At 40.2% G+C, this 144179-nt stretch overlaps 3 protein-coding genes across 3 annotated transcripts in view; 2 read left to right on the top strand and 1 right to left on the bottom strand.

Moving 5' to 3' along the window:
- The window catches only part of LOC311297676 (uncharacterized protein), a 2604-nt gene extending 2481 nt beyond the window's left edge, over positions 1-123 (bottom strand). Inside the window, exon 1 of the mRNA XM_084420062.1 lies at positions 1-123. This exon is cut by the window's left edge and continues 978 nt beyond it. The gene's annotated coding sequence lies outside the window, so the exon portion shown is untranslated.
- Positions 124-40186: 40063 nt separating this feature from the next.
- LOC311297433 (putative nuclease HARBI1) lies at positions 40187-41008 on the top strand (the record flags this gene model as incomplete). The annotated part of the gene is made up of 1 exon (XM_084419681.1): positions 40187-41008. One exon carries the CDS (start codon positions 40187-40189, stop codon positions 41006-41008), a length of 822 nt encoding a protein of 273 aa, XP_084275807.1.
- A 7947-nt stretch (positions 41009-48955) lies between these two features.
- igsf10 (immunoglobulin superfamily, member 10) lies at positions 48956-101517 on the top strand. Its single transcript, XM_084419027.1, has 7 exons — positions 48956-49115; positions 49772-50040; positions 50165-50294; positions 92252-92642; positions 93808-97566; positions 97739-98639; positions 99573-101517. Exons 2-7 carry the CDS (start codon positions 49838-49840, stop codon positions 101485-101487), a joined length of 7299 nt encoding a protein of 2432 aa, XP_084275153.1. The 5' UTR covers positions 48956-49115; positions 49772-49837; the 3' UTR covers positions 101488-101517.
- The last annotated feature ends 42662 nt before the right edge of the window (positions 101518-144179 follow it).

Genomic DNA, 144179 nt, shown 5'->3' with positions numbered 1-144179 from the left:
ACAAAATTGCAAACTGAGTGCAAAGCAGTGTTTGTGCTTTTAGTTTTGCAAACTCAGTGAGTGGTTTTGCTATACGTATTAATAGTTTTAGAAATTGTGCTACAAGAATCACGATTAGCGCTTAAGCATTCAGAAAAAACTGTAATAAATTCTGGAATAGAGCAATCTAAATCAACTTGAGGATGAGTATGAGTGGCCCTTAGTGGATTGGGTTAAAGCGATCAAAAGACAGATAACCTTTGAAGCCTTAAGACCACACTTGAGCAGATTTAACCCTCCCAAAACTACCCTTTTGGAATCATTGCTGATTAAATCAAAAATAAATCTGAATCCATTGTATATCCCATACCTGAAAAGAGATGTGTGGTACACTTGGCCTCGGGGTTTGGGAGGAGCCACAATTTTGAGGAACATGTATATGGTAGTGAGCTCATGTCTAAGACCAGTACAGTGGGAAAGTGACACAGTCGTTTAAGTCAGACATGGAGGGGAAATCAGACCAGCACTGGTAGATAATTGGACACTGGAAAGTCTGGAGGTAGTGGTAGTTTTGAGGAGCAACCCCAACCATACCAGTCATATGTGGGTAGAAATTTATGAAAACGTAGAAGAGACAGAAGAGCAGTCAGCTGCAGTCAGAATGTCGCAACAATGGACAAATAGGAGGGGCAGGAGAGGAAACAGGGGGAGAAAAATCTTAAACAAAAAAGAAAGAAAAAATTTGACTGATTTATTTGAGCCATTAGCATTAGAAACCTAGCCTGACGTCGTCATACTCAGATTCTAGTCAGAATGTGAGTCTGATACTGCTCCATAGAGATTTGATTATGGGGCGTGTCTCAACCGAACCAGAAAAAAAAAATAACTCTGCACTCAATTGGATAGACCTACAACCAATCAGAGCAACGGAGTAAATGACGCATGTTCTTCATTCATATTTTCAACCAACAAAATGTCGCGGCTCTCTGTTCCTCTTTTAAAATGAATGCGCTGTCGATATCTTCTATAACAGACGCGAAGGCGGAATCTACACATGATGTTTCATAAACAAAGTTCGGGAGGAGCACGTACAAATAATCAATCCAATATCAACTTGTCATCAAACAATACCATGTCTAACGTTACCCTATCTATCAGCATGAGGAAGCATATTCACTCTGTCAACTTACCTAACACTCCTTGACAGTTTTTCAGCATCCCTCCACCACCCCGAATCCTCACTCTTGTCTTGTTCTCTCACAACCAGGAATACGGGGGAGTATGGCTACCGAGCCCACAGCCCTCTCCTCGGACAGCACGTCATATACGCATTTATTCTATCGACTTATTTGTGTGAAATCTTATATACGCATTTATTCTATCTGACTTATTTGTAAATGTGAACTCGTGAAATCTCAATTCTCCAGCAGCAGTCGTCTTTGTTGTAAACTAATTCAAATCAAGCGCTCTTTGGTGACGTGGACGATTACGTTACCGTTGCTCATCTGTCCATCATCGTATAAAGCCCGCCCTGACAATTTGATTGGTCCGAACAATTTTTGTTCGGGCATAATAGCTCCTCAACGGAGCGAGTCCAGACCGAACTTCCCGACCAAAAAATGTTGTGGGCGGGGTTCGGGCTGGCACCCAGGCTATTAGAAACCTGCACTAGAGAGGAATTAAACATTTCAATCACCATCTCTCACTTATCTATATAGGGCAGGAAGTGTAACTGCACGAGGCCAATGGGTTGAGGAGAACATAATCTGGAGTTCTCTTACGAAAGGGTTCTCTCGTACTGCGTAAGTCTTACGCTAGGGGAAAATCTCTTTTCCGCGAGATACTGAAGCCAAAAATTATCCTTAATTTTGAAATAATGTAAAACGCGTTGCGGCAGAATGCAGACACAGGCGAGACGGCTCGCGCGCCTATTGGCTGCCCTGCGGCAACTGCAGCAGCCTATCGATAAGGCCTTTTTGTGACGTCAGCTCCAATGGGGGCGCTTCGCGCCCAATACGTCACGTCCCGCCAGAGGGAGAGTGCGGATGAGAGGGGGAATCCGGAGAGAACAAGGTGGAGGAAGAGGAAGAGGAAAAGAAAGAGGGAGAGGGAGAGGGAAGACAACCAAATCCCACAAAAACAATGTACACAGTGTACATCCCAACCAACACAAAGTTGTACATACAGTGGTCTACATACAAAACAACAGAAGAATTGACTGTATACAGTTACAGTTACAGTAAAAAAATAAATCCAATGTTGGCATCCATTGAAGAGCTCACCTGTTGAAGAGCTCACCTGTTGAAGAGCTCACCTGTGGCCCTTTAATGCTAAAGCTCTGATTGCTAATTGTAAAACTGTGTGACGGGTGTTTGCCCATGTGATGAGTCAGTGTGCATATCTGAATGGCAGTGTGTTCCTTGTGAAAACAAGAGATTTTCTGCATGAAAATTGTGCCAAAAGCAGAGAATTGTGTGTAGTGTTTTGAAAAAGGTGTGTTTTAGAACAGCAGTTTGAGTGTAAAGCAGGAATTGTGCTTGTAGTTCAGCAGGATTGGTTCAGGGGGTTGGTGCATGAGTTACATGTTGAGGTCATTGTGTCTCAAGTAACAGTATTTGTGTGTAAACAATTGAGAAAAACTGTAATGTTATGACAACAAAATAAGGTTTTATAAGACATTGCATAATTTTGACGAAAGTGTTCCATTTTGCAAATGATCTGAGGCGTTGTGCTACTGTAGTGTAGTGTTGTGCTAATTGTGTGAAGGGGTTTGAAAAACCGGGCCCTGTTTTCAAAACTGTGCTTAAGCAATTGAAAAAAAACTGTAATTAAAAATGTAAAAAGCTTAAACAGCTTAAAAAGAAACATGTAAGCTTAACAATTTCAGCTTGACAGTTCACTGTTAATTGCTTTAATTTGGAGAGTGACTGTACCGTGGCAAATACATGTCACTTCTCTCACAGCTGATTGGTCCAGTTTTGGTTTGTGATCTCTAACCCAGAATAAAAGTTGCTGCAGAGTGTAAGATACCAACTTCTTAAACGGGTTAAAACAGATTTATCTTTTAAATGATCAGCTCAGTCACTGAACGCTAGTAGTGCACACTAATTTGTCCGTTAAATGCAATATGCTAGCAATCACATTGTTTACTACACAACACAATCTGATTGGCCTCTAGGGCTGAGCAGTACAGCTAGAAAAATTATTACGATATAATGTTTTATTTCATTCGGTATCGATAATTATTAAAACATTTGTAATAACAGACAGATCATTTTTATTTATTTTTATTTAACCACTGTATTTTTATTTTACACACTTTATTGAGGTAAACAAAATTATAGTTTTAACAGTTAAAAACAAAATGGAAACAAATATCTTCTTTGTAATATCTTATATGAATATTAAATAAATAAGAATCTAAAATAAGAAATCAAATGTTACATAATGTGTGCAGTGCAACGCTTTTGGCTCGTCTCCGGAGGCCACAAGAGGGCGCAATGAGCTAAATATTACATTTAAAAGCAATGAAAAAACATGAATGTCTGAAAAAAAAAGCATAACATTTCAACTAACATTTATAAATTAAATATAATTTTGTCAATTGCATAAACAATTGTGAACAATGTAGCATTGTGTATTTATGAATAGTTTAATACAAAACAGTACTCTTTTGCATTTAAAACATGAGATGCAGTGGAACGGCATAAAAAGCCCACAAAATCTTGAGATATATTGTTTTAAAAGTTGAACCTCTTTTAACTTCACATGTGCTGTTTCTCAATTCCAATAACGCAAAGAACTGCTTAACTGACCATCTCAGCAAATAGCGATTACTATACATAACATCACAAACAAATGTCACAACCTATTAAACATTTCTTTCATATTATTATAGACATTGTTTTCAAACAAGTTTATATCTTTTTTTATTTTACCGTGTGTATTTATGAGTAGCCTTTGTGTTACCTATGCTTTGTCAATGTTAAGATTCTTTTTAATATGCCAATAAAAATACTGCCGCTTTCTTAGGGTCTTTATCGCTTTATTAAAAGCAAGCAAAAGAGAAGGACAAATGTTTACTCTCACAAGCCTTCAGGTATTTCGAGCATGCAACAGGAATCTCTTAAGTGAGAACGAGAAGTTTAAAGCTTACAGGCTTCTGTAGTCGACGGGCTACGACTCGTTGGGCTACTTACATGTGCATTTCATTTTCATACAGCCTTGCCAACAGCATGTGCAGCGAATGAGCCCATCAGGTGATACGCCTACTGTGTCTAAACCTACATCGCTCCACTTTCAGGTGTCAGTGTAACATACGACTGACTTCTTTCTGCCTTTTTGTCTATCCCTCATCTGATGGCACACTGAAGCGAAGTTTCAGAGGAGGTTCATTGAGGCATTTAGAGTAAAAATTCTAAAACATAAATAACTAACAATAAAATGAATAATGATAATAATATATATAACCTTTACATTTACACTAATTATAAGTACAGAAGCAAGTTTAAAACAGTGCAGTGCAACAGCAAGGTTTTGTCTATAAAGCACACTTAGCAAAATAAGCAACTTAACCAAAATGTGCCTTGAGTGAAACACAAACTGTCAAGACAAAATATGCTGCAGTGATGCCCTTGGAAAAAGACGTTTAGAGTGGAGACAGAAAGGTCTGTGTGGGTGGAGAGTGGCGATTACCTTCCTTTGTGCTTAACTTTGTCAGTACTGACACCTTGTGGTCACTTTTAGTGATACCTCAGCCATTTTGGATTTCATTGTGCAGATGCGTATCCACATCCATCCTTCTCGTTTTGCTTTTGAAAAAGCACAATCTGTAAATGTAAAAGTGTAATTTATGTGGCCTGATTTGGCTTTCTTTGAGAAAGACATTTCTACAGCAGCATTTTGCGCTCCACCAGATGCTGAACTAACTAAAGCCCTGTCCCAAATGGCACCCTAAGCACTCGTGGTCTTCCTACGAGTCCGCACTTTCGTGACGTAATGCCCCTTTGACGGTCTACTGCGGGCTCGGCAAAAGTGCGCATCGAGGGCGCTTATAGACTGCAGAGGGGTCAGTCGCGAGCACCCTTCTGAGGCCTTGAGGCCCTGAGATGGACTAAACCATTTGGCACATTAGCAAGGGGAGGGACCGTGAGACCTTAGATAGTCTTTACTTTTTTGTATACAAAATCACTGATTGTCAGTCAATCAACCAAGTTATTCAGGTAATACACTAACTTTACATTTATGAAAAGAAAATATCCAGGTAAAATTAAATATATTCCAGACTTTTCCAGGGCCCTCTCTCCCTTTGGGGCCCTGGTAATCAGTACTGGTTTTACCCCCAGTCCGACGCCCCTGATGCTACCTTCCAGTCTTTCCTTTGCAGCCCGTCAAGCCAAAATGACACCAACAAATGGGGCGGGTGTTACAGCCGATCGCATCACACTTAAAAATAAAGGTGCCATTGTGGTCATTATTCCATAATAAACTATAAATCAGCAGAAACCAGACTCTACAATAAACAGTCCACTCCAAATGAAAACAGTGCAAATGAAAGTATTAAAGAGATAGTTGGATGGATGGAGAGAACATGGTTAACCACATTGGTTACGTGTGGAGGACCACATTAGGAAGAGTGTATTTATAGAGTGTATTTATATTACTAAAAAATACGTTTAAACTTTTCATCTAGGATCATTAAATCTAAAAATATTCTTAATATCTGGCTCCAGCGGGACCTGTCGTTATATGGAGTCCTCCTGTCAAAGGCGGAAAGTCTTTCTCATTTTGTATATCCATCTTTATCTTTACTTGAGGAGAACAAAATTGCAAAAGAAGTCAATAAAAAATTTTTTTTCGATTTCATTTGAAAAAATAAACCTCATAAACTAAAAAAAAGAAGTGCTCTTTAACGACAGAGCAGATCGAGGCATTGAGATTTTAGAATTTTCTGACATGATAAATATCTTCAAAATAAATTGGCTTAAAAGATATCTCGCCAATCCAAAATCCATTTGGTACTTTATCCCCAACCAAGTACTTAATCAGATCAACAGTGTCTCCTTGCTTGGAAGCTGTGTTACGTTCACAGTTTTTACCTCATAAAACACTGTTATGGAATAACAGTGATATCACTGTCAGAAATAAATCTTTATTTTTCCCCAGATGGTTCCAAAATGATATTACAGTTTTTCTCGATTGCTTAAACACATTTCTTGAAACTATGCCTCGTATTCTCAAAACTGTAAACACAAATCCATAACGTCTCACCCAATTCCCCAAACATCCTATTTTCAGGTCAAAATGAAGCTCTACACTCAAAACCATTCACTCTTGCTGAAACACCAAACTTTGCCCTCAGACAGGACACACAAGCCCTCACAAACACACACACTACAACAGAGTCTTACACTTTTTTTACACTCTCTCCTCTAATTTTTTTTTTTATATTTACTTAAGATGTGTGTGACCATCATATGACAGTAAAAGAGCACACAAACCTTATTCTAATATGGAATTGTATTGGAATGGTAAAGAGTGTTGGTCGTGACAGGAGGGCCTCCACTCAAGGAGACAATATGATGAACACGTCTAAGATTGTTCCACGTATGGTTGAAATACCATCATTGGCCTAGAAAGACAACATTCTGGGAGTCAAGACTATAAAGGAGAGAGGATGCTTCACTGTCACACTCTGCAGCCACTCTGTGTGACTGTACGACAGAAGGAAAATTGCAAGAAAATACACCTCATCAAAGACTACTGGAAATGTCTGTCTCTTATTCAGTGATAGAATGTTGTTTGCCACCACTCCTCCCTGAAGGTTCTCGAGGCGACGTCAAATTTGGCCTTACTCGTAGCCCAGCCTCCCTCATAGTCAAACCATTGACTAAGACATGGGCAACTAGAGTGACTTTACAGTTTTTCTCGATTGTTTACACACATTTTCTGAAGCATGCCTCATATTCTCAGAACTCTACACACAAATCCAAAAACACACACACAATGGGCAAAACCCCTCAATTCTCCTGCAAAATGAAACTTTACATTCAAAACAATGTTATTTCTTCTCAAAATGGTATTTTGTTTTCAAATGACACACACAAACCATCATATGAATAGACATTTATAAGAACCAGTTGAACACAGATGTGCTCAATGTAAAACACTGTGATGAACTTATAAGTGTGTTGTAAAATATTTGAGAATATTGGTTTTATACTCAGAACACACAAATACACGGTAACAAATATATTTTATTTTTCCCACAAAAACAATGTACACAGTGTACATCCCAACCAACACAAAGTTGTACATAGAGTGGTCTACATACACAACAACAGAAGAATTTACTGTATACAGTTACAGTTACAGTAAAAAAAAAAATCCAATGTTGGCATCCATTGAAGAGCTCACCTGTTGAAGAGCTCACCTGTCGAAGAGCTCACCTGTGGCCCTTTTATGCTAAAGCTCTGATTGCTAATTGTAAAACTGTGTGACGGGTGTTTGCCCATGTGATGAGTCAGTGTGCATATCTGAATGGCAGTGTGTTCCTTGTGAAAACAAAGAGATTTTCTGCATGAAAATTGTGCCAAAAGCAGAGAATTGTGTGTAGTGTTTTGAAAAAGGTGTGTTTTAGAACAGCAGTTTGAGTGTAAAGCAGGAATTGTGCTTGTAGTTTAGCAGGATTGGTTCAGGGGGTTGGTGCATGAGTTACATGTTGTGGTCATTGTGTCTCAAGTAACAGTATTTGTGTGTAAACAATTGAGAAAAACTGTAATTTCATCTGAATCTGCTCGTCTTTTTGCCCTTGCCCTTCACCCTCCTCCTCCTCTGTCGTCTCCTCCTCCTCCTCCTCTGTCGTCTCCTCCTCCTCCTCCTCTGTCTCCTCCTCCTCCTCCTCCTCTGTCGTCTCCTCCTCCTCCTCCTCTGTCTCCTCCTCCTCCTCCTCCTCCTCCTCCTCCTCCTCCTCCTCTGTTGTCTCCTCCTCTGTCGTCTCCTCCTCCTCCTCCTCCTCTGTCTCCTCCTCCTCCTCCTCCTCCTCTGTCGTCTCCTCCTCCTCTGTCTCCTCCTCCTCTGTCGTTTCCTCCTCCTCTGTCGTTTCCTCCTCCTCCTCCTCTGTCTCCTCCTCCTCTGTCATCTCCTCATCCTCCTCCTCCTCCTCCTCTGTCGTCTCCTCCTCCTCCTCCTCTGTCTCCTCCTCCTCCTCCTCCTCTGTCGTTTCCTCCTCCTCCTCCTCTGTCTCCTCCTCCTCCTCTGTCTCCTCCTCCTCCTCCTCTGTCTCCTCCTACTCTGTCTCCTCCTCCTCCTCTGTCTCCTCCTACTCTGTCTCCTCCTCCTCCTCCTCCTCTGTCATCTCCTCATCCTCCTCCTCTGTCGTCTCCTCCGCCTCCTCCTCCTCCTCTGTTGTCTCCTCCACCTCCTCCTCTGTCTCCTCCTCCTCCTCCTCTGTCATCTCCTCATCCTCCTCCTCCTCCTCTGTCGTCTCCTCCTCCTCCTCCTCTGTCTCCTCCTCCTCCTCCTCCTCTGTCGTCTCCTCCTCCTCCTCCTCCTCCTCCTCTGTCATCTCCTCATCCTCCTCCTCCTCCTCTGTCATCTCCTCATCCTCCTCCTCCTCCTCCTCTGTCGTCTCCTCCTCCTCTGTCTCCTCCTCCTCCTCCTCCTCCTCCTCTGTCTCCTCCTCCTCCTCCTCTGTCTCCTCCTCCTCCTCCTCCTCTGTCATCTCCTCATCCTCCTCCTCCTCCTCTGTCGTCTCCTCCTCCTCCTCCTCTGTCTCCTCCTCCTCCTCCTCCTCTGTCGTCTCCTCCTCCTCCTCCTCCTCCTCTGTCATCTCCTCATCCTCCTCCTCCTCCTCTGTCATCTCCTCATCCTCCTCCTCCTCCTCTGTCGTCTCCTCCTCCTCTGTCTCCTCCTCCTCCTCCTCCTCCTCTGTCTCCTCCTCCTCCTCCTCTGTCTCCTCCTCCTCCTCCTCCTCTGTCATCTCCTCATCCTCCTCCTCCTCCTCTGTCGTCTCCTCCTCTGTCGTCTCCTCCTCCTCCACAAAAAAATAGTGCCTGACACTCATAATGCATATTAAAGGTATTGATTCATTTTTTCATTACATAACTCCTGACACAAATTCAGACATAACTGTCACTATAAGTTTCTCAGAATACAATAGTGGTCAAATACTTATATCTTTTTAATGATGTATAGTTTGTCAAGGTAATAAAATTAAATCTGATAGTAACTTTGAACTATTTAAACACAGAACGATTCAGTGCGTCGGTGTCCTTGTGCTGGCTAACAGGTTAAAGGGGACATATCATGGAAATCTGAGTTTTTCCGTGTCTAAGTGCTATAATCGGGTCCCCGGTGCATCTACCAACCCAGAAACCGTGAAAAGTAACTTTGTTTAGGTAAGCCTTTCTCTACAAGCATGTAAAAAAATAAGCCGATCAGATTTCGCTCTCTTTCTGACGTAGGAAGAGAATTTTATTTATTTTATTTTATTTAACCTTTATTTAACCAGGAGAGAACCTCACTGACATTAGCATCTCTTTTACAGGAGTGTCCTGGCCAAGATAGGCGGCCCAGTTATGCAAATACACATATAACAATAAAACAATACAACACACAATATCATTAAAAGTACAATCTTAGAAGCATTTGCAAATCACTAAATCTTTTTCTAGTAAATGCATAAGTGTTTTGATTTTTTGAAAGACTTTTTTTTGAAATTGCTGAAAGACACCAAATGATTTATTCTCAATTTCACTTGGAGAGAGTTTAGATTGAATATTTAGATTGATTAGCTCTATAAAATCGGCTATGTTTTAATTTTAGATGTATTGAAGGGTCATTTGTTTTGTGTGGATATATTCATGCATGCATTACATGCATTAAAATCATAGCCGAGGGTAACGGTTGCTTCACGACCAATTTCAAAGTTCCATGCGACTGACACTAGGGGGCGAAATGCGACAATCGTATGTGAATGTCGTGTGCAGTTAAAGGGGGGTTAACGCAATGGCAAAAGCTTCAGCAAAGCATGAAACTGTTCTGTCGTTGAGCACAGACGAGCACTGAACACTATTGACCAAAACATGTCACAGCTGTCTTATAAAGACCTCAGGAACTGTGTACACTTGTGTAAAAGTTAAACATGAGGGTACATGCAAATCAATGAGATGAGTCAATGTAACTACATAACATAACACATTCCTCATAACAACTACTACATAACACAGGGCTCTCAAGTTTTATGTTAGGCATCCTACACACTGGCTGCGTGGCGTCAGCTGCGTGGCATGTCCATTTTTATTTCGGCTCCCATGTTAACGGGTTACCCCTAATTTCCACCAACTGCAGAACGGCTGTGGATCCGGTCCGGAACGGCGGCAGAGTCAATAGGTTTCCATTAAAGTCAATGTGTGTATTTTCACTGACTGTGGAATGGCTGCGTTCCGACTCCGGCGATCCACTGCTCTCCGGAGCAGATACGCAGAGCTTCTATTTTTGCCGGATGCTGGAGAGCTCCGCAGCAATTCAGCACAGGGCATCCTACTATATCGCGTGACCATTCGTGAATTTGCGAGATCTCGTGGGGCCTCGTGACTTCAGCTGTCAGTCATGGCTCAGGAGCCGTTCCACAACAAATCCGGACCTGGTGAGTATTGAAGGACGGCGGAGCACGGAGCCGACACGCAGCGGAGCCGATCCACAGCCATTCCGCAGTTGGTGGAAATCCGGGGCTAGAGCTTGCACACTGCCTGCATGAGCCGCGCGGAAAACGTGTGCATGCTAGAAATAGAACCGACGCCTATTTTGCAAGCCTGTTGGAAGCATTTCCGGGCAAAATAGAATAGGAAAAGATGTTTATGTGTCATTTTGACACGAATACATATTAATAAATGACATTTTGATGTTTGAAAGTCTCTAGGTTTTGACAAATGCAGATATACATGTAAGTTAAAAAAATTATAAAAAATAATAATCGATTTTCAAATATTGCACCTGTCAATACAGAACGAAATATTCTGTAGCCTATTTTGCGTCAATACTGCCGACGTTGTCTTTGCTGCTATATATTTATGTTTAACATGAAGTGAGTCATCCAAACTGGGTACACCTCCAGAGGGTCTGGTGGTCCCAAATACGGCTACGATGACCCCTACGCCACTGTTCTGCTCTCCAGAGCAAATACGAGCGGTGACTCTCTCGATGAATGCTCGATCAACATCAGCCATCTTGCAAACAGACAACCGCCTAGCACTTGCCCCTCCCACAAGAAGCGGATTTCACCGCGAACGCGTGTCTATTTTGCTTCAAACGCTCAAAAATAATTTAGCTATATTCCTCAACATCAGCTCTCACTGTCTTTGATCACAGGCCAGAGATTTCGTCCAGGAATCGTAAAATCAAAATGCTAAAAAAAACCAAAATGAAGCAAACCGCATTCATCAGATCTTGCTCTTCCAACTTCTACTCCGTGTGTGCGCGTGTTGCCTAGTAAAGAATGTGCTTGCAGCGGGAACACGTAATTTACCCGGAAACAACTAATTCTAATTTCTGATTGGCTGGTAGGTGGCATTTAACTCTGTATAACTCCAGACAGCAGCTATGAACTCGGCAGAGAACTTCCCTCCTTTTGCCTGCGCCTCGTCCATTAATTGTATAGCGGGACAAGTTATCCCTTACTCCTCAGTGTGAGAAATACAAGGTGTGGCGTGTGAACTGGTTGAAATGCGTGTGTCTCACAGTGAATGCGTGAGACTTGAGAGCCCTGTAAATATATCCACTAACCATGCAGTCCAGGTGCAGTCTAAAGTTGCAACTTCTTCCTTGGTCTTGTTCAACTCATTGACCACAGTACATTGAAAGTAAACATAACCGGAAATAAGTGAGACACACTATTTCCAAACGGAAGTGCGTCACAAAGCTCAGTGCAAGTGGTCCATTTCAGCATAGCAATAAAGTTTAGTTCAATTCTTTTATACTAAAAGTTTTATACTGTAAGTAAAAATAAATAACTTACTCGTCAGAAATGTTATCCTCGACTGGATCAAGTCGCTCATCAAAATGACTCTCTTCTTCTTTGGGATTATTCCTCACCGAATCCTAAAACGATTCAAAGTAAATGAATCTTATATAACTGGATGCATTTTTTTTAGTTGATATGATGTGTTGATGTGTTTTATTGCGTTGACACTGTTTGCATGGATCACCTCAGATCATTACCTCTGTAGGCATGTTCACATTTGTGGTAATGAGGTCCCTAGCAAACAATAGTACATCTCTGTCTTTTCATTTAGATTACATAAACAGAGAATATTTGTTTTAGTTTTTAATTAGATTATTTAAAAATACACAGTTAAATGTTTCCAAAGATATATTTCTCATGTGTGACAAGTATTCTCTTAGGTTTTTTTGTGATTACCTCCAGAAAAAAGTACATGGAGACTGAGACAGCAGAAAGCACACTACGGCGGGAATGTAGACCACCTTGTCGGTTGATGTACGCTACTGTCGCCGCGTTGTCTGAATGGACTAGTACGTGTTGGTCCTTGAGCAATGCCCGGAAGCGGTGCAGAGCCAAGCGTATCGCCAGCAACTCGAGGCAATTGACATGCCAAAGGCGCTGGGGTCCTGTCCAGGTGCCCGTGGTGGAGGCATCTGTTGAGACAACAACATGCCTGGAAACTCGTTCTAAGGGCACTCCGGCCCGTAGAAAGGAGAGGTTCAACCACGGGGTGAAGGTCTGACGGCAGGCCCGAGTAACTGGTACTCGGAGCGTGCCTGGTTGCCATGCCCTTCTCTGGACTCGATCGCGAAGCCAATGCTGAAGCAGTCTCATATGAAGCAGTCTGAGCGTAGTGGCTGCCGCTGCGGACGCCATATGCCCCAGGAGCCTCTGAAATAACTTCAGTGGAACCGCACTCTTGCCCATGAATTGACTACGGCAATTCAGCAGTGACTGCGTGCACTTGCTCGTAAGCTGTGCGCACATAGCGACCGAGATGATTTCCATACTGAGAAAAGAGATCCTCTGCACGGGGGAGAGTTTGCTCTTTTCCCAGTTGACCCGAAGGCCCAAACGGGTAAGGTGCTCGAGCACCAGGTCCCTGTGTTTGCAAACCTACTCTCGAGAGTGAGCTAGGATCAGCCAGTTGTCGAGATAGTTCGGGATGCAAACCCTGTGTTGCCGGAGTGGCACAAGGGCTACCTCGACGACTTTCATGAAGACGCGAGGGGACAGGGCTAACCCAAATGGGAGAACCGTGTTCTGGTATGCCTGCGCCTCGAAACCGTAGAACCGTAGAAACGGTCTGTGTCGAGGAAGAATGGAGACATGAAAGTACGCGTCCCTCAGGTCGATCGCTGCAAACCAATCCAGTGGACGAACACATTCGAAAATGCATTTGGCTGTCGACATCTTGAATGGAAGCCTGTGAAGGGTTCGGTTCAAGACGCACAGGTCCAGGATTGGTCGTAACCCACCGGTTTTCTTGGGTACAATGAAGTAGGGGCTGTAGAAGCCGGACATTTCGGCTGGAGGGACGGTCTCAATCGCACCCTTTGCCACAAACTGACTTTGAATCATAATCACACCATGTTGGTTTGTTTGGCCAGAGTGAGCCTGGTTTCTCTTTGTATTGTCAAGGTTTGTTTTGTTGGTTGGCTTTAATGTCGCTCTCTCTCTCACACACACACACACACACACACACACACACACACACACACACACACACACACACACACACACACACAATGCTTCAATATTTTTCAAGACAGCATCTATAAAAACCATAACAAACCAAATGTGAAGGCAATTCCAAATAAGCATTTTATACAGCGAGAAGCTTTAATGTGTGTGGAAAGAGGTCTCTGAGAAAAAGAAAAAAAAAGTTGACTAACAAAGAAATATTAGTTGACACTACATCATGGGAAATCTGAAGTTAAGCCTTTTACATTGCTCTTACGAAAGGTTCTAGTTGACTCCAGTGACTACTTTTGCAGAATGAGAGGATAGGATAGTGGAAAGCATTACTCAGATTGTGCAGATGAGCCCCCAGACATAAGCTGTGAAATGTTTTATTTAGCACTGCTGTCTTGCTGCCTTATAGAAAGAAAGGCACAGGTGTACACCTGGAGAGGTCTTAGTGTCATAAATTAGTAAAGTATGAAACATCATCCTAGTGCGCCAATCTTTCTCTGTTTTTTTACTGGTCAATAGTCAACAGGAGATGATTTGGGAACAAACGGAGAGACCGCCAGAGAGCTTATTTCTCCCCCCAGTTCTGGGCCATTACAGTCATATTCAACAATCCAAAACACATGTTTCATTGTTTTTAAAAAATGCTTTCTTGCCCAACACCGGATAAATCTTCATACTTGAGAAGAGTCAGTTGGCCAGACATGGCATTATGACGCACTTTGATTCGAATAAAACATGTTCAAAAAGACTGCATCAACCCTTTTTCCTGATCCAGTCTGACCCAGCTAACATTACACAGAATCATCTGGTCGAGGAGAAGGCTTTGTCACCTCGTTTGTTCTCTTTGGCATAACTTGGCAGATTGTTTCAAAGCAGCTTCACAGTAATAAACAAGAAAATAACAAATGCTGAAAAATTTGCCAACTTTAATTTCAGCTGTAAAGCAGTTCTAAAGAAGACATTAGTGCCATTGACCAGCTCAATTCTGACTCAGTTCAGTTTAATGAGTGTTCATTTTGCAAAGTTTATTACATTTTTTCTCAATTGCTAAAACACTAAAACCCATTGGCTGAACAAAGTTCTCAGTTGCCTGAACTCATTTAGCTAATTGTGCAGTCTGTTGTCAATACCTTAAACCATTTCACATGGTAAAACACAATTTGCAGATCTCACTTAGACTTTTCAGCAAAACTCTAAACACATTCTCATTCTCAAAACACATTCTGCACTCTAATGCACATGCCATCCATACTGGTAAACACAAGTGGCAACAATCAAATACAAATAGAGAACACATGTCATTTGATTGAACACAACCACTCAAAACTAATTTAATCTGTTTCAAATGATGTGACAACCAATATTAGCCAGTTCAGAGAGCAAACCGGTTGTTGAAGGTGGGAAGGAGAAAGTCTGAGAATGGATAGAAGAAACAATGTGAGAGGACGAGGACGAGTGCGTATGCGAGGTGGGCGACGAGGAGGAGGAGGGCAAGAAAGAGGAGGAGGAGGAGGGCAAGAAAGAGGAGGAGGAGGAGGGCAAGAAAGAGGAGGAGGAGGAGGAGGGCAAGAAAGAGGAGGAGGAGGAGGAGGAGGAGGGCAAGAAAGAGGAAGAAGAGGAGGAGGAGGAGGAGGAGGAGGAGGAAGAGGAGGAGGAAGAGGAGGAGGAAGAGGAAGAGGAGGAGGAGGGCAAGAAAGTCAAGTCAAGTCAAGTATATTTTTTTTACAATACAGATTGTATCAAAGCAGCTTCACAGTATTAAATTAAAATAATACAACAAGGTTTGTTTCTAGTGGAATTTATTGATTGATAAAATTAAATATCCCCAAAATATCCCCAACTGAGCAACCCAAAGGCAACAGTGGCAAGGAACCGAAAAACTCCATCAGGTGACCTAATGGAGAAAAAAAAAACCTTGGGAGAACCCAGGCTCAGTCGGGGGCCAGCTCTCCTCTGGCGTTTATGAACTAGAGACCGGATTTAACTGTAAGATTAAAAATATTATATGAATGCCTGGCTGAAGAGATGCGACTTTAATCTAGTTTTAAACTGGGAGAGCGAGTCTGAGCAACGAACAGAGAAAGAGGAAGAGGAGGAGGAGGGCAAGAAAGAGGAAGAAGAAGAAAAGGAGGAAAAGAAGGAGGAGGAGGAGGAGGGCAAGAAAGAGGAGGAGGAAGAGGAAGACTAAGAGTGGAAATTTCTGAAAAAATTTGAGCAACAGTCATAGACCATGTTCTTGTCCATGGACTGACAATGAGGGAAGCAGGACTTAGGGGCCGATCACACCTAACGCGTTTTTTGCAGTGAGAGGCGCCGGTTTTCAATTGGTTTCCTATGGCAGCGAGCGTTCTGCGCGCTGTTTATGCGCCTGCTGCGCATAAACAGTTGAAATCCTCTGCGCATTTTGAAGTTGAAAAAAAAAAGCAACTCCGAGTGGAAAAAGCGCCCGACGTCGTCGCGTTTTTTTCCACTGTCCAATCGAGTGAATGGAGAGGCGGGCCTTCGTTGTGGTGTTGACGGAAGTACAGTTGCTTCAACGTCCAGAGACTGCGATGATGGAGGAGAAACTTGTGGTGGCTGTTTCGGGTTACCCGGAGCTCTACGATTTCACCAACCGCAACTACCATAACATTATTAAAAAGCAGCTGGCCTGGGGGAAAGTTAGTGTGGCAGTAGAGATGTCGGGTAAGTTATTTTTTATTAATTTAAAGTGTAGTAAATGTTAACGGCAGTAGCAACAGTTCGTGGTCTCAGCTTCATGCGGATTAACGTTACCGTTGACTATTAGTTAATTTCTTAGCTAACATTATTCTTACCTTGTTTTGGTAGAAGAGGAATGCAAACGAAAATGGAAATATCTGAGGGACAAATATTTAAAAGAGAGGAGGGCAGAGAAGGAGAAACGGAGTGGTGCTGAAGGAGGCAGTCATAAGAGATGGAAGTTTATGGCCGTTATGTCATTCCTTGAGCCTCACGTGAAGGAGAGACCAACGACTTCCAATTATAATAATTGTAGGCCTTTAGACAGTCAGGACTGTACAGTTGAATCTCTTCTACTTCCTATGGTGTCGCAATTTGAGGTAGGTGGTACGTTACGTTAGGGAGTCTAGGGTGATGTGCTCAGAGTAAATAAATGCTAGAAATTGCGACCATTTTGGTCACATATGCTCAAGAAATTGAATCTCTAAGTGAATTTCTTAAGCCCTATGAAATGTTAAAATGACTGCTGTGGTTAAGTATTTTAAGTTTAAGTATTGTTTCATTATTTAACACTTGCATATGACATTGTCTTAGGAGGATGATGACCTGCTGACTGGGACCTTTGAGCCACCTTCCTTATCTTCTACACTACTATCTATAACATCTACCGCCAGTTATGTCAACATCTACACCAGTTATGTCAACATCTACACCAACATCTACACCAGCTATGTTAATATCTACAGTTGTGGAGACTCCTGTCCAACCCGACACCAACAGAGAGAGTGGAAGAGGTCGCAAGAGGAGAGCAGAGCACGGAGGAGAGCTAACAGACTACCAGAGAGAACTCCTGAAAGCTGTCAACAAACCTCTTGATGAGGATGAACATTTTTTTACAAGTTTGATCCCTGCCATGAAACGTTTGCCACCAAGGAAGAGAGCGGACATTAGAATAAAATGTATGCAGCTCCTAAATGAAGCAGAGTTTGGTGATGATGACTAGTTTTAGGTTTTTATTTTATTTTATTTTTACACAATGATTACTTCATGATTGTAAATATTAATCCCAGAATTCTTTAAATTCTTTAGACATTTTAATGTTCTTTCTTGAACACACACACATAGTACACACAATGATTATTTCCTGACTGTAAATATTAATCTCAGAATCCTTTAGATTTAGACATTTTTATGTTCTTGATTATACTCAAATTGTTAATATCATTGTAAATACTACTTTTGCATGGCATTATATGACCTTAAAATATTAAAGAGATAGTTATATCACCTATTTCTTCATCATGCTTGATACTATTGCCTACATGTCAGCATGTTTGCTGTTGATAAAACGCATCTTATCACAAAAAAAAAAAAACATTATTTGTTAGATGATGTTTTATAGTTTATAAACCTCTGTTTATCCCAAGGTTTACCGCAGTCCGCCGGATCCATAATAATAGAGATAATATCCAGAATAATTCAGTATTATACATTTTTAAGGCCAGACAAGTCATTTATTCCTATTATCACTGTAAAACTGCTTTGAAACAATCTATATTGTTAAAAGCGCTATATAAATGAAGGTGATTATAAATGTGCTATTTGGAATTATTTTCTCTTATTGAATATAGAAGTGGCTCTTAAAAGAGCCTTTTTTTTCACATTGATGTTGGATGTATTGTGTCTTCAGATGGTAGATAGTGAATTAAGACACAGCTGCATGCTGCCAGGACACTTCGCCAGCAGAGGAGGAGAAATAGGTGGCAAACTTCTCTCTCACAGCCAGTGCTTCTCTGGAGGCATTGTTGCTTCCAACCTGGGTGATACCCTGCATCCCAGCTGATGGCTCAGTGCACAATGCTCTGCTGCTTGGGTCCTCTTCATTAGCAGAGTGCCAGCGAATGAAGTTGTGCAAAATGCATGTTGCCTTTACCACAACTTCAGCAACTTCAGGTGACACTCCAAGGACTCGTCTGTACAGTCGCCACTGTGAAGCCAGGATACCGAAGGCACACTCCACCATCCTCCGGGCTCGAGACAGGCGGTAATTAAAGACCCTCTGCTCTGGTGTCAAGTTGTGCCCAGGAAATGGCCTCATCATGTTCCTCCGCAGAGGAAATGCCTCGTCTGCCACGAAAACAAAGGGCATGGATCCTTCAGCTCCTGGAAGAGGTGCATCTTGTGGGAGGTTGACGGTGCCATGACGGAGTGCTTGGCCAAAGGCTGATGAGGAAAGCGTACCTCCATCACTGCTCTTGCCATATGCTCCCACATCAATCATCCTGAAGCAATATCTGGCATCCACCACAGCCAGCAGGACAATGGAGAAGGAGCCTTTGTAATTGTGGAACTGGGTGCCACTATTTGCTGGGGCTTGAATTGTGACATGTTTCCCATCAATTGCTCCAACACAAATTGGAAAATTCCACAATTTCTGGAAGTCCTCCGCAATATCCTTCCACATCTCTGTTCCAGGAAATGGCATGTATTCTACGACCAGACATGACCAAATTGCCTCACACACATCTTTTACAATGCCCACCACGGTAGAGAATCCAACCCTGTAGCTGAACGCAATTGTTCTGTACGAATCTCCAGTGGCTAGAAATCTGTAATATAAAAGGGAGTTATAGTTACAGTGGGTAATGCAAGAGCCTAACGTTAGACTTAAAAAAAAAAAAAAAATTCAGGTGTCTGCTCAAACATAGTACCAGTCCTGGGTAGAATATTTGCCCATTAATTTGAGTTGCAGTCTGCCTTGACCTCTAGGTGAATGTGTCTGTGCATAATTTCAGATGTAAAATATTGTGCTTTTTACTTTTCCTATGTTTGTCAATTATGCTGTACGATCACAGGTTAAACTATCCAGCAGGATATAGACTATTAACATTTTACAAAACGTTACACAGTTAGAAGCAAAAACATTACCTACCATAAACAAATGGGTAACACTTTAAAATACGGATCCTTCGTTAATGAATAACTACACAGGAACAAATGAGTAACACAATGTTAACAATCTAGTAACTACAGTTAACTAACAAGTAACTCTGATTAACGAATTAGTAAGTAATAGCACACAGATTTAAGTGGTAGTTCACTATTAACTAATCAATAACTACTATTTTTTAATACTTCACAGAGAACTACTGAATTTTTTTACAGATTTAAGTGGTAGTTCACTAATAACTAATCAATAACTACTATTTTTCAATACTTCCCAGAGAAATAATGAAAAAAATTCACAATTCATGCAAAACTAATTAATGACTAATGCAGGACAAATTACTAGCACTAGATTAACATTACTGCTAGATACTGTACACTAATTATAAATATGTAATAGCGTAGCAGACTTATGATTTGGGAAAGCTGTCAATAATTAGCTTATGCACTGCTGTCTTTTAGAGAACTATTCATAAACTAAATAATTTTTAAGAATTGTTTTTATAAATGCACTTGTCTGGAACACTTACCCTGTGGCCGACTTTCCGGCATTCCTCTGGACTGGCTTTGAATAACTAGACTCATCATGGTGAGTACTGGAACATACTGAGTCATCAGCCATCCAAATACCAGTTATTTTATTATAGCTTGAGTCATTTGAGACACTTGAGTCATTACTAGTTAGTTAACATGATCTTCACTTTAGAATACGGATCCAAATAGGGGTATGTAGTAACACTTGAGTCATTACTAGTTAGTTAACATGATCTTCACTTTAGAATACGGATCCAAATAGGGGTATGTAGTAACACTTGAGTCATTACTAGTTAGTTAACATGATCTTCACTTTAGAATACGGATCCAAATAATTAGTAGTTCCTATAGAGGTATGTAGTAACACTTGAGTCATTACTAGTTAGTTAACCCTCTGGGGTCTGAGGTGTTTTTGGGGTCCTTGAGATGTTCTGACATGCCCTGACATTTGTGCTTTTTTCAGTTGCTTATAAACATAGTAATGGCAAAAAAAAATTACACACTATTTAGCACAAACAGGGCTACCATAATATGTGAGCAACAAGAATGTACATGTCTGCATTTTTGAGAGAATAATGTTTATGCGTGGTTATTGAAAAAACTAAAAACTAAAGTTTCTGAAATAAGACCACAAAACACACACTAAATATGTGCCAATAAGACTTTTGTCTAATGGATGTCATCGCCTAGTGTTTTTTCTTCAAAATTATGTGAAAATCACCCTGCCTAATCCTTCACATAACACAATACATTGATTTGAATTTTGCAAAGCACTTTCTGTTTGGAAAGGCCATATGCGGAGTGGGCGTCACAGATCATGCATATGTAGTGGTTCACACCTGAGGACCGCATACTTAATGAGCCATTCATTCAGGTGAGTCACTGAGCCACAAGAATGCAAGAGCAACAGTTGGAAGCATCTCAATTCTTTTTTATTTTTCCACATATTGTGCTTGCAATTTGGCCTATAATATCCAAGGAAAACATGTAATTGTGCCGTTAATTCTCATACTGTATTTTCAGTTTTGGAATATTTATCCTCTCCCCAAATTTGTCACTAATAAAACACAATAAAAATTATTTAAAGAAAAGGCTTATATTTACCTTTTAATAGTTTGTTTACATCTACCTTGTAAATATTTCAATAAACAACAATTCAAGTGTAATCTTTCTTTGTACAAACTAAAGTATACATTTTATCATACATATTTCAAAGTTAAGGATTTGATTGATTATTTGATTATTTTTGACAAAAAAATTGGCAAATAAAAGCTTATTTGAGGTGGCAGATATTTTACAGTAAAAATGTATAATCTATCCAAAACTAATCAACGAAATGTTGTCTTTCATATGTCTGTAACATAGGTCTTTCATTTTTATTATAAGGAATATAAATGCTAATTTGCAGTTTAATACGTTGCTTATACAAATATATATATGTGCATACACACACACACATATACATGTGTATATATTTATACACAAAAATAAATTTTATTTATATTTTTTATATACATTTTTTTTTCCACAAATTGTGCTTGTAAATTGTATAATATCCAAGGTAAACATGTCTAGTAATTGTGCAGTAAATTCTCATACTGTATTTTCAGTTTTGGAATATTTATCCTCTCCCCAAATTTGTTACTAATAAAACACAATAAAAATTATTTAAAGAAAAAAAATATATATTTACCTTTTAATAGTTTGTTTACATCTACCTTTTGAGGGACATTTTCCCTTATTATTATTATTCCTCACAGCGCTGCGAGACGGTGTAAACAAGTAATGATCTGAATAAACTTGTGTTTTCTTGAGCTGATATGGGGCTCGAGAAAACACAGCCCCTCACAGGTTTGCGCCGTGGATTCCCGCGAGTCAGACGCGGATACTGTGTTTGTTTTAGGCTCGCGCAGTCTTCACTCGGACGCGCGCTTCAATCCGTTGTGGAGACTCTCTTTTCGTTCCAGTGAAATTACAAAACAAAATACACACACACACATGTCTCTGCCTGATATACAACCACTGATAAACATAATCTGATTTGACAAAAAAAAAAAAAAAAAAACTATGAGTGCAGATTTGAACTCAGAACCTTTGACACGCTAGGCAAATGTTCTACCACTAGACCACTTGATGATCTCCAGTTCAAGCACCTTATGTTGTGATTGCTAGCCTATTTACTTTTTATGTATTAAATCCAGGAAATTTGTTAATGAAAATAATATTAAAATTAAGATACAATTAAAACAAAACGAAATTCGTTTTAAATAATGGATTTGTGCTTTCTGTTTTGAAGTCTCTGTGAAAGTTTGAAAGTCTTTTAGTGCTGCTTCAGAGCGCTCGCGTCCATAATGGAGAACTGTCACGTAATATTGTTTTTTCCTCATAAATGCGAACATGTGTCAACTAATGCAAGTAAATTTAAAAAGACTTACCCGAAATATTATCCACGGCTGGATCAAGTCGCTCAACGTTCGTCGCTCGAAATACAAACGTTCGTCGTCAGAGTCCTGCTCTTCTTCTGAGCAAAATTTGAACTCGTGTCATCTTCCAACAGCACAGGAAAGTGAATAAATGAAACTTGCTGGTTTTAAGGCATTTAAGGGGGCGTTTACCTTATTTTGCATAGATCACCTCAGCTCATTATCTTATGAATAGCGCGCTCTGCGAGTGGGTGTGAACTCATTACCGATAATTAGGTGAGACGGGAGAAACTGTACTTCTCTTTAGTTTCTTACAGATTACATTGCAGGAGAATATTTGTTTTGAATGTGAATTGTTTTATTTAAAAGTAGAAATTTAAAGCTTTCTTTAGACGCATGTTTCATGGTTGTGTGATAAGTATTAGCTGAGTTTCAGTTCATTTTCCAGACTTGTTTCAAAAAGATTTTTGCGGAGACAGAGTGAGCTGAAAGCGCACCCTGTTTATTTTATTTATTTAAAAATAAAAACAAGGTTTTGATGTTAATGTGAGTGTACACAAAAAAAAGAAGACCCTCTATAGTTTATAATCATGTATTTATTTTATTAATATGACCGTAAATGACGGACTTTTTTAAGTTTATGTTGCTGCTATGTGAAAAAAATCCAGCAAAACGCGGGGGCGCGTTTGCCGACCTCAGAGGGTTAACATGATCTTCACTTTAGAATACGGATCCAAATAGGGGTATGTAGTAACACGAGTCATTACTAGTTAGTTACTGTAACATGATCTTCACTTTAGAATACGGATCCAAATAATTAGTAGTTCCTATAGAGGTATGTAGTAACACTTGAGTCATTACTAGTTAGTTAACATGATCTTCACTTTAGAATACGGATCCAAATAATTTGTAAGTCCTATAAAAGTATGCATTAACACTTGAGTCATTACTAGTTATCATGATTCCATGCTGTAGTTACTAATGAAGAGCCAACCCGAAAGGGTAGAATCATCTAATCATTCACAGGATATATATACACACACATATTTATATATACCCTTACAGAAAAAACACATGAACTTCACATGTGCAAAAACTCATGTGATCACATGTGACCACATGCACATGTGATTTTGCACATGTGAAATTTAACATGTAAAAACATGTGACTTTGCACATGTGAAATATGTGGATCACATGTGAAACATGTGTTTTGCACACGGGAAATGTGTGCTTTTGGAACATTTGCACATGTGATTGCATGTGAAACACATGTGAAACACATGTGATCACATGTGAAATTCATGTGTTTTTTCTGTAAGGGTATATATATATATATATATATATATACGAACAAAGAGACATACATAAAAACAATTTTGAGAGGTAGGTTAAATAATAAAATAACTGGTATTTGGATGGCTGATGCTACGCTATTACATATTTATAATTAGTGTACAGTATCTAGCAGTAATGTTAATCTAGTGCTAGTCATTTTTCCTGCATTAGTTATTAAGTTTTGCATGAATTGTGAATTTTTTTCATTATTTCTCTGGGAAGTATTAAAAAATAGTAGTTATTGATTAGTTATTAGTGAACTACCACTTAAATCTGTAAAAAATTCAGTAGTTCTCTGTGAAGTATTAAAAAATAGTAGTTATTGATTAGTTAATAGTGAACTACCACTTAAATCTGTGTGCTATTACTTACTAATTCGTTAATCAGAGTTACTTGTTAGTTAACTGTAGTTACTAGATTGTTAACATTGTGTTACTCATTTGTTCCTGTGTAGTTATTCATTAACGAAGGATCCGTATTTTAAAGTGTTACCAACAAATGCTCAGCCGCTCGGCAGGACCGATGGACTCCCGATATTTGGTTGTCATTTTTGTGATGCTCGGAGCGACGATTGACAGCAGGTTGTCAAACTGTCCCCGACTCATCCTAAAATACGCCTTGAACCGACCATCATCAAGGCGGAGCTCCTGGACCAAGTGGTGGTACTCCCCGCGGTCTTTCCTCTTTCTAAGGGTCTCATGTACCCACATGGATCTCCTTTTCCCTGACTCCTGAGTGTTTATGCAACTCTCACCCTCGATCAAAGCCAGAGCAAGCGCCCTCTGCTTGTCCATTTTTTTTACGTGTAACGATTAGACTGACAGGACAACAGACTCGGTGGTTGCTTAGCAACATAAAAAAAACGCAGCGCACTGCTAATTCTGTAATGGGGAAAAAAACACTGAATAAAGGCAGTGCTGTGCGCCTCGCGTTTTCGAACCTGAAAAACGCGTCAGGTGTGATCGGCCCCTTAGAGTGCAACCCAATTTGAGACGATTTTCTGTGTCCACCATAGTAAGGACATTCAGAAAAGAGAACGGATACAGTATACTACTCTATTTTTGTAACTGCAAATTTACTGTACTACACTATATGCAACTGTTTCAATAGACATTTGTAAAGTACATCACTGTATGTATAGTACTGCATGCATTTTTTTAACTGCACATCTACTTTTTTTTTTTAATTGCAAGGCTGCCACATGCAGGTGGAAGGACAGCTATATTCCCTCGGGAGCAAGAGGCCGTTATAGTGGGCATGATCCTTCAAGATAATTTAATACGACGAGAAATCCAGGAACGAGTGATACAAGACAACACACACTTCCAGGGAATCGACAGTGTGAGCATTTCCACAATTGACCGTGTCTTCCATCGTAACCGGATGCGAATGAAACAAGTATACAGAGTACCTTTTGAGCGCAACTCCCCAAGGGTGAAAGAACTGCGAGCTCAGTATGTGCAAGTAAGTGTACATTCAGAAACATTTACTGTAATCCAGATTGTCTACAGTACTAACACATACTATGTGAATGACATTTCTCTTCAGTACATACAATGTATGTGAATCAGAAGTGCATACAGTAGGCCTAATTGTACTCTACAGTATATCACTGTCTCTGTACGACTTACAGAATTCTAAATACAGTATATTGTATTTCTACACAGACAATATTTGACTTGGAATCCTTGGACAGACCCCATGAGTTCATCTTTGTCGATGAAGCAGGCTTCAATCTAACAAAGAGGAGAAGGAGAGGCCGAAACATGATTGGACAGCGGGACATTGTTGAAGTCCCTGGTCAACGAGGTGGCAATGGCAATCTGTGCTGCTATCAGCAACCATGGTGTTCTACATCACCATGTTACACTCGGGCCATATAACACCAGCACCTTCTAAGAATTATGGCCAATCTAAGAGATATTTTATCTGAGCAGCAGGTTCAAGAGCAGCAGAGTCAAGAGCTAAACGAGAATCCCATTCCCACCTATGTGATAGTGTGGGACAATGTCAGTTTCCACCGAGCTGCTCGAGTCAGGGAATGGTTTAACATCAATGGGCAGTTTATGAACTTGTACCTCCCTCCATACTCGCCTTTCCTGAATCCGATTGAGGAGTTTTTCTCCTCTTGGAGATGGTAAGTTTATGATAGACAACCCTACACCAGAGTAAATCTGCTGCAAGCCATGGATTTAGCCTGTGGTGATATTGGTGAGGAATCATGTCAGGGCTGGATACGGCACACAAGAGGCTTCTTCCCCCGTTGCCTCAGGAGGGACAATATTGCTTGTGATGTCGACGAAGTGCTCTGGCCTGACCCAGGCCAAAGACAAGAAGCACACTGATCACATGTTTACTCCTTTCATTTGTGTCCCTTTTAGTATTGTATACTGTAGTACAGTGCATTGCTGTAGACTGTACAATGAACAAATTGAAACAATGAAACAATGACTGTACAATGAAAAAATATGAAATTTGTTTTGAGATTAAAATTATATGTTTTGAACAATGCGTTTTCTATTTTTTGGTGTATTGTTTACTGACTGCTTGATAGTGTATATCATTTTGATCACTTTGTTTATGATTTGAGAGCAGTGTTTGATTTTGAACACAGGTAAAACTGTTTTGAGGTGAAAGTTTCATTTTGCAAGAGGAGTCAGAGGTTTTGTAAATAGTCCTTGAAGATGAGGTTTTGTTTAATGTTTTCAGAAAATGGATTTTAGCAATTGAGAAAAACTGTAATTATGAAACAAACTTTTGTGATCCCATCCAACAGTGTCACCAGCGTCAGTATAATCAGACTCCATCAGTTGACAGTAGTGGAGAATAAAACCTTGGGAAAGACCAGGCTCAGTCAGAGATCCAGTTTCTCTGGCTATAAATGAACAAACACACCGTGATTTATGATTCCAGGCTGCATCACAAATCAGTTGTTTTGTGGACTTATATTATGCAGGTTTTTGAGTAAAGCTTGCTGCTTGGAGACCAGATTTAGGTGATATATTCTCAATTGGACTTGTTATTGGAAGGCAAGATGGCAACTGTGTGTTTGGCTAGCCGTCTACTGCTCTCGTGTTTTCTTCTCTGGTTGTCTGCTGTGTCTTTAACCTGCTGTACGCATCTAGTACGGCAAGGAGTCAATCACGAAAATCTGCGCACGTTGAGAATAGCGTCTTCATCTCCTGTCACTATTCCTTTGCCTAAAATGGCATTAATAAACGACATGAAAAAGAAACTGGTGAAAAAGACCTTTTTATTAAATGACTTCTACTCATCTCATAACCTGGATTTTATGTTCATCACAGAATCCTGGATAAAGGTTGGTGATTTAACTCCCCTCTCAGAACTGGTTCCAGCTGACGGTACATTTTTTAACTCTTCTCGTCCGAATGGACGCGGGGTGGGATAATAACAATTTTAAATATCTCTATCTCTCCTTACGCTGCCGGCTTGTTCCTGTAACGGCTTTCCCCAGTTTTGAATGTTCAGCTTCTCCACCTAGACTGAAAATGGTCCTGTCTGTCTAGGGGTGATATACCGCCCTCCACATTCTACTAAGGATTTTATACAGCAATTTACTGAGCTTATCGTCAATATTGCCACAAATTATGATCGCTTTCTACTGGTGGGCGATTTTTATATTCATGTTTGCTGTTTGTCAAATTTCTTGAGTTTCTTAATCTAATAGATTAGATCCGGCGTTCCGGATGGCGGCCACGTGCAACTAGAGCTGCTAGAGTTGGACTAGAGCTGAGACACGTACGAAGTGTGTATTACCTCTGGACACTGGATGCTTGGCGTATAAATCACCAGAATGCCCCCATCGAGGAAAGGCCCGACACCGGAGGAGTTCGAGGAGATAAAGTTCTCTCTCCACTCCCTGTGCGGCGATGTGACTGCGGTTAGAGCGCAGCAGGAGCAGCTCCTGGGGCTACTGGAGGAGGTGAAACAACTACGCCTCCAGAACACGGAAAAAGACCAGCGCATTGTGGATCTCGAGCGGCGAGTGGATGAGCTGGAGCAATACTCCCGCATGAATGATGTGGTCATCACTGGCATCAAGATCAGGCCGCGCTCCTATGCGCGTGCGGTGGCCGCGGACAGCGGGGAGCTCAGCGACCAGGAGACCCAGTCGGTGGAACAACAGGTTGCTTCCTACCTCCAGAGCAGGGGGGTAGAGACGGACCTGGAGTACATCGAGGCGTGTCACCCACTGCCCACGAAGAACGAGAGACCACCAGCGGTCATTATGAGGTTTACCAATCGGAAAAAGAAAATAGCACTTCTGAAGCAAGGACGCAAACTGAAAGGCACAAATGTTTTCATAAATGAACACCTGACAAAGAAAAATGCTGACATCGCAAGGATTGCACGACAACTTAGAAAACAAGGCAAGATTCAACAAACCTGGGTAACTAACTGTAAGATTTTCATTAAATTAAATGGGACACCGGAGGAAGCAAAAGTCTTGGTGGTGAAGATCTTGATAAGTATTGACATTGATGCAGCACCTGGTATCAAAGTAGCTTGTGACTCTTTACATCATCAAAATGCTAAACACACCAAGAACACAGACTACACCAAGTATTGATATGGACATGTTACAGAACATTCTACAACATCAACAAATGGAACTGGAAACGTGTGAGTACAGAGAGACGAGGCTGAGATAGACCCTGACAATAATTTTCTCTCTTCGATTGTTAAAAACTGCAATTATTTTACCCAAGAACAATATGAAAACAGTGTAAAATCAGAAGATAACCTGTCAATAATACATTTTAATAGTCGAAGCATGTACACTAACTTTGAGGCTATCAAAGATTATTTGGAACACTTCGCTCATCCATTTAGCATTATTGCAATTACTGAAACCTGGTTTAACGATGATAAAGGTATTGATTTTTGTCTTGATGGCTATGAATTAAGATATACAAACAGAATAAACAAAATAGGAGGGGGGGTTGCTTTGTACCTTCATAAATCTGTTAAATTTAATGTTTCAACTGATATGACCATATGTGGATGGCTTATTTGAATGCATAACAGTGGAAATTCATAATGATAAAAAGACAAATATCTTCTTGAGTTGTGTATACCGGGCACCTGGTTCAAGCATAGAAACTTTCAATGAGTGGATGGGTGAACTGTTTTCTACTGTGAACCAAAAAAACATATTATCTGTGGTGATTTTAACATTGATTTGTTAAATCCAACCAAACTAAAAAACGTTGATGACTTCACTGACACAATGTATAGCTTGTCTCTGTACCCAACTATAACGAAACCGAGCAGAGTAACGTCACATAGTGCCACAATCATTGACAACATTTTTACTAACATTATGGGAAATATATGTGATATCACTGACCACTTACCTGTTTTTACTTTGTATGACTGTAATCTCAAGAAAACAAAAGACACTATGGCAAAAATCTCTAAACGAAAAATTACTGAGGACATGATCCGTGCCCTAAACAATAGTTTAGCGCTCCAGGGTTGGACTTCAGTTTACAGAGAACCAAATGTGGACAGTGCTTATTGTATTTTTTTAGATATCTTCACTTCCTTGTATAATAAACATTGTCCTGTGAAAGAATATTTTATAAAGGAAAAACATAAAAAAGCCCCTGGATTACGAAAGGAATAATTAATGCCTGTAAAAAGAAAAACAATCTCTATAAATTGTTTCTTAAAGTAAAAACAAAAGAAGTGGAACAAAGATATAAGAAGTACAAAAATAAATTAACTGATATTATAAGAACAAGCAAACGGTTATATTATCAAAAAAAAACTATATGAACATAAAAACAATATAAAAGGAACTTGGGATGTTTTGAATAGCCTAATCAAACAAGGATCCTCAAAGTTGACATATCCTGATCACTTTATTGATGAAAATGGTGAAGATTATAATATGAGTAATGTAGTTAATAAGTTAAATAATTTTTTTGTAAATGTTGACCCTAAGTTGGCCGCTGATATTCCAGACAATGGAGTTGCAAAATCAACTATTGAACGGAATTCTTTGTCATTCTTCCTCTCAGCTACAAATGAGCAGGAAGTGACAAACATTGTGTGGAAATGTAAAAGTAAGTCCTCCACTGACTGTCATGATATCAGCATGACATTGATTAAAAAAGTTATACTGAATATTGTAAAACCCTTATATAATATTGTATAACCCTTATAACCACTTATATTTGTAACTTGTCATTCCAGACTGGCTGCGTTCCAAGTAAAATGAAAATCGCTAAAGTAATTCCACTTTTCAAAAAGGACAACAAACACGCTTTTACTAATTACAGACCAATCTCTCTTTTGCCTCAGTTCTCAAAAATTTTAGAGAAACTATTCAATTCTCGACTTGAAAAGTTTCTCGAGAAACATCATGTAATTAATGATGGTCAGTATGGTTTTAGGTCCAAAAGAACTGGAGCTATTGAGGAAGTTACTAATGCACTGGAGCAAAAAAAGTATGCAGTTGGTATCTTTATTGATCTAAAAAAAGCCTTTGATACTATTAATCACTCAATCCTATTAAATAAGTTGGAAAGATATGGAATTAGGGGGCTGGCTGGAGATTGGTTAAAAAGTTATCTAACAGGGAGGTTACAGTTTGTAAAAAATCCGTCAGTATTTATCAGATACTCTTGGCATTGTTTGTGGTGTCCCCCAGGGGTCAGTATTGGGGCCAAAACTGTTCAATGTGTATATAAATGATATTTTTAATACATCCAAAGTACTGGAACTCATACTATTTGCAGACGACACGAATATATTCTATAGTAGTGGCGATTATAATGAGCTTGTAAATACGGTAAACAGGGAACTAAATATAATAAAAAAGTGGATGGACACAAATAAATTATCCTTGAATATAAATAAAACTAAGATAATGATGTTTGGAAATCGCAATAAAATGTCTGAACAGAGAATAAGTATTGATGGTACCCAAATTGAAATTGTGAGTGAGAATACATTTTTGGGAGTAATAATTGACAGTAAATTGTCATGGAAACCTCATGTCAGACACATAAAAACAAAAATCTCCAAAAGCCTCTCAATTATAAATAAAGCAAAACTATACCTTGATGAAAATGCACTCCGTAATTTATACTGTAGCCTGGTACTACCATACCTTATGTTTTGTGTTGAAGTGTGGGGAAATAATTACCAGAACACAATAGATCCTCTGATCATATTACAGAAAAGAGCTGTGAGGATCATTCACAAGGTTGGTTTTCTAGAACATACTCATAAATTGTTTACGCAGTCAAAGTTTTTAAAATTTGATGATCTTGTAAAATATAATACATCAATAGTTTTATATAAAGCATTTAACAAATTATTACCGCCTAACTTACAACATTTTTTTAAAACTTCAGTGCGAGCCCATAACTTGAGAGGTTTTGGATATTTTTCATTACCGAGAGCCCAAACCACTCGTAAACAGTATGCGGAGTGAAACTTTGGAACAAACTGGACTTGCAACAAAAGCAATGCCAAACTATTCATCAAGTTAAATTGTTATTTAAACATTGGGTCTGGTTAAAGTACAGAGATGAGGGTCTTTAATTTACATTTCTGTTGTACTCTGTCTCATAGTGTTGACATGTGCTCAATGTTTCCTTACCATCGTTGGTATATTGTCCATTACCATTGTTGGCATTGTTTATTCTTCTTACATTGTTGGTATAAACTGTTGTTATAATAAATACTTGTTACTTGTGGAAACGCCACCATGATATAACATTGTAAACAATCCGTGAGCAAAGTAACAATGAAGCTCAATGTACCAATCACTAAATGGGGAACTGGGGTGGGTTTAAATAAGTTGTCTTCTTCCCACTCCCTTTCAGGCAGAATTCGATTGTCATATTTAAATACTGTATATTCTGTGTGTTTTTTTGCACTATATGACGAAACTATATATTTTTTTCTACCTTGTATTTTTCTGTGCCATTGCCTGAAATAAACGAAAACGAAACGAACGAATAGATGCTTTTAATCTATCGCAGTGGATCAAAAACTCTACTCATATTCAGGGCCACACGTTGGATCTTGTTCTCTCCTATGGGCTCGATGTCTCTGATATTGTGTTCTCAGATTTTCTGCTCTCCGATCATAAGCCTATTTTATTCTCACCGTCTCTTCCGGAGCTCTCTCAGCTCACTATTGCACCTGTAACACTGTTTGCACCTGTGACATTGTCGCGGTTCTACTCTCCACAGTTTAGCACAAACTTCGATCTGTGCTTTGCTGAACTATGCACACACTTGCAATTGGATCAACCATTATCTGACCTGGACGCAGATCAACATCTTCTTTGGTTCTTGTTCTCTTAGATCTTTCGGCAGCTTTTGATACCATTGACCACCCTACTCTTTTATCTAGACTAGAGTCTTGGGTGGGTCTAAAAGCTTCTGTTCTGACATGGTTTCAGTCATACCTGTCTGACAAAAAGTTTTTAGCAAAGATGGGTCATTTCTCCAGCTCCATGGCACCTCTGACGTGTCGTCTTACACAGGGCTCTATTTTGGCTCCTTCTCTTTTTTCTCTCTACATGCTACCTCTGGGCGCTATTCTAAGGAAACACGGTGTATCATTTCATTTTTCCGCGGACGAAACCCAAATTTATATTCGAATCAAGAGAAACAACCCTGTAATGATTAATTATCTTCTGCTATGCTCCGAGGAGGTTAAAGCATGGCTAGCCCAAAATTTCCTCTTTCTAAATGAAGACAAGACAGAGGTCATTGTTTTCGGTCCAAATTAAAATTCTCAGTGTATAAGCCCTGATTTGCAAGTCCTTATATTGCGGTAGGTATATCAAGTTTTCAAATTGCTCGTCTTCAGTTAGTCCAAATATGACCACATCTCTCCGATTCTCAAATCTCTACACTGGCTGCCAGTTCGACAGAGAATAGATTTAAAATTCTACTTTTTGTTTTTAAATCTCTACATAACTTAGCTCCTGCCTATCTCTCTGAACTCGTTCATCCTTACACTCCGTCCAGAAGCCTAAGATCCTACGACCAGGCTCTGCTGGTAGTCCCTCGCGTTAGACTCAAGCGTAGAGGGGAGCGTGCATTTGCGGTGACAGGGTCACGACTCTGGAACACCCTGCCTCTAGAGATTAGAACTTGAACTCAATATGTGGTGCATAGAAAAAATACAGGTTTACAAAGGCAGCAAAAGAGAGTTGCCATTGATGTAATTTTTTAATTCCATCATTTATGCTGACGCTTAATATAATTTCTGTGTTTTCACTGTTATATGGTAGGGGGCGCTATTACACATCTTCTGAAAGAGTACTGAATCTCCTCATCAAAACACACGTATGTAAGCAGATGCAATAACGTGATCATAAAACAGCATATGAATCAAAACTAACGTTACTGAATGAAATGTTGACCCAGGACGAGCTACAGGACTGATAAGCTTTGGGGGTGTTGATGGACTTGATCTACTCAATCTGTTTTTTCATCATCGCTCTGAATCTGATCTGGATGTAGTCTTTGACAAAAATGTTGTTAAATGTTTTGGTTTTTTATGAAACGTACCAACATTCAAATGTTGATAAAAAAATAATTCATGAAGCTAGAATAAAATGGGATATTAGTTTTAAATCAGAGGGGTCTGTTCTTTCTTTTAAATATATTGCATGTTCAGATATTCGTACAACAAAATATTCCGGGGGCCATGAACGTTTTGTGAAAATGATCAAATGCTGCCGGTGGTTGGCTACTTTTTCAAAAACGCTGAAAATTGGTTAAAGAAAAAAAACACAAAGAAAGAAAGAAAGAAAGCTGCAAAAGTGGTGGGAAATCTAAAAAAGGAACAACAGCTGTTACTATAAGCACAACTACATGCACATTTTGCAGCTACACATATATCCAGCATAAGAAAAAAAATTATCACAACAGCAAAAATGATGCAGAATCAATGTGGTACGTTCCCCTAGTCACCTAGGGGTCGGGAGGGGAGGTAACAAAGGGGGAACAAAAGTTTAAAAAAATAAATAAATAAAAAAGGAGGCTGAGAACACACTTCAATCCTCTGTCCCAGAGTGAAGACAACACCAGATGATATAAACCAAAGAAAGAATTTTATTAATAAAATAAAAGGCCAGAACATAGGTTACTAGGGAGTAATGGTTCAGGGGAGAGCAAGGCCTAAAATAACAAACAAAACAGCCCACTAACTAATTTTGGGAGGAGCCCTAACTAACCTAGGAAAGGTTTAAAAAAAAAAAGACAAACAACAAACTTCCCTCAACTCCCTTGCTATATAAAACCAGGGACAAAAACAGTATTAAAAGAAAAAGGCACTCACCCCCTACAGCTTCCCTCACAACAGTAACTACTAAACAGGTTAACAAGACCAACATACCTTCTGCTTCATTTTTAGTTGAAGTGATATCAAGATCACTTAACACAGGTCACTGCTAAACTCAGTTAGCCACAACTACTGTCTCTGAATGTCAGAAGCAAACATATTTCACAACAGAGATCAATCTGGAGCAGGGGAGAAGTGTGTCTCACTGCTGCAAACACTGGACTGCCCCATTATACTCTCCATCTCAGGCACACTCAAAAACCAGTTACAGGTGCTGATGATTAGGCCTGAGAGCAAGTAGAGAGAGAGAAAGAGAGACAGCAAGCAAATAGGAGAGAATAAATTGTGATATCTAGGTTAAGATTGGGACATTGTTTATTAAATATTTAGGGGATTTAGTAAACCTATTTTCTGATTCACACTCTGGAGCAGAAGGTGGTGGAAATGCACCAATAAGCTGGATGCCAACCGCCATAAAATAGCAAGAAAAAGAAGAGACAGCAAGCTCACAAAAACACAGGGCACACAACCACGCCCACCCTTTCAGAAGTAAAGTAAATCAAAGAGGTTCAGAAGAAAATAATCATAATAAATAAATAAATAAATAAATACGTCCTTGGACGTAACACCCCCACCATTAGGAATACAGACCAGGAACCAAAGTAGTATCTACTTACATATTCTTTCAAAGTTTTAGACTTATAAGTCTACACACCCCCTAAATCTCCATCTCCCCAGTTCTGGAAAGGGCATCAGCCACAATGATATCAGTGCCCTTGATGTGCTGAATCTGGATATTGTAGTCCTGTAATTTGAGGGCCCAGCGCAACAAACGCTGGTTAGAAAAGGACAGAAAGGTCAAAGGGTTATGGTCTGTATATACAGTTATTGGAACTGCACTGCTCCCAAGATACACTTCGAAATGCTGCAGGGCCCACAATAAAGCCAAGGCTTCCTTTTCAATGGTGCTATAGGATTTCTGGTGTTTCAAGAACCTTCAGGAGAAGTAGGATACAGGGTGTTCAACACAGTGAGCATCCTCCTGGATCAGCACAGCTCTAGCACCAGAAGCGCTGGCATCAACTTGTAGTTTAAAAGGTAATTCAAAGTTAGATTTGATCAGATTAGGAGACTGGGCATGAAAAAGGGGGCGGTGTTGGTTTAATACAGACAAATATCCTAAAATCCTTATTCCTTGGTTGTATGGATGGGTCTGTGTGTCCCTTGTCCTCAGTGCTCCTTGGTTCCTGGTTCTCTGTTATTAAATGTCTCTCATTTTGAGCCCATCTCATTTCAGAAAGCAAGTGAGAGAGTCCGAATGTCCTCTTCAAATGCGTCCTCCTTTCACAGGGACTCGGAAGATGCAGAGGTGGAAAGAGTACTGAAAATTTGTACTCAAGTACAAGTACCGTTACATTGCTGAAATAATACTCAATTACAAGTCAAAGTACTGGTGTCAAAAAAGTAATTAAGTAAAAGTACAAATTACTCTTCTCAAAAACTACTCAGAGTACAGTTACTAATTACTTTTTAGCTGGCGATAGTTAATGCATTACCAATAAAAATATACAACCAAATCATAGATTTATGTAGAAAATAGCTACTTTTAACACTTTCGAAGGACATTAATTAGTGGATACTGGAATTTCTAACTTCAATATGACACCTTGAAATATGTCAATATTCAGTAGGCCTAGCCTATAATTTTTAATACCATCGGGAAAACTACTACATACTACATATTTTAATATCTACATTTTTGTCCATCCATTTTGTCAAGGCAATCATTATTTTCAAGCATTGAAAAGCACAACACTCATTGTAACAGTAATCTATTTGAATGGAAAAGTTTAATTCAAGTCTTCTAAAGAGACACGTCCACTTTATAAGGTGAGATTTTAATTTAGGCTTTTGTTTACATATTTAAACATTGATCAATAACCATTACAATAATCTAATATTTACTCACTCAGTGTATTTGTCTTTACAATAGGGTAACGTGAACTGTTGCAATAGCTCACACACAGCACAAGCTTGATTTCAATTCAAACTGAATTTAATTTGCAAAAAGACTAGATTTTTCATAACTTTTGACAGCGTTTAATTCAAGAGCATGGAAAGATTGGAGCTGGACGTCATTTGAGTCTGCAGTGAGAACCACTTGGAGAGATTCGCGATTACACATGATATGACACACAGTCCGAGAGCGCACACTCAATATCCGAGTCCAGTTCATTCGTAGCCTACATTTGAGAGCTCGCGTCCAGTTTTCTGCGATTACATGAATGTGCCCTCGCGTTATAATATTGTTCGTGACATTTGCCATAGAAACTTGCAGGTATTAATAAAATTATGCGTAATAGGCCTACCTGCAATCCCGCGCTGAGAGGAGGCGGGTCTGTCAAACTCGCTGTCGTTGAGATGAGAGAATGAGAACGCGCAGCTGGTATCGTATTGGTGTATAGGCCAAAATGAGTATTGACAGATATTTCAGTATTGATATGTATCAAAATATAGATATTTTGACACTACTACTATGTAGTTTGTTGTTCCAAACTTTCAGTCCAGCCATTACTCTGAGTTCCTCGCCTCCTTCATGATCAGCTCTTCAAAACCTGCTGCGACTGCGGCGGCTTTCATTCAGTCCAAATATCAGGGGTTTTATTGGTCCGTTTACGATCGAATATTTTTATTGGCTACCGAAATGCCATTCAAAGATTTGAATATCAATTCAAATTGTACTCAGTAACGAAATGTGATTTTACAAGTAGCGAAGTAGATTACTTAGCTTAATATGTACTTGAGTACAAGTAAAATTACAGATTAAAAAATATACTCAAAAAAGTACAAGTACCCAAAAAAACGACTTAATTACAGTAACGTGAGTAGTTGTAATTCGTTACTTCCACCTCTGGGAAGATGCACAGTGTATTTTCTGTTGCAACAAATCACCGCCATGAACAAACGTTATTTAAATTTATTAGAAAAAAATGGCAGCAGCTGCACATTCTTTTCACCTGAGAAGATGTGGATGTCAGTACTTGTACTACATGTTGTACAAAATGTTGTATTACCTCAGTAGACAGGTGTAGTAAACAGGATAACAAATGTTTAGTGATTTTTAAACATTTAGAACAATACTTTGCTTGTAATTCTTTATTAAATAAAAAAATATATATAAAAAAATTATACTATTAACAAATTAATTCAGTACTTAAATGAAAAGAAGAGCTATAGAGCATTTAAAATCCAATGAATGGAGGCAATTCATTGGTGGCATCTGGTGATCCGATGAAGTAAAAAATCTGGTAAAACACTACCAGAGGGTCAATGGAAGCTGATAACCACATTTAGCAATGAGTCACGTTCAGTTTAGTTTTGAATAGGGTGCAGGGAAAATAAGGAGAGGTTCATTAGACTGAGACAGGAACATTCAGATCTGATAGCAGAATTCATCTCATTTTTAAATGTTGTGGAAATATGTTATATTTAGCATTTTCTAGCCAGGGTTCTAAATTAACTTTTTTGATCACCAGCCAAATCAGAATTTCCACTAACCTGCGTTTGGCCAGCACTGGAAACTGGTCAGCCGCATAGCCTGCAGGACACCACTGTTCACATCACTAAATCAAGCAGTGATGCACTGGCACAGATAATCGATTAGCTCTTTCTTTGCCTTGTCATGCTGGGGTGCGTTTCCCGTACAACGATGCAACTCGCTGGTTTAACCATCGTAGTACGATGCATCTTTAAAGAAATCAACTAGCTAGTCACTACTGTTTCCCGAAACCATGGTACCTGTGTCGCAGATCCATAGTTTGAACCACATTGGTTGGAGCTGTCGTTATGACGTTCTTCTTCTTCTTCTTCGTTCTAATGGCGGACTGGTGCTATGGGCACATATCGCCACCTGCTGTAAATTTGGTTCTTTTCTCTTTTTGACTGCGCTTTCTTAGTGACGATGTGGAGTAATTATGTTAACAACTCAACATTCATTCTTTGCGCAATAAAATATATACATATATAAACACAATGTTGTCTTCTCTGATCCCAAATTCTATAACTATTAATTTCACAATTTCATATTTATTAATTTCTTATTGAATATTGATAGATCAGCACAATTAAAATGAAAATAAATGATGGGTTTTAAAAACACTGTGATTGTTATACTATTGTGTACACCTGTTGCATATTTTGCTTAAGATCATTAACCTTCCTATTTAAGTCCCCTTGCCATACAGTATGTGTTCATATGACCTGTCTGAAAATGACGTGAAAACCACAATTTTCAAAAAATGAAGTTACAGTTCTTTTGGAGGAGGTGGAGAGTAAAAAAATACAGCTATTTTCAAAGCTGAAAAATTGTGTTACAAATGCTGATAAAAAAAAATCCTGGCCAGAAATCACCCAAAAAATAAATGCTGCTGGCTATGGTTATGAGCGAAGCCCAGAAGAAGTTAGAAAAAAGTGGACTGATTTCGCAAGTGTGACCAAACGGAGGGCTGCAGCACGTAGAAGGGAAGCAAAAAAGACTGGTGGGAGTATCAACTCCGTTCCTCCTCTGACTGCAGAGGAAGAGATAGTTTTGGCCATCCTGGGGCCTGAGGCCTTGGAAGGGATCCCTGGAGGCATAGATGCATGTGCGTCAACCAGGCCTTTGAATTCAAAGCTGAGCCCTGGAACATCAGGCCCCCTCCACCCTGGCCCTACCTGCCCCTGGAACATCAGAACCCCTTCCACCTGCCCCTGGAACATCAGCAATGAGTCCTGGTCTTGGGCTATTGCTCCCTTCTTCTGACTCCCCTCAGTCTGAGGCCTCCTCATGTGCTGGGCAACGTCGTTCTGGCATTCCAGAAACCCAGCCATTAATCTCCCGCCAAAGGAGAAACAGGGGACGTTGTGGCTGCAGTGAGAAGCTGCTTCAGTCGGAGAAGAAGATATCTGAACTCCAGGGAATCAGGAGAGAACTGAGAGCCCTGAAGGAGCAGCAAGACCAACATCATCAGGAGGTTATGGCCTATAGGAGGGCTAAATTGGAACTCCTGCAACAACAAGCCAGCAAGCCCTCTTTAACCATGTTTCTACCAACCGACAGTAAGTGAAAATTGTGTTATTTACTCAGTATGGAAAGTCAAATCATGTGTGGATGACAGCCATGTAATCTTTTTTTCTTTTTTTTTTCAGATCCACAGATGTAACCCTCTTTTTTTTTTTTTTTTTTTTTTTTTTGCTACATTGTTGGCCATCATGCCTCCCTTCTGGCAAATGGGGCTCTGGTGAAGCTATGTGATGCATGACATTCAATTTGTTTTTCAGTGAGTTAAAAACCTTTTGAGTTAAAAACCTTCACCAGTTGAACTGAAATACAAATAAAAAAATGTATGGCCAAATATACTCTTTTGTAATATGTATTTCAAGTGCTTTTCTAATACACTGGGCATTCAGTTTAATATGAGAAAAAGAGCATACTATTGTGACTTGACTCAAAGTAGTATATTAATGCCATATAAAAATGCAGGCATTACTGAGTGAAGCTGAAGCATGTTTACCATGCCATGTCATCCTTTATTAAATACCTGAATAATGTGACCAAGCCTGATAATGAAACATATGGAATGGAACTTTTATTTTGAAGTGGTGAGCCACCATCACATAAACCATAAAGTAAATTAAAATTTTGTTAATTCACAACATTAATATCATCAATGACAATATAAGCCAAACATAACACAAAACACTCTTAAGTGCTTTCTTAAGAGAAGAATGAAAAATATGAAATAACAGAATGACAACAGCCTATTTTAGATGGTAGAAGATGGGAATAATTAATTGTAGTAATTAAATTAATTTAGAATGATTATTAGCTAAGGTGTTTCTATTAACTGAAAAGCAGGTGTACTAATGCCTCTCCTAATAAAACAGTGTGTATGTGTGTTTCAAGTGCTCAATAATGGCAGCTTTACAAAGATTCTTACAGCTGGAGCACAGAAGGCGACTGAGAAGTCAATCAGTTTATATAAATGCCCACATAAGGACAAATTTTACCCCTCTTGACTCACTATCTGATGATGCAATTTTAAGAAAATTCCGTCTTCCAAGGACCAAGATCCTTGAATTATTTCAGATAGTGAAACCACACCTTCAGAGGGCAACAAGAAGAAACTACGCCTTAAGTCCAGAGGTGCAGTTGTTAGCTACACTGCGTTATTTTGCTGTTGGAAGTTTTATGGAGGTGGTGTGTGATGGCCTGGGGCTCAGCAAGTCTTCAGTCAGCAAAACTGTGACAACAGTAACACCTTTGCTATTACAGCTGATGAAGAGCATCCTGGTTTTCCCCAAAACTCCTGAGGAAATACAGCTGGCCAATCAACAATTCTATGATATTGACAACATTCCCAGAGTGATTGGCATCATTGATGGCACCCTAATCCCAGTATTAAGCCCTAAGGTAAATGAGCCCTTGTACATTTGCAGGAAGGGCTATCCAGTCATTAATGTCCAAGTAGTGTGTGATCACCAGGGAATGTTCACTGACATTGTGGTAAAATGGCCTGGAAGCACACATGACTCTTTTGCATGGGCCAATTCTGCAATTTCCCAGATGGCTGAAGAAGGTGGCTTTGGTGATAGCTGGCTCCTGGGAGACAGTGGATATCCTCTTCGCCCCTACCTCTTGACACCTGTGCAGCATCCAGCCACCATTGCAGAGGAAATGTTTAATCAGGCCCATGGAAGGACACGCTCTATAGTGGAGAGGACTATAGGACTGTGGAAACAACGTTTTCGCTGCATCAGCAAGTCCAGTGGTGGCCTGAAGCTAAACCCCACCAAAAGCTGTTCTGTTATTGTGGTTACTGCAATTCTCCACAACATTGCAGTCAGGGAAAATGTCCAGCTTCCTGAGGAGGAAGTTGGTGCTGTTGGAGCCGATGGTGAGGAAGATGCTGTTTCTGATGATGATGATCCTTTGAACCCACATCAAGGCAGAATGCATCCTGCAGGAGCAGAAGTCAGAGAACTTTTAATTCAGAATATGTTTGGATGGTAGGCTAATATTTTACAGTTTGGATACTGTGTTTTCTATTATTTGTTTAATTTAATCTGACATAACTTGTGTTAATAAATAATGTTGTTTATTTGCCTATGTTTCCCCCCAGCAGACTTCACATAAATACTTTTGCAAACAATAAATATGTAGGCCTATTTGTTTCTTATAACGCCATGAGAATATTATATTCTACTACACAAAACTGCTTATTTATAAAATTGTACTTCATTCTTTTACTATATATAAAAAATACTGTGGTTTGAGTATGTAATATTTTAAATAGCCTATGTTATCGTATGTAAATTAGCCTACGTTTCCATATGTTGCGTATGTGTAGGCTACAGTAGGCTACAGATACAATTTAATATTTAAGGGTAAACCCCTAAAATAATTTTTGTAAAATATTGTTATATGACTATTTGTCTTTGGGAATTTAACAAAGCTACTCACTTGCACACTCACCGTTCCTTTTCGTGGTCACTCCGAGTTACGTCGGATGACGACGATTGGGGTTTCGCTTAGAAGCCTATCACCTTCGAGTATATAAAACGAGCCAATGGCAATGAAATGCCATGGGTCTGCGGAATTTGCATAGCGTAACTCCGCCCGCCGCAGGGGGTATATAAGGAAGTACGCTGCACAATGCAGACATGCTTTCGCTTCGGAGCCGAGAACTTCTCCACTCCTGCAAGCCAAAGATTCTGAGTTAGTCTTCTCTTACCTTCGAGACGAGCGAGCTCTCCGGTGTTGGGTGGTGGTGGCGCAATGGATAAGACACATGCCTTTGGTGTGAGAGACCCGGGTTCGAATCCACTGTGAGACACCAATGTGTCCCTGAGCAAGACACTTAACCCCTAGTTGCTCCAGAGGCGTGCGACCTCTGACATATATAGCAATTGTAAGTCGCTTTGGATAAAAGCGTCAGCTAAATGAATAAATGTAATGTAATGGTGTGACGGCGATTTCAGCGAGTGCACACTTCCCTGCTGATCTTGTCAGTGATCTGACAGTTAGTGTGATTTCTCCCTGTTCGCTTCAACATCCGCGGAGTTTTCCTCTCACAAAAAGAGCATTGCATGTGGCACGTCTTTTTAAAGATGTCTCGCCCGTGCACTTCTGGTTGTGGTCGCGATGTATTTTCTCCTGATGGGCACAATCTCTGCTTAGCGTGTTTGGGCGTTGATCACGCTGAAGCAGCGTTTGTGGATGATTCATGTTCTCATTGCGGGAACATGACCATCTCCATGCTGCGGTCGAGACTCAATGAGCTCATCAGAGCGAGAGTCCCCTCATCCACACCCCGATCTACGGTCTCCCCGAGAGGCTGTACTTCGGCTGGTGGCCAGGGTGACCTGAGGGTATCTGTGTGGGACAAACCGCCGATACGTCCACGGTCCACACACCCCTCTTCAGCATTGGTACCCGCGAGCGTGCAAACCGAAACCGCCGGTCCCTCTACGGAGGCCCCGCGCGTTTCATTTGGCGTTCCACAGGAGGATGCAATGTCGATCACTGCATCACAGGGTGGGCATGAGTCCTCGGGAAGTGAGGATTCGGCTGTGTTGCCGCCCTCGGGCGTGCCAGCATTGCCCGAGTCTGATCCCGAGCTGACTGCCATGCTTTCCCGGGCAGCCGCGGCCATTGGGCTCGAGTGGTCCCCGCCGCCCGATCCAGTGCGCTCGCGGCTGGATGATTGGTTTTTGGGAGCGGCCGCTGACATTCGTCGCCGCCCAACCCCAATACCATTCTTCCCGGAAGTGCATGAGGAAGTCACGCGGTCCTGGAAGGCTCCCATGTCTTCCCGCGATCGTTCGTCGGCTTTCTCCGCCTTTCCTCCCCTCGATAGAGCTGATGCTTGTGGGTACACTGGGATTCCCACGGTTGAACGTTCTGTCGCGATGCAGCTGTGTCCGGCAGGCGCTTCATCACGTGGTGATCCTAAGCACCCGTCCAAAGCCTGTGGATTCTCGTCCACTCTCGTGGTGAAGTCTTACAGTGCGGCGGGACAGGCAGCTGTCTCTTTGCATGCCATGGCCATTCTGCAGGTCTACCAGGCCCGGATGCTTCGTGACATGCACGAGGGCAGGACAGACCCAGGGCTCGTTGATGAGCTGCGCGCCGCCACCGACCTCGCTCTCCGAGCGACGAAGGTGACCGCGCGCTCCCTGGGTTTGGTGATGTCCACAGCTGTGGTCCAGGAGAGACATCTCTGACTGAACCTGGCTGATATGTGTGAGCCCGAGCGGACTCGTCTGCTTGATGCTCCCATATCCCAGGCCGGCCTTTTCGGCGGTGCGGTCGAGGATTTTGCCCAACAGTTCTCGACCGCCCAGAAGCAGACTGAGGCTATCAAGTACATTCTGCCCCGACGCTCCGCTGCTCAGCCGTCGGCACAGAATCCTCAGCCTGCTCGCCGCCGAGGGCGCCCTCCCGCACGGCCCCAGCAGCAACCTTCACCCGGGCCGCGTTGTGGAGAGAGCCGCAGGCAGGCGCCACAGCCCTCTCCAGCCCCGCCGCCCACTAAACGCCAGGCCGAGCGGCGCTCCCGAGACGGGCTGCTCAGGGTTGGCTTCAATTCTGTCCCAGGAGCTGGTAGCAGGGCCACTCCTTCCCCCGGTGGAGGGCCGGGGGAGAATCTTTTGTTCTCCACTCCCCGCTGCTCGTCCAACGACGAGCAGTACTTTGATGTGGTTGAAGACAGAATTGAATTCCCCAATCCTGAGCCGACAGAGTCCGAGGGACGCAGTGCGCGCCACCCTCGGGTCCCGCCACTGCCGCCCTCCTCTGTCCCAGAGGGGGATGACAGCACGCGCCGCCCACGGGCCACGCTCCTCTCATCCCCCTCTGTCGCCAGACCCCTGCCAGAGCACGCCCCCGTGGGACGCGCGCCCTCCCCTGGCCTCCTCTGGCAGGACGCGGTTAATGACCGCTATGCCACCCTCGCCGGTGCCGGCCATTCCGCCTCGCTGCCCCACCGACGGTACGTCTGTGGTTCGTATGACCCCGCTGGTGCACTTTCTGGAGGCCTGGCTAGAGCTTCCCAGACTGTCCCGCTGGGTCGCGAGAACCATCAGGCTCGGCTACGCGATTCAGTTCGCGAGATCTCCTCCCCGCTTCAGGGGAGTCCGCTTCACTATGATCGGTGGCAATGCCCCTGTCATGAGAGCGGAGGTCGCCACCCTACTGGCGAAGGGTGCGATCGAGATTGTCCCTCCAGCCGAAATGAAGTCCGGCTTCTACAGCCCTTACTTCATTGTACCCAAGAAGTCCGGTGGGTTACGGCCAATCCTCGACCTGCGCGTCTTGAACCGCTCCCTTCACAGGCTGCCGTTCAAGATGCTAACGGCCAAACACATCCTCCAGTGTGTGCGGCCGCAGGATTGGTTTGCAGCGATCGACCTGAAGGACGCCTACTTCCATGTCTCCATTTTACCTCGACACAGACCGTTTCTACGGTTTGCTTTCGAGGGGCAGGCATACCAGTACGCGGTTCTCCCTTTCGGGCTAGCCCTGTCTCCTCGCGTCTTTACGAAGGTCGTCGAGGCAGCCCTTGTTCCCCTCCGGGAACACGGGGTTCGCATCCTGAACTATCTCGACGACTGGCTGATCCTAGCTCACTCTCGAGACCAGGTTTGCGAACACAGGGACCTAGTGCTCCGGCACCTAGCTCGTCTGGGCCTTCGGGTCAACTGGGAGAAGAGCAAACTCTGCCCCGTGCAGAGGATCTCTTTTCTCGGTATGGAGATCGACTCGGTCGCCATGTGCGCGCAGCTTACGAGCGAGCGCGCGCAGTCACTGCTGACTTGTCTTCGTCAGTTCGAGGGCAAGAGTGCGGTTCCACTGAAACTTTTTCAGAGGCTCCTGGGGCATATGGCATCCGCAGCCGCAGTAACGCCGCTGGGATTGCTTCATATGAGACCGCTTCAGCTTTGGCTTCACGATCGAGTCCCGAGGTGGGCATGGCAACACGGCACGCTCCAAGTCCCAGTGACTCCAGCCTGCCGTCAGACCTTCACCCCGTGGGCGAACCTCAGTTTTCTACGGGCCGGAGTGCCCTTAGAACGAGTTTCCCGGCATGTTGTTGTATCAACAGATGCCTCCAACACGGGCTGGGGCGCCATGTGCAATGGTCATGCTGCCGCGGGCTCCTGGACAGGACCCCAGCGCCTTTGGCATGTCAATTGCCTCGAGTTGCTGGCTGTACGTCTCGCCCTGCACCGCTTCCATGCGCTGCTCAGGGGTCAGCACGTACTAGTCCGATCAGACAATACCGCAACACTAGCGTACATCAACCATCAAGGTGGTCTACGCTCCCGCCGTATGTCGCAACTCGCTCGCCACCTCCTCATATGGAGTCAGAAGCATCTGAGGTCGCTTCGAGCCATTTATATCCCGGGACACCTGAACCAGGCGGCCGACGAGCTGTCTCGAGTTCGGCCTCTCGCTGGAGAATGGCGACTCCATCCCCGGACGGTTCAGCTGATTTGGGATCAGTTCGGGGACGCACAGGTAGACCTGTTTGCCTCCCACGACTCGTCCCATTGCGACCTGTTTTATTCCCTGACCGAGGGCACGCTCGGCACGGATGCACTGGCGCACAGCTGGCCGTGGGGCCTACGCAAGTATGCGTTTCCCCCAGTGAGCCTTCTTGCGCAGACCTTGCGCAAGATCAGGGAGGACGAGGAGCAGGTCATTTTGGTTGCCCCGTATTGGCCCAACCGGACCTGGTTCTCCGAACTAGTACTCCTCGCGACAGCACCTCCCTGGCCAATTCCTCTGAGGAAGGACCTCCTTTCTCAGGGACGGGGCACCTTATGGCACCCTCGTCCCGATCTTTGGAACCTCCACGTGTGGCTCCTGGACGGGACGGGGCAGGTTTGAGTACCCTACCACCTGCGGTGGTGGCTACCATCACTTCCGCTAGAGCATCGTCCACGAGACATGCCTATGCGTTGAAGTGGAACCTCTTCGTCAACTGGTGTTCTTCTAAACATCAAGAACCCACGAAATGCCCGATCAGTGTCGTGCTTTCCTTCCTGCAAGAAGGGTTGGAGCGAAGGCTGTCTCCCTCCACCCTGAAAGTGTATGTTGCCGCACATCACGAAGCAGTTGATGGTAAGTCTCTGGGAAAGCACGACCTGATCGTCAGGTTCCTGAGGGGAGCGAGGAGACTAAATCCTCCTCGTCCTCCCCTCGTTCCCTCTTGGGACCTCTCAGTGGTTCTAACTGCCCTGCAGAGTGCTCCATTTGAGCCTTTGCAATCAGTGGAGCTTAAGTTCCTGTCAATGAAGACAGCGCTCCTGGTTGCATTGGCCTCCATCAAGAGGGTAGGGGACCTGCAGGCATTTTCGGTTGACGAAGCGTGCCTGGAATTCGGGCCGGCTGACTCTCACGTGATCCTGAGACCCCGGCTTGGATATATGCCCAAGGTTCCTACCACCCCCTTTCGAGACCAGGTGGTGAACCTGCAAGCGCTGCCCTTGGAGGAGGCAGACCCAGCCTTGGCACTGCTCTGTCCAGTACGCGCCCTCCGTGCTTACGTAGACAGAACGCGGTGTTTCAGGACCTCAGACCAGCTCTTTGTCTGTCATGGTGGGAAGCTGAAGGGAAAGGCTCTCTCAAAGCAAAGGTTATCTCACTGGATAGTGGATACCATTGCTTTGGCATACCAGCAGCAAGGTCGCCCGTGCCCCCTTGGTGTGAAAGCCCACTCCACACGTAGTGTGGCTTCCTCTTGGGCTCTAGCGCATGGCGCCTCGCTAACAGACATTTGTAGAGCTGCAGGCTGGGCGACACCCAACACATTCGCGAGATTCTATAATCTCCGCGTAGAGCCAGTTTCTTCTCATGTACTCGCTTCAACCAGCCGGTGCTAGATTCTGCTCAGGTGTCTTCGCTTGCTCGCCATTCCTCTCCACGGACGGGATACGTGCGATATTCTCTCAGGTGAGTCTGATAAGCTCTGAGTTCCTCCAGCACTGGTGACGTCAACGCCTGAGTTATGCCAATCTGCCATAACGCAGCTTTTGCGCTTGACTAGGTGCCTCCATGTGCATGGTTCCCCCTCTGGGCGACCCACACATGTGTATTCCACTGTAAGTCTCCTTGTGAGCGTGTGTCTTTCCCTTGGCAAGCCACCTTGCCACCCCTGGGGTTTAAAATTCCACCTGCGGCTGGACACCCCAGTGATTCTCCATATGCATCCCTCTGGGTCATATGTGTATTCTAAGTCCCCCCCATCAATGGCTGGGCATGATTGCATATTTCTCTCTGGAGATATGCTTCCCAGTGTACCTTGGTATCCCTGTGTTAAGTAGGACTCCTTCGTTCGTGCTAGTCTCACAACAGGGAGCTCAGACTTACGCAGGGCACTGGAAGACAGCCGAGGTGGCGTGATTAGACTGGAACCCCAATCGTCGTCATCCGTGCCACTTCCGCTGTACCGCTGAAAAACGCCTGGGGCCAGTCTCGGCTCCTCAGCGAAGGCATGTCTGCATTGTGCAGCGTACTTCCTTATATACCCCCTGCGGCGGGCGGAGTTACGCTATGCAAATTCCGCAGACCCATGGCATTTCATTGCCATTGGCTCGTTTTATATACTCGAAGGTGATAGGCTTCTAAGCGAAACCCCAATCGTCGTCATCCGACATAACGTCTCCGTTCCCACTCAGGGAACGAGGGTTACATCCGTAACCGAGACGTTTCTTCGCACAAACGAAACCAAGACTGCGTCCCAACCGGCATTAATAATCCTTTCGGAGGGCACTTCGAAGGGAGAATAATTGCAATTGTCACTCTATTATATCGTTTCAAATCATTTGTAATGAAGAAATCAAATTGTGTAAAACCTGAGCACCTCGACTTTAAGTCATCCAAATCACTTAAAGTGAATGGTGAACGCTTCGAAAGAAATAGGCTATAGGGTCGATAGCTCTGAATAGAACACATCCCAGCTGCTGCGAAATCAATGACGTCGACACAACAAACTAACAAGGAACTATGCTTCTACCACACAAGTTTGCGATGCTGTTTGCGAACGTTCGTTGGAACGATGGTTTCGGGAAACACCAAATCGTTGAACTATGCTGATAACGACGGAACTTGCGACCATAGTTGGCTAACGATGCTTTCGGGAAACGCACCCCTGGTCGGCATCAGTAGGCTGTAAGGTGTAACTAAAGTAACAGTTTTTCAATAACGGAAGAATATGTAAAAGTATGGTATTTGAGGTAAAAGGCACAATAACTAACATGATAATAAATACTTGACTGACTTTTCCATTTGTTGACATGACATGGTCAGATTCAGATAGTAAATATCATATATTAAGTTGGGAGTCCATCTTTGAGATAATCACCATATTTATAATGAAACCATCATATTTAATCATAATTAATCATATCATAAAATAGCATTTATTGTTACTACTGTAAATCTATATCAAATTATAATGGGATCTCATTCAATGCTTTTTATAATATTTACTTTTTAAAATAATTTTGTTTCTGTATTTAATACATTTAATTTTATTTATAAAATATATTTTAATGACAGTAACAGTATATTTATTGAACAAAAATGAATCCTTTTATCAAGATAAACAGAAATTAGTGCAATCTTTGCTAAAGTGATTGTTTTGAACAAGTATTAAGACATTATTTAAAAAAAAAAAAATCTTAAGGTGTGCCTTATTTAGCCCCGTTGTAGCTAAAACACCTGTAAAAAAAAAAAAAAAAAAAAATTGAATACGGAAAGTTCAGTCATAGGCTATTAACACGGAACACAGGGCCGTATTTTACGGACTTTTCTTCGAGTGAAGACATGAAGTGATGCATCTGTTCACAAATCATTGCTGTGATATGGCAGTTCATATCTGTCCATGAGGATGTTTTCCTTTTACTCCGTGTGAACCTCTCGCACTACCGAGAGGAGGAGGTTTCAACCTCTGTTTGTCTCAGTTTCTCTCTCAACGAAACTGACCTGATCACACTCGATGTTCTAAACCTGAGGGGACAAAGCGAAGGATACGACTGATGGATTATTAATTTCAGCATGCCATGTGGACAGTGTTTCATGCGAATATTGATCTAAATAGTCTGCGTATTAGGTAAGTGTGCTTCATATACTCTTTCTGTGGTATTAATTAATTTATTGCTAATTCGTCGGCATCTCCGCAGTTAAATCGAGATGTTGCTTATGACACGGATTTTCAGGACGCGTCAAATACAAGTTCTGTTTTACTAGAAGTTTGGATGTGGTCATGACATATAGCCCAATTCATATAATAAGGCTTATAATAATATTCGTTAGAACATCTTCTATAATATTTAGCTACAATATCAACATTCAAAACTGTCAAATTTTCCCTGTATTGTAATCATTATGATCACATATCATTGCTTTAACGTGCTCATTGTTTCGGCTGAACATAAATGTAAATTTCTGCCATAAGGACATTACTGTGACAGACGTCCACCTCTGATAACAGATTTCGTAGAAACATAAACTGCTTTGAAATGGTGTATTGTGAATAAATGTGAACTGAATTAATAAACATGAAATATATAATATTTTTATATATTATGAATATTACCTTTTTAATGTTTAATAAACAAACTTGTTTAATGTTTATTACGCACTATAGGCTACTATTATAATTTAAAAAAGGTATGTTTGAAATATCTCAAAGGTATTTTGCATGTAGAACTTTGTTAACGGCAGTGAATAGTACCATAGAAATGATTCATTGTTTTCTTCTGACAGAAAGCTAATGATTAATGGCAGCTTGAGCTGGTCATAAATAGGGAAGAAACACAGCTCTTCTCCAGAATGCGTGGCCCAACAGCACCAGAGTCATGTTTGCTGTGGAGATTCCTGGTGCTGCTGTGTGTTTTGGCCCATATAACACACAGAAGCAGCGGCTGTCCCGAATCCTGTGCCTGTTACGCTCCATCAGAAGTGCACTGCACATTCAGATACCTGAGTCGAATACCCAGGGACATTCAGCCAGCTGTGGAACGGATTAACCTGGGGTAAAACATACCACAGTCAAACTAGCATGAAACTTTCTATAAATGTCATTATTTAATGCTTTATTTAATGCTCCTGCACAGCTTATTTAAGGCCGATTCCGACATTTGTAATTTTGTGTTTCAGATACAACAGTTTATCAACTCTTAAAGTGAACGACCTCTCTGGACTAAAAAACCTGGAACTATTAATGCTGCATAGTAACATTATCAAGATTGTTGAGGACAACACGTTCCATGACCTCACATCTCTGCAGGTAAAATACTGACCTCACTACTTTGGAAGCAACATTATTAAAAGTTTCTGTATTTAAGGTATGCAATTTTTTTCTCCATATTAAAAAAAATGATTATGAGATAGCAACTTCAGTCATATCACTGGTCTAAAAAAAGCTGTTTTATTAAACACAAGGGCTATTCATCCATATCATGTATGTCATGTTGAGATCACATGACCAGGCAAATTCTAATCACTTTATCTCTGTAACACCCCAATTTTCCATTGTGGAATAAATGATCACACACTGTGAACAGGGCATGTGTACGGAGGCATCTGGAAACTGAAAACATTTGCTTTGTGTGATGCTGCATCCACAGCAACAGATGGCAGTATGTCAAGGCTACTATACCAGCAGCTTGAGTAAAATATTACTTAGTGCACTTTTATGAAAATACTTAACCCTTAAAGACCTAGAACATTTTTGGGGAACCTGACTCACCTGTTCTTTTCTTTGTTTTTCTAAACCATTATAGCAGTCAGCATCAAGTGCCATATATCATTTTAAACAAGTGTCAGCTCATTTAAATTTCCAATTTTACAGTTATTTTGTATTAGAATGGTTAATTTACCAGATTTAAGAAAGACGGCAGCAAACAAGTTTTGTTAACCAAGAAAGTTATACTTGGATATTCTAGATTTCCAGATGAAATGTTGTCTACATGTGACAATCCCTAAGCAAGTTATAGCCATTTATTACAACATTATTATAGGTTTATGATTTTCAGTGAAAAGCTGGTGTTTTTTATTTACTGATAATGAAGATGTGTCCAAAAAAATTCAGGAAGTAAAGTAAATAGAAAACATTGTTAGATAATAATAGAACACTGAAGCAAAAGTTACTTTTTTTGTCTTGTGAATTTTGCAACTACTTTCACTTTGTCTCAGTTCAAATTTCCAAAGAAAGATGCTAATTGGTGGTGCAAAAAAACAAAAGCTATGTTTACTGGTTGAGTAGATGATAGTTTCAACCGATCTGGACACACGGGTGGGACTAAGCACCAACAATAGTTCCAGTTTGGCTCAGAGGAACAAACATGGGTTTCTTTGACGAATCAATGCTGATCAAAACTAGATGACGCAATCACATTTACTACAGAGCCTCTGAATGTCCAAACATGAAAAACTCAATACCAGATTCAGCCGTGAATCTCCTCTTTACCAGACTTTTTAAAGCATATAAATTGGATTAGTTATTAAACATGTAAGAATAATAGTTATTTTTAGCCGCGGACGGCTGTATCAGTCTATAAGGGTTAACAGATCAAGTCAAGTCATCTTCATTTATATAGCGCTTTTAACAATGTAGATTGTTCCAAAGCAGCTTTACATTGATAATAGGAAATTAAAGTAACAGAGATTGTTTTGGCTTTATAGCGGCTCTAGAATAAAGTTATTGTCCAGCTAAAGTTAGTTTTGATTAAATCACTTCCGTCGCAACGATCAATAGTTATTAACTTAGGGGCCGCTAACACGACACCGTTTTAACAGAAAACGTAAGTTCTTTCTGCGCAAACTTTAAAAACGCAAACCTGTGAGAACACAGATGGCGTGAACATGTGTATTACAAGTTCAGTCTATAGGTATGCGCGTTTAAATATATAACCGGAATTATCCCGACAACGCTTTATCTGTAGATAGGTAAATGGAGGGGAGGGAGGCCTTCACAGGAGAGAGACTAGTTGACACTTCAGGACTGCGTTGTCGTCGCGTCCAGGCGCAGGTCCTTCATCAGATCTGGATACGGCCTGGATCCGGCGGACTGCAGTAAACCTCGGGATAAACAGAGAGACTAATATTAGCATTGACGCCATTCTTCTTATGATGTAACGAGTACATCAGGATTTATGGGAAGTGTTCCCGGTTCCGGCTGACCCGATCTATGCAGCCTAACGTTGAATTATAGAAGTCTATAATGTGTTATGTGTATGCTAGGTCAAAGAAATGTGTTTTTAGTCTAGCTTTGAACTGACAGAGTGTGTCTGCTTCCCGGACAATGGTAGGAAGACTGTTCCAAAGTTTTGGTGCTAAATAGGAGTAGGATAGATTGCTCCTGTCTGCCTCTTTGCTTCTGCTGCTGTTGCGTTGGTTTGCGTCTGACAGCTTTGTATATCTTTCTGTTTTGAATCATTACTTACTATCATTCCTTGTTGTTTATACTGCTAAATATAGCTTACTCAACATCACACATTAACCTGACATCGCTAGCTTCAATCTAAATCGTTTATGCTAGCACAACACGCTAGTAATTCGCTAGCCTGTTAGCATGCCATCCTTTATTTATTTTTCTCTCGCGCCTTTTACGAGTCCATCAAACAACTTAGGTGAGTAGGCTCAGTCAACAAACATGGTGAGTCATGTCATCTTCTCCTCTTACTGTCACTTGCACTTCATGTAACATGTTTAGCATATCCTTCTCTGTCAGCACAGGATTTACACGTGATAAATGCAGGGAGATAGTCAAGCTGACGGGGAAGATTTCAGATCTAGAGACACGCATCCAAGCTTTAATCAAGGTTAATTGTAAGAGTGCAAGGGCTTTAGATACTTCTTTGGATGCGACTAGCTTAGTGAACTCTGTACATTGTTCGGTTCCGGCTGTAGTAGATCCCGTGCAGCAGGGCAACTGGATGACGGTGAGGCGCTGTAGTCGCTGGACAAAACACCGCTTTTCCATTCCGATTACCATAACAAACAGATTCTCCCCACTCAGTGAAACACCCACTGAGAATCCTATTGAATGTGCCCTAGTTATTAGTGATTCTATTACACGGAGCGTGAAAATAGAGACACCAGCCACCATAGTCACATGTTTGCCGGGAGCGAGAGCGCCTGACATCAAAGCAAATTTAAAAGTGCTGGCTAATGCTAATCGTAAATTCTCTAAGATCATTATTCACGTCGGCACTAATGATGTTAGACTCCGCCAGTCGGAGATCACCAAAATTTATATTAAAGAGGTGTGTGAACTCGCAAGTACAATGTCAGACACTGTAATTTGCTCTGGCCCCGTTCCTGTTCGTTGGAGTGATGAGATACTTAGTAGATTGTCCTCACTCAATGGCTGGTTGTCTAAGTGGTGTCCACAAAATAATATAGAATTCATAGACAATTGGAAATGTTTTTGGGGCAAAACTGATCTGTTGAAAAGAGAAAATCTCCCACAAGTCTCCTCTCCATCTCCCTGTCCTCCTGCTGAAGTCGATGACTGGGGAGACTCAGGTGGTGGAATCAGTGACTACGTTTACATGCAGCCAATAACCCGTTCAAAACCGGAATATTAGCAATAACCCGGTCGCGCACGGCCATGTAAACACCGGCAAAAACCCGGATATGCTCATATCCCGGTTTTTAAAAACCCGGATATGATCCCTGGGGTACCCCTTTTCTAACCCGAATATTTGGTCATGTAAACGCGTATCGGCATATCCCCATCAAAAGGAACATTGATTTGTGTTCTGCGCATGTTCTATTCGCAAGGAATCTTGGTCTTTTGAGTAGAGACGGCGCATAAAAAAACCCGCGTGCAGTATACCGGAAGTAAACAAGGAGTAGAGGTAAACATGGCGAGACGCAGCACAGCAACACACTTTTGGAGCAAGGAGGAAAGCGCAAACAAAGGCGATCGCTATCTGCCCCGAACTATTCATTATCCGCGTGTTGCTGCTGTTGTTGTTGCCTTTGGATACAGGAAGAAGAATCGGAAATGACGCATATTGCGTCTTAAGGTTGTCCGTACGTCCAGACGCTAACCGTGCGTCGCCGTTTACATCGGGATATTGCCAATTGATTACAAATTCCATGTATACAGGAGTAACTCTCTCTGCTCACGCATGTAAACGGGTTATTCCGAATGTTTCAGAAACCCAAATAGTGACCTTAACCCGACCATAACCCTAATTTTAACAGCTTGTAAACGTAGTCACTGTTAATGTTTCACATATGACTGCACTGCATTCAGTCCTTGACTGCAGCATTAGCGTTTAGTGCACTGCCAAAAGCAACGGCCTTAAATCTGGGATCTAAAAGTGTGGCCTTGGCCAACATCCTTAAGGATTCTACATCTCCAAAGCATTGTTTTATATTTGTGATCAAGTTATTTGTAAGATCAATTGCTGTCAGTGTGCTTTCACGAGTTCACACTTGCATGTATTTAAGTAGAATAAGGGTTATGCGTATTTGGTGTGCTGAGGCTCCGAGCTTGGAATTTGGCCCGAACCCAGAGTACTTCGCCCGTTGTAAAAAGAATAGTTAGGACTACAAGTGAGGAGATGGGCAAGTCTGCTGTATATATGCCTCTTATCGTTAATGAGTTGATTACCTGAATGCGCTCCTCTCGTGTTAATCAGGTTAATTATCTGAACGTGCTTAACTTTGTTAATAAAACATAATTTATCATTGTTTGTATGAAACTGACAATAGGTATTATCTTTGAAGCTGTGAACTCTGCAGAGAGCTGAACTGTGGCATGATTGAAGGCTGGAAGAGCATGAAGACGCTGTGAGATGGCTTCAAACTGTCTACTGTTCAAGGCAGTTATGTTGGTGTTCAAAGATGTTAATTTAGCACCAACTGCTTCACTGTCTTCATATTCTCTTTAAAGCATGAAAAATGATCCACCTTGTTTCCACCTCCTGAATAAGCTTCTTTTCGGCTCGCCCATCTTCTGATGGATTGCAGACAGTTTCTCTGTGGTATTGGTGCTTGAATTATAATTTTTTTTATAAATTGGCATGATACAAAACGACGTGCGCTTAAGTCTTGCATTACACCGTGCAGCTCGCTTGCAGAGAAAAATCAATGTGGATACTATGAAGCCATTTGCGCATTTTGAGAGAGAGAGAGAGAGAGAGAGAGAGAGAGAGAGAGAGAGAGAGAGAGAGAGAGAGAGAGAGAGAGAGAGAGAGAGAGAGAAAACATGGTAACGCTGAATCACTACTGTTTGTGAAATTACGTCTTACAGAAAGTGTTAAACTTACTGATTTGCACTGATAATCTGTCTGGGTGCAACCTACATGCTATAGTGCATAAATGTTCGGTACCATCAGTACTAACGGTACTGTAGAAAAACAAATACCGTCAGGATTTTAAAATGTTGATACTGACTTGGTACCGAAGTATTGGTTCTCATGACATCCCTACCTCCACCACCTTCTCGTCACTTTGTACCTTGAAGCAACCATGTCCTTCAGTCTTTTCCTTGTAGGAAGCAAATATACTGGGTTAAGCTTCTTCACAAACGCCCTGAAGCTAATATAGCTGTGAAACCTTCATGATCATGTCCACTAGTGCCTGACTAATGTCCCTTTGCCTTGCTGAAATTAAAATAAGGGACTTATTAATGTAATGTTTGCTGAGATGAGGCAGAAAGAGAATCCACGTGCACACAAGCTTTTAATAACAAAACTCCACATGAATAGACAGGAACATCTGACCTAAAACATGATCACACCCCACCATAAAACAATGACTAGCAAAGCACAAGAGAAACACAAGGGCTATATATACACAGGGGCAATATATACACAGGGGCAAACAGGCTTAACAAGGTAATAAGGAAACGAGAAACAGCTGGGGAGACTAATCAACATGAAAGACTGCATGAAAAAAAGTGGTGGAACAGGGGAAGGGATGGGGTGCCAGGTGTAGAGGAATAGGAACGGTGGACAGAGGCAGAGCAGGTGGCCAGGGCGAAGTTGATGACCACGGTGATGCAGGCGGGACTGGTGACCACCTCAGGGGAGCCGGCAAGACTAGGGAACTCAGAACGGCCTCTCTAGTTGAGACAGGACAGGCAGGGAGTTCAGTAGAGACCTCAATGGTTGTATTGGTGCAGGCAAAGTGTTCTTGGGTGACCTTTGTGGTCATATCAGGGCAAACAATAAGTTCATAAGCGACCTTCGTGTTCGTGTCGAGGCAGACTGGCAGTTCGAGGATGACCTCAATGGCCATGTCAAGGCCGAAAGGAAGTTCAGAGTCGGCCTCCGGGGTCATAGCGGGTCAGCCAGGTTGATGCTTTTTCTTCTAAATTCTTTCTGATCTGTGTCTTTAATTGGCATTTGTTGCCATCAGGGTTGAATCTCGGAATGAACCTGCAAGTTCACACACACACTAGTGGTGGCGGAAAAAATCGATTCTGTTCAGTATCGCGATATTTTGCGCACGCAATTATATCGATACAGTAGCGCAAAGTATTGCAATATTTAATTAGGCTATAAAATGATCTGTTTTACTTTCGGGTTATAGGGCTGTGACGGTGGGAGTTTTTTACCACCGCGGTGGTAATGGACCAACTACCTGTGGTGGTTGGGGGGTTGTTTTGAGCAGAAAAGTGTTTATTTGAGCTATTCTGTCAAAGAAACAACACACTAAAGCCTGTAAAGTATTAAAATAAATATCAGTAAATATTGGAAAATTAAATATTATAATAAAGTTAAATCTATTAAAAAAAAAAAAAAAAAAAAACTTTCGTTTAATACTTACACACTAAGACGCGTGATACTCTGCGCTTTGAGAGGGATGTGGGACACGAGCAGGAAAGAGACCATCGATCTCTTTTCTGATATCTACATGTTTTCTACTTGTTGTGAAAGGTATGAAGAGCGAATTTTATCCTCAACAAGGGCAAGACATTTAGGCTATGTTTGATATTGCGCTGCCAGAGAAAGCAAAACAAAAATCACCTGCGACCCAGCTAGCAAAAATTGTGCGGGCCGAAAGCGGCCCGATTAAGGCTAAAACACTCGGACGATCCTCGGTATGAATCTAGGTCCGATTGCTCTGCGAGCGCTCGGTTTTAACGCGGCCCGATTGCGGAACACTGAGTGAGAGGACGTAAAGCTCCCCTCCAATCCCGTTCCTTGTTTAGGCTTATTAAAACTGTATTGATTTCCATTCATTGTCAGGTTAATACTAAAATTGCTGAGCAGCCGTTATTTATGCAAGATAAACTGAAAATAAAACAGCACAAGGAAGACAGGTTTCATGTTTAATGCATTTTTTTTATTGGACCACACTTCACTCCCCTCTGGTAATTTAACAAAAATAGGATAAATTAACACATGAACACACACACACACACTTTTTAATAACAGATATTGAAATAATATCACAGCATTAATGTAAAATCAATCAAGTTCAAATACTATTTTCCAATATCAACATTTTTAACTTTGAAACATTTAATTCTGGCCCACTGCGTTTTTGAGTTTTGTCTACGTTGTCTGCATGTTCACCCTCTGGCTTCGGCCAGCATCCCTATCAGAGGCTAGCCACAGCCACCTGGTGATTCTGTAGAATCTTTGGTCAGGGCATTCCGGCGGACTGCATCTGAGAAAAACACAAGATAGAAGATGGCAGCATGACCATGTGATGTTACTCAGCAACCACCAAAGCTTAATTTGGATGCAGGGCTCTACGCTTACATTTCTTTTTCATTTAAAAAGTTTAGGAGCACAGTCGAAAATTTAGGAGCACCTTCTGATCAATGACAAATTAACCTTCCCATTATAAGGCGATATTTGCCTATAAAATGACTTGCCGGGGCATTTTTTTAATCTTATTAAATGTCATCTTTTATGTCAAATTCATAAATTGAGTTAGAATAATAAGACGCAATCAGGAAGAATAAGTTACCAATCAAATGAAATCAGTAGCAACAAAATTCATCTTTGCACTGCAGAGGTGGCATATAACAAAAAGGTGGCATTTAGTTATATTTACAGACTGTTTAATGAGGCTCAGAAGATGTTAATGTTTTAAATAGAGTTTGAATATAGAAATATTAAAACTGAAATAAGTAGCAAGTCACTGTCTTTGTTCCCGAATGAATCAGCAGTTTAAACAAATCGATTGAATGATTCATTGACAAAGCAAGCGACTGTCTTTATGAATGGGTCATTGAATCATTGACTCACTAGATTTGTTTGAAAATGCATTCATTCATAAACGAAACAGGTTTGCTCAGAGATGCGCAACTGTTTAGCTGTGATTTTGGCCATTGTGACCACTTGGTCTGAAATGATCATTGAGGAAAAGGATAATATATTAGGTTCAATGTCTTGGCTGCAAGTTATTTTTATGCATCCATCCACTCAATAAACTGCTCCAGGGGTTAGTTATTACTGATGTTTCAATTATTAGAACAGCTACAGTTCCTACTAGTGCCACAAAGCACCTAGTAGATTCTAGCATCAACCAAGTAACCCTCTAAACAACTACAGATGGGTTCCTGAGCATTATGATCTTGAAATTCATGTGTAGAGGAACAATTTAGGGCTGCCATCCTCTTATTGCTGGACACTGAGTGATTTAAATATTTTTTTTGTTGGTGAAAAATTATATGAATGGACTTCAGCAAGACTCTTGTTGTGTTTTTTTGGCGTCCAATGTGAACTGGCGTCCAACGTGAACATTTAAAAGTTGAGTAACTCACCGTTACAAGTTCAAAGTACAGCTTAACAATGGTATATAATGGATCGTAAACACATGGTGTATGAATAGATGGTGAACAGAAAATCAAACAAAAGTCAAATAAAATACCACACCATCAGGATCTATCCCAATTTCATCCAAGTTCTTGCCATGGAACTCAGCTAATCTTCCTTGCTCAAGAGCCATTAGAACTTTGCTGATCTTGGCAAGTTGCAGGGTCTTCTCAGGGAGTCGATTGAACTCACGATGGATTCTTATGTCGTGTCCAAGAAAGTTTGCCAGCTGGTCCATCTCTGTGTCAGTCATATTCAGCACTGTTGAAAGGGTTGCGGCATGCTTTCGCAGTCTTGTAGATGTCATTGACTTGGGACACTTTGCGTCACGTGCCTTTGCAAAGCCACGGAGGCAGTCTGACCCTCGAAAATGTGTCATGGCTTCTGGTCTCGCAAACATATAGGAATTGTCTTTCAGAACCCCACAAGCCTCTCTCTGCTGAACAAGGAGTTCTAAGGCACATAGCAGTTTTGAAGTCAGAAGAATTGGAACTGGTCGACCACGCTTTCCCCTTGTGATAACCCTTGTGAAGTGTCTGCAGAGTTTCTTCAGAGAGTGCCCAGTCCACATCCTCATGTGGATCAGAAGTGTCTCTTGATAGAAATGCAGACAAAGACATGCTCGAAAACCTCTTCTTCCCTGCGCCGGTTAAAGAGAATCATCTGGGCTAGACACACCTTTGCCAGCTCCATCCAGGCTTTGGTAGAGGGACTTTCAGAGAGTGTTTTGAACCACTTGTCTTGCACTTTATTTAGATATGTATGCATTTTCTGGACGTCTTCAGTAAAGGGGATGATAGTGGGCACATTCCACTTTGCTTCACTTATGTTCCTCAGTGCTGTAGTCGAGATCATCTCGTTCCACTTGTTCTCATGGATTTCTAGAAACTCACTGGCGTTCTTAACAAGCTGTTTGTCATTTGAGATTAATCCCTGAGCTTTTAAGAGTTTGCTCACTTTAAACGGATGGTTCGGAGTAAAATCAACCTATGGTCCTTTGCACCATGACTTTGAGCCAAACACCCCCCAGAAGCCTTTTTTCCCTTGGTTGAAGATTATTAAAGTTAGAGCTTATTTAGAGATATCAGCCGAATGGCTTAGTGCAGGCGCTAATGGATCCTATCATGTATCTCGTAAATTACCCCACTAATAATGCCCAGAATGGTACCAAACTTCTACAGTAGTACAAATAGGTTCTGTACTAGGAGTTTATTTAAATAACACTTGCCTGACGGCTCATGCTACTGCTAACCCGGACGTCGATGTCACTTCCGTGATTTGGGAAAAGCACGTAAAAGTCCTGGCAGAAAGCGCTGCATAAGGATGTAGTCACTAGAACACTAAAAATAATTAAGTCTGAAACCCCATCGCACATTTCAAGGTTTAAATAAAGTGTCGGAACAGTTTATCTATTTAAAACAGGGTTGCATTGAGTTTAGAGTTTATTCCCTTTGTGATTTTAAATTTCTGTTGCCAAAGAAATTACAGCTAATTAAACAATTAAAACAGTACAAAATGAAAATAGTTTAAAAGGGGTCATATAATGGTACATGCACTTTTACAAGTTGATTGCACTGAAATGTCTGTTGGCAGTGCCTGTACACAACCATCCTATCATGATAAAAATCCATCCAGTGGTTTTGTTTTAATCTCCTTATATGTTTGACCATCTCTGAAATCAAGCCGTTCGATATTGTGACGTCATAAGATCGTACGCCCCTCCCGCTATTGTGATTGACAGCCGTGTTTCAACACAAGACCCGCCCTGAGCAAGCTGTGACAGCCGTCGTCATAGTAGTCCGCCATTGTTGATATGCTGGAGTAGAATGGCGTCTAAGCGATTGTGGTGTTCTGTTCTTAGATGTAATAAGGAACACAGCAGTCATTTGGATGTTCCTAAATCCGAGCCGTTGAAGAAGCAGTGGCTGAGTTTTGTTTTTGAAGCGATATGCCCAAAGGATTGACGTGGGGATTCCCTCACGGGGATTCCCCACGATGTCTGTGCTTTCATGTTTGCGCAAATCATTTCACACCAGACAGCTTCACAAACGAGAAAAAACGGATCGGTACCAACGTGTTCCTGCTGAACCTCCAGAAGATGTGAGTGTAATGTTTTATTAACCTTTATATTAGTATTTATATTAATCTTTGCGAAATTTGCAAACCTTGCTGCAGGCTTCATGATGAATGCGTCTAAGGTTTACACTCAGGGTACATTACGGCATGTTTTCTATGTACGACGTTCTCAATATAATTCATAATCCCACGTTTATAACGAATAACACGTGGTTATTGTGTTAGATACGGTCAGAGAATGTCTAATACGGTGTACCCACAGAACAGAGGGGCGGGGTGAGCAAAGCTCATTATCATTTAAAGACACATGCACTGAAACGGCGTGCTGAAAACAGAGCTGTTTTTGACCAGGTCAAATTAGTGTTTTCTTACAATACTAATGAGAATTTTTAATTAAAGTATATTACAAACTTTTAATTTAGACCCTAAAGAATCATATTAGCTTGTACAAAAATGGCATTATATGACCCCTTAAAGCAACATAAATGAACAACAGGTGTTTTTCTTTGCCGCTCTCTCGTGCTGGATCTCTTTTTAGCTCCCTCATTGCGCGCGCCGGGTCTCTCTCGAAATTAAACATTTCAGGGTAAAAACACACCATACAGCTAATAATACTGTATATGTCACTGCGTGTCATTCACACAAATCACGAAAAAAAACCTGTAACAAATTATTTACAGACAAATTTTTGGTGAAAAACCTTTAAATACAATAAATAAAACAATAAAAGATATAGGGCCTACATTTAGACACATCGAGATATTTATCCTTAAAATAATTTTTCCTTTGCCTGCTCATCAGACTCTCCATTTAAAAGAGGGATGATTAACACTTTATGTCCTGGCTGCACCCCCACGATTAAGCCACTGAACAGTCCCTCCAAACCCGGGCGAATACAGGCTATCTGAGTTTGAGAATTACTTCAAACAAAGAGAAGTCGCAATTCACACTTACATTTTCTAGACATTCTAGACATTAGCTAGGGGTGGGCGGTATGACCAAAATTCTGTTTCACGGTATGACTAATTTTATTTCATGCTAACGATATATTTCACGATATAGTTATTTATATCTGTAGTTATTCTCGAAAAATCGACAAAAAGGGCTTTGTATAATAAATAAACCCAAATACTTTAGAAATGAAAAGTACGTCACTTTGTTTGAATTTTCTTTTTCTTTTCTTTGGTAAATTATTTCTTTGGTAAACTATTCTTAATAACTAAATATAGTAAACAAAACACTCTCATCAACTTTTAGATGAACTTCCCCCAACTGATTGATATTAAATACAACTCATAGGTGCAATTAAACTTTAAATAAAGTGTTGCTGAATCATTTTTCAATCTCATGTTATTGCTTTACTTCATCAATCAGTTTATAATATCTGAATATTTTACATTGAACTATTCTATTCATAATAAATTAGTTACTTTCTTTTAAAGGTGCTGTATGTAACTTTTTTTATAAAATGAATCCTTTTTTTAATGCCCGTCTGTGAAGGGGTTGTAATCACACATTACAATGATCCACTTTTCGCGTTTTGCTATTACCTCTGAAGGCCAGTATTCCTATTTTTATGTTAAGTCTCCGGGTCGGATTTTCTGCGAAATCCACCGGATGTGACGTGCATGCGCGCTCCCGAGCCTCTCCGTTTTATATATACAGTCCAGAGCCATAGAGAGAAATGTATTCTCTATGGCTCTGATACAGTCCATTGCGACGGCACTGCAGCTAACGACATGGAGTCTGATAACACCAAAAAACGATCTGCCTCCAGCACAACACAGACTCCAAAAAAAAAAAAAAAAAATGTATCTGCTGAAGCTCATCAGGCCAAACGTCAATCTGATCGACTCAGGACGAAAACACGGATCAACATTGGCAGAGCGTTTGAATTATGGAGAGACCTCCGCTTTGTTTTAGGTATAAAAACAGACCCTGAGTTGGCTTTCACCCTTTTGGACAGGTAAGCTAACAATACTTCAAAGCATGTAAAATATATTGTGATTTTGTGCTTTAGTTGGCTCAAGTTAGACATCATTAGTTCGCCAGCTAACGCCGACCATTTGCTAACGTTATCTGATGTGAAAGACTACAGTTGTAACTTTATTGCTTTTCACGAGCACGAGCGCTGTTGTTGCAATCTGAAACATCACCGCTAGAGGCCGCTGGATCCTACATACAGCACCTTTAATTTGGTAGGATATTAGTAGATACTAGTTATGTTTACATGTTTTCCCGGTACATTTTTGCCATGTCTGCTTTTAAAGGGCTTGTTTTGTTCTTTTTGTGATATCTGGCAACCCGTCACCTAAAGCTTTAATCAAGAGAGGTTCAGAAGTGTCAAGTTCATCAAGTTCATAAGTGACTAGGAGAACAGCAGAATGAAAACCGAACAGCAGCTACTGTTAGCGTTGACTAAGTAGTGTAAATTATACACACCTCGTAACTGCGCCATTATTTTACATAGCTCAGTGAACACAGACACACCGCGCTCCCTCTCAGTGCGTGTGCACGCGCGCGTCTTTTGCATCAGTAAAATGCGATCGGTTAATTTGAGTGACAAGTTGTAATCACGCATTGAATCGAAGCAAGATTTTATCAGCTGTTTCAGGTGCCAATTGTTTGGAGTTTGAAATATATAACTCGCGCTGCATATTTAGTAATTTTGCCTCAGATACAGGATTATACATTTGCTTTAACAAGCAGGTTGTTCATTACCACGGCAACCGCTTGCGTGTCATACTGAATGCGAGTTTCGTGTTTAAAAGTAACTAATACATAAGAGACAGAAAGATGCAGATAACTATACATTATTTAAGGTTTTTTCTATTCGTTACGATATTGATATATGAACTGTTGTTGTCAAGTAAGCTTTCATGCTTTCCCCGTTGCGATCGTGCACTCCTCTAAACTGTAGCCTACGGGTGCCGCACTGCTCTAGTTGACCACTGCGCCTTTTCCCCCGAAAATATCACGTTAACAACAACCCTTTAGAAAACATAATTCCTTTGTGGATCCTCTTGATCTGCTTTCTCCATCCTTTCTACATTTACATGTCGCGGTATACACGGAATTAAAAAATCTGTTACGGTTAACATTTTCTACCGTGGTAACGATATATACCGTCATACCGCCATACCGCCCAGCCCTAACATTAGCAGTAGGCTATTAAAGTGTTGATAATGAAGGAATTAAATAATTTAGGCTTTAATTTAATTTTTTAATTTATGTAGTGATATTTCTGTCATACAAGTTTATTAACTAAATATTTAATTATGTCAATAATAGAAGAATTAAAACGCTACTTTGCCAGATGGACACGTCATTACACTGTTTAATGTACTAATTTACACCAGATACGCATCAAAATATGCTTACAAATCACTAAATCATCACAAAGAGAGACAGTAGACCTAAATCTTTAGTGATGAATGTGAACGTAAAACCTAAAAAGTTCAGTGAAACACTGACCTAAAAAGTAACTTAAATCTCTAGCTTTCTGAGATTTGGATATCATTTATTGGAATAGACATAAATTAGATTCATAGATTTCTAATTGATTCAAATTCTAATCTATTCAACCAACAACTTTCTTGACACATGTTGCAACAATATGAGCTATTCTGTACACAGTGTTCTTTGCCACATACTTGTGTTCTCCATGGGTAGTCTTCTCCTCCATAATCATCGGCAATTTCTTCTCCTTCTTTAATGTAATCCAGGGCAAACAGACAAAGGTGAGGCTTTCCGTCAATTTTCTTCATCTTACAATTTGGATGTTTGTGGTCATCATTAGCTATCCGCCCAAACGATCCATCTTCTCTTGAGGCATCAATACTTAACCCTCTGGGGACCAAGGTGTTTTTGGAGCCCTTGAGATGTTCTGACATGCCTTGAAATTTGTGCTTTTTTCAGTTATTTATAAACATGTTAATGGCAAAGGTGTAAAATCACTCTATATAGCACAAACAGGGCTACCATAATATGCGAGCAACATGTATGTAGATGTTTGTATTTTTAAGAGAATAATGTTTATGCGTGGTTATTGGAAAAAATGAAAGTGGCTGAATTAAGACCACAAAACACATATTAAATATGTGTCCACAAGACTTTTGTCTAATTGATGTTGTACCTTTGAGTACTGGCTTCAAAATTATGTGAAAATAGTCTTGCTTTATCGTTCACAAAAAAAAAATACATTGATTTAAATGGTGTAAAACAGGTTTTGCTTGGAAAGCCAATATGCGAGGGGGAGGAGTAGTTTACACCTTAGATTACAGTGTCCCACCCACTCTGCATAATGACTCTGCATAGCCTAATTAGCCATTCATTCAGGTGTGACACTGACTGAGCCACAATGCAAGGACAATGTATTTAGAAGAATACTTATATTGACCATTTAAGATTTCGCTTACATCTATCTTGTAAATATGTTTAGCTATTTTATTAAAAATGTTACAATTACAACAATAATTACAATTTCAACAATATTTCAAGTGTACTCTTTCTTTGTAAAAAAAAAAAAGAGAAAAAAAAAGATTATAGGCCAAATTTTATCATATGTATTCATTAGTTTGAATATAGCCAACATTGGAACATCTTAGTCTATGACTTTATTTTTGACAAAAATAGTGTGACTAACGCCTGACTAACGTTGTTTTATTGAAATATCAGGGCATATAAATGTTAATTTACGTTGCTTATACAAATACATTTTATTTCAACATATTCCAGTCGATTTTTACTCATCTCAGTAGGCTATGGCAAAGCAGTTTATTCTTTCACACACAGACACGCGATTCATATTTAGGCTAAACACTCTTTACAAATATGTACCCTTCATTCATCTCACAGAAACGCGAGTCATATTATAGAAATGCGATTCATCTTTTTGCGGTTTATAGGCCTACACTAACGTTATTCCATAACGTTATTCCACACTTGAGAAAATAAAACAGCCTACCTATCAGGAGATATTTCTCCTCATCAGCACTGTGGAAACTTTTCTCCATAAAGAATAATGTCTCACTCGCGACGCGCTTTGTTTACGGCTGATGTGGGCGTTTCACAGACTGAAATGGTTCTCAGAATTTGCATTTGAATAGCACGCGCTCTCCGGGGAGTGGTCAAATTACTGTGAATCATCTCGTAATGAGCTCGACTGGAGTCGCTCTCTTTGTATACAGATTACAGAAACTAAGAATATTTGTTTTTTTATATAAATGACTTCAATTAAAAGCTGCGATCTCAAGCTTTATGCCCGTGGGTCTGTTTGCCTGTTTGACTGAATTTTCGCGGAGTTATAGATCATTTTCGAACGCGTTTCAAACGGGAGTTTACTGACAGAGAGAAGGCAGAAATCTTAAATCTTAATTTTTCTTTATTTGTCAAAAAGCAAAACACTTTATTTTTATTGTGAGTATACAGAAAAAAAATAGAAACTGAACAGGATCGATTGATGTATTACACGAAAATGAAAGATCAAAATTAACAGAGCATTTAGTGTTTATTTTCATTGCTAAAAAAAAAAAAACGAGCAAAACGCGCGGGCGCGTTTTTGGTCCCCAGAGGGTTAAATATGAAAGTATGAGAAAAGGATGAATACAAGTATTACAATATCCCACCACAAATCAGTATTTTTTTTACTATAGTTTAGCATAAGGAATATAGCTTTGGTGCAACTTGACTTCTTACCACCATGTTTTCCCTCGCCACTTGAAATCAAACATAAATGCAGCACAGGATGCGTGGTAACGTTTTCTTCTCTGCAGTTCTGCATCATTTATCATATCTCCCCTGTACTCAACAACAAAATCACCTTTGCAAAAGGCCCCCTTTGCAAATAGACCACGTCCTGCAAAATTCAGAAAAAAACATTTTCACATAAAAATAAATAAAATCTTATAGATAAAGGATGCCAAATACACAAAAAAAGACATCAATAGTTGGCAGCTAATTTAAAATAAGCTGCAACCAGGGGTCTAATTAATGTACCCAGAAGTTTTGCACACTTCCCTTCTCCATAGCCATAAGCAGCTTTGAGATCTTAGCCAGCTGAATTGTTGATTGGGGCAGTCGATAGTACTCCCTATGCACCCTAATGTCATGGCCGAGAAAATCGGCCAGCTGGTCCAGTTCATTATCTTTCAAGTTCATGACTTGGCTTATTGTGGCGATCGGTTTGCGAAGGTTAGTTGATCTGAGGTTTTGAGGATCTTCGGCTCCACAAGCATCTGCAAATTGACCAAACTGCCCTCTGTAGTGACCATCACTACAAGGAATAGCGAAGAGGTAATTGTTGTTTTCAGTTACTCCACACTCTTTCCTCTTACTAATGAGGAGTGACAGGTTAGCAGTCATATCAGGAGTCAGGATCACAGTAACCTTTCGTCCCTTTTTCCCTCTCAATTCCACTCTGGCGAATTCCAAAGTCTTTTCTTAACTTCTGTAAGCCCAGTGCTTATGTCATTGTTTAGTTGTGACATGTCACGATCTTACATTTTTTACAGTCATCCGTGCCACTTCACCTTCCCTCCTATTAAACAAAATGACTTGACAGAGGGTCACCTTTGCTAGTGCTGCATAAGTGCCTGCTGTTGGGTTATCGGCTAGTTTCTCCTTAGCCAATTCCACTTGCTGACCAAGATGTAACTGTAGCTTCTGAACGTCTTTGGCCAGTGGAAGCCTGGAGCTCTTGTTGTATTTTGCCTCACTCACGTTTGATAAGGCAGAATGGGAAACCAATTCAGACCACTTTGTTTCATGAAAAGAACCTGAAACAAAGGTTCAGGTTCCTTTGAACCTCCAAAAAGGAACGTATAAAAACTGAAGTATAAAGTGAGTTTAGAATGAAAAGCAGATTAAAATGACTGTTCATATGGTGCATTCTGATGGGATTTCCAGACAAGATACAAATTTGTAATCAACAGATCTCGGTCCCCATTGACTCCCATAGTAGGAAAAATATATACTATGGTAGTCAATGGGACTGAGATCTGCAAACATTCTTCCAAATATCTTCCTTTGTGTTCAGCAGAACAAAGAAACTCATACAGGTTTGGAACAACTTGAGGGTGAGTAAATGATGACAATGATTTTTGGGTGAACTATCCCTTTAAACTACTTACGGTATACTAAGAAATGCATTAATTATGAGAAGATGAATAACACATTTACGTTTGCATCTTACACCATGCCATCTGATAGATGTCAAAGGTGAATGGCATATCCAGCATTTGTCAATTCTCACCAATTCAAAAACCAGCTTATGGATTGTACACTGTGAAAAAAAAGAAAAAGAAAAAAAAACCATGAAATAAATATAAAACCTTTACACACACAAATTATATCATGAAAAAAAAAAAAAAAAATTGGCTGTTTTACTTTCACACAACCATATCTACAAATCCATCAGGAGAGATGAAAAAGGGGAATGAGTTAGCGAAGCATATCTATTAAATTCCTGTGACTTATGTTTAGCTTGGCTAACTGTTGGGGCGTCACTCATCACACACACAAGAGAAAGATATGCTTCTACTTGGAACTCTTGTGAGAATGGCAAAGAAGACAATTCCTTTAAATAATGAAGTAAACCGTCATCTGGCATTTAAAAAACACAACACATCTAGTTTCTGAACCTGTGTCCAAAGCCAAATTTAGATTTACCCTGCTTAACTTCTATTATCTGTAAAAAAATTAAATCAGGTCCAGGGTAAATCAACCTATAGCCCCAGAAGAATGAGACATTTTTTTACAATACAGACCACTAGCGAAACAGCGGATAACTAACTTCTCTTCTTCCTAGCCACAGCACTACATAACCTCAAACTGCAAGGAAATAGGTTGATTAACCCTGGACTATCTATTTTAGTAAAGCAAGAAAAGTAAAAACAATTCTAAGAAACTAAAGTAATTTTGTGGGGAAAAAAAGGTACAAATCTGTGCACGTGTTTGTAACACAAACTCGAGACAAACTCAAGGTATGCAAGGACATTGTCCCTTGGACTTTTAATGACATCCATGCTCAAACTCCCAGTGTGTGGCACACTCAGAAAAACTCCAGTGTTGGGGGGACACCGTGATTAGAAAAGACCATCCATACTGAATAGAGGACATTTCCACTGTAGCTGCAAGATGTGTACTAAAACACTGAAAACTGTGTTCCATGGAACATCACAGTACTTCTAACCATTGGGCAATGTCGAATTCAAACTCACCTCACAAGCAGAGTTGTTTGGCGCAGCTCTGGATGATTGACACCCTGATCTCGATCCAGTCTCTGTACAAGGGAAAACAGGGAGATTCAGTGCTTGGCTTTCCTCAAGTCATAAAACCACATATAGGCATAACATACTCAACTCACATCCCTGACAGACAAAATTCTACTCAAAATATCCATCAAGACATAAAATAATCATCTAAAAATGTCCTGATATTGCCACATGTTTTTCATGCTGCAAACCCTTAGCAGGCATGACATGCATTGCCAGAAGTTAAGCTATAACTGACCACTGGCAAGGTCTGTTGAGAACACAGGGGGTGAGTCCGCCTGATGCTGGACACCAAGCTCTCCAATCCCCTCTTTCGCAGAAGAAGTGCCACATTGACCTCTGACACAGTGCACCAAAAAAAAAGAAAAAAGAACAGCAATATGCAAAGATGAACAGGCATCAACTGGTACAGATGATAATACTACATACATGCAAAGACAGAATATTTAACAAGATTTAGCAACCATTTTGTATAAGGGAGGCATGTCACAGCATAACAAGCTTCAGGGTCAAGCCGCAGGAAACAATGCACCATATAAGTACACTGATGCCACAACGAAGAATCTGTATTAAAGAGAGAAAACGCTATTCCTTAACTAGCCACTTTACAAGCACGTGCTGTAGTTTCTACATCTGTGTGTGACAGGAATATTCTTGTCCATTTCACCTAAGAGGGACACCCTCACTCAACCCTTTAAGTTTATGACACTCAAAATGATGTAGACAGGGGAACAAAATGTTAAATGATGACTATCTGTACCGACAAAGATTTTCAGACTGTATCTGCAGTATAATTGTAAATAATTGATAAATATGTCCCTTATGAAACTACATCATTTCTAAACATTCATACATCCCGAAATGAACAGCTGAATTGAAACTAACCTCATGCTCAGGGCTGTCTGGTGTGGGACTGGATGACTGACACTCTGCTCTCAATGCGGTGTCTGTTGAAGAGAACACAGGACATGAAGGCACAGTGCTTTGCAAGACCCCTGTATTTACCAGACATTGCCCATTCAAGCAGGGACTCACCTCTGAATAAGTCTGTAGAGAAAACATTGGGTTCCAAGTCATGGGCATGGTCATCAAGCTCTGCACAGAAGGAAAGCTTGCACCACTGAGCTGTGTCTAAACAAGTTAAACACAAAAAGGCACTTGTGAACTTGGACATCACCTACACAATTGTGTTATTGTACAGTTGAACTGACTAAGACAGAGTTGCATTTTAAAATGTTCTGACCCTTGAATATGATTGGCTCGATCACATTTGATCCTGTTGTAAAATTCCCATAACATCACATTTCTTGCTGCATTCTGTTCTATGTTAGTACACCTTAGAAAAGTTAAGCTGTGTGCATTTGTGAATTACTTGCCAACAATTCAGCTAGAGAAAATATCTTTTGCGGAAGAATTGTTATTTACGAATAATTCACAACATTTTGCTGTGCCCTCATTCAATAAAACTATGCCAGGTGTACGTGGTGATGCTTTGCGTTGTGACCTACTTCTTTCCTTAGCCGTTGTAAAACAATGGGACTTATTTCTTTAACAGACAGCCGTATTCAACCTAACCTGACAAGCAGAACTGCCTGATGTCATATTGCAGGACTGGACTTCTGGTCTCTCTCTGGTCTCTGTAGAATACAGGAAAGAACATGAGGAAGACCAGGGAGGGTTGGGTTGTGCATCACTCTAGAAGCAATCACACTATCACTGGTTCACATCCTTTATAGACACAATACGTTTATATGTCCACCATAACTAATGTAAAACCATCTCAGCAAACATGGCCATATGTGGCATACATGTTTCTCACTCATCTACAGCACACCATTGACAACTAGATAAAACATTAAGTCAAACAGTCCCTGACCTTCAATAAAGACTGTAGATGACATGATTTGGTCTTGGAAACGGTCTTTAATAGACTCTTGGGCAGCGGTGCTTGTAACAGTAGGGGGAATCTACAAAACATACAGATAAGCTTGCTGGCATCCCCTGGGAGAGTCATGCAAGTTCAAGATTAACCTGACAAGACTGACTGAAAACCGGATTGAATACCACAAAGAAGTGACTTCTCACCAAGCAGTGATTTGTTTTTTGGTTATAATTGTTTGCACTAACAAGCGATAGGCATTGTGTAATCTCTGTGGCATCATGAAACTGACACAGCTTAACACACAGTAGCTTTTAAGACAGAGATGATTTCATTGTTAACAAGATGTCAACATATAGGCTTTAAACCAATTCAGAGGGAAAAAAAACAATTCAGAGGGAAAAAACCCTCAGAGGGTCATTTAGACCCAAAGAGGTGGGTCTGAATGACCCACCTCTTTATTCCAGGGCATATATACCGTATTTTCCGGACTATAAGTCGCACTTTTTTTCATAGTTTGGCTGGTCCTGCGACTTATAGTCAGGTGCAACTTATATATCAAAATGAATTCAGACTGAGATGAAAACATTACCGTCTACAGCCGCGAGAGGGCGCTCTATGGCGGAGCTGTTCAGAAGCGACACCAAGGATGAAGAAAATTCAATGGATTCAGTGATGTGGAATGAGATCGCGGGGGCTTGGTGAACTTGTTTACTGGTAACTTGCTTGTTGGACTCGCTGGCTTATGTTAATTTGGACTATTCAACCTCCCAGGTATATGTTCTTTATGCTATTGTGTAGCTGAATAACTGTAAATGTGTTGCGTTAACATACCGGACACCTACTCAGCCTGTTGTTCTGTGTGCTACTGTGTAGTTGAATAGCTTGCCTTTCCATATTAAATGTCTGTTCTTGGTCTTGGATTTTGTGAAATAAATTTCGAAATAAATGCGACTTATAGTCCAGTGCGACTTATATATGTTTTTTTCCTCTTCATGACGCATTTTTTAACTGATGCGACTTATACTCCGGAGCGACTTATAGTCCGGAAAATACGGTATATATATATATGTCACATATATCACAATAAGTGATTTCAGTTCCTGCAGTAATTTCCTTCAGTGCAAAAAGTCAGATGTGGCTTCCCTTCTGCTTCGATCAACTTCATTCTGCAATTTGGTGCCAGTCGTTCAAATGACCCATCTTCAAGATCTCCATCAATACTGCAAATCTACAAACATCATGCACTAAACAGACGTTTATAGTGACACACTTTTGAATTGTACTTTAATTTGTAAGCAACTACACTAAGCCAACATCCAATACAAGTATAGTTGTTTGATGCACAGCTGACAAGTTAAAGTGCAACATGAGATCTTAACTTCAGAAATCCTGACTTCTCACTATAGAAATCTAGCCTGGGTGCCAGCCCGAACCCCGCCCACAAAATTTTTTGGTCGGGAAGTTCGGTCTGGACTCGCTCCGTTGAGGAGCTATTATGCACGAACAAAAATTGTTCGGACCAATCAAATTGTCAGGGCGGGCTTTATACGATGATGGACAGATGAGCAACGGTAACGTAATCATCCACGTCACCAAAGAGCGCTTGATTTGAATTAGTTTACAACAAAGACGACTGCCGCTGGAGAATTGAGATTTCACGAGTTCACATTTACAAATAAGTCAGATAGAATAAATGCGTATATAAGATTTCACACAAATAAGTCGATAGAATAAATGCGTATATGACGTGCTGTCCGAGGAGAGGGCTGTGGGCTCGGTATAGCCATGCTCCCCCGTATTCCTGGTTGTGAGAGAACAAGACAAGAGTGAGGATTCGGGGTGGTGGAGGGATGCTGAAAAACTGTCAAGGAGTGTTAGGTAAGCTGACAGAGTGAATATGCTTCCTCATGCTGATAGATAGGGTAACGTTAGACATGGTATTGTTTGATGACAAGTTGATATTGGATTGATTATTTGTACGTGCTCCTCCCGAACTTTGTTTATGAAACATCATGTGTAGATTCCGCCATCGCGTCTGTTATAGAAGATATCGACAGCGCATTCATTTTAAAAGAGGAACAGAGAGCCGCGACATTTTGTTGGTTGAAAATATGAATGAAGAACATGCGTCATTTACTCCGTTGCTCTGATTGGTTGTAGGTCTATCCAATTGAGTGCAGGGTTTTTTTTTTTTCCTGGTTCGGTTGTATGACGACGTCAGGCTAATAGAAATCTAAACATATTAGTCGTTCTGAACCTACCACCATGTCTTCCGCTTCCATATGAAGTCAAACATGAAGATCGAACATGTGTTGTGGTACAGTTTACCCCATATGTTCAGCTTCAGCTGCATCAATGAGCTCCCCTCTATACTCCACCACAAAGTCTCCTTGATTGAAAACAACACTGCTACCCTTGTGTCTCTAGTAAGGTTGTGTCTGAAGTTCGTGGTATCTTCACTTTAGCTGTCTATCTTCACTTTAGCTGTCCATTGGATACAACTCAGCACTGCAAATAATCACATACAATTTAATTATTCCTATAAATTGCTACAATGCAATGTTGTGCTTTTTTTTCGATTCTACATGAAGAATAATGAATACATGTCCAAGTGTAGAATACAGCAACAGACAGGCACACTATTAACTAAAATATTATTATATAGAACCAAGAACCAGTGACGTGTAACCCCTCAGTCTAGCCTACTGTGTGTCAAAGTCACTCACCTTTAACTGGATTAATATATTTGATTTCTAACATTGAGATCTTGTCTCTTCCTGCAAGGATGTGATTAGTGGCATCCTGAAGGGGAGCAGTTCTCCGTGGCATGACAGAATTTGCTGAGAAAATTAAGAACAAAAATGTAAACAACACTAAACTGCACTACTTTTCATCTCACTAATACCATGGATATTCAAACAGTTTCAGTTGAGTTCTATGCTTTCATAACATCCACGTAACATTCCCCTGCTGTCAGTATATCAATATGTTAAGTTCTGTGAGGGGACATACACAGACAGACAGATGGACACAAGGGTCTTATTTCAGTACCCTAAATCATTAGCTCCCGGTTTCACAGACAAGGCTTCAACTAGTCCCAGACTAAAATGCTTGTCTGAGCTGTTTTAACTGAGAGCAACTTGCACTGACATATCTTAAAATATGTCAGTGTCATTGTTTTGTCTCAAGATGCACACCAATAATGTATTTTTCTAAAGCACGTTTATAAAAGCCACTTAAATGTCCTAATTGAACTAAGGCCTAATCCTGGTTTAGTCTTAGTCCCTGTCTGTGAAACCGGGCTTTAGATCTCTTAGAAATGTAATGTGTTTCACTAATACAACTATAAGAGTGCAAAACAATATAATGCAATTTAAAAAGGTAAAATTTTACAATATTATGTAAATAAATATGTGCAGTGTATACTGAAGAATGTGTCCTGTCATCCATGTTACTCTTGTCAGTCCTGTTACTGTCATTAATTTCATAAAAAGTATAAAAATGATATTTGTAATGGCTTTCCGAGTTTTTCCATTACAACCCGATCTATATTGTATTTTTGACAGCCCTTCTTTTAATATCTCTCTTGTAAAAATATATTTTTTTTCTTAATTGACATGTGATCACCCTCTGAAGAACATCCAAGATGGCGCCGCGGATGGCTGCCTCGGTGTGGAGCTCTCCAGTCATTGTGTTGTTTTTGTTCGTTTGTTCTGCGTTTAGTCATTCTTTTCCTATCAGTTTCACCAAAGACGAACTTCTGGACATTAGGAAACACACACCAGACAAGTTTTTTACAGATTTTGATTACTCAGACGTTTTACTGGACATTCTCGTTGGAGGGGCAGCGGTGTTGTTAAAACGCGCGGTCAGACGCAAACGCGGGAAGCGCGCCGGCGCGCTGGTTAAACTCCGCGAGCGCGGCCTCCGCACTGCACTACCCAGTATTCATCTTGCGAATCTCCGATCTCTTCCTAACAAAATGGACGAACTTCTTCTCCTCACCCGCACTAACAAGGATTTTTTAAACTCCGCTGCTCTGTGCTTCACTGAAACCTGGCTGAGTGAAGCCATACCGGACAACGCACTACATCTGCCGGGCTTCCAGCTGTTCCGAGCGGATCGCATCGCGGAACTAACGGGGAAAACGAGAGGTGGTGGATTGTGTTTCTACATTAACGAAAGTTGGTGTTCAGATGTAACAACACTGAAGAAGATGTGCTCTCCTAATTTAGAGGTGCATTTCATAAACTGTAAACCTTTCTACTCGCCGCGGGAGTTTTCCTCATTCATTCTCGCGAATGTTTACATTCCTCCAGACGCGTGTGTGAGCGTGGCGCTACAACAGCTGGCTGAACATATAGCTGAAATGGAACAAAGGTACCCAGACTCTCTTTTAATCATTCTTGGGGATTTTAACAAAGCAAATCTCTCCCGTGAACTGCCAAAATACAGACAGCATGTTACATGTCCTACCAGAGACAGTAATATATTGGACCACTGTTACACCACGATAAAGAATGCGTATCACTCCGTCCCACGGGCAGCTTTGGGGCTCTCTGATCACTGTTTGGTTCATCTTATACCGACCTACAGGCAGAAACTGAAATCAGCTAAACCTGTATTAAGGACTGTAAAAAGATGGACCAACGAAGCAGAGCAGGATCTACAGGCCTGCTTCGATTGCACTGATTGGACTGTTTTTGAAGCTGCAGCCACCGATCTGGATGAGCTCACAGATACTGTAACATCATATATCAGTTTCTGTGAGGATACATGCATTCCTACCAGGACATTCTTATCATTCACTAATGATAAACCATGGTTTACTGGGAAACTCAAACAGCTTCGTCATGCCAAAGAGGATGCTTACAGAAGTGGGGATAAAATCTTGTATAACCAGGCCAGAAACAAACTGACAAAGGAGATCAGAGTTGCTAAAAGAAGCTACTCTGAAAAGCTGAAAAACCAGTTTTCAGCCAACGACCCGGCATCAGTCTGGAGAAGCCTGAGGAACATCACCAACTACAAGTCACCATCCCCCCCATCTGTGGAGAATCAACAACTGGCTGACACTCTCAATGCATTCTATTGCAGGTTTGAGAAGCCCAGACTCACACCTCACACCCGCTCTGATGAGCACTTCACACATCCACCATCACCTCCTGCAACCCCTCTCCTCCCCCCTTCTGCCATCCAACCTGAGCTTAAGGTCTGTGTGGAGGACGTGAGCCGAGTTTTCAAAAAACAGAAGACTAGGAAAGCTTCAGGCCCAGACGGCATCTCATCTGCTTGTTTAAAAGCCTGCGCTGACCAACTGGCCCCAGTCTTCACGCAGATCTTCAACAGATCATTGGAGCAGTGTGAAGTTCCCTGCTGCTTCAAACGCTCCACTATCATTCCGGTTCCCAAAAAAACTAAAATCACTGGACTTAATGACTACAGACCTGTCGCTCTCACGTCTGTGGTCATGAAGTCGTTTGAAAGACTGGTGTTGACCTATCTGAAGGACATCACTGGACCCCTGATGGATCCCCTTCAGTTTGCTTACAGAGCAAACAGGTCTGTGGATGATGCAGTCAACATGGGACTGCACTATATCCTGCAACATCTTGACAGACCTGGGACTTATGCACGGATCTTATTTGTGGACTTCAGTTCGGCCTTCAATACCATCATCCCTGATCTTCTCACAGCCAAACTGACTCAGCTCTCCATGCCATCCACAATCTGTCAGTGGATCTCCAGCTTCCTGACGGACCGGCAGCAGCTAGTGAGACTGGGGAAACTCACATCCAGGACCCTCACCATCAGCACTGGCGCCCCCCAAGGGTGCGTTCTCTCCCCACTGCTCTTCTCTCTGTACACTAATGACTGCACTTCTAAAGACCCCTCTGTCAAGCTCCTGAAATTTGCAGACGACACCACTGTCATCGGTCTCATCCAAAATGGTGACGAGTCTGCTTACAGACTGGGGGTTGAACAGCTGGCTGTCTGGTGCAGTTATAACAACCTTGAGCTGAACACGCTCAAAACAGTGGAGATGATCGTGGACTTCAGGAGAAACACCCCAGCACTCCCCCCTCTCACCATCATGAACAGCACTGTGGAAGCAGTGGAGTCATTCAGGTTCCTGGGCTCTACCATCTCCCAGGACCTGAAGTGGGCAAATCACATTGACTCCATTGTGAAAAAGGCCCAGCAGAGACTGTACTTCCTTCGCCAGCTGAAGAAGTTCAATCTGCCACAGGAGCTGCTGATCCAGTTCTACTCAGCCGTCATTGAGTCTGTTTTAAGCACTTCCATCACTGTCTGGTTTGGTTCAGCTACCAAATCGGACATCAGGAGACTACAACGGACAGTCCGGACTGCAGAGAGGATTATTGGTGCCCCCCTGCCAACCCTCCAGGACCTGTACTCTTCCAGAGTGAGGAAGAGAGCAGGTAAAATCATCACAGACTCCACTCACCCTGGACACCCCCTGTTTGAACTGTTACCGTCAGGACGGCGACACAGATCACTGGCCACAAGAACTTCCAGGCACAGGAACAGTTTCTTCCCACAGGCCATTTCCCTTCTGAACACTTAACATGCCCCCCCAAAGCATATGCCTGTAAGTGCAATACTCCCACTGTCTAGTGCAATAAACTCAGGTGATATTTATATCTATATTATTCATACTACTCAAAATACTGTAAATATGTTTATAATCTGTAACATGCGCTAGACTCCCACTGTCTAGTGTAATATTCTCTAATTCAGGTGATATTTATATTTATATTATTCATACTACTCAAAATACTGTAAATATGTTCATAATCTGTAAATGTTTATTCAGACTAAACCCAACTGTGACCCTACTTTTTTACTTTTATACTGTTTTTATTTATTTTTTATATATTTTTATTCTTAGAATTTGTATTACTATGTTCTTGTTGTATTTGTATTTGTATATGTGCACTGGAAGCTTCAGTACCAAGAAAAATTCCTTGTGGGTGCAAGCACACTTGGCAATAAAGCTCTTTCTGATTCTGATTCTGATTCTGATTCTCTGAAAAAAAAAATCCAAAATTTGAAACAATCCCAGTGAAAAGAGGGACTAAAAAACTGCTCATATATGTGAACACTATAACAGATAGTTCTAATTAAAATTGTATATAGTAACGCATATGTCTGTAACAGCCATTACAACAACAAAAAAATATCAAAACATGAGGTACATAAATAGTCATAAAATAAAAAAATACAAAGCCTGAGATGGCACAGTACAATTTCTTGTCCTTTTAAGCTGTCTTCATTTCATGGATATTTAAACCAAATCGATTAAACTTATTTTATGTTTTAATTTGTCAAAGTTGAAAAGGCACTGATTTCATGGAATGACCCGTTTTACTGTTAAGTTTAACTTTGTATTGTTGTTATTTGTATGTCGCTTAGGACAAAAGCGTCTGCTAAATACCATAACCATAACCATACTTGTCATTGTAACCTATTAAAACGTTTTGTTATTGATTTCTTACCTGCTCTCCACAACGTGCATTTCCAGAACTCCCGGGAAAATGAATCAGCTCTCTCCTATCTAGCCAATCAAAATAAGTAATGCAAATATGAGCATGCGCAGTGTTGAATTAGCGTCTAATTTCGCGAGTTGTGTATAATTTCCCGCGCCTGTGTGTCGCAACATGCAGGGACCACGACAACAGATAGGGGGCAGTGGCTGACACACAAATATAAAAAAATATGTCAGGTTTTTGGTACACAAAGACTTTTGAGAAAACCACTTTTTGGGAATTAAAACATGCTGAGAAAAGGTTTGAAGTTTAAAAAAAAAAAATAAAAAAAAATTTATGAATACCAGAGGGTCCTCGTTGCTCTTTGAAATGTCTTGAAATCTGTCCTTCAATGCCCCAAAACAAACACAAAACCCCATTATTTTTCAGACCAGTGTTTGCAGAATTTGCCCTGACTGTCAAACTTGGTGAAATTTTTTTTATAAAAATGTTATAAAAGCACTCAATACTACTTGTGAATGCACCTACAGGGCCAGGGAAAGCGCATAATCATATATTCATATCATTAAAAATTCATTCTTTACAATGCATTCCTGTAGCTCAAACAGTAGAGCAAGATGAAATAATGGGTTTGATTCCCAGGGAATGGATAAAAAAATAAAATAATTAACATTAATAAAATAACTTAATAAAAAATACATACAATCCAAGTTGCTTTGGATAAAAATGTCTGCCAAATGCCTGAATGTAAATGTAATGTAAAAAATTATTAGTTCACCCAAAAAATGAAAATTCTGTCAGTAATCACTCACCCTCATGCTGTTAGACCCCGTAAGACTTTCGTTCATCTTCTGAACACAAATTAAGATATTTTCGATGAAATCTGAGAGCTGGATCACTGCTTCATAGGCTGCTATGTATTTTCATTCTGCTGGCCCAGAAAAGTTAGTAAAAACATCATTAAAATAGTTCAAGTGACTACAGTGGCTCAACCTTAAGTTTATCAAGCGACGAGAACACTTTTTTGTGTGAAAACGCCCCCTAAAATAACGACTTTACTCAACTATTAATTTTCTTCTGTGTGGGCCTCTGACGTGAGTTTACGAGAGCGCCACGACGCATGCGCGAGAACAATTCACAATACATTACTGCCATTCTCAACAATGTACCTTTGTAAAAGTGAGGGTTTAACACTTACTAGAAGGAAGAACAAATGTAGACACAAACTGTGCATAGAGATTGGTTGAAATTGAACCCTGTATGAGTTCTTGTTTTTCTATGTTGAAAATATATAGAAACTGCACATTTTCTTGAATATCCACACGATTGGAAATGTAACATTGAATTTATGCTACATTTAAACAAACAAAAAGATAATATTAAGTGACATACATTTTAAAAACAGTACTGACAATATTGTTTGCTGTATTTTGCAACAAAATAATAGTTGCAACACAAGCCACAACAGAACTGTTGTGCGTCTACAACACACAGCGGTGATTCGTTAGTGAACAAATCTGCGGCTTTGAACGAATCGGGAGAGTCAATGATTCAATGATCCATTTATAAATACAGCCACTTTCTTAGTTACCGAATGAATGAATGAATGACTTGATGACTCACTCATTAAGACAGTCACTTTCCACCAGTTTAATATTTAAAAGTATCATTTTGGTTTACCATCATTTTATATTTCTCAATTGAACTTTTTTTATATGGAACATTATTTCATAACAGTATGCTACTGTAATTACATTCATGCCACCTTTGAGCAGCATTAAACTGTGTAAATACATCAGCAATACATTACAAATACATTGGTAAATACTAGGGCTGGGTAAAAAATATTGATTTCTCGATTTTAATCGATTCTTAAATCCCAAGAATCGATTAGTCATCCTGTTTTCATTTGATGAATGACTGGAACATTGTAGCGCATCCCATCCAATAAATCACAATAATATTTGTGCTTTGTTACTATTGATATGAAACAAAGTCTCAGATTTCAAATTACGTCCATTTTCTTACGAAATTCAAAAACATATACCGTGCACATGATCTTCTCTTACGCCTTGATAATGCCAGTTACAGCGCAAAATAAACATGAATGAGCATCTGAAAGTGTGTTAAAAGATAGAGTACAACTTATCGAAGTCTGTATCATGTGACATGGAGTCGCTCAATCAGTGTTTCAACCGTGGAAAGACGTCAGTAAAACAGCTTGTAAACAAAGTCATGTAACGTCACATTTACCTCAGAAAAACCATATCCAGTGACCATAAACTCGTCAGTCAGCTAGAGAAATGAACTCATTTAGCATTTTGCTAAATATACGCACCATATTAAATATTCATTATAATTTGTAATGTTCTTCAATTTTTAATGCATGTTTGAATAAATCTGGCAGGTTTTTACGACAGCCACCATTTAAATGTTTATATTTCATATAACTTTATTATTATAAAAATAAATAAAAGTGTAATTTAAGTGTTTGTATACAAATCAGTTCATTTTTACCTTCAATATTACAGTAGGCTAATGAAGCCTATAGGCTACCACTGACTCCCATAGTTTACAGCATTAGTGAAGAGATGTTTTCCTTGTTTCCTACCTGATATCCAAAATAATCAATATTGAATCGAATCAAATCGAAATTGAATCGAATTGTGAAATTTGTGTCAATACCCAGCCCTAGTAAATACAATACATTTTTGATCGTACCATGGCCTTTGTTGATACAGATTTCTATTGATTTAGTTTAATGTATTGCTTAATTTATTATATTAAGAATTAAAATAAAATTTGACAGACAACATGACATACTTTTAATAGGGTTAGGAAAACTTTGCCTTTATAATGGTAAAAAATGCACCTGAATATCAATTTAAGGGGGCAAATATTTTCCCTTAAAAAAGGTGCAATTGCAGTCTAAGTAGAAGAGCGGGAGTTTGCAGAAGGATTTTAAATGTCTCAGGGCCTACGCCAATCTAAAAGATTTGGGAACCACTGCCATAGACATTCCCTTTCATAGGGAACTCAACGCTACACCATACTGAACAAATACCTTCTTGCCAGCTGTGACTTTGAATAAGCAGTGGCAAACCAAGCATTGTTCAGCCTGAGATTGCCTTGGGTTGCCATATGTAGATGCATGACAAGTGACCAAGAGCTTAACACCTAGAGGCCCAGAACGTACTGCAGCTCTGATGCCCCTGGGGCAGAGCAGGGAGACCATAGCTACAGCTGTGTCCGCTGAACATGTCCACTCTGGAAGAGGGCGGTTTATTGTTCCACCACATTAGCCATCCCCAGGCCTCAGCAATTGCACAGCTCCTTAACCCTCTGGGGACCAAGCTGTTTTTGGGGCCCTTGAGATGTTCTGACATGCTCTGACATTTGTGCTTTTTTCAGTTATTTATAAACATGTTAATGGCAAAGGTGTAAATTCACTCTATATAGCACAAACAGGCCTACCATAATATGCGAGCAACATGTATGTAGATGTTTGTATTTTTAAGAGAATAATGTTTATGCGTGGTTATTGGAAAAAATTAAAATGAAAGTTGCTGAAATAAGACCACAAAACTCATACAAAATATGTGCCCACAAGACTTTTGACTAATGGATGTTTTCTCTTCGAGTTCTAGCTTCAAAATTATGTGAAAATAGTCTTGCTTTATCGTTCACAAAAAAAAATACATTGATTTAAATGGTGTAAAACAGGTTTTGCTTGGAAAGCCAATATGCGAGGGGGAGGAGTAGTTTACACCTTAGATTACCCAGTCCCACCCACTCTGCATAATGACTCTGCATAATTAGCCATTCATTCAGGTGTGACACTGACTGAGCCACAATGCAAGGACAAAATATATATTTTGAAGAAGACTTATATTGACCATTTAAGATTTTGCTTACATCTATCTTGTAAATATGTTTTGCTATTTTATTAAAAAGGTTACAATTACAACAATAATTACAATTTCAGCAATATTTCTGCAAAAAAGTACTCTTTCTTTGTAAAAAAAAAAAAAAAGATTATAGGCCTACATTTTATCATATGTATTCATTAGTTTGAATATAGCCAACATTGGAACATCTTAGTCTATGACTTTATTTTTGACAAAATAGTATTTTATATATATGAGCAGAAAAGCTTATTTGATGTGACAGTATATTCTACAGTAAAAACTGTACCCAAATCTAGTCAACAAAATATTGTCTTTCATACTTCGCCTGACTGTAACGTTGTTTTTATGAAATATTAGGGCATAGCCTATAAATGTTAATTTGCAGTTTAATACGTTGCTTATACAAATACATTTTATTTCAACATATTTCAGTCGATTTTTACTCATCTCAGTAGGCTATACCAAAGCAGTTTATTCTTTCACACACAGACGCGCGATTCATATTTAGGCTAAACAGTCTTTACAAATATGTACCCTTCATTCATCTCACAGAAACGCGATTCATATTTAGGCTAAACAGTCTTTACAAATATGTACCCTTCATTCATCTCACAGAAACGCGATTCATATTATAGAAACGCGATTCATCTTTTTGTTTACATAGGCCTAACGTTATTCCATAACGTTATTCCACATTAACACTTGAGAAAGGATAACTTAGCCTACCTCACTCCTCAGCGGGATCTGCTCCTCATATTGCTCCTCATATCAGCACGGAAACTTTTCTCCATAAGGTAGGCTATATTATGCCTCTTTGTTTACAGCTGATGTGGGGGCGTTTCACAGACTGAAATGGTTCTCAGAATTTGCGTTTGAATAGCACGCGCTCTCCGGGGAGTGGTCAAATTACTTTTGAATGGCTCGTAATGAGCTCGACTGGAGTCGCTCTCTTTTTATACAGATTACAGAAGCTGATAATATTTGTTTTTTATATAAATTACTTCATTTAAAAGCTGCGATCTCAAGCTTTATGCCCGTGGGTCTGTTTGCCTGTTTGACTGTATTTTCGCGGAGTTATAGATCATTTTCGAACGCGTTTCAAATGGGAGTTTACTGACAGAGAGAAGGCAGAAATCGCATCATGTTAATTTTTCTTTATTTGTCAAAAAGCAAAACACTTTATTTTTATTGTGAGTATACAGAAAAAAAATAGAAACTGAACAGGATCGATTGATGTATTACACGAAAATGAAAGATCAAAATTAACAGAGCATTTTGTGTTTATTTTTCATTGCTAAAAAAAAAAACGAGCAAAACGCGCGGGCGTGTTTTTGGTCCCCAGAGGGTTAAAAGCAACCCAACCAAGGATAGCATGTAAACTTTTCCAGTGAAAAAAATGGGAAGACTGCAGAAGAGAGCGAGGGATGGCACCTAGCGCTCGACCATCTGCTCTAACAACTGTCTGCTCTACCCTTAAGAAGGAGAATAGCTGAAGTACTTTAAGCTTGGAAAAACCTTCTAGGGGACCATTGGGGAAGCATGCAGACGTATCTAGTCTACACTTCCACTGCTAAACCTGCTACTTTACTGTAAACTGCCCTTCCCTGGGCATCACAAACTGAAAAACCTCTACCGCCGATCCGCCAGTGATCGTTTTAGCTCTGTCGTTTCAGCAGATCCCTTAACCCTTTAGAACCGGCTGTGTTGTCGCCAACACATACCAGCAAGCTTACCGTAACTCTTCAACCGTTTGCACTATCAAAACCATTCAAATTGCCCCTGACAGTAGACAACATGCAGCAAATTTTCGGCAATATGAGGCTTATTATGGTAATTTCATGCTTTCTGTCTGCAAATGACAGCAGCGCGGGAAGGAAGGATTTGAACAGAGAGATACGAAGCGTGGCAGGTTAGAGTGTTTTGGATTGCATAAAATAATAAAAGAAACAAACAAATACATGGTGAAAGAAGTGGTAGACAGCAGAACAGGGGATTGGGATGATTTTTAATGAAACTTGGGAAGCGGATGGCCGTTACTCTTTTACGTATCTAAGCATGTAGTGTGTGCATGTGGTGTGTGCGTGCCTATGAATGCATGCATTTGTTTATGTGTGTGCGTGTATGAAAAAAAGTGTCCTAAATGAAAACTGTTCAACCCAATGTCACAAAAAAGACTTGTATATATGTATTATAGTTCATTTTTCAACTTTAAAGTGTTAGTTTCTTTCGTTCATGATTTTTCTGTTTTTTTTTTCTAAATAAAAATCAGTAAATTTATTCTTGTTTTTTTTTCTTTTTGTCTATTTAAATTCTATTTACAAACTCACCACACACAATAATGGTCAATAATTGTAATTTGTTGAAAGCTAATCTTTTTCTGAAAAAGATGACACCTTGCACATGAAGATAGCACATTGTTTTAGAATTGTACAGTCAAAAAATCGAATGTGAAAAACACCTATTTTAGCTTCAGGTTCTAAAGGGTTAAGAAAGTCCAATGACAAAAATTAGGGGTGAAACGATTCAAATTACTCACGGTTTTGTTTTTATCATGATTTTAGGGTTGCGGTGTCGGTATGGTTAGGTATGTGCTATGAATACAATAAATACAACAGAGCAAAGAGACAATTAAAATTGTGCTTTTCAGGTAGGTCTAACAGTAGTTTTCTGGTACAGAAAATGAATAAAGTAATCAAATGTAAAATAACATTACATATAATCTTCACTGTATAAATTAAATAAGATTAATCATCAGCCTCTGATTCACAAAATACTTTGTGCTCACAAATACTCACAAAATGCAGCATATAGAGCATCCTGATGGGCTGCATCACCACTTTGTATGGGAATGAATGATCCAGCTAGCAAGCATCTCTTCAACCCTTGGCATCGCCCTGTAACCATCCTCATCCAACCCCGCGATGGCGGAATAATTTGACTTTGCAGTCTTATATGCAGGCTTAATGCCAGACTCCCATCCTTTGAGAAGAGAGCCAGGCAGAAATGGAGCTTTCTCATCGTGAAATGCTCTCAATGAGGACAATCATCTAAGTCTGACTGAGCATGCTCTGCTCCCAAACACATTACACAAATATCGTGCATGTCATCCTCCATAAAAAAGTGAGGGCAAGGTGATGCACAACTCCAAAAAAGCTTGCCAGCCATACTATCTACAACAGAGTGAGACAAACACTATGAAAAACAATCTTAAAAATAATTCACACAAATAAAAACAGATATGTGGCTTTCTCATATCAAAGAAGCTGATGACTTTTAATGCAGGCACTTTTTCTTGATGGCATGCTACACTTCGTAATCTGACCTCCATCAGTCAATAGAATTGGCATGATTTCACATGTGCTTCAGACACCGGCACTGGAATTGTTCCCATAGCATCAACACCATGACATAGTGTTGAGTTCCCTTGGAAGGGAACACCATTACACTTCTTTGTCCTCCTCCACCTTCAACTCTAACAGCTGACGACTTTGCCACATTCTTCATAAATAAAACAACAACCACCAACAGGCAATTATCCACACCAAAACCTGACAAACACATCTTAACAGCAAACACACACATACACACATTCCCACCCTTCTCTCTGCTCTCAGAGGCAGACGTTTCCAAACTCATTCTTTCCAGTCACCCTACTACCTGTCTGCTTGATCCTATTTCCACTCATCTATTTCAAGCCATTTCTTCTTCAGTTGTACCTGCACTCACTCACATCATCAACACCTCTCTTATCACTGGTACCTTTCTCACAGCATTTAACCCCCTGAGGTCGACAATCACGCCAGCGTGATTTGCTCGCTTTTTTTCTTATCAGTTGAAACGAGACTCAAAATACTCTGTTGACTTTGATTTTACAAACCAGTTTCATACATCAATCGATCCTGTTAAGTGTGTATTATTTTTGTGTATACTCACAATAAAAGCAAAGTGTTGTGCTTGTTGCCAAATAAAGAAAAATAAACATGATGCGAGTTCTGCTTTCTCTCTGTCAGTGTAGTCAATTCTGAACGCGAACTGTAACTCAGCGAATACTCAGTCAAACAGACATACAGACACACAGGCATGAAGCTTGAATTCTCTTCTTTTAAATGAAGTATTTTTTATAAAAAACAAATATTCTATGTTTATGTAATCTGTATGAAAAGAGAGAGATGTCAGTTGTTCTCATCTCAGCTCATTATGTTTTAATATGACCCCGCCCACGGAGAGCGCGCGCTATTCAAATGCAAATGAATGAGGCAATCCATACAAACTGTGAACGCCCCCATATCAGTTCAAGAATACACATCAAGTTTAATCAGATCATTGTACTTGTTTACACCGTCTTGCAGCGCTGTGAGGAATAATACTAATGGAATTAATAATAATGGAAAATGTACCTCAGAAGTGCTGGTATTTCGAGGAGCAACGGATCCTGAGAATACTGTAGTAAGTTTTTTTCATTCTCAAGTGAATCGCGTTTCTGTGTGTGAATGAATGAACGGCAGAGATGCGCTGTTTACCACAACTCGCAAAAAGACGGTTTAAATTTGAATCGCGTTTCTGTGTGTGAATGAATGATCCGCTTTTAGCAAACTATATTGCTATACTGAGATGAGTAAAAATCGACTGAAATATGTTGAAATGAAATGTATTTGTATAAGCAACGTATTAAACTGCAAATTAACATTTATATTCCTTATAATAAAAACGAAAGACCTATGTTACAGACATATGAAAGACAACATTTCGTTGACTAGTTTTGGATAGATTATACATTTTTGCTGTAAAATATCTGCCACCTCAAATAAGCTTTTGTTTGCCAATTTGTTGATGTTAAATATAGTATGTTTTGTCAAAAATAAAGTCATCAAATAATATGTTATAGTGTTTGTTCCAGTATTATACAATTTGCAAACACAATTTGTGGAAAAATGAAAAAATGTAGATGCTTCCAACTGTGAACCAATTTGGTAGAATATATATATATATATATATATATATATATATATTGCTCTTGCATTCTTTCTTGTGGCTCAGTGACACACCTGAATGAATGGCTCATTAAGTATGCGGGCCCCATTGTCTCCTCAGGTGTGAACCACTAAATATGCATGATGGTGTTGGATCGTTGACGCCCACTCGCATATTGCCTTTCCAAACAGAAAGTGTCTTGCAAAATTGAAATCAATGTATTGTGTTATGTGAATGATTAGGCAGGATGATTTTCAGATCATTTTGAAGAAAAAACTCTAGGCGACGACATCCATTAGTCAAAAGTCTTATTGACACATATTTAGTATGTGTTTTGTGGCCTTATTTCAGAAACTTTAGTTTTTCATTTTTTCAATAACCATGCATAAACATTATTCTCTCAAAAATACAAACATGAACATACAGTACATTGCTCACATATTATGGTAGCCCTGTTTGTGCTAAATAGAGTGTAATTACACCTTTGCCATTAATATGTTTATAAGCAACTGAAAAAAGCACAAATGTCAGGGCATGTCAGAACATCTCAAGGACCCCAAAAACACCTCAGACCCCAGAGGGTTAAGCTGGTTTCAGATAACCCCACTGCTTGAGGAACCCCCCAAAAAACAAATCCAGCACTTTTAGAAAACTACAGACCGGTATCCCTTCTTCCATTTATTGCTAAAACACATCAGCGAGTTGTGATCATGTAAAGTCTCTACCTTTTTCCACACAGAACAAATCTTGTTTCAAAAGCGGCCACTCAACTGAGACTGCCCTGCTCTCAGTCGTTGAAGCTCTGAGACTGGCAAGAGCAGCTTCCAAATCATCAGTACTCATCTTGCTGGATCTGTCTACTGCTTTTGACACAGTAAACTACCAGATTCTCCTGTCAACCCACATGACAAAGGGATTCTCAGGAACCATACTCCAATGGTTCAAGTCTTACTTCTCAGGTAGGTCCTTCAGGGTGTCTTGGAGGAGAGAGGTGTCTAAGTCGCCACATCTAACTACTGGAGTGCCTCAGGGCTCAGTGCTTGGACCTCTTATCTCCACATCCTCACTAGGATCTGACATTCAGAAACATGGCTTTTCCTATTACTGTTATGCTGATGACACACAATTCTACCTCTCATTCCAGCCAGATGATCTGACTGAAGCTGCTCACATCCCAACCTGCCTGACAGACATTTCTTGCTAAATGAAGGTCCACCACCTTCAACTCAACCTTGCAAAGATTAGAACTGCTTGTGTTTTCAGCCAACCCAACACTTTATCACAACTTCTCCATTCAGTTCGTCAACCATAACTAAAAAGTTGTGATTGATGATCAGTTAAACTTCAAAAACCACATTGTTAGAAATGCCCAGTCCTGCAGATTTGTCTTATACAACATACAGAAGACCTTCCTATCTGAGCATGCTACACAACTTCTTGTCCAAGCTCTTGTTCTATCCAGACTGGACTATTGTAATGCTCTCTTAGCAGGCCTTCCAGCATGTACTGTTAAACCTCTGCAACTGATCCAGAATGTGGCAGCGAGAGTGGTCTTTCATGTGCCAGAAAAGAGCGCTCATCACACCTCTCTTCAACTATTTGCACTGGTTGCCTATTGCAGCTCGCATCAAATTCAAGACACTGATATTTGCCTACAGAACAACCACTGGCTCTGCACCCCTATACATCAACTCACTATTTCAGACTTACAGTATGTGCCCTCCAGAAGCTGGCGTTCTGCAAGTGAACAAAATCCGGGCACAAAATCACTTTCACAGACCATTACCTTGACTGTTCTCTGCTTATTGAATGACTTGCTTAACTCACTTCACTTCTATTCTGTTTATTCTTACATATTATTGCCAGAGGTGGGAGCAAGTCACACGTTCAAGTCACCAGTCGCAACACACACAATCCAAGCAAGTCAAGTCAAGTCAAGTCAAGTCAGTGGCTCACTTCAAGCAAGTCAAGTCGAATCCTGGGGTCAAGTGAAGTCAAGTTATAATACCAAACAGAAAAAAAGTAAAGTTTATATTGGCCTCAACCTTATTTTCCCCTTAGAAATGATTACCTTTCTTATACATCTATATCGTAATATTAATAATAATCATTGAATTATTATTATAATAACAATTATACGAAAAATGTTGAAGATAAAACATTTGTATGTAAATGTTTTAAATGTAGGTAAATCACAAGTGTGATGCATTAATTATATTGGTGTTATAGTAAATGTTATATGTTTAACTTTGCTTATATTTTTTTTTTATGGAATATCACCGGCAGAAATGAACTTTCCCATTAAGGGCCAATGTTTGACTGTCACGATACAGATAGAAGCAGACAGGTAAATAGTACAAAACAGAGTTTTATTGAACAGAGGCACGGAGTGGAACAGCAGAGGAGACTGGTGAGTATGTATTGGAGAATCAGAACTGGATGAGGAACTTAGCTGAACGATAATCTTGATGTCTAGTTTGCAGATGATGGAAGAGGATTCGGCAGGCTGATGGCAGGAGACAGATGACAGAAGACGGAAGACGGGAAGCGGATGATCGGAGACGAAGTTCAGGTGAGGAATCTTCGAGGTAGGTAGGAATCGGTAAGTATGCGAATAGAGTCTGTATGTTCATGTAAGGACGAGACCAGACAGGGAAGTGAAGGAGAAGTGTATCTTTATAGTGTGTTGATGATGAAGTGCAGGTTCGGGGAGAGTGAACGAGTGGGCGGAGCGTGCTGATCTGGTGGCTCCGTGACATTGACCCCTTAAAATGATTTCCAGGGGCATTTCTTTTTCTAACTATGTTCTAACCATTTTTTTCTAACCATGCATTTACACTGCAATTACAACAGCATAATGTTATGAGATTAATGATTTAAATATAATTATTTTAATATAGAAAAAAATGAGATGCTAAAAAATTATAAATTATATTTTTAATTATGAAATTAAAACAGCCAGTAGGTGGCGGCAAATCACTGTCTTAATAAACGAGTCATAGAAGCATTCATTCAACTGATTCGTTCAAAACGGCAGATTCATTCTGGAACTAAGCAACTGGGTCACTGTATCACAAAGCCCCGGATTCTTTCAGAGACTTGTAACTCTTAACTCTTTTTCTGTGACTTGTTTGGAATTATTGTCGTTGGAGAAATAAAGCAAAAACAGAGAATATTGACAATATCATGTCTAAAATGTCAATTATCACAATATTCACTCTTTGTTTACTGAACAGTTGTATAAAATCATTATCACATTTGCTATCGCTTCAATATTCTGGTAATATTGATTAATATCATATGTTATAAAAATAAAAATTACTCATACTAGGGCCATTTTTTCCACCATATCTTGAATTTTGGGTGCATTGTATTAATTCTGTGGGCATTTTGCCCCCCAACCCCCTGATAACATCTGACCCTGATTTAAGAGAAGCATAAAACACAACAAAACATTAACAGTTTTGTATGTTGTTTTTCGCTATTTGAAAGATTATATTTGGCAGTAAAGCACTATGATTTGAAAGAAACTGTGGCAAATGTGTGCGAATTTATGCAACATAAATCTTACAAAACATATGCCATCATTAGGCTAATTATCATTTTAATCTATTGACAGCCTTAAGCTACATTTGAAAACATAATTTTGTATAAAGAGGCATGCTGTTTTGACCACTATTCTATCTAGATTTAACGTTAGTCAAATTAACTATAACAAACAGGTTAAACAAGCCATAGCTTACTTTTAGAGGTGGTGAATGAAATTCAAGGTTGTGATGGTCATTTCCGATATCCCTTGCCAGTTATTATGCATACAGCAAATCTCCTTTTATGAATATGGTCAATTTCGAACTGTTTCTATCCAAAAAGAAATGATGCTGGGAGATGTTTTTGTATTTAGCGCGCTCACCGCACTGTATGTTTTTTCCTGTGCTTGTGCAGCGTCACGCAATCGCACAGAATCTGATGACTGGTGACAATGGTTCCGTTGCTTTCATTTGGTTCATCAATTGAATGTTGCGGTGATTTATATAAAAATAAAATAATTACATTAGTTGTTATAAAGTCATTCTCGAGTCATACAGTTCAAGTCAAGTCTCCAGTCATTGGATCTCAAGTCGAAGTCGTTTGCTTAATTTAGTCAAGCAAGTCTCAAGTCCTTAAATTTGCGACTCGATTCAAGCCATGTGACTCGAGTCCCCCATCTCTGATTATTGCCCTATTGTTAGTTTGATTGCTTCTATTGTTCTCCTCAATTTGTAAGTAGCCTTAGATAAAAGTGTCTGCTAAATGATTAAATGTTAAATGTTACTAGAGCCACTTAATATCTACATTGCCTTTGTTACAAGGTTCAAGTTCGGGGGAAGGACAGGGTTGGTGAATCAATGTAATAGACTTTTATTCAAAACTCAAAAATGTGCTCTGCACAATTAAATAACTCCAATAATTCAGAAGATCAGGGTTGAGAATGGTCACGCTCTGTCTTTCCAGGTCTGGACACAGCTTTTTATCCAGTCTCTCCAGACCAGTAACTATATTTGTGGTCCAGGGTCACATATATTGTTTTATGATTTTCAAGAGCACTTTTCCCAATTTAAGACCATAACTTTAACATTAGATTTGTTATAATTGTGTGCTGAACTTGATACTTATTAAAAAATGTGTATTTTATAGGAATTGTGATATAACTGAAGTTGTTTTGTTTGTATAATTTGTGTTTTTGCTGTGGCCATTGAAAAGGTCTGAAGCTTCTCTGAAATGGAGTCAATTTAAAAAATAATTTCACTTTATTTTCATGTCTTAACGATTTGTTTTTATTTGCATGTCTAGGTTCTGAAAATGAGTTATAACAGAGTTGAGAAGCTTGACAAGAACACATTTAGAGGCCTGAACAATCTTTTACGTCTTCATATGGACCATAATCACATTACCTTCATACACCCAGAAAGTTTTTATGGATTGAAAATGCTGCAGTTGATCAACCTTGAGGGAAACCTACTTCAACAGCTTCATCCAGATACATTTATATCACTGGAGTTCAGCCAGATTTTGAAATGGTCATCTCTCAAGACCATTTACTTGTCAGACAATGCTTTAACCACATTGCCTGCAACTATATTTGCTGGCTGCTACAATATTGAGAATCTCTTCCTTAGTGGAAACCCCTGGTCATGTGATTGTCGGATGGGTTGGCTTGTCCAGTGGATAGAGAAACACCCAGGTGAGATAGGTCTATTTTGAACTTTTTTAAAGTGCCCCATTATGTTTTTTTTGAATATTCCCTTTCATGCAGTGTGTAATATAGCTGTATGTGAATGTAAACGTTCTGCAAAGTTGTAAAGTCAAAAGTGCACGAAAAATAACCGCCCGCGAACAACCTGACCAGCCCTCAAACGTCATTTTACTGATGACTGCTTCTCAAATCTCTGAGTTCAACGCGGGATTCGCAAAACACTTGCCCTTGAAAGATGGGTCAGTACCCAGTTTTTTTTTGGACCAGCTTGCTCCTCAGAATCACAACCTGTAAGTATGAATAATTATTGATGTATATATATTTATTCTACCGGGTGTTCAAAATACATAGATATGTGTTTTATATTGTGTAAGTTTCCGGCTAACTCACGTTATTACTGTCTAACTGAAATACTTCTGCTAATCAGTTGTGGGCCACTATTACCTAAAACTGAGTCTATTAATGCAGATTGTCTGTTGTTCTTACTACTTAGAGTAAAGATAAAGGATGGAGCAAGATTTGTTTTACAAACGTTTGTTTCATTAGTCATTCACATTAGTGCTGGGCAAACGAATGCACCGTTATTGATACAGTTCCCGCATCTGCACCGCAAAAAATTAGAAATATAAACATTAGGTTGTCAATGGACATACTCCTGTTAATGCTGATGGTGAGGAATTACAGTTGAAACATCTCATAATGTACCTCAAAATGAATAGCACATCACTGAGAAACGTCCTGCTTGAGTCGTCCTTGCGATGGAGGATCGGGTTGAATAACTAGTTCTTCCAATGTTTCATCGTCGGACTCGTGCTTGGATTGATATGGTAAAATCATCGTCATCGTTACAGTGTGTACAGTGTGTACAGTGTGTACAATCGCTGAGCTTTAGGATGCCTCCAGACGGAGCTGAAGTACAGTTATGGTAATGGTAATAAAATAAAAACTGTTTGTTTGTAAACCTGTTGTCGGAGACCCCCAAAACAAGTTAGGAGCCTTTACAATTGCATACTAGGGGCACTTTAAAAAGCAGGACAAATATGAGTGTAAAAAATCAGGCACTGGACTTTTTCCAATAAATAAAATGGCATTTATTTATTTATATATATACATATGCATATAGTTATAATGATAATTCATTTTGCTTTTGCAGGTGTTCTAAAATGCAAAAGAGACAGGAAGTTTATAAAAGAACAGTGTCCCGTCTGTGAATTCCCAATTTCCTCCAGAGGAAGCAGCATTGTGCATTTGCAAAGTGATAGCTACACATGCACCAGACCATGGATTCATCCTCACTTAAAACAGAGGAATTTTACCTTGGGTGATGGTGACTATACCTTAGTCTCTCCTAAGGATTTTGTTGCACCCATTGGGATGTTGGAAATGAACATCACAGATCAATTCCACAATGATGCTAGGATAGCATGTGTTGTGCAGAGACCTACAGGAATGGAAAACTTAACTGCAACCTTTCGACAGAATGGCAAAGATTTAACTGCCCTGAGTGCAATTGTTTCTACATCGCTGATCTGCAACATTGATTATGACAATATACGCCAGATTTGGAACATTTTGGCTATCTATAGCGACTCCCCGATGAGACTTGAGCGAGGATTATTACTTTCTTTTAAACCAGATACAGTTTACACATACAAACAAGTACATCCTACTGCAGATGATATTTTTACAGAAGTTGAAGCAAAAATCAAAGCCAGTCCTCAATGGTTATTGCAAGGTACAGTCCTGCTACAGCTGGACCGTGTTAAAACAACATTCCCGACCCTTACTATGAAGTATTTATCCAATGTTCAAATAGATGTTGACAGCAGCAAGGATAGTAGAGTCCAGTCTAGCTGGGCAATGATAAGAAGGGACAACCAGACCAGAACTGAACACATAGTCCTTGCTGGTGGTGTGACTGAATTGAATTGCCAGACTGTTGGGGATCCTAAACCCATTGTTGAATGGATTCTTCCAGATGGAAGTAAATTATGTGCACCATACAACAGTGAGGATCAAAGGATCGTAGTAACTTATGAAGGAAGGCTTACTTTAAAATCGGTTGAAATCTCAGATACAGGTGTCTATCAGTGCATTACAACTAACTACCAGGAAGCAGATGTTCTTGCCTTCAGGGTAACTGTGCTGCCCCTGGATCCTGAAGAAGAAGAGATTAATGGTATCAGAGTCTCACATACCCTTGGTCAGAACCTACTTCTTGATTGTACATCAGCTAGTAATCCACAGGCTTCCATTCAGTGGCTACTTCCAGACCACACAGTTTTAGACAAATCCTATGGCAACAGAGAGCTCCACAAAAATGGGACTTTGGTAATACATGGACTGACATCCAGAGACACAGGGTTATACAGATGTTTAGCTGGAAATTTTCTAGGAGCAGATATGACAGTTTCTCAAGTAACTATTCTTGATGATTTGTCAAATAGCACGAGGCCAACTTTTGTAAAGGACTCTGGTGATCATGTTGTACAAATTGATGATAGCCAGAAACTTGGAAGTAGGTATCTCTCACAAAGGGTTGGTGAGGAGTCAAGGAGAATTACCTCAGGGAGACCATACACTTGGCTACAGTCCAGATTTCAAAAGGTTCCCACTGTTAGAATAGGGAACGGAGGGAACTCTAGAAGAGTCTTTAATAAAAAGTACAAGAAAGAAGGTGCCACTTTCATCGATAATTCTCAAATTAAAGGAGGAATTATAAAGACAGCCAGTTTAGATGTGTCTAAAACACTTAAAGAATCCTCTGATGACAATGACACAACCTCAGGGGATGGTATATCTGAAGATGAATTTATTGTAATGACAACTACTCAAACACTTGAGCATAAACCAGTTAGCACCATTACAACCACAGATAATAAAATCCCAGAAACTTACAAAACTGTCCAAAGTACTTTTATTGAAGTAATATCTAATAAAACTAGAAACATCTTAAGAGCAAAAGAAAAAACGAATTTGGTCGCAGCAACATCACACACTCAGACTCAGACACCTGCCACCCTGATTACAGCAAGTTACACTTTGAGTAATTATGGGACTCAAAAAGATGAGACAACCCTGAATTCAACCAAGTCAGATTATATGTTAAGTAATATTGATGGTAAAACCCTCATATATGAGAGAGCAACAAATAGACCCTTAGGGAAACTCATCACTCTCAAACCTTTTCTGACAGAAGTTACAGAGCTTCTGTTCTCTGGGGACTCAGAAGATGTTACCACTAGAGCTACACCACTTTACAACTTCCAGGGCCCAAATGTCACCTATTTTGATCCAAAGAGTCATGCCATATTAACAGCAGTCACCACAACCGAGGAAGACAGAGAAAAGATCACATTTCAGACCACTCAAAGAATCAAGTCAGAGCTCCTTCCTGGATCCACCATCATTTCCAAACACCAGATCCAAATTGTTCCATCCAAAAAGATGCAATCAGGAAAGAGACGTAAATTTCATGGCAGACGTAGGATCATTCGGCCCAGCAAAATTACAGACATACAATCTTTACTTGATAAATTTAAACATCTTTCTATAAACAAGGAATACAATCTCACATTTTCACACGCTGTGGACAAAATCACAAATTGTGGCTATGGGAAAAGAGTTACATCTGGAGTGTCAACAGATAAATGCAAAAAATCAGTGGATCAAAGCCTTGTCAACCCTACATCTAGGCATCACATGCCAACTTCCTCTTTGAGAGTGACAGAAAAACCTGCCATGGCAACTGATTTGTCAGTCTCTGGAAAGACTTACACTGTTACGGATTCACAAATGCACACCATTTCTGAAGAATCTAGTGATTATAAAAGTTACTTCAATTCAATAGAGAAAGAACAAATTTTCACAACTACAACCACATCCCCATCCATGATGTCTTCTAAAATTACACATGGGAAGATTCCATGGCATAGACCATTTGGACACAAGGGGGAACTAAAAGAAACCCTCAGCAAGCATCAAAACCCATTTACGTTGTCCACTAATGTGGAGCAGATGACCTCAGCATCCAAAGCAGAACCTTACAAGGCAATAACTGCAGTACCTACTACAAAACTGCATCCTACACATATTATAGCCTCTCCTCCAGCGACAAGACACAATATCAATACTCCAGAGACATCATTTGATGATTCATCAGGTTCTTCCTCTTTTACAGAAACACATTTCCCTGACAATATCGTAACACCATCTACAACTCCTGAGTTTTTCAGTTTTCCAGCCTTCCATGACCTGTCCACAACCACAGAGTCAATACGGGTTTCTCACACTCTAGCAGTCCCACCAACAATGAGGACTGCAATAAAGCAAAACACTGGTCAGAATAACTTCTCAGGTTCTCAAACTGGATTGTGGGGAAACCAAAAGCCTGGTTATCACAGACGAGGCTCCAGAGGGAGAAAGCCCATAAAAAAAGAAACCACAAAACCCCCAATTATCAAAGTGACTAAAACCGCTGACAAATTGGCCACAACCAGAGTAAACACAAATATGAGGAATGCCCCAGAAAGAGGTTGGAGATATACCACACAGAGCCCCACGATCAGAGTTCAGCCAACCATACATGAACAGAAATACAAGGATTGTTTAGAATGTCCTCAGCCAAATGCCTCTGGTATTCCTCTAAGCAGAAGAGTTACTTCAGACACAATGACTGATTCAACTACCAACATGTTCACTCCATTTCCATACAGCAGTAGTACTGAAAATGCACATGATAACACAAGGTATGACACCTCATCTATTAGGGATATTACCTCCAAGCCAAGGATTAATGGTGGAAATGCTGCCAGTTTTACTGTTCTGTCAAACTCTGATGCGTTCCTCCCCTGCAAGGCCACTGGCAACCCTGAGCCCATCATCAGCTGGAACCGATTCTTATCTACCACAGGTACAAAATTAAAACCACAAAGCCTACCCTGACAGAGGATTTTTTTTAAAGGATTCTATTGTTATACCATGTACATTTTCATATTTATATTATTTTACATTTTGGTATGTCTTAAAATAAAAAAAGGCTTTTTATGTTTGATGATCATTTTTTGTATCCTTTATATCATCAGGTAATATGTTGACCATCAAGGGGAAAATGGGTAAATTTGAAGTTTTGAAGAATGGAACATTGCTCATCCAAAGAACAAACATTAAAGACCATGGACAGTACATATGTTTTGCCCAGAACGAGTATGGTTCTGACAAGCTTGTAGTTACATTGTCAGTTGTGGCCTATCCCACCCGGATATTGGAGAAAAAGATGAGAGAAATCAAGATTCTTGCTGGGAAAACTGTACACATGGATTGCAGGACAGAAGGCAGACCAGTGCCCACTGTGTCATGGATTCTACCTAACCACACTGAAGTTAAAGGTCTGAACACTGAGCATGACAGAATAACAGTAACCACAATGGGGACACTAACCATTCAAAAGGTGTCGGTTTTAGATCGTGGACATTATAAGTGTATTGCAAGTAATCCAGCTGGTACTGCCACTGCCACTGTGCATCTACAGGTGGTAGCAGCACCGCCAGTAATACTGGAAGAGAAGCGACAGCTGGTGAAAGCTGATACTGGGCAGAATCTCCTTATTCCATGTACCACTTATGGTGACCCGCAACCCACAACACACTGGGTCTTACATGATGGCAGGATAGTATGGCCTCTAACTTACTCACTCAGTAAAGTTTCGGTTTTTGTAAATGGGACACTTTACCTCAGGAACTTAGAAATAACTGAAAGTGGAAAATATGAGTGTATTGCAACAAGCTCTACAGGATCAGAACGGCGTGTTGTCACACTTTCTGTGAAGACAACAGAAACTGCCCCTCAGATCATTGAGGCATCACAAAGGCGAAATGATGTGATATATGGTGATCTTCTTCATCTGAACTGCTCTGCAGTTGGGAACCCAAAACCTCAAATCATTTGGAGGCTTCCTTCCAAGGCTCTTGTGGATCAATCGCACAGGTAGACTATAACAGACTTTATCATTAAAAACTATTGTTTGATTGCAAAAACAAAGCTGAAGTTTGTAATGTTTTAATTGCAAAATACTCTTTCCTATCTCTGAATGGCTAAGTTTACATGCAACCAAATAATCCGTTAGTAATCGGATTGACGGCTCAATCGGACAGAAAAGCCTACATGTAGACACCTTAGTCAATTCGAGCTTGATCCAAGTGAAATTTCGATCGGATTGGAAGGGGTGGTTTATTCCTTTTCTAATGATCGAATTGAAAACCGAAACTGGAAAGGACTGCGCATGTGCAATGACGTAGAAATGGCTTAATGGCTTTTTCATCATCTTCATCTGAACCTGATCGTGACACATTTATTCATGACACATTCACTTTATTTTGGGCGTGGAAAGGGGTGTTTTTATTGATTGATAAATATAAGCAGCACAGCACAATGGTTCATGTGCTTGTCGTCTCCTAATCAGGACCCAAAATAGATCAATATTAAGTGTGCTTTTTAAAACAAGGAAAAGAGGCAATGTAGGAGAATAGTATGCGCAAACAGCGGGAAACTGTATATTTGTGCAGTGTGCGCATGTCAAAAAAATTAATCAATCAGAATGATTTAATTCCGATTGAAAAAAAGTTGTGCATGTAAACATAGCCACTGAAAGAGATTCCCCACAACTTTTGAGTTTTCCTCTTATTTGTGAGTACTGGACAATGATTTTTTTTTTTAATGCAATGACAGTTATTAATTTTATTTTATGTTTTGCATAAATAATTTAACCCTGGAATTAACGATTAGATTGCATCTCAATTATGATAAAATAATGAAATATGAGTATATAAATGCATATCCTATATCAACAATTCTGTAAATGTTCTCAAACCAAATTCATGATGTAAACATGCATTTAAAAATATCACATTCTCATTTCAGAATGGGCAGTCGTATCAAAGTCCTGGAAAATGGTACCCTCATCATTGAATCAGTCAATGAAAAAGATGCTGGGGACTTCCTTTGTGTTGCACGCAACAAAGTTGGGGATGATGCACAGCTAATGGGGGTGTCAGTTTCTATGAAGCCAGCTCGGATTGATCCAAACATCTTTAGTAGGAAGCAAGTGCTTTATGGCAATGACCTAAAAGTGGACTGTATGGCTGCTGGTGTCCCCATGCCAGAGATATCTTGGGGACTTCCTGATGGTACCTTGGTGAATAGTGCCCTGCAAGCAGATGGAACAGAAGAGGATCAGTTCAAACGCTACATCTTGTTTAATAATGGAACACTGTACCTGAATAAAGTGGGTACTGATGAGGAAGGTGACTATACCTGTTATGCTGAAAACAAACTGGGTAAGGACAAAATGCATGTTCACATAAGTGTGGTAACTGCAGTGCCTCGCATTGAACACCCTAAGCTCTCCTATGCCAAAGTGAAGCCAGGTGGAAACGTTCTGTTTGACTGTAAGGCTATAGGTGAGCCCAAGCCAAAGGTCCTTTGGATGCTGCCTTCCAAAGACATGATTGCTGCATCAAATGAGCGTTACTTAGTGCATGCTAATGGGTCCCTTGATATACGAAATGTTAAATTAGTCGATTCTGGGGAGTATATCTGCATGGCTCGGAATGCTGCTGGTGAGGAGAATAAAGTATACAAGCTGGATATTGATGGTAACCCACCCATCATCAATGGCTTCAAACAAAATAGAACTGTGATGAAAGATACAGCGATCAAATATACTAGAAAGCTAATAGACTGCAAGGCTGAAGGGAATCCAGCACCAAAGATCACATGGATCATGCCTGACAATATATTTCTAACTGCTCCATATTATGGGAGCAGGATCAATGTCCATCACAATGGTACACTAGAGATCCGTAATGTTCGGCCGTCGGATACGGCAGAATTTATTTGTATGGCTCAGAATAATGGAGGTGAAGCAGTCATGGTGGTTCAACTGGAAGTGACCGACAAGCTCAGGAGGCCCATTTTTAAGAACCCATTTAATGAGAGAGTGGTGACTCGGGTAGGGAGAACTGCAATGCTAAACTGTTCTGCTGATGGGCAACCCACACCTGAGATCATATGGACACTACCCAATAGAACTCAGTTCAGTGGAGGACCTGGGTTTGAGGGCTCACGGTATCATCTGGGTAAGGATGGCACGTTTGTTATTTATAACTCCAGCATAGAGGACACTGGTAAATACCGTTGTGCTGCAAAAAACAAAATGGGCTATATTGAGAAGCTGGTTGTTTTTGAGGTGATTCAGCAGCCTTATATCCTAACACGGCCAAAGGGGGTTATTCAAGGTATTTCTGGAGAGACCCTCTTCCTACATTGCCTGACAGATGAAATCCAGCCTAGTGTTTCTTGGACCACACCAGGAGGTTTTGTTCTTGCACGTCCACAGGTGAGTGGACGCTACCATTTAATGGAGAATGGGACACTTGTTGTACATGATACAACCATGAATGATCGTGGGAATTATGTGTGCCGAGCAAAGAATGATGCTGGTGAGGCAGTTCTTGCTGTGCCTGTCGTAATTATTGCATATCCACCCCGGATCACTAATGGGCCACCACCAACTATGAGAGGAGTGGCTGGAGTTCCTGTTCATCTTAAATGCATTGCTAATGGAATACCTACACCAGAGATAACCTGGGAGCTGCCAGATGGGTCTGTTCTTTCTACGACTGGAAAGGAGCGACCTGTAGGCGGTGAGCTTCTCCACGCACAAGGGACTCTTATAATTCGAAATCCCACAAGAGCACATTCTGGTAATTACAAGTGTATAGCCTTTAATTACCTGGGCAGACATACCAGAACAACATACATAACAATAAGATAAGTAGAGGGTCATGACTTCATGACTTTACCACTGTGGCTATTCAAAAGGAATAGCCGTGTGAATAGGTTGTGTGAAGGTTGACAAAACGCTGTATGGGAGGAAAACAAAGAACTCTGAGGACTCCATTCTATATATATATATATATATATATATATATATATACACACACACATTACATCCATATTGAATTATTTAAATGTAATTTTATGTCATGAACATGTAGAAAAATATATCAGAGTGAATGTTATCAAATTATTATGTTTTTTAACTAAAACTAAAATAAAATAAAAGTGTATAAAAGTAATAAGTAAATGACTACGCTTTTTATTGAAAGTTTGATGCCATTTAGTACAATTGTATTGGGACGTTTATTCATATGCCAATAAGTGTAACAATATAATAATGTTTTTCTTTTTCTATGTAGTTTTAGTGTTATTGTTGGCAAGATTATTAAGCATGCCTTACTGTGGATGTGGAACATATTTGTGAAAACACAAGCTTCTGTTCACAGCTTTGAGGTTTATTTACAATGGGACCTCAACATGCAATGATCCGATTACCCTTTTGAGAAGACTCCTGGGGTCAAACAGCCGGGCTTGTCACAGAAAAATGTGTATGATGGCCCTCTTGGGTTAGCTTGAACTGCTTTCCTTTTGACTAATATTATTTCTTCATTTCTGTAGATTAATTTGTTCCGCCAAGTAGTGTTGAGTTGAAACTTAATGACTGAGTTTTCCTCTCTTGCTATAGAAACATTTATAAAGTTTGTGTTCTCACAAAAAGGTTCAGTTATGTAAAACAGATGGATGCGTGCATACACACACACACACACACACACACACACACACACACACACACACACACACACACACACACACACACACACACACACACACACACACAGAAGGAGAATGATTCCAAGAGCAGGAATGAAGCCCAAACTCTGGTGTAAACCAAAGGCTCTCCAGGTTTTCCTCTCCCAGAGTAACATTCCATGGCTTCCCACTTTTCAACCTTTGCTTAGATCAACACATTTCACCACCACCCCTGGAATTTCACGATAGGATTTTAAAATCCACACCTCTGTTCTTCAGGCACAAGGGATGGATTCATCTTTAACTCAGCATCTAATTCTTCCTACCTCATGAAGTCTAAGGTCTTATATACATGTTAGAGTGGACTTAATAAAGATACACAAGGGAATAAGCTTTAAATTATAATTTTGTTCATGTAATTAGGTAAGTTAAATCTTAGACGAGTCAGGTCACTTTTTTTTTACTAACATAGACTAACATCCGTTTTGAATGAATTGTTTAATTAATTAGTAAGTAATAGTGCTCAGTTGAATGAGATATTACAGCAACTATTTTTTTTTCTTATCTCCAAGAGGAGTACTAAGAACTACTATATAGAGGTTCATAATTAATGTGAATAATGCATAATGTATAATTAATTCTAAAGTGAAGATAATGGTAACTCTCTATTATTACATGGTTCTGTGGAATACTTGATTCTGATTGGTCAATCGCACCCTCCAGCGGGATAACAACCTGTAACTGATAAAGCAGGCTCATCCGGGTTACTGAAGTCAGCAGCGCTGGACGCTTGCTAGGAATGTTTTTTCTTCATGGAAGTTTTATTTACATATGTGGGAAGTAGCTGTGTAATAAGCAGAATAATGTACATCCAGATGGTTGTTCTCTCAGAATAAACCCCCTTCAGGTGTGTGTGTGTGTGTGTGTGTGTGTGTGTGTGTGTTATCTCAGAGTAAACCCCCTTCAGGTGTGTGTGTGTATGTGTGTGTGTTATCTCAGAATAAACCTCCTTCAGGTGTGTGTGTGTGAGTGTGTGTGTTATCTCAGAAAAGACCCCTTCAAGTGTGTGTGTGTGTGTGTGTGTGTGTGAGAGAGAGAGAGAGAGTGTGTGTGTTATCTCAGAATAAGCCCCCTTCAGGTGTGTGTGTGTGTGTGTGTGTGTGTGTGTGTGTGTGTGTGTGTGTGTGTGTGTGTGTGTGTGTGTGAGAGTGTGTGTGTTATCTCAGAATAAACCTCCTTCAGGTGTGAGTGTGTGTGTGTTATCTCAGAATAAACCTCCTTCAGGTGTGTGTGTGTGTGTGTGTGTGTGTGTGTGTGTGTGTGTGTGTGTGTGTGTGTGTGTGTGTGTGTGTGTGTGTGTGTGTGTGTGTGTGTGTGAGAGAGTGTGTGTGTTATCTCAGAATAAACCTCCTTCAGGTGTGTGTGTGTGTGTGTGTGTGTGTGTGTGTGTGTGTGTGTGAGTGTGAGTGTGTGTGTTATCTCAGAATAAGCCCCCTTCAGGTGTGAGTGTGTGTGTGTTATCTCAGAATAAACCCCCTTCAGGTGTGTGTGTGTGTGTGTGTGTGTGAGTGTGTGTGTTATCTCAGAATAAACCTCCTTCAGGTGTGTGTGTGTGTGTGTGTGTGTGTGTGTGTGTGTGTGTGTGTGTGTGTGTGTGTGTGTGAGAGAGAGTGTGAGTGTGTGTGTTATCTCAGAAAAGACCCCTTCAGGTGTGAGTGTGTGTGTGTTATCTCAGAATAAACCCCCTTCAGGTGTGTGTGTGTGAGTGTGTGTGTTATCTCAGAATAAACCCCCTTCAGGTGTGTGTGTGTGTGTGTGTGTGTGTGTGTGTGTGTGTGTGTGTGTGTGTGTGTGTGTGTGTGTGTGTGTGAGTGTTATCTCAGAATAAACCACCTTCAGATGTGTGTGTGTGTGTGTGTGTGTGTGTGTTATCTCAGAATAAACCCCCTTCAGGTGTGTGTGAGTGTGTGTGTGTTATCTCAGAATAAACCCCCTTCTTGTGTGTGTGTGTGTGTGTGTGTGTGTGTGTGTGTGTGTTATCTCAGAATAAACCCCTTCAGGTTTGTGTGTGTGTGTGTGTGTGTGTGTGTGTGTGTGTTATCTCAGAATAAACCCCTTCAGGTTTGTGTGTGTGTGTGTGTGTGATCTCAGAATAAACCCCTTCAGGTTTGTGTGTGTGTGTGTGTGTGTGTGTGTGTGTGTGTGTGTGTGTGTGTGTGTGTGTGTGTGTGTGTGTGTGTGTGTGTGTGTGTGTGTGTGTGTGTTATCTCAGAATAAACCCCTTCAGGTTTGTGTGTGTGTGTGTGTGTGTTATCTCAGAATAAACCCCTTCAGGCTGATGAAGACCTGATCCTGATCCTGATCCCCCTGTCGGGTTTATTCTGAGATAACAACCGGCTGGATGTACATTATCCCTTACTTAATTACTGAAGTCAATTTTGGATAGTAATTCCTTCCGATGGATTTGGTAACAAGTAATTACTAGTGGGTTACCATGATCTTCATTTGTGAATACTGATCCAAATAATTAGTAGGGCCTAGTTCCTTTAGAAGGATGTTGTAAAACTTGAGTCATTACTATCCAAAACCTTACAAAAACCTCGAAAGCTTACAATGACTTCAGTCGATATTAGAAAGTTATCATGCTTTTCATTTTAGAATACTGATCCAAAGTATTAGTGAAGGATTCGGGAATAATTGAGTCATTACTAGTGGGTTACCATGATCTTCACTTTAGAATGAATTATACATTATGCATTATTCTCGTTTATTACGAACCTGTATATAGACCCTAGTAGTTCTTAGTAGTTGTTGATTAGCTAACACCTCATTCACCACCTCATTCAACTGAGTGCTATTACTTACTAATTTCGTATCTCGTATCTCGTTAGTTAATAGTAGTTACTAGAATGTTAACATTGCATTACTCATTTGTTATTCATTAAGGACGGAACAGTATTCTAAAGTGTTACCAAACTGAAAACCTGTTTGTAGAGTACAAACTACTCCAGCAGTCTAATACAGTCGTTCACACCAGGGACATTTAATACAACAGAGGAAAATGAGCTAATTATGCTGATTCGGTGTGTAGTCTATGTGATGTTCCTATTACGGATTAAACCTGCCAGTCCAGTTGTTATGATTTGGATGAGGTGCTATAAATTATAAATGTATACATTTATCCTCAAAATGTCTTTCCCATCAAGAGCTGAATCTTAAACTTCTCAAAAAGTTCTCAAAAACCACAAGTAATTATTCTATAACAGACAGTCAACAAACATGTGTCCATGACAGACTTCACTGTTGGAGTGACCCGGTCACCTCTAGAGCCGCAGTGGGTCGCTCAGGCTTTATGGTTGGACTAGAAGTGGTAAAGTGTAGATTTATTGCCTGCCAAGGGAACCGGAGTCGTGACTGTCTGGAGATTGGACAGTTGCATGGGTAAGCAGTAAAGCATCACTCACATGTTCTTCAGAAAATGTCAAAATCTAGTTAGACTACAGCGATTTATACGATTATTTTTAAATTAATTTAGTTATATCCTCTATGTTACTAGCTCTGATAATACTACTGGAAATGTAGCGCTTTTAGAGCTTGAAAATGTTGTAGTTGCGGGTTCATTTGAGTGATGAAGTAGGCCTATCTTTGTTTTATGGGTATAGCTCTGAGTATGTGTAACTTGCCATCTCCAGTGAGGTTTGTCTTTGGTCACAGTATGTGTTTACAGTGGTTGGAGGTCATGTTTTCACTCCATCTATCGGGCAGATGTTAACGTCTTGACTAGATGTGCTCTGTACTGGACATTTGACCATTGAAGCTTCTCAAAGAAGTAAGAGTCAAAAGGTTCACAGAATGTATTTTGCGATGGCGTGTGCAGTCTCTGTGTGTCAGTAAACCTCTTGTAGAACCATGCACTGGATAAGCTTCAATACTAATTACTTACTCATGCTAGTATTGCCTGAGGAAGATGAATGATTACACGACTCGAGCGGAGTCTTCTCGCTGTAGTTCAGCTAATAGAGCCGATAACTTAAACTTTCACTTACAAACTCAGTGATTTGTCCACATGACAGAGTGACGATAGGAATTTTCCGTAAACTGTCTACTGAGTTTTTATTGAAGTGCCCGATATAGCAGTTTCAAGTCGTGTTATCATTCATCTTCCTCTGGCAATACTAGCATGAGGAAGTAATATTGAAAACAAGGCCAACGTGAACAACCACAAGAGTATCATCATCCTGTCATCATTTCTTAAAGCTTCAATAATAACACATAAAATCACGAATGCATTCAACCTTCTAACCCCTAACACATTAATCTTACGTGCATGTGTTTCACATTGCGACTGAAAAAGGAAACACACACAGAGAAGTTCACACACGTCCAGTGTTGGACCTTGAGGGACATTTTTGGAAACGCTGATATGTTTAATCAACATTACCCAAATTATTCACCAGTATTGCTCAGCTTTAGTAAAATACATTATTTGACGTTAACACTGCATTTGGAACAGTGTTTCCCAACCTCTTTTTTTTTTTTTTTTTTTTTTGCCACAGCACAGTTTTGATAAGTATAAAATCCCACGGGACACAAACTAAGCACTAAAATATAACAACATTGCACAAACAGTTATTGCTTCAAATGGCATATTAAAACTGGATATAATATTAAAAGTAGCACTCACATTTAAAGTGAAACTTGAGTCAGGTAGGGACATACTAAGGTAAGGGTAGCTATGATGCTGGTGATGATAAAACAACATATCGCCGCTGTCAGGTGAAAACCTGGAATTTTTTTTTATTATTAAACTCAGTGTTCAAAGTTGTTATTGTGGATTTATATATGGTCAGACACTTGCATGTGTCATTATAATAATAAGTGTTTGAAAATCAAGCTCAAATGGAGTTGAGGTTTGTGACCAGTGACCGATAGAGATATTTTGTCCGTCACTAGAACAGGCAGTGCATCGCATTACGCTTTCATCAACTTATGAGGTTTGATCCAATCGAGCAACAATGTTTAGTCACAACCATGCTTTTCATTAGTTAAATATTTGTAAAACCCACGTACAGAAGTAAAGGATGACCAATAGCATTTATTAAAAAAGATAAAACCGGGTTTCCACCCGAAAGCTATGATATATTCTTATTTGTAGCATTTATTTTTATTTATCTTTTGGAATTTGATCATTTTCCACGGCACACCCGACAACCTGTCACGGCACACTAGTGTGGAGAACACTGATTTAGACAACAGACAATGATAATACAATACTCTGTGTAAGAAAACAGATTGAGGTAGCTACATGTATTATGCGGTTAATCATACACTCGAGTTGTGTGGCGCAGGTTAAGCGTGATTTACTGTGATGTCCAGCTGCCTGAAGGGCAAATAAGACTAGGCTTGGATAATTTGACCTGTAGCGCCACTTACTGGTTTGGAAGAGAAAATTTACTGAGTCCATTTGGGAGAAAATCATTACCGGTGTAAAAAAAGTAGCCAAAAAGGATCTCAAAATGGGAACATGACTTAGGCTCTTGTGGGATTACAAATTTAAGAATCTGTTTAACATCTGCTGATTTTATGTCCTTACATAACATAAAAAACTAAGGTAGAGTGCATTGAATTCAGCATTTAAGGTTATGATGATGACATCAGATGAATAATTCTCTTAAAGTTTCCAGCAAGAAATTTCTGCCAGTCCTGTTCTCTTTAATTAAGTCAAATGAGTCAGATTACTGAGACTCTAACCCTTTATAGAGTTATGCTGATTGGATTAGGATTGGTAACACTCTAGAGTCTAGGGTTCCTAAACCTGTATACTTCATTTACATGCTTTGTCTAAGGTCGTCACCCAGGTGCTTTGTCTCCATATCTAAGCACTGCCCACTAAAATGTATATAAACTACAATGTACACTGCCTTAGTCAGACTTGATGACTGCAGCTCCCGACAGCTCGTGTTCTCAATGAAGAGTCCTGCTGAAGATACAACCGAGTCTCCCGGTCTTCGCTTCTGAGTTTCATACACTCTTTGGAAACAGCACATCTTTTTGTTAGACCTGTGGTGCTAGAGCACTACCCTGAACTGTCTCTCAAACTGCCCTTTGTGTTTGCAAATTGCAAATGAAAAATGCATTATTTTAAAAAAGAGGTTTAAAAAATATTCAGAAAGCTTCTTGAGACCCTTGGTTTATATGTATTTTCCTGACATTTATTCCAGTCAACACGTGAGATCATGCGATGATAGCAGTGACATCACACCATTCTCATGCTGTGGTACTCACATTAGTAATAAATGAGCTCATTGTGAACTCATAATGTTGAGAGGAGGCCGTTTAAATGTCGGTCACCGGGGGGACATTATACCTCCTGTTTCTCAACACTGGAAAACTGCAGGATTTGTTAGCAAGCCGTTTGTGCTGTGCAGTTGTGCTTTGGACTGAACTGTTACACTGGAGAAATGGTGAGTCTCTTTAATTGCTCTTCACATGTGCTCATATATGATATTATAATGCCAGTATACACTGTGCCCTGGCCTGTGTTAGCAGAGTACCGGCATATGTGAACCAGAATCAACTGGCTTCAGGAATCACACCAGTAATCAAACTGATTGCATTGACAAACTGCTCTCTGTGTTTCAGGATGTGTCAAGTCTTTTCAAGGGGAAATCGAGGTTTAGAGGCGAATAGGAGTCACCACAACAACACCAGAATCTGAATGCATCTGTCAAATAGAAATGTTTGTGTCAAATGCCAACACCAGACTGGAAAGAATGCAAAATAAAACAAGGAAACTACATTTTTGAAATACTTGGTTGATGGAAATAAAATATGAACTTCAACATGTTTGTGATATAACTGACCGATATTAGAGAAATGTTAGATCACAGTGAACTCACACTAAACTAACAGAATGAGAGTTTAACAGTGATATCACAGTGGTCTGACAGTATGAGTCACAGTGACCTCCAGACCGGTCAACACTCCCGTATATCTCCCCTTGATATCTGCACAGGGAGTAGACGCGGGATCAAGCAGTTGAATCAAGCATCACTGGAGAAGACTCAGGTGGTACTAAATATAAAATACTAAATAAAAATTCAACAACAGCTGGACGGAAGAGTGTCGTTTCATATCTTGAAGCCATAACAACAATGCCCACGCCTTTTGCAAAATGTGTCGCACAGATTTTAAAATCGGACACGGTGGGAAGATGACGTTACTCATCCGCACATTAAATCCCAGTGGCACGATAGCGCAGCGGAGGCACAGAAGGGGACACCGGACATTTCGAGCCGGGTTTCTCTTTTAGGTAATATAATTTGTAATAATAATAAAAAAAGAACGTGACTTATTCATGTTTATTTTTAATTTTTATTAACTATTCTGTATTTATTTATGTGTTTTTAGCCCGGCTCTGCCATCCATGCCGGAAGTATTCATATAAGATTTGAGCTTTTCCCTGTGTGATTGAGGAGTTCTGCACCACAACTCGACGGGGCGCTTGTTTTACTTATAGAAGAGCGAGATGATGCGCCTCCACTATTCCTGCATCGGTTTGAAAGCCTCATCACATACGGGGTTATGCCTACCAGGGTTGCACATTTTTAAAAATCAAATGTTAGACTTTTAAAGACTTTTTTGAAGACCGGAAGAAAGGAAAATTAGTACCGTATGCACATAAAGAATAAACGTACCCATTCTCAAAATGCATTGTATTACATGCAACATGTAAACAGTATTCAACTCAGTACTTCATATTAAAAATATAAAACTAGCAAACACATGACAACGTGTCACATCTTAAAACATGTAAAAGTTCAAATCTGACACGCATAACTGATCAGATGACTGAATAGCTGTTTGAAACATTGACATAGCCTACTGTTCATAAACAGAAAGTAGCACATCTGCTTGGTTTATGGGTTACTGGAGTAATGGCTGAATTTCTGCTGTTCCTTCAGTGTCATCTACTGTCAGAGAGTGAATGTGCACTTTCATTCAGCGTGTCTAATGGGCATTTCATGTGATCTTTTGCCGTTTACACTTAAATCTGATCAGATTTCAATCGGATATGCACAAAAATCAGATTTGGACTGACAGTCTGAACATAGCCTTGAGTCTCTACTAACAAGCTGACGAGTTGAATCAGGTGTGTTTGATTAGGAAGAGTGTTTGGTGTGCCTTCAGGAACAGGACTGGGACACACTGGTGTTTGTCATAGAACTTATACTGTTAAATAAGCCAGATAATATGTAATATAATATAATTGCTGAAGAAGTGAGGAACGCATTGTGATTGACAGAAGTCCGTGTACATGCTCTGAGCTTCATGTGCTGTCACTATGGTCAGCTCAACTCTACATAAGTCTACAAGTAGTCTGAGCGACCATATGTATGGATTTCAGCCAAAATGAGGTTCGGTGGGTTTCATATATGTAAAGTTGGAAAGATTTATTTTGAGCTCTACCTTCTGTTTTTACTTGGACTGAGACTCTTCTTCAATAATATCTGAAGCACAACACCCCAGTCTGTGTTGAGCAAAGAAAAGCGTCTCTGGAAAAATAAATCTGTTCATAGAGTGAGCTGCCAACATTTCTGCAGAAGTAGTAACCCTACACTGAACAAACACAGACCTGCGTACTCATTCAGCTTTCCATGTGCCTTTATTAGTCCGAGTGTCTGCCAGAGAAAATGTGCTCTTAAAGCTGCACTATGTTATTTCTCGAAGCCGTTGCTGAACATTGTTGATGTCTGAACAAACACGCCCCTCCCTTCATTGCTCCGCCTCCAAAACTCACCTAAATGTTTCCTTTCCTTTCTGTAGAAACTTTAAAACAATTAATCTGGCAGATTGTGATCGTTTAAAAACGCTCTTCGTCCACACTAGTGTTTTCAGGCGTTTTCCAAACGTTCCTCATCCATGCGAAAACGTTGGAAAACGCTAAATTCCCCTTATTGCACATGCGTAAAAGCTCACTGAACTGATACAGACGGAAAAATAAATTAAAAAGTTATTGCGCAATTCTTCTGGCAGGATCATTTTATTGAGCAAAATAGGCCAAAGAGAAAAAAGGTGTGTTTTCAAACGAAAACGTACTAGTGTGGACAAGGCCCTAGTCAGTGCACATGCTCCAGAAATGTGCTAGTAGTAATAACACAATTTGCCCTGTTGGATGATGAAATGGGTGTTAAAATATCCATATCTAGAGACCCATATGTTTCCACAGTCTAGCAACTACACAGGGCTGTGTTTCCCGTACAGCGATGCAACTCGCTGCTTAACCACTGTAGTATTAAACATCTGTGGAGAAATAGTCATGCCTGTTTCCGGAGATCATAGTAACAGCGTCTCTGTTTCTGTCCACAGTGATGCTGCTGTAACAAACATGGCATCTGACGAGTACTTCATTACTTCTGTTCTCCATCATTTTGATTGATTTAATGTTTGATTAATCGCAAGTTTCCTCTTACGTCACACACTGCAAAAAATGCTTGTCTTGTTTCCAGTCCAAATATCTAAAAATCCTTAAATCAAGATGCATTTATTAGATGAGTAAAACGCCATAAGATACTGCCTCTTGTTTTCTAGGGTAATAAATCAAGAGAGTTGCTGCTTAAAAAAAGCTAAATGATCTGCCAATGAGGTGAGAAAAATAATTAAATCAAACAGAAACAAGATTATTTTCTGACCCCATTGGAAGATAATTTTGCTTGTTTTTAAGCAAAAACTCACTTCATTTTTTATCGATTTCCCCAGAAAACAAGACATAATATCTTATGGCATTCTACTACTTTAGTAAATGCAGCTTGATTTAAATTTTTTTAGATATTTGGACTGGAAACAAGACAAAAATACTGAGTGAGAAAAGCATTTTATTGCAGTGTACTCTGTGGTTTCCTTGTGCACTTCAAAAACCACAATGATTGTTGACACCCTAAAATATACAGAATGAAATGTTTCTGTATTCAAAGTGAAGGAATAATATAGAGCGTCCTGCTTTTTTAGCTTGTTTATTGTGTCCAAGAGCGTCAGTCCATGTTATACTTTGCATAGGCCACTCACATTTTCTTCAGTCTAAAAATCTAGGTAACTATTATTATTTTCTTTTTTTGACATTTGTTTTGTTGGGTAAATCAAAAAGCATTTAATGGATACCAGCTGACTGTCATCATGCCAAAATTGAAGGGAAGCTACAATATAATAGACATCCATCTAATACATCCCCATTTTGATGCACATATTGATTAATAGAAGATGATGTAAGAAATACTCGCACTGGTGTGTGCACGCAATAAAAAAATGCACCTCAATTTTCATGAACAAAATGACAACGATTTTGGAAAGATTGATCAATCAAATTTGTGAGGAATATTATTATTATTATTATGACTTTATAATACAGATTTGTGACAATTGGTTCAAATAGAAACTGCACATGTGTGGGATGGTAATACTGTCTTAGGAAGTCTGAGAACCATTAGGGAACTGGTTTCCTAGCAAAATCGGACTGTTTACTGCTTAGTCAGCAGTTTAATGATTTGGCTACCTTTATTTTAGAGTAACATTGCGATTTAAGAGAGAGTGGAAAAGCATGTGTGAACAATTAGTAAATTAACCTTTTGTTGCCATTAGTATTCAGTAATGCATACCATGTAGTCACTAGATGTCAAACAATGACTAGGTTGTGCCCATAATAAAAATTAGAAACCAAACAAATAATTTTGATGAGACTTCTAGTGAAAGAATGTCCACAAATTTAGATGGACTTGTGATGAATAATGAAAATGGTGCCAGACAGCCATAGTTAAACTGTGTGTGTGTGTGTGTGTGTGTGTGTGTGTGTGTGTGTGTGTGTGTGTGTGTGTGTGTTGGGAGCTAACTGTGTTAGAGATGATATGCTTAAAAGTCTTTGGTGTGAAAATGAAATATAACTTCGTCTGTGTCATATAGGCAGACCAATGTTTATTTATATAGTACATTACATATACAGTGGCAATTAAGTGCTTCACATTGAAAGGTATACAAATAATCACAAAATAAAAAGCAAGGAGAATTAAAACATTTATAAAAGGAAATAAAAAAGATTAATGATACAGTTACAAATTGAAATAGAGTAATGAATGAATTAAAGTAGTAAAAAAGCTGATACATAGCATAAACTTCTCATTTGACAAAAACACGGGTGTATCTTATTTTGCATATAGTTTCACTCCGTGGGATAGCGATCTACCTTATCAAGCCGTATTCACATTGCAGCCCTTAATTCCGTATTTGTGGACAAATGTGGGCACAGAGGTCTCAGGTGTGATCCAACTTTTTTTTTTTAATAAATGTTATATCACTGTCTTCGATAAAATAAAAAATATCAATTTATGGTGTTTTTTTATTTATTTTGGGGGTATTTTTAAAATTATTTACCTCTAAAAGTACCTTATTTTCTATGTAAATTATGCTTATTTTTATTTTATAATTAATATTTCTTTAACTTCAGTAAAAAAAAAAAATCATTTCAGTAATTTCAGATAGCCAAAACCTAAAAATGTGGTGACTTTGGTGTCATCTGGTGTCTTATGTTGGTATAAAATTAACAAAAAGCAATAATATCATTAGCCACTAGATGGCTATAGTACTCAATGACTGCATATAGGCTGAATCGCCCTTCACAAACAAGGAACATGATACAAAAAGATAGGGAAGGCACTAAATATTCCTAGAGACACAGTTGGAAGCATAGTTTGCAAGTTCAAAGTTAAAGGAACAGTGGTTCCTCTACCTGGACGGGGCAGAAAAGGAAGCTATCATGGTTGTAACCAGATTTCTGAGAAGGCAGGTTCAGAAAAACCCTTAAGTGACTGCAAAAGACCTGCAGCAAGACTTGGTGGCAACAGGCACTGAGGTTTCAGCTTGCACAGTAAGGTGCGTATTAAACACATGCCAGACCTCCGAGACGTACACCACTACTGACCCAAAAGCACAAGAAAAGTGCTCAAAATCATATAAATAAGCCACAGAAGTTTTGGGATTCTGTTCTGTGGAGCGATGAAACAAAACTGGAACTTTTTGGCCCTCTGGATCAGCGGTGTGTCTGGTGGAAGAGGAATGAAGCATATGCTGAGAAGTAGGGCTGGGCGATATGACGAAATATATCGTCTGGACGATAGAAAATGTCTATCGTTTTATATAAGGCTCTATCATTTACGCCACGATAAGGCGTTTACGGCAGAATTTTACGTCAAGATGCACCTCACGCTCACGGCATGCACGCTGCAATACATAAACAAACATTGAGGAAGACGGTAGTAGACGCGGTTCAGACCAGGGTAATTCTCAACAAGATGACCAGCCAACCCAAACCGAGGAGCTTGTAACTAAAAGAGGGGCGACTTCTGTTGCATGGACGTGGTTTGGCTATAAGAAGACCGACGTGGACCAGACAACAGTTGTTTGTAAAGTTTGCCGGCTCCCAGTGCCAACAACGGACTCCAACACTACTAATTTATTTTATCACCTGTGCAAGAACCACGAAAAAGAATATAGAGAGAGTCAACGAGCAAAAGCTGCAAAAGCAGCGTCGAGTGGTGACGTAAGCGCTCAAAACAAACTCCAGACACAGACACTGCAACAGGCTTTTACCCGTGGCACACCATATAGCCATAGCTCGCGCAGATGGAAGGAGATAACTTCTGCTGTTGCCAAGCATATCTGCAAAGATATGGTTCCAATCTACACGGTCGAGAAACGCGGGTTTTGTGAGTTGGTGCAAAAACTCGATCCGAGATACGAAATGCCCAGCCGTAAACACATTACTAAAGTTGTGTTACCTGATTTATATGATGCATGTCGGGCCAAAGTGGAGGCAGAGATTCACAAGGGGATGTTCTACGCTGCAACTACAGATATGTGGTCGAGCCGAACAACACATCCATATATGAGCCTGACGACACACTTTATCAACCAAGATTGGAACCTCTGCAGCCGCTGTTTACAGACAAGTTATTTCCCGGAAGACCACACTGGAGAAATGCTAGCCAAAGGACTCAAAGAATCTCTTCAATTGTGGGGACTGCAAGAGGATCACCTTGTCTGTGTCACCACAGACAATGCCACCAACAACATCCTTGCCCTTCAGCTGAATGAAATGACACGCCTACAGTGTTTTGGCCACCGTCTTCATCTAGCTATAGGTGAGTGCTTAATTTCTAAATCGATATAAAAATAATACAAATATATTTCAGTACACAGTCAGTAATACCTGTCCTGAAGGCACCCCAACAATGCACATTTTCTTTGTCTCCCTAATCAAACACACCTGATTCAACTCATCAGCTCATTAACCCTTGTAATAATGAGCTGATGAGTTGAATCAGGAGTGTTTGATTAGGGAGACAAAGAAAATGTGCATTGTTGGGGTGCCTTCAGGAAAGGTTTGGGAACCACTGCCTTATAGCAATTTTTCTTAAAAGGTTCTTCCCTTAATTTTAAGCTAGAGGTTACTATCAGCAACAGAACTTGTCTAAAAATGTAATAAATTGTTCACAAATAAAGTATTCAATTAGGTTTATTACCCCAACATGTGTTTTGTTTTTTAAAATCAACAGAAATATAGTAAAAAAAAAAAAAAAAAACATATATAGCATAAGTCGCACTGGACTAAGTTGCATTTTTTTAGAAATGTATTTCACAAAAAAAAAAGTTACAGACAGTTCTCCGCTACGGACGTGAGCGCTCTAAAGCGGCACTAAAATAATGTTTTAAAACTTTCACTGAGATCTCAAACTGAAAGCACAAAGCCTGTCTTTAAATTTAATTTCGTTTTGTATTAATTGTATCTTAATTTTATGCGATGTTTCATCAACAAATTGTCTGGATTTAAGAAGTAGGCTAAATATAGGCTATTAAAATAGATAATCAGGACACGGAGGCGCTGGCGAACCTGGAGCTTAGTCTCATAATGAACCGAAACTCAGCGTAGGCCTATAGCCTATTGCCTCACAGACCTGAGACGTATAGATAGCTTGAAATTTCTACTTTTAAGCAGAACTATTCAAAACGAAAGAAAGCAGACTGCGCTGCTTATGCAATTCGTATGAAATGTGCATTTCTCTCTGACGCTGCGAAGATCGCGAGTCGTCAACTTCATCTGTCTAGCTGAAAGACACTGAAATAAAAATAAAAAAACTGTTTTATTAGTAAACAATTAAAATGTCTCCTGCTATATTTTACATATTGCCTGTTCGCTGTTCCTTAAAAACACTGACAGTGTTTTTTTTGGGGTTTTTTTCAGTTGCGGACAAATTCTTTCGACACACACACAATTACATAACACTCTGCGCTTATGTTTTAAAAAGATAATTTAACATAAATACCAATTTTTAAATAGCCCACTTAAAGTGTTTATTACAAATAAATGACTAAATGCTAAAAAATTTATACATTTTAATGAACAAACATATGCGTTGCATTTACAATTCTGTGAAAACACTTCCCGCGGCCCTGTAATATAGTGTCCTACTCTGCCACTCCTCATGCAGCTGTTTCTATAGGAAAATGCTGTGTCACTCGCACGAGTGCGCCCAAAAATTTTTCACGTTTGCACGCCGAAATATTTACTTGCATGTGCGAGTGATATGGGCGCACTGTAGAGCCCTGCATAATTGTAATAACTATATAGGAAGATGAAATCAAAGTTATGTAATAAAAATGTCATAATCATAAGATACGTAAGTTTTAAAAAATTGTAACTGTGAGATGAAAATCCACATTATGCAATATATAAATAATTTATAAAATGTAATTAACTAATACATTTTACTAGTCCTGTACACTGTCATGTTAAAAAGTACACAATCATACATTTACCTCTCCTTTATATACACAGAGAGGAGTGTGAAACTAAGGGAGGTGGAACAGGCAGTCGGCATCTGCAAGAAGATTGTGGCTGCCTTCTCCAATTCATGGAAAAGAAGAAGGGAGTTGGCCAAGGCTCAAGCAGATCAAAATCCACCCTTGCCGCCTCATCAGCTAATCACAGAAACCCCTACGAGGTGGGGCTCTATGCAAGCAATGGTTGTAAGGGTGATCGAGCAGGAGAAAGCTCTCTCTCAAGTTCTCCGTGCCGACAAAAAAACACGTCACCTGGTCCCAACTTGGCAGGATATGGACGTTCTGGAATCCATTAACAAGGCACTGAGTCCTCTCAAAGAGTTTACAGATGCCTTGTCTGGGGAGCTTTACCCAAGTGTTTCCTACTTGAAACCCGTCCTCCATCTGTTCAACAACCAGATACTCAAGCTTCAGGATGGCGACACTGAGCTCACCACGACTATAAAAGAGGGCATACTAAAATACTTAAATGAAAAGTATGATGACCAGACAACCCAGGACCTCCTTGACATTGCTTCTCTTGTCGACCCTCGATTCAAAACGACATACATCAAACAAGAGAGGGTGGATTACATCAAAACAAGAGCTGCTGCAGAGCTACAGAAGCTGGTGGCTGAACAAACAGAGGCAGTCCCTCTATCAGCTCCATCAGTCACTGCCGTAGGTCAGGATGAGCAAGAGGAGGTTCCTGCTAAGAAGAAAAAGAAGAGTTTGAGCAGTTACTTTAAAACATCAGCCAAGCCAAGTGGCTCCACTTTCAAGCAGAGAGTCAATTGAAAAGTAGCTAAGCCTCTATATCCTAATGGAAGCAGGTCCAGACACAGAACCACTGGAATGGTGGAAGAGAAATGAGGTACATTTTCCCCTAGTGGCCAAGCTTGCAAGGAAATATTTATGTATCCCTGCCACAAGTTCCCCATCAGAGCGTGCTTTCAGTGCAAGTGGGAACATTGTGTCATGCCAGAGATCAGCACTGAAACCAGCAAGAGTTGACCAGCTTGTATTCCTCGCACTCAACCTGTAGAAGCCTTAGATTTGGCTAATCTTTATGTTCTCAACTTCTCATAATTCATATCCATGATCCTACTTGAAGTTCTTTGGTTTACCTCTTAAATAGTCTACTCATTGTGCAGCTACACTTTAAACTTAAAGGCTCCGTGTGTAGTATTTTGTAACCAACATTTATTTTAGGGGCTAGGACTGTAGGCCTGTATTATTTTTGTTTGCTGTTACCATTCAAAAGTTGAAAGTTTTTTTTTTTCACTTGTTGGATTTTGTAAAATTATATTGAGGCTGATTTTGTTGCTGCATTTTAAACTTAAAAGGCTCCGTGTGTAGTATTTTATAACCAACATTTATTTTTAGGGGGGCTATGACAGCAGGGGCCTGTACCATGAAGGTAGCTGAACAAACTCGGGGTTACAGGATTGGTTTTGAGTTGACAAATCCAAACCGTTGCGATCAGGCTTTATTGGTACCATGATGCAGCTCATCGACTTTCTCTGTCAACTCAGGCTTTGATCTTTAAGCTATGATTACTCCACGCGCGCGTGCACATAAAAGAGTGACGTCGACACTGAACAACCAATCGCGGGTAGTAGAGCGAGAGCGTTATATTTTTCCGCGGAGGAGCAAGAGATAATTATTCAGAATTACGATGAATTTAAATATGTATTTCAAGCTCGAAACAATACGGTCTCTGTGCCAAAGCAAGAGAAGACTGTTGGAGAAAGATTGCTGATTGTTAATGTGTAAGTTAAACAAATACGTTCTATATTTATGTAAAATTATGTATATGTATGTGTAGCCTATATGTTTACTATACCCTATAGCCTATTTGTATAAAAAATTTACATGTATGTACTAAGAAAGATTAATATTCCTTAAATGCTTTTTAAATGCAACCCCAACTCCAAATGTTCTTGGCAGCAGATAAAGACAAAATATAAAAATAATAATTCAAAGTGGTGAGTATTTACCACAACCTTTTATTACTTCTGTGAACATTTGATCACAAACACTTGTTTGCAGCAAACAGAAATAAAGAGTTAAATTCAGAAAACCAGAATACACTGTGGCGGAGGAGTTGGCTCTGAGTGGGCAATAAGGGACGGCCGATTATAGATGGGATTACAGGTGCTGTACAGTCTGACCCTGGTGCTGGCTCCTTTAAGCAAGTAACACTGGGTACGTGTGCAATACATTACTACTTTTAAGTTTTAAATATGGCTGACTGTATGTTCTGCAGTAGAGAGAAATGTGTCCCTGTTGAACCCAGCACACACACACACAGTCTCCCACACAGAGGTCAGTATGCAGCAGACAGAACACCAGAAACATAACCTGCTTTACAACAGTTATGCTTTACATTGGCCTATTTTTATTTATTAGGGTGGAGGAAATGAAGACACTCTGTCTGTGTGTTCTCAGACAGTTGCTGATGTGAATGCACTGGGCTTTTTATTATGGCAAACATTTGAATGTGTGGCATAAAAAAGGGACGGGCACTTACACATCTCTTTTATTGTAGGATTTTTCACAACCTGCCCCAGAAACTGAGGCCTCTACCTCAATGGGCTTCAGAAGAAATGTGTAAGGATTTAAAACCCTTGACATAAATTACAGTCAGTCCTGTGTTTGTAGGAAGTCAAGGAACTTTTTGTGATTTGATGAGCCTCCAGAAAACTTGTAATGATCATGTTTGTGGTGGAATTATGTTTCAGGTGGAAACAGACTCAGTCAGGGCCCTGTACAAAATGAGTCTTGAACTAGACTGTTCACTAAAGGAGACTTGAACTAGACTGCACACTAAAGGAGACTTGAACTAAACTGCACACTAAAGGAGACTAGAACTAGACTGTTCACTAGGAGCTGACTGTGAGCTGAGAAAAAAATAAAATGGAGATCAAACAGCTGAATAAAACTGATCTCAGTATGTGAACTTATTTAACCAAGTAACACTTTAGTATTAATATTTATTAATGAAACTTTCTCTTGCTCTCTTTCTCCCTCTCATCCCACAAAACCAATAAAACAGTTTGAGACTTATCTGCAGTTTCATTGTGCTTTTATTAAGTGTAATATTGTATGGTGATTGCATCTACATCTGCACCAGCTGAGTGGTCAAGTGTGATCGGGTCAGTTTCATCGGGGAGAAGCTGGTTTTGTGGTGGTTCTCGCTCTGTTCTACTGGTGGCTATAATGTGCAGAATGGCACATGCATGCAGCCACTATCTCTGATGCCCGCTCTGGTGACTCTTAAGGGCTGAACACAGTTGAAACGTGCCTTTAGGATGCCAAAGGTCATCTCGATCTTCACTCTGGTTTAACTGAGGGCCACATTGAAGCGGTGCTGTGGCCCTGTCTGAGGTCAGGGGGTTATTGTGTAGGTTTTTCTATCTCAGTTCAAATTAAGTGTTTTGTACTGTAACAAATTTAACTTGCTTTCCTCAAAGCACTGACACAACACAGACTCATGGAAAATTCGTGAGTCAAGCACTGGAGCCAGGCCATTTAGCATCCAAACTTGTGATCATACGTTCATGACCACAAGTCATCAGCAGATGAAATGTTTAGTAGATCATTTTTATATCTGTTAATGTTACTACACTGCAAAAAATGCTGTTCTTACTTAGTATTTTTGTGTTGTTTCCAGTCCAAAAATCTAAAAATTCTTAAATCAAGAAGCATTTACTAGTAAAACTACATAAGAAATTCTATTTTGTTTTCAGATAAACAGAAAGTATCTTAAGTGATTTTTGCTTAAAACAAGCTAAATTATCTGCCAGTGCAGTAAGGAAAATAATCTTGTTTTAAGATTATGTTTTTATTAAGTTTTTTTGAATTAAGTTTTTTTTTCTTACTGCACTGGCAGATAATTTAGCTTGTTTTAAGCAAAAATTACTTAAGTTACTTACTGTTTATCTGAAAACAAAAAATAATTTCTTATGTAGTTTTACTTCTCTAGTAAATACTTCTTGATTTAAGAATTTTTAGATTTTTGGACTGGAACAACACAAAAATACTAAGTAAGAACAGCATTTTTTGCAGTGTAATTTAAAGATTCATCTCACAGAAAATAATCATCTCACAAATTCACATCTCTACCTGAAGTGATAGGATTTCCTATTAACATCTGCCTCATGTTCTCTTAGAGCAGTGGAGACTGGAGCAATAGACTATAGGGAATCCTATCATAAGATTAACAGAATAATAATAAAGATTTAAAATAATTCATTATATTGTATAGTACATTTGTGAAATGTGCATTTTGAAGAAAAAAAAAAGTGTTCATGTGATGTCACCCTATCAATATATCTTACCGGCAATTTTATAAAAGCCCTCTTTTATGGACATAGTCGATAAATGTCCGGGGAACAATATTAATGAAACTATTCATGTACTCCTGCAGAGCAAGGACCACCTTGCGAATGGTTCGACAAACCGTGTTTTCCCCCAGCTTCTGTGCGTCACCCACCGTGCAAGTATGTAGGCTACCACTTACAAAAAAACACAAACGCAATACCATTTGCGGTACAGTAAGTGCATGAATTCGACGTGTTAAATTATTTATGTGCGGCTCAAGAAGTTCGCAAAATAAGACATTCCTTCCGCGGAAAAGCTGTATCTTTCATACAAGTAGGCTAACTATCAGGAAAGGCAAGGGGATTTTGTCAGGCTAAAAACTCTTTCTTTACAAAGTGCTCGTCTAACAATTTGCGGTGAGATGTCCACCGGATTTGGAAGAAAAGGTGAAGTCATTGCAACAAACACTTGGAATAAGTTACGTCACCTATATGTTTCTTTGCTCTCAGCTGATTGGTCAAACTTCAGTCTGAGATCTCGAATCCAGATCATAACCTGCCCCGGAGCAGGTTAGCCGTGCAGCGTAAGATACCATGGCAACGAACACCGATTTAAGCCGAGCTACTTTCATAGTACCTAAAACCCAGGGTTGGCGGAAACTAAGCTGAAACATAGCCGGCTAGCCACCTAATCCGGCTTCATGGTACAGGCCCCAGGCCTGTATTACTTTTGTTTGCTGCTACCATTCAAACTTGAAAGGTTTTTTTCACTTGTTGGATTTTGTAAAAAATATATTGAGGCTGATTTTGTGGCTGCACTTTAAACTTTGAAGTTTACGTTTGGTATTTTGCCCTGCACCATGCTCTTTAAACCTCAGAGGTTTTCAGTTTGTTACTTGTTTTATATCCAATAGGAATAGACCATTATCAATATTTGTGGTTGTTTTCTATTGCCTGCTCTAGAGAACAAAGAATACTACTTGGAAACATCTTAACATCTACATGATGCTACAAGAGAAGTCTGGGTGGTGTTACTGTTAAAAGTTGGCTGCTGCTATATGTTGAAATATTTGAATGGCAGGTGTTAACATTACCAACAGTCTTGCTTGAAAAAAAAGTTCTAAATAAAATAAATATTTAGTCCCTACTACCTTTATTTGTTTTGTATATCATTTCAAACTGCATTTCCACATTACAATTTTATATAGACTATTCATGAACTGAATTAACAGAAAAATTGCTATATCGTTATGTATATCGTTATCGGGATATCAAATGAGCTATATCGGGATATGAAATTTTGGCCATATCGCCCAGCCCTACTGAGAAGAACACTCTGCCTACAGTCAAGCATGGTGGTGGTTTGGTGATGCTCTGGGGCTGCTTTGCATCCTCTGGCACTGGAAACCTGCAGCGTGTGGAAGGCAAGATGGATTCATTGAAATATCAGGAAATCCTTGGAGAAAACGTCATGCCGTCTCTGAGGAAGCTGAAGCTTGGGCAATGATCCCAAGCATACCTCAAATTCCACCGAGGCTTGGTTGCAGAAGAAGTCCTGATCGTGATCAGCCCTATACACACACTACGCAAGTTGCAAATTACTCAAGGCCCCACCTCCCCCTTGTGTCAAAGCGCGTCAATCAAAGTTTACAACATCGATGAGAAAAATAAGCGGAAATAACCTTCTGGTCACGAAAAGAGAGAAAAAAAACACCATGAGAGTGAATTGCGGGAACACCAATCAGACAGACTTGTGTTCTCTCTTCTCCAAATTGATGTCAGCAAAGAACAGTAAAGTTAAGTTGATGTGCATCTCTCTCTGGTCTGTCTGTCTAACCTAGCTGTGCATCTTTTGGTCTTTCTGTGTCTTGCTTGCTAATGCCGGCCACTTCCAGGGCTGTGTTCTGTGACTTTGTGCCTGACAAAAAAAGTGTTACGGTCTTGGACCTGTTAGCTCCTCCTCCTCTGCGGTTTGCCTGTTCGTTATGTCTCCCCTAATAGGTGAGCAGAGCACAGGTGTGGCGTGTTGCGGGTGATTGCTCCAGGACCGCGTGTGCTTGTTTCCAGTATCCTGGGTGTTAAAAGCTCTCCAGACCGGGTTGAAAGAGGCCGCCGCTTCTCCTTCTCTCCTGCACCGTTTTGTTGATTTTGTTTCCTTTTGCATGACACTTCACATACCCTGATGGCATACGGTTTCGTTTCTTAAGTTTAACAATTACACTGACTTTATTTATTTTACGTTGCTCATTCTTTATCTTTAATAAAAATATTTTTGAAATCAAATAATCCGCGTGGTCTCCCCTCTCTTTTGCATAGCCCGGCGTAGGCTGTATGTAACAGATTGGTGGCTCGTCAAGGGATTTGAACGTTCGGGATCTGAAACGACAAACAGACTGAGGGGGTTCGTCAAAATAAGGATTTGAAATAACATCGGTAAATATATATTTGTTGATGTTTATAACTAGGTTTTGAATAGCCTAGTCGTTAGAAGTTTAAGAAGTTTTTTTTTTTTTGATAGTTCATTGAGTTGAACGTTTTTGTTTTGAATCATTGGGAAGACGCATGTGGATTAGTTTGAAAATTAATTGCGTATTAAGTTATTTAATTATTTTTCGTTATTGGTGCGGAGAGGAGGAGAATATTTTGTTAAATTTGTGCCTGAGCTGTTTCAAAGTGGCGTAAGCCAGGTTGAAAAATTTGCAGTGAGCTATTGTTTGGTAAGTGTGGGTCTGCACTGCGCGTTCAATATTGAGTCTATTGATAAAGTATTCGATAAAATTATCGGAGTGTTGCGAGTGCCCGTCAAGTTTTTTTTTATTTTTGTTTGTTATTTTAGTTTGTTATTTTTGTGCTATCCTGGGCAGAGGGCACCGTCGTGGATGCCTGCTTTAGCGACATTTTGTCGGGGGAGTTAAGGCACCGCTGATATTGTGTATTAAAGATCTCTGTCCTTGGGAGATGCATGAAGAGGATCGCTGTTTTTTTTCCTTTCTTCCTTTTTATAGGACAGCTCCGTTTTGTCTCGTCTTGATGCGCAGTGTTGTGGCCACACTTACATTTGAAAAGGTGAGCTCGTTTTTCTTTAGAATCTGTAAGAATTGTATGCTGTAGGATTAGTTAAATTTTTATGGCTAGTTTGGAGGATTTTTTTTTAGCTCCATCTGTGGAGGTTCTGAATAATTTGACAAAGGCTCAGTTGCGTCAAGTTTGTGAACATTATAACTTTGACCTGGGTTTACCCAGAACAGCGAAATTAACCCAGATCAGAGTGTCAGTTCAGGCGGAATTGGTCGTTAGGAATATTCTTTCGTCACCTGCATCTCTAATTATGGAGGAGTTAGAATTCGGAGAAGCAACGTCGACACCTCTTTCGACAGAGTTTTCTAAAATGTCACTTACGTTTGAGCAACAAAAGGCGTTGATAGAAATGCAACAGAGAGAAAGAGAAGCTCAACGTGAGGCAGAGCAGAAAGAGAGAGAGGCAGAACGTCGAGAGAGAGCAGCTCAACGTGAGGCAGAGCGTCAATTAGAGATGGAAAGAATAAAAAGTGAACGTGAGGTGGCTTTAGAACGGCTGAGACTGAGCGCTGAAGGTAGGCTTCCAGTTGATGGGGATGAGGGTACTCCTCCTAGGGGGTCTGTGTGGTCCCCTGATATATCTAACATGGTTAGGTTGCTGCCGAAATTCAATGAGAGAGATCCAGATATATTCTTTTCTTTATTTGAGAGTGTGGCTGATGACCGTGGCTGGTCTGACTCTGAAAGAACGTTGTTACTCCAAAGTGTTCTTGTAGGTAGAGCACAAGAAGCGTTTATTGCGTTACCTGTGCCAGATAGAAAAAAATATGTCAAAGTAAAAGAGGCAGTTGTCACGGGCCGAGAAAAGCCCCTGTTTAGATATACCACCTTGAGGAGTTACCCAGAGACAAAGACGGACCACAAGGTAAGTAATAAAAGTTCAGTCTTTATTAAATAAATATCCTAATCTCTAAAACTCAGTGGAAGGGATCCAACTCCGTTCTCCTCTATCCAGCCGCGGAGATAGCCAGTCGACTCGATCGTTCCTCTTCCAACAAGACAATTGGGTGGTCCTCTAGGCGACAAGCGACTTCGCTTTGAAGCAGGCAGCCGCAGACGATGGGCCACGGCGGAAAGAGACTCCCAAGCGGCGACTCGTCTCCGGAATAGCAAGTGATTAATGGAACAGGCAGTAGTAAGAGATCTACTCGCAGTGACTTCTCTTTTAGAGCTCACGGCGACAGAGGATGGAACAGCTGTGGTGAGAGACTTCAAGCAGCGGCTTATCCCCAGAGCAGGCAGTGGATAATGGAACAGGCTGTGGGAAAGGACCTACTCACAGTAACTTCTCCTTAGAGCAGGCAGCGGCAGACGATGGAACAGCTATGGTAAGAGTCTCCAAGCAGCGGCTTATCTCCCCAGCAGACAGCAGATGATGGAACGGCGGTGGTAAGAGTTCTACTCACAGCGACTTCTCTTTAGAGCAGGCAGCGGCAGACGATGGAACAGCTGTGGTAAGAGACTCCAAGCAGCGGCTTATCTCCAGAGCAGACAGTGGATAATGGAACAGGCAATGGTAAGAGATCTACTCACAGTGACTTCTCTTTAGGACGGACAGCGGCAGACGATGGGCCAACTGTAGTGGAGGGGACTCCAAGCAGCGACTTATCTCAGTTACTTCTTTAGCGACTTCTAGTGACTTCCCTCTAGGACAGACAGCGGCAACCGATGGGCCAACTGTAGTGAAAGACTTCCAAGCAGCGACTTGTCTCCAGAGCAGACAGTGGACAATGGAACAAGCAGTGGTAAGAGAACTACGAACAGCGACTTCTCTTTAGAGCAGGCAGCGGCAGACGATGGAACAGCTGTGGTAAGAGACTCCAAGCAGCGGCTTATCTCCAGAGCAGACAGTGAATAATGGAACAGGCAATGGTAAGAGATCTACTCACAGTGACTTCTCTTTAGGACAGACAGCGGCAGACGATGGGCCAACTGTAGTGGAGGGGACTCCAAGCAGCGACTTAGCTCAGTGACTTCCTTAAAGCAGGCAGCGGCAAAGGGTGGAACAGCTGTGATAGGAAACTTTCAAGCAGCGACCTATATCCAGAGCAGACAGTGAAGAATAGAACAAACAGTGGTAAAAGCTCTACTCACAGCGGCTTCTCTCTAGCTCAGGCTGCGGCAGACGATGGAACAGAGCGGCTTCACTTTAGAACAGGTAGCGGCAGACGATGGGACAGCTATGTTGAAAGACCTCCAAACGGCAACTTATCTTCAGAGCAGACAATGGAGAATAGAACAGGCAACGGTAAAAGCTCTACTCACAGTGACTTCCCTCTAAGACAGACAGCGGCAAACGATGGACCAACTGTAGTGAAAGACTTCCAAGCAGCGACTTGTCTCCAGAGCAGACAGTGGATAATGGAACAGGCAGTGGTAAGAGAACTACGAACAGCGACTTCTCTTTAGAGCAGGCAGCGGCAGACGATGGAACAGCTGTGGTAAGAGACTCCAAGCAGCGGCTTATCTCCAGAGCAGACAGTGGATAATGGAACAGGCAATGGTAAGAGATCTACTCACAGTGACTTCCCTTTAGGACAGACAGCGGCAGACGATGGGCCAACTGTAGTGGAGGGGACTCCAAGCAGCGACTTAGCTCAGTGACTTCTTTAAAGCAGGCAGCGGCAAATGGTGGAACAGCTGTGATAGGAAACTTTCAAGCAGCGACCTATATCCAGAGCAGACAGTGAAGAATAGAACAAACAGTGGTAAAAGCTCTACTCACAGCGGCTTCTCTCTAGCTCAGGCTGCGGCAGACGATGGAACAGAGCGGCTTCACTTTAGAACAGGTAGCGGCAGACGATGGGACAGCTATGTTGAAAGACCTCCAAACGGCAACTTATCTCCAGAGCAGACAGTGGAGAATAGAACAAACAGTGGTAAAAGCTCTACTCACAGCGGCTTCTCTCTAGCTCAGGCTGTGGCAGACGATGGAACAGAGCGGCTTCACTTTAGAACAGGTAGCGGCAGACGATGGGACAGCTATGTTGAAAGACCTCCAAACGGCAACTTATCTTCAGAGCAGACAGTAGATGATTAGAACAGGCAGTGGTAAAGCTCTACTCACCGTGACTTCTCTTTAAAGCAGGCAGCGGCAAACGATGGAACAGCTGTGGTAGGATACGTTCAAACAGCGGCAATGACTTTTCTTCAGGGTAGACAGCGATGGTCAACCTGCCCACTGGGCCGACGGGGGGAGCAGATTTGTACACCCACACTCGTACAAGCAATAAATCACATCAAGAATCACACGTGTCCACTTCAAACTAGGCACTACGGTCCACATCAACTCGTGAATAAGGCTCCCACTCGCGATCCCAGCCGGCGTTCTCTCCCTTTTATAGATCTGGCCGTCTGTAAAGAATATACTACAACAAGGATTTCGGTCAATACCTCGTCGAATCTTAGAGCCACTGCCCGCTGATTGGCACATTCACATGCATCTTGAAGATAGAAAGTCTTCACAGAAGGATATCAAAAGACACTTATCTGTTGTATAGACAACGTGGATGCTCAGCCACTCTTCGACCCCTTTCACTTTCTCTTCAGGGATCCGTCTTTACAAGTCCCGAGACGCTGACGATACAATCTCACTTCTACGCTGCAATAATCCTTCCCGCTCCATTCACGCCCACTTCACGCCAGAATGCCCTTTTTATAATCCACACGGTCGATACGTGTCCCAATCGCTGTACTCTTCCTCCTGTCCCACAGCTGATGCTCCTTTCGTCATCTAATCGCCACGCCCGGACGCATTACACGGGGGAAACCCCGGAACCGTCCCAGTGTTCCACTGAACCTGCTCCCCCCCGGGAACATGTCCGGAAACAATAGTTCCCCTTTGTTCGTCACTCCGTGACACAGTGCTTAAAATTTATGAATTAGTTCCTGAAGCTTATCGTTTGCGGTTTCGCAGTTGGAGAAAGGGAGATAAACAGACGTATACAGAGGGAATTGTACAGCCACTTTAATCGTTGGTGCTCTGCGGTGGGAGTCACTACTTTTGAAGATTTGTCTAATCTGATTGTTTTAGAACAGTTCAGAAATATTCTTCTTGAGCGTGTTGCTACCTATGTATTTGAGCATAAGATGAAAACCGCCGCGGAAGCCGCAGTCATGGCTGATGATTTTGCTTTGACACATAAGTATAGTTTTAAAGAAAACAATACAGGTAAGGGTTATCAGGAACAACGTTTTGGACGTTTCAATAGAGTTTTGGGGTCTTCGTTGGGTTCATTTGAGTCACCTACTCAGAGTAGAATAGATTCACACTCTAGTCAGTCACACAGAGGTGCTGTGAGTTTTCGCAGAGATTCTAGGTTTTCTGCGTTTACACCTGCTAGTCAGGCTAAGAATGATGCTGATGTGTGTCGATACTGCTTGGAAAAGGGGCATTGGAAGAAAGACTGTCCTGTTTTAAAGGGGAAAAGTCAGAGAAGGGGTACTGAGGTTGTTAGGGGGGTCACACTTGCTGTATCTGAGTCAATACCTGCTAAAGTTTTGGTGGGTGAGACTGAGGTTAAAACTGAAGGCGTTGTGATTTCACCTCAGCCATCGGGCCTGAGTTCTGTTGAAGTTAGTGAGAGAAATGGTAGGGCTGATTCAGTTATAGCGGGTGGAAGTGGTTACTTTCCTTTCGTTACTGATGGTCTTGTTTCACTGGTGGGTAGTTCCATCCAGGTGCCAGTTAAAATACTTAGGGATACAGGGGCATCGGAGTCTTTTATCGTTTTGCCTTTTTCTGCTGACTCGAGTACTGGGAACAATGTTTTAGTCCGGGGGATTGGGTTGCAGGTTGTTTCTGTTCCTTTGCACAGAGTTAATCTGCGGTCTGATTTAGTACAGGGGGAAGTAAAGATAGCAGTCCGCCCTTCCTTACCAATAGAGGGCGTACATCTTCTTTTGGGTAACAATCTGGCTGGAGAGCGTGTCTGGCGTGATATACCGCCCCCTGTAATTGTTAAGAATGTTCCCTCTATTGCAGATGACAGTGACGTTCGTGGTCAGAATTTGTCTGTCTTTACAGCTTGTGCTGTGACACGGGCTATGAGCCGTGCCTCTAATGAAGATGTTTCTCAGACTAGAGAGTTTAAGTCTGTTATTGTGCCTAATTTACCTTCTTCTCTCTCTCATAGTGATTTTGTTGCAGCTCAAAAGGAGGATGTGACATTAAAAGATCTGTTCGTTGGGGTGTTACCACTTGAAGAGTTGCGCAATGCAGTGATGGGATATTTTGTTCAGGACGGGTTGTTGATTCGGAAGTGGTCTTCTCACACTGACGAAGGGGTTGAGGATCCAGTGTTTCAGGTGATAGTACCAGTTAAGTTTAGAGATTTGGTCCTACAGACAGCTCATGGGGAGGTAGCTGGGCACTTGGGGGTAAGAAAAACCTATGACCATCTTATGCAGTACTTCTATTGGCCTCGCCTAAAGAAGGATGTGGCATCCTTCATTAAGACGTGTCATGTATGCCAGTTAACAGGGAAGCCTAATCAGGTGTTAAAGCCAGCTCCACTCTACCCTATTCCAGCTGTAGGAAAACCATTTGAACATCTGTTAATTGATTGTGTGGGACCATTGCCTCCATCTAAGTCAGGGTGTGTTTACCTGCTGACGGTGATGTGTCAGTCTACCCGATATCCTGCTGCCTATGCTTTGCGTACAATAACAACTAGATCTGTGGTGAAAGCCCTTTCACAGTTTATCTCTATCTTCGGTATCCCTCATATTATACAGAGTAACAGAGGCTCTAACTTTACGTCACGCATGTTCAGAGAAGTGCTCGAGCAGTTGCGGGTGAAACATCAACGTAGTAGTGCTTATCACGCCCAGAGCCAAGGGGTTCTGGAGCGTTTTCATCAGACACTGAAATCACTTCTCAGAGGTTATTGTGTTGAGCTTAACAGAGACTGGGAAGAAGGGCTCCCATGGTTAATGTTGGCAGCACGAGAGGTTACCCAGGAGAGTACGGGTTTCTCGCCTAATGATTTGGTATTTGGCCATAGAGTTCGTGGGCCTTTAGCAGTCTTACAGGGGGAGTCTTGAGTCTCCTGTAAATTTGTTGGACTACGTAAATGGTTTCCGGCGTAGGCTGCTTTTAGCCTGTGAGATGGCGACGGACAACCTGACTAAAGCCCAACAGAGAATGAAGAGTTTGTATGACCGTCGAGCTGAGCCAAGGGTCTTCAGTCCTGGTGATCAGGTTTTGGCCTTGTTGCCAATAGCAAACTCTCCTTTCCTTGCAAAATATACAGGTCCTTATAGGGTTGTTCGACAGGTGTCAGACTTGAATTATTTACTCTCCACACCAAATCGTAGGCGTTTCACTCAGCTCTGTCACATAAATCTGTTGAAGTCCTATTATAGCAGGTCTTCGGTCTCTGGGACAGCAGAGTCTAGTGACCTGGTTATGCCCGTTTCTTTAGCCGCAGCGGTTGAGGCTAATAGGGCCTTTGAGACTCCCTACATGGTGGCAGCACGTAGTGGTGAGGATATGGTAGGTCCTGATGATGGTGTGTTGAAACCTCGTCTGAGGAACTCTGAAAAATTGGCGGAGTTGAATACACTTTTTGGACATTTGCCAGAGGAACGTGCATCAGAACTGTCATCTTTGTTGTCTGATTTTCCTTCTTTATTTTCAGATACACCGTCATGTACTCATTTAATTGAGCATGATATTGATGTTGGTGACGCAGAACCAATAAGACAGCGGTTCTATCGGGTGTCACAAGACAAACAGCGACATCTAGAGGCAGAGGTGAAGTACCTGTTGGATAATGGGTTGGCAAAGCCTTCCTATTCGAGTTGGGCTTCACCCTGTATATTGGTTAGTAAACCTGATGGTACACATAGATTCTGTACTGATTATCGTAAATTGAATAACATCACGAAATCGGATTCTTTTCCACTTCCAAGAGTTGAAGATTGTGTTGATCGTGTAGGATCCGCAAGGTTTGTGAGTAAGTTTGATTTGCTGAAAGGTTATTACCAAGTCCCTTTGTCATCTCGAGCTCAGGAAGTTTCAGCTTTTATAACACCATCTGGACTATATTCTTACTCTGTTATGAGTTTCGGTTTACGAAATGCTCCAGCCACATTTCAACGACTTATGAACCGTGTCGTTTCTGGTTTGCACGGATGTGCTGTGTACCTTGATGATGTGGTTGTGTATAGCGAGGAGTGGTCTGAACATCTGGACCGTATTCGGGCTCTCTTTACTAGGCTTGTTGACGCTCGTCTCACTGTAAATTTGGCCAAGTGCGAGTTTGCCCAGGCTACAGTTGCATATTTGGGGAAGATCGTAGGGCAGGGGCAAGTGAAGCCGGTCCATGCTAAAGTGGTGGCTATTGATAAGTTTCCTGTTCCTACCACCAAAACCGAGTTGCGGCGCTTTTTGGGGATGGTAGGGTATTACCGTAGTTTTTGTTCCAACTTTTCTACGGTGGTAGCCCCTTTGACTAACCTGTTAAAAGCTAAAGTGAAATTCGAATGGACGGTGACCTCTCAGACTGCTTTTGATAATGTCAAGTTGTTGTTGACTTCGGCTCCAGTTTTGATGGCACCCCGTTTAGATCAGCCTTTCCAGATGCAGGTTGATGCAAGCCATGTGGGGGCTGGTGCGGTGCTCCTGCAGAGTGATGAGCAGGGGGTGGACAGGCCAACATGTTACTTCTCAAGAAAGTTTAATTGTCATCAGTTGAATTATTCAACTATTGAGAAGGAAACATTGGCGTTAGTTTGGGGTCTACAGCAGTTTGATGTATATTTAGCTGGGGGTGCTGTTCCTATCACTGTTTACTCAGATCATAATCCATTGACATTTCTCCACTCTTTAAAGAGTCCTAGTCAGCGCCTTATGCGCTGGGCTTTATTTTTACAGCCATACAATTTAGAGATACGGCACATTCGGGGCGTGGACAATGTTATGGCTGACGCTTTGTCCCGTGCTCCGGGTAGGCTGGAGTGAATGTTTTGTCTTGTCCCATCTTTCTCTCTCTTCCTGTTTCTGCACTCTCTTCTTTTGCCTAGTCTCCTTAAATGTAGCTTTCCAGGTACCGGGATTTGCTGGAGTTCTGGTAATGGGGAGGGGCGATTGGAGCTGGTGGAGGGGTTGGGGGGGCCTGTGGACCAAAGAGTTTTTCTGTCCAGTCCATGTATGCAGTTTATCTACATCTCGGAATCAAAGTTAAGTGCTCACTTTTAGATATAGAAATTATTTTTAAAATTAAAAATTGTTTATTTTGCTGTGTGGGGTTTTGAAGGTTTTTGCAGAGGCCTTTTTAGGGGCCTCTGTCTTAAGGGAGGGGGTGTTACGGTCTTGGACCTGTTAGCTCCTCCTCCTCTGCGGTTTGCCTGTTCGTTATGTCTCCCCTAATAGGTGAGCAGAGCACAGGTGTGGCGTGTTGCGGGTGATTGCTCCAGGACCGCGTGTGCTTGTTTCCAGTATCCTGGGTGTTAAAAGCTCTCCAGACCGGGTTGAAAGAGGCCGCCGCTTCTCCTTCTCTCCTGCACCGTTTTGTTGATTTTGTTTCCTTTTGCATGACACTTCACATACCCTGATGGCATACGTTTTCGTTTCTTAAGTTTAACAATTACACTGACTTTATTTATTTTACGTTGCTCATTCTTTATCTTTAATAAATATATTTTTGAAATCAAATAATCCACGTGGTCTCCCCTCTCTGTTGCATAGCCCGGCGTAGGCTGTATGTAACAAAAGTGAAAGTGAAATACAACAATTTATTACGTTTGATAAATGACGACGGGAAACGGTGTTTGTTTATAAACTGCAGCTCGGAAAAGAAAACCGCGTCGTGCATGTGCACGATATGAAACGCGCGCTTTCCAGCAAAACATCTGTGGGGACCAGTACAATATGGGCGTGATGGCACTCCTCATTATAGGCAGACATACTTTTAAAACAAGACAATGATTATCTAGTCTCCAAGTCAGTTTAGTTACAACTCTGCAATAGAGCAAGGTGGAAAGCAATGCATAGACATTGACTATTGATTTATAGGCAATATTGCATTTAAAATGTTGATTGGCTGGACATACTGGTCACTATGGATGCACATCCCTCAGTAAACAATAACCATCAAGTATTGCTTTTATTATTTAAAACACAGTGACATGCTATGGCAAGCCATTTTAGCTTTTATTCATTCACAGGATATGCATTTTTGATATCAATAATTTAAATTGTGAATTCTTGATATTAAGAATATAAAACATTTTCTAGTAACAATGTCTATTTCTGATATCAGGAATTACACTATCATTAGTACTAGTTAAAGCAGGGATTGTAGTGGGAGCCCTGGGGCCTCAGGTGTGACTGTGTGGCAATGGCAAATAGTTTACATGGCTCACGCAGGGGCGTAGCCAGGACATTATTTCTGGGGGGGCCAGCTTGGGCCAGTCTTTTATTTGGGGTGGCACCAGTCTATGGGTGGCACTTGATTGTCAAAAACTACTATTTTAAAACTCACGCACAGCGTCACTCAGAGTAGCGGTTTTCCCGCGGCTCGTCAGGCCATAAACAATGGATTGAACTTATGGAGACTAATAATGTCTTATTGATAATCCATGTTATTGGGATGGGTGCTTAGATAATGTGCGAATGCGATGTGTCATGATTATGTGAGGGGTTAGGGACCTTAACATGAGACAGGGATGTAGTGCAAATGACAGAAGGACACAGCCTAATTTGTCATTTAGGCGATAATTTATTTATTTTTTTCCACTGTTCGATCGCGCCCGCGCCTCTCTCTCTCTCTGACACACACATTCCAGCATTGCAATCTTGACATCACAGCCTGTTATTATGCTGCGTTTACACCAAACGCGAATAGAGCGTCAAATTCGCGTCTATTTCGACGCTTGAACATTTTGAATCCATTCGCGCGTCCAAAGCGAAAGCGAGCTTTTGAAGCGAAATAGACGGGCGTTCACAGTGCTATGACTCTACGGGAGCGCGTCGCTCTCGTTGACTATGTAACGGCCCTAAGTGACACATTGGAATTGAGTTATTAAGCTATCAAGCTAGCGCTATATTATACAAGTTTACAAAAATAACAGCAGCACGCAGCAGCCCTACTCAAATCACTCTGCCACCCTTCCTCTATGTCGACACATTCTTACACATTAAACTGAGTGAGAAGATAACAATATAATCATCTTATCATTTCAATTATGCTTTCAAGTATCACCAACTTACTCAACTTACAACTTACGTGTTAGTGGTATCCAGTGCTAGTCTAGCTGCTACTCTCCATTACGCGCTGTCAGAATGCAGGCACGTAATGTCTTGCACTGTTGATGGGGGCGTGACCCAACATGTTGCTAATATGGGGCTTGTAGCGTAAGTGACAAATGGCTTGATAAAAAAATAGTAATGCATACATTTCAGCTTCCTTTAGACCGTTTCTGTTCAGGAGGGTTTTTTTTAATTAAATTTATTTTCCCCCTCCTCAAACTGGGGGTGGGGCCGTGAGGTTGGGGGGGCCGGCGGGGTGGCCGAGCCTTGACCAATGGTGGCCGTGGCCCCCCCTGGCCACCACGTAGCTACGCCCCTGGGCTCACGGGTCAGGTAGGAGGGGCTCCTTAACATCATTTTGCTTAGGGCCCCAGGGAGGTCAGGATCGGCTCTGGGAATGGGCTCAGATTCCTCAGAAACGCTGCCTAAAGCTGCTGTCTGGTTATACATCTTGTTTGCAGCAGGTCATAAAAGCAAAAGGGTGCTCTACTAAGTGCTAAAAATGATTGCAATGAAGGGGTTGAATAATTTTGAGACTGCAGAAGTCATTAAAAGTTGCATTTTCAGTTGAACTTGGGGAAAACACTTGAAACATTTGTTGTGTTGAGCTATTTCAATTACTTTGTTTGATTTGTTCATTGCAAACATCTGAAAGTCTGTACATTTTACCAATAAACCTGAATTGCAATGGGTGTTGAATCATTTCGATTGCAACTGTATATATTATTATTTTTTTGCACATTGCTACCAATTTTCTAGGCTTAGTTCTACATGTAATGTCTGTATTTCAGGGTCAGTAAAAGTTGTTTGTGCTGTTCTTTTGGACCCCATGTGTGGGCATTTGAGGTGGAGCTCTGTAAAAGTGTGATTTACCAGCACGTTTATTTATTTTTTTGTTTGTTGTTGCCCGTTTTCCCCACCTCTCCTCCGCAGAAGCCACATGACCTGACGGCTTATGAGGTCTAATGAGGATATCTTCTGGAAGATTGTTCCTCATGATGTATTCCCTGTAACGACCCTTCAAGGATGTGTGCATTTTCTGAATGAAGTGCGCACATACTTTGCATACTCATAGAGAGCGGGAAAACGAGGAGTGTTTTTTTTTTTTTTTTTAATTGATGTTTTTACAATACCAAACCATTTTTCCACATGAGTTTGTGTCTCTTGTTTTGGATTTTTCTACTGAAGGAAGTAGTGACTCTCACGTCACATGCATATCTTTTCAGATCTCTTAGTAGAACCCTGCTCCAAAGTGGATAGATCCCCATGTAACTGTCCAGACTCAGAAGGAACGTGATTACATCTGGACAATAATAAGGATTTTCAGCACTCTGATGTTGTTCTTCATCTTCCAAGACAGCCATGATATCACAGATCTTTCTGAAAAGTTTGGAATATGGAGAACCACCAGCAATTGTTTTCTATGAATTATCATCCATCTCCAGCTTTTCTGAGACATCTTGTGATCTGTCCTTAAAAATAGCATCTTGTTTTGTAATGAGGTCCTTCAAATATTCAAGACTGTCTGTAACATTTTTACTAACATGTCTTGCAAGAAAAAAAAAAAAGTGGCGTCACGTGACATACTTTCCTTTTCTCTTCTCTCCGGACTGGTGCCATTTAGATCAGGTAAGGAATCCTCTGAACACAAATAAGCAAGCAAGCAAGCAAGCAAACAAACAAACAAACAAACAAACAAACAAACAAACAAACAAACAAACAAACAAACAAACAAGCAAACCACCAAGTCAGTACTTTTCAACAACAACAGTCAACAAACACTCCAAGCTCCACCTCTTCCGTTCTCCAGAATGCCTTATATCCTGGACCACAGCCGATGATTGGTTGTCTCCGACCAATAGCAGCACCTACAAACTTGAAGATAGCAGAGAGCGGGAAAACAGGAAGAAACCAACAGCAGAGGGGAGAAACACAGCAACCACTAACAAAAAGGGGAGGGAACAAAAATGCTAGCACGTAACACCCCCACCCTTAAAATCAAACATTATTCATATAATGTTTATAATGCACACAAAACAAACCCTCACTGGAGTTACGCTCTAGAAAGGGTATCCGCGACCACATTATCCACTCCCTTTTTGTGCCGAATCTCAATATTATAATTTTGAACCACAAGAGCACATCGCATTAGCCTTTGGTTTTGATTGTGAGGTAAGTGATTGTGCCATTTGTAGCTGATGACGAGGGGAACATCATAGATCATCAAAAACCAATTTGCAAACGATGTCGTCGAAGTTTTCTCTCAAAAGGAGGAAACACATCAAACTTAATAAAACATCTTAAAGACCGACACCTGGATCTAATGAAAGAGTTCAAGCAGGTAAGTTTCAAATTAATTGCAAATGTAGAGCTTCTGTTATGAATTATATACCATATTTTAATTTGAATATCGAATTGAAATAAACATAACGTAGCCGTTTGTGTAGTAAATCGTTAGCATAAGTGGTGCGGCCAACACTAATATAATGAGTGTTAGAATTAAGCTTCTTTATTTGACTATTTAATGCTTTTATACATTTTATTAGGGTTAAAAAAAAAACAAAAAAACAGGAGGACATGAAGGTGTTTACTACTTTTACACAACAGAGTTTTTTTGGTAACCCTTTATTTTACAGTCCCCTAATTACTAGGTATTTACCTGGTAAATACATGGTAAGTTATAGTTGGTTATTGGTAATTACCACAGGTAACAAGTATGTAAATGCAGAGAAACTACAAACTAATTACTAGGTATTTACCTGGTAAATACATGGTAAGTTATAGTTAGTTATTGGTAATTACCACAGGTAACAAGTATGTAAATGTAGAGAAACTACAAACTAATTACTAGGTATTTACCTGGTAAGCATATGGTAAATTATAGTATTTTAGTGTGTAATTACTTAAGGTGATTAGTATGCAATTACAGAGAAACTACCAGGGAAAAAAACACCACTGTTAAATATCAACTCAACAAAGTACTGTGTACTTGTTACCTGTTTAGGTTGGTAATAACTCCGATTTAATTGTGTACTTCCTCAGAATGTAGGCAGACTATTTTTAGAAACACCTCCAGTATTACCCATCAATTCAAGTTAGGTTTGTAGTTATCCTAGGGTTATGTTGGTAACAGTCCATGTTTATTTATTACTATCTTGAAATTAAGGCGGTAGTTTCCAATAAATTACCTTGTCTTACATAGTTGTTGTTCATTGCTACACCCATTTATAGAGGGTTTATCAAATAATTTACCTTACACTTACCTGGTAACTACCCCGCAGGAACAGTTTTCCCTAATGTCATGGCACATCTTAAATACTGGGTATGTTCTTGCAGATGTTTTTACAATTTACTCAGTAAGTAAAGTGCAACTGTACTGTAAAATGAAGCCTAGCTTATTTCCATGGTATTACCGGAATTGTACCATATAACATGATCATTCCCTTTTCCATATAGTCACAATTTTTTACCTCGTATGTCCTGCAACGTTACCAAGGAAAACATGACAATTTACTCAGTAAGTAAAGTGCAACTGTACTGTAAAAGGAAGCCTTGCTTATTTCCATGGTATTACCGGAATTGTACCATATAACCTGATCATTCCCTTTTCCATATAGTCACAATTTTTTACCTCGTATGTCCTGCAACGTTACCAAGGAAAACATGACAATTTACTCAGTAAGTAAAGTGTAACTGTACTGTAAAAGGAAGCCTTGTTTATTTCCATGGTATTACCGGAATTGTACCATATAACCTGATCATTCCCCTTTTCAATAGTCACAATTTTTTACCTCGTATGTCCTGCAACGTTACCAAGGAAAACATGACAATTTACTCAGTAAAAATGAAACTGTACTGTAAAAGGAAGCCTTGTTTATGTCCATGGTATTACCAGACTCTTACCACATCCTTTGCTACTGCTTAAACATTTTTGAAATCACAAACTTTTACCGTGTGTTCTGCAACTTAACTAAAACATTCTCAGTAAGTAAAGTGAAACTGTACCGTAAAAGGAAGCCTTTTTATTTCCATTGAATTACTGGGATCTTACCCCATAATCTGTAATAGCTACAGTTACTGTGCAAATCAACAGTATTTACTCAGTAAGTAAACTGAAAATATACCGTAAAAGGAAGCTATCTTTTACATGGTATCACAAAGAATTTAAATAAAGAAATATTTACAAACTTAAGTCGTATTAACAACCCTTAATAGAAACAGTAGAAACTGGGTTCAAAGAAACACAGAACCCTTAACAAAGTGCAAAAGTAGGCATTAACAAAAAGGACAGCAGTGTGGCCTCTCACTTTCTAAATTTATATTTAATGGGGAGCAGCTCTGAATCTTCTTTCATTTTTTTTATTTTTTCCCCAAGAGGTTTGTTGCCCTCTAAGAAGGCCTTGCAGGTTTTTGCATAATTGCCTACAGTGTCCTCCTCCTTGAACACTGGCAGCGGCCCGAAGTTTTCACCTTCTGCAGCAATCACAATTTCAGCAATGATAGCAGTCAACGCGATTGTGTTCCGGTCCACGTCCAATGTTATGCAGCTGAGGCTCATGCTCCTGGTGCGTCTAAACTCTTTTAAGACAGCACGGTACCTGTGCACAACGTCCCCTGGACTCTGAACTACAAGACAGATCATAAAACCACATTAAAACATTACGTCATAACCACACAAAAATACAGCTTTGATTATATAAAACAGGACATTCAGGCATTAGGTGAATAACCTGAAGCGATCTAGTGCCATCACAACTCTTCTTCTGTAACATCAATAACGTATTCCAATAAAACACATAACTGATTCATAATTGGCCCAGACTTGAATATGGTAGCTGTATATGGAGGTGACACACTGGATGCGTGGCGTAAGCGTCTCAGCTGCGTGGCGTGTCCGTTTTTAATTCGGCTCCCATGTTAACAGGTTAGAGCTTGCACACTGCCTGCATGAGACGCGCGTCTTAGAAAACGCGTGCATGCTAGAAATAGAACCGACGCCTATTTTTCATGCGACACGCAAGCGTGTTGGAAGCGTTTCCAGGCAAAATATAATAGGAAAATGTTTATATGCCATTTTGTACACAAATACATATTAATTATTGATCTTCGAAAGTCTCTAGGTTTTGACATAAATGCAGATATAAATGTAATTAAAAAAATAATAATAATAATAATTATCGATTTTCACCTGTCAAACATAGTCTATTTTGCCGTCAATACTGTTGACGGTGTCCTTTATTAGTAGGCTTTATATATCACATTATTTTTGCCTATACATATAATTTCATGTCATTTTATTTTTTAAACAATCGAGTCCTGGTGTCCAATACAGAGGTCATAGCATAACATACAAAATATACATTTTTTCCCCCATTTGTTTCTTATGCTCTTAACAATGTGATTACATGAAAAAAATATGACACACTACAATAACAACGTAGTGTGTATTCTGAGTGACGGTGCAACATCAGGTAGGCTAAATAAGCTCTTTAAAGCTACACAAATTTGTAAATGTTATTGAAATAAACAGACAGCCCACACCTATTTTTCGGATTTTGGAAGGTGCAGGTGTGTGAAAAAAAGTTGAAATTGTTGTCGTGAAACCAAGAGCCTGGTCTGTCGGCGGCCTCCCTCTGTGTCACCTACAGCAGCAGCAGCGTGCCAGCGCCGCGTCAGGCACGGTTCTGGTGTGTAAAGACACAGAAAACGCGATGCAGCCGCCACGCAGCTGACACGCAACAGAAACGCTACGCTCACGCCACGCAGCCAGTGTGTCACCGGCCTTAGCCTTATGCTTAGTAAAATCTTTCAACACATGAGGGCGCTACATTGAAAATAACTTTCTTATATTAAGAAAATGTCATATGTACACTGTAAAAAATTATCGTGATTTTAACGGTAAAATACTGTAAAAATGCTACAGTGAAAAACTGTTAATTGGTTAACAGAAAGTTTCCGTACTATATACGGTACATAACTGTGATAGATCTAACGGTACATGTCATTTTACTGTAAAATACCATTAAATTTACAGTTTTTGAAAAAGAACAACTCATTGTATAATTTACAGTGAAAAAAACGTAAATTGACGTTCCCACAATTCCCTGCGTGGCACTTCACATTTGATCTATTTTTGTTAAAATAACTATGTTTCTTCAGTTTTCTTAGGTTGTTCTAATCAGTTATGTACATTAGGGTATTATGTTACATGTGTGTTACCATGATGGTGTTTAATGTTTGTGTGAATGACACTGTGCAGCTTCTATTATATTAGTATTACATTTATTCTGTGATGAGCTTTGATTGATCATGTGACTATCATCACTGCTGTGATTGTTGGTTATCAGTGTATTACAATGGTACAAAACAGATATTAATACTTTAATAGGACGTTAAATTCAAATTATATCAGATAATGAATTACGGTTTATTACTGTACATTTTAAGTTAAGTCTGTAAAACCAATAATGTTGCTACCGTATTTTTGACGGTAAAGTACTGGTAACCACAGCTGCCGTTTTTTTACTGTAAAAATCACGGTTTAATTTTTTACAGTGTACATACAAATGTAATTTAGTTGTGAGCCTTCTTTTTTCAAATTATACAAGTCACCTCTTTTTCCAAATGCTGCATGGGTTTTCTTGTTCTTCTTCTGCTTTCTCTTCCTCTTCCCTCTTTCAGAAGAGGAGTCTGACTCAGAGTCAGATGTTGAAGAGTCTGAAGAATCCATAACCCTCTTTTTGTGGGACCTTTAAACAGAGTAACAACAAATTGAAAGTAATTAAGTGTTCTCAGTGTTGAAAAAAATCATCTTCTTGTAGTATATTTCTCTTATTCATTTGCATAATGTGGGGATATCAATAAACGCAAAATAACAAACAACTTGAATAATTATGCATGTGGTAAAAGCTTTCTGTGTTGGTTATGGGAGGACCACAGTCTGGACACCTTTTGAAGTTGTTGAGGGTCCGGTCTTTACTGGGTTGAGAGCTTTCTCCCTAAGGAAATCCCGCTCCTCTTTTAGAAGCCGGTTCTCCTCTTTCAGAAGCCTGTTTTCCTCTTTCAGTAATTTAAAATCCTCCCGGAACTTATCCATGGTTGGAGCAGTGGCTTTCTGTTGAATCTCTACAACTATAATAGATGCAAACAGAAATATATTTAATGTTTAAGTATTTATTTTTCATTTTAAATGAAAATACTTTCATTATTAATCTTAGTTAATATTAATTTCAACATATACTAATATGTTATTACAATCAAAGGTTGTATTTGTTAACATTAGTTAATGCACTGTGAACTCCCAGCTGGTAACACTTTACAATAATAGTACATGAATAATCATGTACTAATACCTGAATTAATAATTACTTTACTATGAACTAATGATGAGTTAAGACATGTACTAATGAGGAACTAACCTTAACTACGACATGAGTCATATGAATTCCTGCATGAATATACCATCTTAACTACACGTTAGTAGATGCTTGTTAATTAATGTATTAATTAACATTTCGGGGTAAACTAAATCAAACTTGCTCTAGAAAATGGACACATTTTGTGGCCCAAAAGAAGAGCAAGAACCCTAACTGACTAACATCCAACTGCATTATGATATAAAGACAGTAAACCAATCCATAAAATAACCACATAAATAACCATCATCTGTGCTAACACTGATTTTAATTTTGAAAATTGCATCTCTTAATGAATATGTTAGTGTAGGTATTTCACTCTTGATGGCAGCGGTGGAATCACTTAAAACAGAATGAGATTAAATTGTTTTTAATGATGAATGCATCATTGTGTGTTCAATGAGTAAGGTTAAATGTAAATATTGCAAGACATCTAGTGTCATTCACTGATGTTTGTGACAGTTGCTGGTGTCAAATTTATGAACAATTTTACATTGTGTTCTTTTAGTACATCTTTCTTCTGATCTGGAACATGTTTGATTTAGTTTAAACCCGAAATGTTAATTAATACATTAATTAACAAGCATGTACTAACGTGTAGTTAAGATGGTCCATTCATGCAGGAATGTACGTTATATGACTCATGTCGTAGTTAAGGTTAGTTCTTCATTAGTACATGTCTTAACTCATCATTAGTTCATAGTAAAGTAATTATTAATTCAGGTATTAGTACATTATTCATGTACTATTATTGAAAAGTGTTACACATGATACGTGTTGTAGGCTGCAAATTTTGCTGACATTAGCCTGATACTAACTTAACGTTATGCTAGCAAATAAACAAGTTTTTGCAGAGCTGTGATTGAGCAATCCCACTAACTGTAAAAAACGTACAGTGAAAAACACAACGTGTAAGAGTGACGACGATTGGTGGCACACTAAACATTTGATTTGGCTCTTTAATTCTTTACTAACTTTATGTAATATTAAGTTAACATTACCTTCATTATCCGACTGCAGCGGCTCATCTGGGGGGCTTCTGCTCTTATTGGTTCGTCTGGTAACTCGCGTCCTTGGCATGATCTGTATTTAAAAATATTGAATATGATAAAAAAAAATTAAACAATAAAAATATCACAACTAAAACATAAGTTATTTGTCTGAAATTAGCACCTGAGATATAACCACAGACTGTAAGATGTGTAACCCGATATAACGTACCTTCTCTCACAGTAACTTTAGTTAACTTCAGCGCTCTTTTCGCAGCCACCGTCGATTGTCAGACTCTTCCGGTTTTACGCAGTTTCCGGTCTTTCCGCGGGCATTCGCTTCAGTGATCGCAGTGCCACGGAAGTGTGAGTGGAATTAATTTATACATATCTATAATATACATGTCAAATTTAAGAGACTTTGCCGGATGGTTAAAACACAGACACGTTAGTACTACAGCTGCATCTAATGTTACGTCTCTTACATTTTAAATTGTCTGTATTTTTCAGAAATATGACATTGACAAGAACATTAATTCAGAGGACAGCACAAGGGGGTAAACATTTAATAGAATGGCTCCAGAGGAAGAGGCTGTTGTCAAGAAAAAAACGATGCCCTGTGTGCAACAACAGAATGAAACTCAAAAGAACCAACACGACCAAGGATGGATATAGGTGGTAAGAACCAAGCATCACTGCCACACAAGCTACACTTGGATTAATTTGCCATTAGATTATACAGTGTCTAGATTGGGGGAGAAGTGACAGTAAGCACAACTATGGGACAGTGATACTGTATTGTAGCATCCTGAGTTAGAAAGGATGTTATGTTACATAACAAAAATAATTCAAAAGTCAAACATCCAATCTGAATCAGATTTAAAGGGGTCATATAAAGCCATTTTTGTACAAGCTAATATGATTCTTTAGGGTCTAAATTAAAAGTTTGT

The sequence above is a fragment of the Rutilus rutilus genome (assembly GCF_951802725.1).
Source record: "Rutilus rutilus genome assembly, chromosome: 9".
Classification (NCBI taxonomy): domain Eukaryota; kingdom Metazoa; phylum Chordata; class Actinopteri; order Cypriniformes; family Leuciscidae; genus Rutilus; species Rutilus rutilus.
Note: the sequence above shows the minus strand (reverse complement) of the source record. Positions and strands in the feature narration are given on the sequence as shown.

Bases quoted from the DNA above. Each gene is read 5' to 3' on its own strand.
- igsf10 (XM_084419027.1), top strand. From the start codon at position 49,838: ATGCGTGGCCCAACAGCACCAGAGTCATGTTTGCTGTGGAGATTCCTG. The intron at 50,295-92,251 runs GTAAAATACTGA...TTGCATGTCTAG, and splicing joins ATGACCTCACATCTCTGCAG to GTTCTGAAAATGAGTTATAA. The intron at 92,643-93,807 runs GTGAGATAGGTC...TTGCTTTTGCAG, and splicing joins GTGGATAGAGAAACACCCAG to GTGTTCTAAAATGCAAAAGA.